The 128782-nt window shown below is 55.2% G+C and overlaps 9 protein-coding genes across 11 annotated transcripts; 4 read left to right on the top strand and 5 right to left on the bottom strand.

Moving 5' to 3' along the window:
- Positions 1 to 7294: 7294 nt before the first annotated feature.
- On the top strand, positions 7295 to 41889 carry MLLT6 (MLLT6, PHD finger containing; the record flags this gene model as incomplete). Its single annotated transcript, XM_079547050.1, has 20 exons — positions 7295 to 7403; positions 10437 to 10516; positions 14161 to 14215; positions 15297 to 15406; positions 15849 to 15952; positions 16643 to 16736; positions 17595 to 17702; positions 24146 to 24244; positions 29853 to 30027; positions 30817 to 31401; positions 32772 to 32956; positions 33776 to 33893; positions 37239 to 37305; positions 37582 to 37724; positions 37989 to 38177; positions 38364 to 38452; positions 38840 to 39195; positions 39330 to 39438; positions 40785 to 41168; positions 41845 to 41889. The coding sequence occupies 20 exons, from the start codon at positions 7295 to 7297 to the stop codon at positions 41887 to 41889; spliced, it is 3204 nt and encodes a 1067-aa protein (XP_079403176.1).
- A 3894-nt stretch (positions 41890 to 45783) lies between these two features.
- On the top strand, positions 45784 to 46390 carry CISD3 (CDGSH iron sulfur domain 3; the record flags this gene model as incomplete). Its single annotated transcript, XM_079547047.1, has 2 exons — positions 45784 to 45927; positions 46023 to 46390. The coding sequence occupies 2 exons, from the start codon at positions 45784 to 45786 to the stop codon at positions 46194 to 46196; spliced, it is 318 nt and encodes a 105-aa protein (XP_079403173.1). The 3' UTR covers positions 46197 to 46390.
- A 566-nt stretch (positions 46391 to 46956) lies between these two features.
- PCGF2 (polycomb group ring finger 2) lies at positions 46957 to 49481 on the bottom strand (the record flags this gene model as incomplete). Its single annotated transcript, XM_079547122.1, has 9 exons — positions 46957 to 47268; positions 47918 to 47998; positions 48078 to 48176; positions 48259 to 48307; positions 48559 to 48667; positions 48755 to 48805; positions 48887 to 48942; positions 49129 to 49225; positions 49370 to 49481. The coding sequence occupies 9 exons, from the start codon at positions 49479 to 49481 to the stop codon at positions 46957 to 46959; spliced, it is 966 nt and encodes a 321-aa protein (XP_079403248.1).
- A 3564-nt stretch (positions 49482 to 53045) lies between these two features.
- Positions 53046 to 56140, top strand: PSMB3 (proteasome 20S subunit beta 3; the record flags this gene model as incomplete). Its single annotated transcript, XM_079547190.1, has 6 exons — positions 53046 to 53147; positions 53828 to 54012; positions 54534 to 54641; positions 55024 to 55201; positions 55420 to 55514; positions 56092 to 56140. The coding sequence occupies 6 exons, from the start codon at positions 53046 to 53048 to the stop codon at positions 56138 to 56140; spliced, it is 717 nt and encodes a 238-aa protein (XP_079403316.1).
- Positions 56141 to 60490: 4350 nt separating this feature from the next.
- PIP4K2B (phosphatidylinositol-5-phosphate 4-kinase type 2 beta) lies at positions 60491 to 73474 on the bottom strand (the record flags this gene model as incomplete). 2 transcript variants are annotated; one of them, XM_079547239.1, is made up of 10 exons in its annotated part: positions 60491 to 60571; positions 61125 to 61228; positions 61602 to 61860; positions 62130 to 62243; positions 63488 to 63526; positions 63792 to 63938; positions 64630 to 64782; positions 66350 to 66446; positions 66630 to 66727; positions 73298 to 73474. In XM_079547239.1, the coding sequence occupies 10 exons, from the start codon at positions 73472 to 73474 to the stop codon at positions 60491 to 60493; spliced, it is 1269 nt and encodes a 422-aa protein (XP_079403365.1). The 2 variants fall into 2 exon arrangements, with proteins under 2 accessions (XP_079403365.1, XP_079403366.1); XM_079547240.1 differs by having other exon boundaries at positions 73253 to 73399.
- A 1506-nt stretch (positions 73475 to 74980) lies between these two features.
- Positions 74981 to 78939, bottom strand: CWC25 (CWC25 spliceosome associated protein homolog; the record flags this gene model as incomplete). The annotated part of the gene is made up of 10 exons (XM_079547143.1): positions 74981 to 75095; positions 75405 to 75566; positions 76106 to 76192; positions 76344 to 76534; positions 77013 to 77082; positions 77301 to 77428; positions 77570 to 77639; positions 78089 to 78325; positions 78550 to 78722; positions 78922 to 78939. The coding sequence occupies 10 exons, from the start codon at positions 78937 to 78939 to the stop codon at positions 74981 to 74983; spliced, it is 1251 nt and encodes a 416-aa protein (XP_079403269.1).
- A 7536-nt stretch (positions 78940 to 86475) lies between these two features.
- RPL23 (ribosomal protein L23) lies at positions 86476 to 88459 on the bottom strand (the record flags this gene model as incomplete). The annotated part of the gene is made up of 5 exons (XM_079547189.1): positions 86476 to 86604; positions 86773 to 86886; positions 87703 to 87831; positions 88092 to 88175; positions 88447 to 88459. The coding sequence occupies 5 exons, from the start codon at positions 88457 to 88459 to the stop codon at positions 86522 to 86524; spliced, it is 423 nt and encodes a 140-aa protein (XP_079403315.1). The 3' UTR covers positions 86476 to 86521.
- Positions 88460 to 90264: 1805 nt separating this feature from the next.
- On the top strand, positions 90265 to 108175 carry LASP1 (LIM and SH3 protein 1; the record flags this gene model as incomplete). 2 transcript variants are annotated; one of them, XM_079547081.1, is made up of 7 exons in its annotated part: positions 90265 to 90333; positions 93655 to 93749; positions 101317 to 101401; positions 105176 to 105283; positions 107063 to 107213; positions 107290 to 107384; positions 107969 to 108175. In XM_079547081.1, the coding sequence occupies 7 exons, from the start codon at positions 90265 to 90267 to the stop codon at positions 108140 to 108142; spliced, it is 777 nt and encodes a 258-aa protein (XP_079403207.1). In that variant the 3' UTR covers positions 108143 to 108175. The 2 variants fall into 2 exon arrangements, with proteins under 2 accessions (XP_079403207.1, XP_079403208.1); XM_079547082.1 differs by lacking the exons at positions 90265 to 90333; positions 101317 to 101401 and having other exon boundaries at positions 93669 to 93749.
- Positions 108176 to 114146: 5971 nt separating this feature from the next.
- On the bottom strand, positions 114147 to 120604 carry FBXO47 (F-box protein 47; the record flags this gene model as incomplete). The annotated part of the gene is made up of 10 exons (XM_079547251.1): positions 114147 to 114265; positions 114614 to 114773; positions 115161 to 115303; positions 115712 to 115858; positions 116305 to 116481; positions 117258 to 117366; positions 117577 to 117654; positions 117867 to 117943; positions 119864 to 120034; positions 120424 to 120604. 10 exons carry the CDS (start codon positions 120602 to 120604, stop codon positions 114147 to 114149), a joined length of 1362 nt encoding a protein of 453 aa, XP_079403377.1.
- Positions 120605 to 128782: the final 8178 nt, after the last annotated feature.

Here is a 128782-nt window from a genome sequence, read left to right as displayed (position 1 = left end):
GACGGATGGATGGATGGATGGATGGATGGATGGATGGATGGATGGATGGATGGATGGATGGATGGATGGTGGATGGTGTGAAGAAACTGCCCTGCAAAAGTCCTTTAATTCGGTCTGTGATGGTCATTCCCGCGTGTGAAAGCTCTCACGTCCTCGGAAAAGCCGACATCCGCCCAAGAGCGGACCCGGCCCCCTCCCAGCCCCTCTCCCCCTTTCTTTGCTTCCCCCCCCCCACCCCCCCCCCCCTCCCGGCTCTGCCCCCCGTACCCGGGCGGGGGAACACGCGTTGCGGGCGCCCTCCGGAGGCTCCATCGCGAGCGGCCCTCGGGGAGCGCATTTGGGGGGAAAAAAAGGGAAATTTTCGGCTCGCCCAGCAGAGGTCCCCGCTGCCTTCCCTCTGCGGGGCCGGGGTTCCTCCTGCACGGAGCCGGAGCTGAGCTCTCAGGTGGAGCAGAAGAACATTGGATGGACGGACAGACGTCGGTAACGTGTCCTTAGCATCGCTCACGTGTGAGGCCGCGATCCCCAAACAACGGCCGGATTTCCATCCCTCCGCCCACCGAGGAGCGGCGCTCGGTGCAGCGCTGTGATTTTACCCCTCTGGGAGCAACCTCGGGTGTCGGATGTCAGAATTGGCCGTCGGTTCTTTCCCGAGGAACGGCCGTGACTCACCGGTGACTGCAACGAGTCACAGCCTCGACATTTCTGATGAGTAATCGGGTGTGTGAGAGGGTCTGACCCCTCTGTAAGTGTTACTGAGCAGGCAGATGACTGGAGGGATGATCTGAACGCAGCGCGCATCGGCCGTGATAAATAACCAAAATTATCAGTAAAGGAAACAGTTGCTTCCTCTGACAAGTAATTAGGACATTTATAGTAAGCAGGCAGCTCAGAACAGTGCATGCAAATCTCTCCAGCTCAGTGACGAAGCTTTGGTTACAGCTTCCTTTCCATCCTTGCAGCTTTTACTGAACCAGAGCTGCTTTCTGCCTCCTAAAGGTGTGAAGTGCTGCTGGAAGATGCCCTGCCCCACATCAGGCCCCAATTGTTTGTGTCCTACAGGGATTGTGGGGGCAGAAGGTGCTCAAAGGATCCACTGTCTTGTTTTGAGCAGAGAGATGAATGGGTAGATGTGGAGGGAGGTATGGGGGTGGAGAAGAGGGGATGGAGAATGAAGGGATGGGAGATGGAGGAATGGGGATGGAAGGCTATAGATGGAGAATGGAGGGATGGAGAATGGAGGGGTGAGGGATGGGAGATGGGGAGATGGGGATGGAGAACAGAGGATGGAGAAAGAAGGGATGGAGGGTGGAGAAAGGAGGGATGGAGGATGGAGGGATGGGGGATAGAGGATGGAGAACGGAAGGATGAAGGATGGAAGGGCGAGGGATGGGGTTGAGGGACGAGGGATGGAGAAATGGGGTAGGGGATGGAGAACAGAGGATGGAGAATAAAAGGATGGGGGATGAGAGTTGGGGGACAGATGATAGAGAACAGTGTCTGGAGGACAGGGGATGGAGAACATAGGGACACCCACGCCCACTTCCCATCCCCAGGCTGCTCCCCTGTTCCGTGCCCCCCATTTCCTCCCTCCTCCCCCCCCCCCCCCACAAGCAGCCCCACAGCCCCAGCACTGCATGGGGACAGGATGTCATCGCCTGAACCTCAGCGCTGCTGCTCACAACCAGAAAAGCCACCGATCATTTCCTGTCAATATTTGTGGGGCTCTCTCAGCCCTGGCATTTCCCAGCCTTTGCAGCCCCTCAAAACAGCCCCCAGCACCCACATGGGGGGGGGGGGGGGGGGGGGTCCCTGCAGCACCCAGTGCTCTCCAGAACGCCAGCAGAGAGAAGTCAGAGGGATTTGGGGCGCACAGAGAGGTGTGCAGAGCAGCTTTGCGCAGCACTTTTGCTGCAGAGCTTTGCAATGTGTTCTTTTGCATGCTGGGAAAACAGCTTGAGAAGTCATTATAGACACACAGATTTATATATATATATATATATATAGGCAAAGGGGGGAGGAAGGGAGGAGAAAGGCTGAGCCTGGGCAGGGTGAGCTGCCATTTGTGGTTCCAGACCCTCCCTCCCACATCAGGATGGGGTTCGACGCTGCGCTGTGCTTTTGGAGCTCCAATCCTTGGCACTGCTCAGAAACAACGGAGCTTTGGCTGCCCAGCAAATGAGAGCAGCTCCAAAGCTTGGGGCAAAAAAAGGATGAAGAAAGTTTGGGTTTGAAAGCCAGACGACATGGAAGCCCCTAAGAATTGATGTAAAAGCAAACTGAGGCTGCTGAGTGGAGTCTTGGTTTCCAGACGTCGACCCCATCCCTTATTCCTCTGCTAATTGTTGTGTGCTTTCACTGCCTAATGTAAATAATAATAAGTAATATGGCATTAATCAGTCCTCGGTTCTGCCTCGCTGTAGGGAATTAAGCTAATTGGTCTCTTGAAGTTCCATCCAACGCAGTGTTTATGTGATTAGGACTCTATGCTTTGTTCTGGAGGTGCTCCTCACCTCATCCTCTCTTGGGCAGGAAGAAGTGAACCAACCCCAAAAGCACCTTTACAGGATCCCCAAAGACCTTTATAGGAACCCAAGGACCTTTATAGGAACCCCAAAGACCTTTATAGGAACCCCAAGGACCTTTATGGGAGCCCCCAGCTCCCCGTTGAGGCCAGGGGCTGGAATTACACACCTGTATGGCACAGCACGGAGGGGGTTTTGGCTTTTTGGGCAGAGAGCGGAGGGATTCTAACAAGCTCTTCCAAATATCCCCCACTCATAGAAGTGTAATTTAATACCAACTGTGAATTTATCGTCTTCCTGCCCAGTGACCGATGATATTAATCAGTTTTACAGCTCTAATTGCATCACAACCATCAAGATGAATCTGATGGACCCTCTCATGCGATTTGAGATGCTGGAGGAAAAAAAAGGTCAGCGTGGAAGTTGTTCCTATTGCTGCTTTTTTCCTTTGTCAGTCATTAATGGCACCGTTTCCTCTCAAAGCTGTTCATGACATCATGGTTTCCTTTCAAGGTCCTTAATGATGCTGTTTAATGGTGAATAACTTGCACCTCTGTGGTGCTTTTCGGCCTAAGAGGGCGCTGAGGTGGGAGTGGGGTGTATGGGGTGCATGGGGGGAGCAGTGGGGCCGAGGCAGGAAGGCACTGGAGCGGAGCTGGGCTCTGTGCACGTTCCTACGTGGGAAATGCAGCACCATGGCAGAGCAAGTACAAAGTCATGAGCTGTATGATCCTAACAAAGAGCTGCTCCAGCCCTGCCTTCCGACAGCTGAGGGGCTCCTTTGGCTTTCCTGAGCACCTGCCTGAGCTGAGCTGCTCCTTTGGGGAGGGAGGACCCCAGCCATGCGTTCCTGTTAGGATGTGAGCGGGGTGAGAAGCGGAGTTTGGGGCACAGAGGAAGACTTTTGGCCCTCTGCCTTCAGCTCATGCTTAAACAGAGATTCGCTTCCACTTCCAAACCCACAGCTCGCAGCCCTGGGGGGTGAGAAGCTCTGTTGGAATTATTTTCTGGTAATGGGAAAGGAGTTAAAGGCCCCTGTATCACCAAGGAGCGCAGTGCTGGTGCTGTGAGGTTTCGTTGCATTCAGCAAGTCATAAGACAGCAGTTTCTTTCTGCACCGCTGATGGCGCAGAGGAACGTCAGGATTTTGACACCTCGTCCTTTGGGCACAGAGCGTTTGTGTGCTGCGATGGGTGATGCCATCAGCTGCTGGTGGAGAGAAAGGGAAAGGGTAGAAAGAAAGCTGGGAAGGGTCACTTCTGGTTCCTTGCCATTACTGTAATCGTTATCAGGCTCGTTGGCGGCGTTGACATGCAGAGATTGGATGCCACCAAGATGCTGCTGGTCCTGAAACAGAGCAGGAGGTGGAAGGCCGCATCTCTTCCTCTGGAAACAACAGCTGGAGAAGGGAAAAGCCATCTCCCTCCAGCCCTAAATGGGCCCAGGGCAGAGCTGGAGCTCTGGGGCTGCAGCTGAAGGGCTGAGTGGGGTGGCCAGGGTTACTGCCCTGCACCTCTCCCTCCTTCCTTCAACCTGCCCCAAGGAACAAGACGAAATCACATAGAACCGCATTCACTGAACAGGGGCAAGGAGCTGCCTGCCCACAAATAGGCAAGTTTTAGCCCTACATGGAACCATCCCTGCTCACCGTAACCTCAAGTGACAGTTTCCCCATAAATGGAAGCAAGGAAGAGACTTTATTCCAAGAGAAGCTGCTGGGAAGGACCAGGATCTTGTGCAGAGAGGCAATCCATCACTGTGAGCCATTCAGTGTGTGCATCCCAGTGCAAGCCCTGCTGTGAGCTCTGCTCTGACTTTACATTTCCAAAGAGCATCCGGAGCCACCAAGGACACAGAGCTGCCCACGTCTCAGCACCTCTCACATGGGACCATGCTGTACCCACAAATAAACAAAGCAGAAATGGCAAATTCTCGCCGTTTTCCTACAGACGTGGTATAAATCAGACCTGAAAAGTCACTCCTGGTGCCCTGTCTTTACATTTCCAAAGAGCACAAGGAGGACAGGTTTTCCTGCACGAGGTTTTGTCGCTCTTTTCTTTGCAGTGTATTTTATAGATAACGCAGCCAAAGTGGGGAACGTCTGAAAGAGGCGCCTCAAATCAGGCCTCAAGCCTGGTAAGAACGTTTTCTTCACTGCTGTCTGAAGGATTTCCAGGTCAGCCACTCAGATCACAGCCAAGGGGACCTTAAAGCTGCCATCCTCTTCCAAAAGGAAAGCTGCTCTGCTCTGCTCCTCAGGCAGAAGCGAAGCTCACAGCTCCGTTTGTGCGGTGGGGCAGCCAGCTCCATCACCGACAGCACTCTGCACACAGCAATTAGCCGCTCAGCTCAGTAACGAGCTCTGCCATCGCCTTCTGTGGCCACGGCCACGAGGACAGCACTGCCCACGGCTCAGTGCACATCCCTTCCACGTCACCCACCCCCTGCTACGACCGCATTTGGGACGCAAGGGCTGATAAGGCGACAAATGAGCAGCAGCGCATCGCTGCCTCCGCGTCCCAGCGTCCCCCAGCCCTAACTTTTCCTTACCCAGAAGAGCCGTGCCCTTCCTCACCGCAGGAATTAGTGATGTAAAGCTGAACGTAATCCCCCGAAGGCAAACGCGCAGTTCAAGTCCAAGTGCCCACAGCACGGCCGGCGGGTTTTGTCCTGGGGGCTGAGACGGCCTTAAAGCCACCACCCCCTCCAGGTTACAAAGGCAACCAACCAAACACCCCCCCCCCCCTCCCCCCCGCCTCCTTTTCCCTTCCCTTTCAACAAGTCCATAACACAATAGATAAAAGAAAAACATAAAGGGGGGGAGAGAGGGAGGGGGGGGGAGGGGGGGGAAGGAGGGGAAACCCTCCCAGAACACTGAGCTAAGGCTGAGTGCATTTCCAGCAATGTGGTGAACGGATTGTCTGCCCCTGTGACTCTCAAAGGAATGCAATAAAGGGAAGACAGCAGCCCAGCAGGCAGCGGCTGGGGGAGCCGTCTGCCTTCCAGCCCCTTGATGTGATGCTTGAACAGGTGCAGCATAAAGGAGCTCAAGTGGTGATTATTGGGGCTGCTGGAACGGGTTTCCTCTCTGCTCTCTGATGAGATTTTTTTCTGTATAAAGAAACCACACCATTGCTGACCCCTCCGAGCCTACCGAGAAGGAGAGGAGCGAGAAGAGAAAGGCTGCTGGTGCCTGGGAGATGCTGGCACTGCTCCTGGGCTCATTGAAGCTCCTGGAAACCAGGAACGGTTCCCATGGAGCTGTGCTAGCAGCAGAACCACTGATGATGTGCTCCAGGTGTTCCAGCAGAAGCACTGGTTGTTGGGATGAGCCATGTTTGTGTGAGCAAAGGGCCTCTGGCTGGCCCAGGGACAGCATCTGAGGGCACTGTTGGGCACCAGGAGTGACTTTTCAGGTCTGATTTATACCACGTCTGTAGGAAACGGCGAGGATTTGCCATTTCTGCTTCGTTTATTTGTGGGTACAGCATGGTCCCATGTGAGAGGTGCTGAGACACGGGCAGCTCTGTGTCCTTTGGTGGCTCCGGGTGCAGCTGCCCCTGCTGGAGCTGTGGGAGTCACTTGCTGCGATCCTTCAGGCTCCTGTTGGGCCTCTTCCCTAAGGGTCAGTTTGAGTTTTCCTCATTTCCCCCCCTTGCTCGGGGTGATGTGCCCAGGCTAAGGGCTGTTTGCTCCTCACGGCACACCCTGTGGGGACCTGCAGGCTCCATCCCCGGAGCATCCCTGGCTTTGCTTTGGGATCCTTTTTACTGGTTTCCATCTGATTTCTGACATTCTTCCTGCGGGGCATAAACCTCCAGAAAGGCTTTTTGTTGTTTTTTTTTCTTCTCCTCCCACGGCAAAAAATCACAACCAAACAGGTGCCAACGGGTTAAACTCCTCCGGGAGGAGCCTCGGGAGCAGGACAGGCGGTGGCGCTCGCGGAGCCCCAATCTGTCAAAGAGGAATTGCGGAGATAATAGGATTTGGGGAACGGTCGCAACGGAGCGATCCATGGTGACCGGGGAACCCAACGGGCTGCACGGACTGAGCTCGGATTCCTTCTCGGTTTGCTCTAAAGGAGGAAGGGTGTCAAAACAGGAAGAAAGAAGCGTAAAGCAGCCGGAGAAGGATTAAATAAACACCCAAACAAAACAATAAAAAAGCAAAACGCACAAATCCACCCGAACCCAACAGAACGGCACCACGCGGACGCGCGCACCGGGGGTGGGGAGGAGGGAGGGAAAAGGGGGGGGGGGGGGGGGGAAATCCACGCAGAAACCCGCCCGACCCACTCAGCCTGCGATCCGTGAACCTCAGATTTTACCGGAGCGTGCGGGCGGCGCAGCCATGATTGCTGGATGGGGGGGGGAGTTGGGGGGGCCCGTGTGTGTATGTGTGCGTGTGTACGTGTGTGTGTGTGTACGTGCGTGTGTATGTGTGTGTACGTGTGTACGTGTGTCCCTACGTTGTTGCATGGGCGCGGGGCGAACGTGCGGGGTGCGGGCGGGCGCGGGGCGGGGGCACGCCGCCGCCCCCGGGTTCCCCCCCCCGCCCCCCCCCCATCACCTCCTCCCGGGCCAGCCCGGAGCACCGCCCGGCTCCGCACCGCCGCGCCGCCGCCACGGGGGGCCGGGCACCCCTCGCCCCCGGTGGGGCGGCCGTGTGAAAGGAGGCGGCGGGCGGGGAGGGGAGCGGGGAGGAGGAGTGTGTGCGTAAAGGGAGGAGAGGGGGGGGGGGGGGGGGGGAAAGGAAACCCTCATGGAAGTATGAAGGAGATGGTGGGAGGCTGCTGTGTCTGTTCTGATGAGCGGGGCTGGGCGGAGAACCCGCTGGTGTACTGCGATGGACACGGCTGCAATGTGGCGGTGCACCAAGGTAGGAGCGCGGCCCCGCATCGCGCCCGCGGGGCAGAGAGGGGCGGAGGGGTGAGGGGGGGGGGGGGGGGAAGCGGGGGCCGCCGCCTCCCCTGCCGGGAGCCCCGGAGGCCGGGGGAGCGGGGGCGAGGGGGGGGGCTTTGTTTTCTCCCCATTGTTCCAAATAACGGTGTTGCCGACGGGCCGCCTCCGCCGCGGAGCCGTGCGGGGGGAGCGGAACCGACCGTCAGCTGCGCCCCGGGGTTGGGTGCGGGGATGGGGGGGGCCCGCAGCGTGCGGGGCTCTGCGCGGTACCGGGAGCCGACAGCCGCCGCCGGCCGCTTCCTGCCGCGGGGTGCGGGGGGGGGGGGGGGGGGGGGAAAGGGGGATCCGCACGGCCGGGAGGGGCGGGGTGGGATGGGGGGGTTTGGGTCGGGCACCGCGGCGCGGAGGGGGGGGGGGTTCAGACCCTCCGCCCCTCCGTGCCCCGCGGCCGCGCATGGCCCCGTGTAACCCCGCGGGGGCGGCCGCGGGCCCGGCAGCCGCCGCCTCCTCCGAGGGCAGGGAGGAAGCGGCCCTTCTCCTCCCCGAGATAAGCGCGATTTGCATTTTAAATGACTCGGAGCACGCCCCTAACACACGCGATGGGACCGGAAAGTTTGTCCTCCGCGCATCTCCCAGGAAATAGAGACGTGCGCGCGTTTGTGCGTCTTTAAATCCGACAGAGAGGAGCGGCGATCGGCCCGGCTGGTTTGTTTTGAACAGCATCGAGGTTTCTGGTCTCATCTGGCGTGTCCGTGTTGCCGTCTATTATTATCCCATCCATCTTCCCCCGTGTCCCGACCCCTTCCTGCGCCGATCTCCCCGCTGTCCGGCCGCACGAAATGCCTCCCGCGTCAGGCGCGGCTCCGGGGGTCCGCAGGTGGAGCTTTCTCCTCCTTTTTCCCATGCTTGTGCTGAGAGCAGGTGATAGGAGAGGGGATGAAAGAGGAAGCGAAGCCGGTCAGGGTTGCTCTGCAATCCGTCGGTGCTCGGCATCTCCTGGTTGCCTCCGTGTGGGGTCTCTCTGGAAGGACGTTTGGCTTCTGAATGTCGGTGGTGCAGCTCTTCCATTCCTCCCATCTCTCATCGAACTGCAGTTGTGGTTTCATTCACCGCTGTTTTTGGAGGGAGGTAAAGGATGCTGACATCCACGTGCTACGCTGCCGAGGTTCATCTGGACGCTTCGATTTGGTGGCAGGAATGGTTTCAAATTGTGGCACGTGAGGCTGCGTGCTTCTGGGCCCCACGGCCACGGAGGTGGATGTGTTGGCTGCTAACAGCAGGCAGGTTGTGTTGATTTGGTAGAGCTGGAGCGTGTTGGAAGAGCCCCTGCGAGAGCACTGCTGGTGTGGTTGGAAGGCACAGCCGTGTAGTTAGGATGTAGCAGCTCATGGGGAGCAGAGCAGTGCACTGTGGCTGCTCACAACACCTTCAGTCTGCGCCCCAAGCACAGCGGCACTGCGGTGTTTTGCTGGGCTTCGGGTTCCCAAAGAGAAGCAAACCATTGTGGGAGTTCGTCTCATCTCCTTCCCCATGGCCACACACTGTGTTTGACGCCTGAATAGCTGCAGAACCAAAGCAGGGCTCAGTGAGGAACCCCCTCTCAGCATAGAGCTGAATTAAAAACCACCAGTACCGCTTGTGTGACAACGCTACCACATCCCTCCAGCCAAAAAAAAAAGAAGAAAGAATTCAAGACCTTAACAAAAATTGGAAACGAAATCTCCAAGAAGAACATTTGCAGATGACGTTTTCAGCTCTGCCTTATTGACAGCCTGCTTTTCTCCTTGTTTTCTTCCCCGTTTTCCTTTTGGAAGCAGCGGGCACAGAAGCTCACGCTGGCTCCAGCTGAGTGCTTGCTGTTGGCCCTGAGCCTGTTGCTAAAGATGGACCCTCGGCAGGCTCCTCTGTCATTGCTTTCATGTAGTTTCTATTTCCTTGTGTCTGTGCCTTGGCTCATCTTGCAGTCGGCTCTCTCAGTTTAACTCCAGCGTTGCGTTCGTTTTCCTGGCTGAAGTAGAATAAAAGACATTGGAGAGATGGAGAGAGGCTGCTGCGGGTCGTGGCTGCTCCTTTCCCCGGGGACAGCAGCGGATTGCTTCCAGCAGGATATTTTCAGATGCTTTGTCCAACCTAGTTTCAAATGTCTCGAGTGGCCGGGATTCCATTCCAACTGCCAGCTCGCATCTGAAAGTGGAATACAGGAGATAGAATTTGCTCTTTCCTGGGAGAATTCCCCCACCTGGACACACACAGCTTTGTTTCTTACCCCTATCTTTACCAGCTCTGCTGCTATAAACCCACCTGTGCGGTGCTCAGGTTCCCTCAAGGCCTCAACAGAGAGCATCCGTAGGCAGACAGAGGGAGAAGGTGATGGGCTTCAAGCAGCACGGCCCTGTGGGACGAGGAGATGAATGTTAGAGGTGTGAGAGCTGCAGCTTGCAGAGGGAAACCTCTGAGACAATCCATAGTGTGCAAAGCAAGAGGGGCGCCCGGTGCAGCAGGGTGAGGAAGCAGTTTTGTTGGGAGATGGAGTTAGCACAGCCTGTTCCTGGGGTGTTCCTGAATACCCGAATTTGGTGCTCTTCCCTTCACCGTGCTGAGATCGCATCTTACTGTTAATTATGGTGAGGGTGCTTAGCAGCCATCTATGGGGCAGTGTTAGATTCAGTGTTAGATTCAGATCGCTGGCGATGCTTGCAAAGTTAAGGGGTAAGAATTGACCCCATTTGTGTTCATTGGGCAGAACTGGTCCCGGTCTCTGAAGTGCTGCATTCCCACTCAGGGCAGATTCTCACTGGAATGCTTCACTCTGGGTGTGAGCCCGTTGCATCACTGTGTCATGCTGGACCTCTCACTGTGGGCTGCCTGCTGTTGTTGGGTGTAGAAACGAGGAAGGGGAGGAGAATGCTGCTCGAGTGTAATTCTTGGTTCTGTTACCCACTTCTGACTGATAAGACCCGATTTGGTCCGTTCAAAGGTGGTCAGATGAATGTTTCTGCTTCCCTTGCAGCTTGCTATGGGATTGTCCAGGTTCCTACTGGACCGTGGTTCTGTCGGAAATGTGAATCTCAAGAGAGAGCCGCCAGGGTGGTGAGTACAGAACCCACGTGTTCCTATAGGGAGCAGATTGGGGCCCTTCACGCCGCTGCCCTGCCCGAGGGATCCCAGCTCTGCCCATACCCTACAGCGTGACCTTAAGCACAGAATTCACCCCTCTGCCTTCCCGAGAGCCCAATTCTCTTTCCAAATCTTTCCCTTCGTTTCTTGTTTGTGCAATAGGAGGAATCCTCTCAGAGGGTTCTCTAAACCGTTTCAGCGGGAGCGCTGCCAAAGGAGCTCGTAAGCAAACTGACAGCAGGAAAATCTGGAGACCTCGAGCGTAACGGTGTGCTTGTGAAAGGCTGTGGCTCTTGTGTGCAGCTCCTCACTAAGTTTTGCAGTGGTGGAGAGCTGTCATCACCTGAGACACTGCTGCGAGGGCAATGGTCTCCTGCATGAAGGATTTGTTGCATAGAGGAAGGAAATGCCAGGATGCTGGACCAGGGCTTCATTTCTGCCTAAGCAGCAATTTAGCTGCATGGAACGCTTTGCAAATGTTCTTAATTAATCCTGATGGGGCAGAGAAGTGGAACCCATCGGGCTAGGAGTGCCCCTGAGGTCTGTCTGTGGGGCGGTTATTTGTGTGGGCTGTGAGGTTATAGCACAGCAGCTCCTTGCAGTGCCTGCCTGTGTGAGCCCTCATCAGATGGGGCTGCAGCAGCTGCTGCTGGGGGCCTGGATGCAGATCTGTCAGCTGTACTGGAGCCATTGCCTCTGCTCTGCCCTAAGTGTGAGACAGTTCCCTGCTTCACTTCCTTCAGAGTGGGTTTAGATTAAAGCCTGGCCTTTCTCAGACACAGAAGAGCTCAGCTGGGATGGTCAGCACTGGTGGATGCTCACGCTGCCTTCTGAGCTGGTTCAGCTCATTTTTGGGTGAAGCCAGCGGAGGGGATCTCTACAGATGTGTGCTCCATCCTCGCTGGGCTCTGCTCACTGCAGGACAGCAGTGTGATCTGCCCCACGGATGGGCAAGGAACTTGGCAAGGATGGGTGGATGGGGAACATAGGCACCTGTGCCCTGCGTCCTGTATCACAGTAACTCATTCCTCATTGGAAACGGGAGTGTAAACAAGACCGGACTCTCAGACCTGAGCTCTCCTCCCTTTGTGAGACGCCGCTTTTATGTGCGGCAGTAAAGAGGATCAAATGTGTCTCTGAGCAGCTTTACATCCTGCAGATCGCTTGAGAGCACAGAAAGGAATTTGGGTTTCGTGAGCCTCCTTCCTCCTCCCTCTCCCAAGTAAAGAGAAGCCCAGTGGAGCAGCAATGCAACCCATAGTAGTGCACACTGCTCCTCCTCACCTGCGCTCATCGCAAGGGTTCCCACTTTCCTCTTGTGCTTCAGGCACTTCCAACTGCCTCCAAGGTGTCAAACAAACATCACCCCCACGGGTGGCTGCTCATTTAGCTCACCCTCACTGAAATCTGTTGGACACTGGTGGGCTTCAGTCATGCCCTTCCATCCTGCAGCCTTCAGCCCTGCTGCTCCAATCACCGAGCGGTGATCATCTTCCTTCCCAAAGCAGAGCTGGGGGCAACTTCCCATCCAAGTCCTTCACCTTTCCAGTCATAGCAACAGATGTGGAGATGGGTAAATGCATGAGCAGAATCTTCTTTGATGCAGTGTGATCAGAGTGAGGGAAATGAGTCGGGTCCCGGGCGATGCTCACAGTGCTGCTGCAGTGCCGTGGTGCAGCGCTGCCCTGGGTATCGCTGCATGTCTGCTGCAGTGCTGCCTGCCTGCACACACTGCTCTCAGAGGGACGCTGCTTTCTGAGAGCCAAACCCACTCCCGGCAGCGGGACGAATTGAGATTTGTGTTTCTTTCGTTGCAAACTCCTTTGCAAAACAGCAGCGTCTTTCTTCTCTGTCTGCCTCCGTAGATACAGCTTGTAAGCAGCTTTGAGGTTCCACCACAAGCGTGTGCGTTGGCTAAATATTGACGTTTCTGCTTTGAAAGCAAGATAGGAAGGTGCAAAGGATGCTGCCTTCCTTGAGAACTTTGCGGTGTCTGCGTCTGTGCTTTAGGGGAGGTCCGTCTCTTTGGTTTTGGAAGGAGCTCAGTGCCCTGACCGCAGTGGGATGCTCCCACGGCTCCGTCCCTGAGTCCACAGCCCTGGGGAGGGGGGGAGAGGGGGTGTCAGGAGCTCCAACCTTGCTTTTAATCAACCAACTCCGCTCTTTTCCCAAAGAATTGAAGTAAAAACCCCGGAGGCTGCACAGGTTGAGCGAAAGGAGGAGGTACCGTTAATCCCTGCCCGCATCCCGGCTCAGATGTGCGGGTCCCTAAAGGATGCAGCCGATGCTTTGTGCTTACCATAAGCAGCTCAAGGCCCATCCACTTTGTAATCAAATTGTCTGGCGAGCCCGGTGAGCTGCGATGGCCAGAGGGCACTCATGTGAGGGATCATGTGAAGGCTTTAGCTGTCATTTAGAGGCAGGGCTATTAAAAGTCCTGTGTGGGGCCGATGGAGCTGTTAACCCCTCTTGTTACAATCAGAGCTTTGCTAATCGCATGGTGGGAGAGCCGCTTTGATCCGAGGGGTGGAGGGGAGAGCGGAGGGGCCTTTTCAAGTGCAAATTTCTTATTACAGTGTCTCAGTTCACCCGGTTGTTTTTTCTGTCTTGGCTTTCCATGCTAATTGTGAGAGCCTCTCCGTCAGTCTGGACCCAAGCAGCAGCAATGCGAACCGTGTATTCCAAGCAAAGTTGCAGGGAAAGTGAGGTGGGCACTGGTTTTCGTCCCTTCATCACTTATTTGTGCCGTTGCTGTGGGGAGTTGAGAGCTGGGATGAGCCTCCCTGCTGCCCACAGCACTGCAGGCCCACTGGTTTGTGTCTGAATGTCAGCAGGAGGAGCACTGAGCTCCATGAGGATGCCCACCTCTATGGAAGGAATCTGGGTGTGTGTGAGGATGCCCACCTGTATGGAAGGTCTTCAAGGATATATGAGGATGCCCACCCTTGTGGAGGGTCTTTGGGGGTGTGTGAGGATGCCCACATTTGTGGGACGTGCTGTTATTTTTTGTTTTTACAAATCTGGTATTTCTGCTAGGGAAGGAGAAGGGCTGGGAGAGGGACCCCTGTGTGTGCCAGCGTGTCCCCAAACCTCCCCAGTGCACACCTGCATATGGAAACTGAGGATCCAGAGCAGACAGCAGTGAGCAGTGCTGGGCAATCCATGGCTCCCAGCGCCCAGCTGTTGGAAATGGTACAACAGCCCCAGTCATCAGACTGGCTGGAACAAAAAAATAAAGCAAAACGAGAGAAAAAGGAAGAAAGGAAAGAGGCAAAGATAGATCATGGCTCCTGCTTATTTGCCTTCAGCTCTCTGAGTCACGGTTTTCAGTTTTACTTCACGACCGCAAGGACCAAAACTTCTTTTTAAAAAGCCCCATGAAAGTCAAGAGCTGCCTGTGGCCCCCGGGTTGGGGCTTAAACGTGTCCATATCACACAGTCTGACACAGCTCAGTGTCTTTTTGTACCCACACCACTCTCAACCCTTCTTCCACTTCCTCTCCTTGAAAGCAGCCCCCGTCTTTCACAAGCACATTCTAAACCAAGCACCCTTCTCCCAGCCCCGTGCCCTGGGCGGGGGGCTCAGATTAAACTTGTTGTTTCTGCTTCATTTCAAGAGATGTGAGCTGTGTCCCCACAAAGATGGAGCCCTGAAACGGACTGACAACGGAGGTGAGTAGCTCTGTGCAGAGCACTGGGGTCCCAGCAGCTCTCCTGGCTGCAAAGCAGCTCTCCTTTGAGCCGCATCACCAGCAAGATGAAGCTGGAGGCCCAAAGGATGACAGCATTCTGCCCTGAGAAATCAGTTTTTAGAAAGGCTTCCATACCTGCCTGCCGTGCACCTTGATAGTGCTGAGGGAGGTCTTTATTCTGATGGAGAATAATATGCAGAGAGGAAGCCCTGAGCCCTGCGTGTGTTTTGCAGTAGTGTCTGCTAGAAGAACCTTAAAGCAATGGCATCCCCACGTCAGGGGATTGCTTTGTAATAGCATAGCATCTTCCTACTGTCATTTGGGCAGGTCTGTGCAGACAGGCATAGCAGGTGTTACACACGTGTCACTGTATGCACACAGCCTGAGTGCTTTGAGTGCTGTGTGGTTCTGTAACCATAGAGCCCAGCTCTGCCCATCTGAGTGAGTCCACCCTCATTCTAACCAACTTCTGTCAGTGCAGTCAGCGTACCAGCATGGATCAGCCCCCAAAGGCTCCTGACCTTCAAGCTTTCTCAGTTCTGTCCCGACCAGATGGAATTTCAGCTTACACATCTGATTTGGGAAGTGTCTTGGTGGCTTCGGATTGTGATCTCGCTTGGCTTGGTGAAAAAGAGCCTTCTTCAGCCACTGATAGCAGCCAATAAAGGGAGCTTTGTTCCCGCTGGCGTGGGACTGCATGTCAGACTCGCCCCATCAGCATCACTTTCTGCTGGGATGCTGTCCACGGCTCTGGTTAGATCTGCAGCACTGGGTTATGAGTCCTCAGGGTGCTTTGGAGGACACTGAGTGCTGCACGGTGCTTTTCCCTGAAGAAACCTCTGCGTTCTCCTTTGTGCCTGCCTATCTTTCTCCCACAAAGGCTCTGATTCCTAACCAAGTTACAACAAGCACCGTTTCAAATCTAACATCTAACTCAAGTTGGCTTCCTTCCTAATGCTCTCTTCCTTCTTTCCCTGCCGTGCCTGACTGCAGCCCTATGTGAGCAGAGGGCTCTTCTGGGCTGCAGCACGTTTACCACAGCTCTGCCTTTGCTTCCCCAGGCTGGGCCCACGTTGTGTGTGCTCTGTACATTCCCGAGGTGCAGTTTGCCAACGTGCTGACCATGGAGCCCATTGTCCTGCAGTACGTTCCGCACGACCGCTTCAACAAGGTGAGCCCTCCTTGCTCCCTGCCTGCCCCAAGCATGCTCACCCTGCCTTGCTTCGTGGCTTCTTTTAGTCCTCCGTGTCTCCTGTTGAACCTCTGGGTACTGAGATCTCTTTAAAAAGAACTCCCAAAGCAAATCCTTCTTGCAAGCAAGGTTTGATCCCCTCTTTTCCTCTCCTCCAACGCAGCCACCTGCACAACCTCCCGGCTCCTCCAAGCTGTGTGCTTATTTTGATCAAATAACCTGTTTTAATCAAATGCATTCGTTGTTTGGGGCTGAAGAAGGGGATGCGTGAGTTGCGTGCGTGGCACGGAGAAACAACCGCAGCTGCCGTCACGGGAGGGAGATGATCCGAGATCTGAGCTCCTGAAAGCTTTGCCTCCTGGAGAACAGCGGGAGCAAAGCAGCCTGCCTCTCTGAGAGCTTCCTTTTCCTTTCTTTGCAGACCTGCTACATCTGTGAGGAGCAGGGCAGGGAGAGCAAGGCAGCTTCTGGAGCCTGCATGGCGTGCAACCGGCACGGCTGTCGGCAAGCTTTCCATGTCACCTGGTGAGCTCCATCCACTCTGCATCAATCCCTGCTGCTGGTTTTGCTGCTGTGGCTTTGGGGCTGCAGCACACAGTGGTGTAAGGCGTGGGGCAAATCCCCCCCGTGTGTGTTCTGTGTGAGGGGTATCTCATCCGTGCTCTGTTTGCAAGGGGAACTTCCCCAGGAAGGCTGAGGTTTCAGCAAAGCCTTCCCCGGTGAGAATGAGGGCTGGGGATTTCCCTAGGACTGTGTGGAATCCAAGGAGAGAAGGGATGAGTCACGAGCCAGGAATGTTCCTTTTCCAACGCAGTATCATCTAGATGATGTGATATTAAGGGCTGATATCCTCGTGTACCCCTGCAGCCTGGAAGCAGCATTGCCCATCAGCACAACGAGGGGATTCCCAGCTGTGTGCAGATCCCTTCCTCCTCGTGTGTCTTCTGCTGGAACTGCTGCTGCTGCCTTAAGGAAAGCAAAAATTGCTCAGCAGTTTGGTAGAAAAGCAGTGGCAATTTTAACAGTCTTAATATGGATTTTAAACAGCCTGAACTCTGCTTCCCCATCCGCTTCCCCAAAAACTATTAGCCAAACAGAATGGGAGGATTCACGACCTTCCCTGGGTATCCTGAACTGTTGTTTGCCCATTTATGAGATACGACATCAAGCTGTGTGCAATTGTTGCTATCCTCCTCCTGATTGCATGTATTCCAGTGCCCAGATGGCCGGCCTCTTGTGTGAGGAAGAAGTCCTGGAAGTTGACAATGTCAAGTATTGTGGCTACTGCAAGTACCACTTCAATAAGATGGTGAGTTTCCTCATCCTTCCAGTGGGGATTATCTTCATCCTGCTTTTGGCTTCCCTGATCCCACCTGTGTGGCTGCAGAAGTGATCCCAAGATGTCCAAGGGATGTTTTCTCTTAGAAGGAGAGAGCTGAAGTGCTGTGCTCGGTGCAAGGGATGGCAGGAGATGGGACAGGAGAGCAGGGAGATTGCATGCAGCCTGAGCAGGAGGTGTGACAGAACAGCCCGAGCTTCTGCCATAGGACAGGGAGAATCCAGAAGGGATGTGGAGTCATTTGAGGGGTATTTGAGGCAAAGGATTTCCCCTATTAATTACAGGAGTGAGAGGCATCCTTAGCAGACACCTGCTCTCCCCCTCCAGCAAAAAGGAAACCTGACCTCTCCATAGTGTGTGTCTCTGTGGCTCTTTGTTGCCTGCTTTGCCCACTTCCCTCCCTTCTTATCAGTGCTATCACACACTGACTGATGTCTCAAGCTTCCCCTCCAAGCTGGAGGACCCCCTCCCCTGCCCTGCAGGTACCCTCAGTATTTGATGTGATGCAGCTCAAATCTGGGATGAACAGCAATATTCCAGAGCCCGGGCAGCCTTCCCCACAGCCCCACACAAGACCAAGGACTGCATGCTGTGTCTCAGGAGGGTTGATTTGTCCAAGCAGCGCTGCTGCTTCCATTTCTCTGATCTGCAGGATGGTGGTTTCCATGTTAGGAGCAGGGGTATCTGATGCAGATCGAATTCAGCCCCGCGTGTTGTGAACCATTCACTCATTGCTCAATGAAAGCTGGGCTCTATAAAACTGTTCCCTCTCTCTGTTCCTGACCCCCACCCCTGCTTTCCGTGACTCCCCTTCCCCGCTGACCCCAGAAGACCTCACGGCACTCTGCAGGCAGCTCCTTCATTGCTGGGAGGAGGAGCAGATCCACGTCCCCCACCCAGGAGAAGCACGTGTCCCACCACGAAAGGCCAAAGAAGGTGAGATGTGTGTGCAGAGCTCTCAGTCCTGAGGCAGAGCGATGGAGGTGAGGAGGGGAAGAGAGCGCAGGGAGCAGGGATGGATCCTCAGGGAGGCTCTGCAAAGAGATCTGAACCGTGGCTGCGTTTTATGATGGGAAGATGTGCATGCAAGTAGAGCATGGGGAATGGATGCCTACCTGTGCGACCTGCTGTAGGGAACCTGCTTTGGCAGGGGGCTTGGACACGATGATCTCTGGAGGTCCCTTCCAACCCCTACAATGCTGTGATTCTGTAATGGAGAGCCAGGTTGTGTGTTTGGATTATAGAGGTGTCCTGGCAGAGCACACCCATGAAATGCACAGCTTTCCCATCTCTGTGTTACGGCACACTGACGCCGTGCTGTGGGTTCCATCTGCAGAGCTGATCCCTGGGAGTACTTTGAGCTGTGATGTTAAACACAAGAGCTTGATAAACTGGGGGTCATTATCCTGATCCCAACTTTTAGGGCACTGATGAGTAAACTACGCTTTGGCCAGCAGCTTAATTGCCAGCAGCAGCACCACTTCCTATGACATAGGCAGTGCTTTGTGCCACCTGCTTCAAGTCCACCCCTGAAAAGAACTTACATTTGCTAAACAAGTATTTAGAAGAGCACTGCGTGCCAGATCTGATGAGTGCCAGCGTTGTTTGTTTAACTGTGCTGGTTAAGGTGTACTCATCAAAACTGCTGCAAGGTTACAGGCCGTGTTAACAGCACGCCAGGGTTCATAATTAACCAACTGAGCCACGTGATGAAGGTTTGTATTTCAAGGAGAAACAGCAGGGAGCACAGAGGGCAGAATCCCAGCAGAGCTCTGGCTTTTCCCCTTTGCACCCCAAAACAGGGGTGTAGAACCTGCAGTGGAAATAACACGGGAGAGAATGCATTCCGTACTGTCAGTTTTTAATCCTGCATGGGCCAGGCTGTGGCTTTTGTTTGGAAGAACCCAGAATTATTGCAACAAATGACCTCTGCGTGTTTTTTTTTGCTGTGGTCAAAAGCCAAATTACGCCGTTGTGATGTGGTGACCCGATGGAAATGGCAGCGTGGGTTTTCTGAGCCCTGCCCTCAGTGTGGGGCTGCCTGCTTGTTTTCATGTGCGTGCTCTCCCCTTGTTGCAGCAGGCATCCTCAGCATGAATAAATGATGCTGAGTGGGTAATCACGGTGACCCACATCCAGCAGCAGCCCTTGGGTCGTGTGGCCGGAGCCTGGTGGATCCCAGCCCAGTTTCCAGGCTTTCAGAAGCCATGTGGCCATGGTGAATCCCTGCTGGCACCCTGCTGGCAGGCTCAGCTGAGAGCCCATAAGCTGTGTGGGCAGGAAAGTCGTCTCCCTCTTTGTTTACAGAGGTTATCCTTCAATATCCAGCTTGAAACGCTGCCCACCGTGCCCATGAGGTGCTTGGGAAGCTTGCCCAAACCTACCTGATATGTGTGCAAACAAGGCAAGCCTCACTTCCCAGGTCTGCACGTACCCAGTGACACCGAGTCAGTAAATTTCCCACTGGTGACAAGGCTCAAACATATTGGGAGTGTTTACTCCTCGTGTGTGTGCTCAGCTGCTGGGAGGGGAGGAGGAAGGAGAAAGAGCATCTGTGCATGGGCCGGGAGGTTGGCACGGGGCGAAGCGCTGCTCTGGAACGCACTATTTTTAGGCAGGAGCAGTTGGGGGGGGATGGGGGGTGGTGGGAGGGCAGGGCTGGGTGATGGGCTGGGATGATAGCTGGCAGTGCAAAGCTGGGGGCTGGCAGAGCTTTGGTGTGCTTGCACAGCTCTGGCTGGGTGCAGGCTGGTGGGTCGGGCGGGCGGCGCTGCTCGCCGGCTTGGAAAGCAGGTCAGCGCCAGGGGGAAGCAAAAGCAGGAGGGCTGGGGTTTTATTTATAGCTTCCTGGTGTTGCTTGGCACTATTGTTGGCCTCCGGGCTCCTTCCGAAGCATGCAGAGTCCTTCTTGTTGCTGTGGGTGCAGTGAGGCCCCGGTGGAGCTGGGAGTGCTTTGTGCAGCTGCAGTGCCAGGGCTGAATCGTCTGCGTCCCCATGGGGAGGGCAGGCAGCAGAGCGGGGTTGCAGGGGCAGAGCAGCAGGGCTGGGGGTTGTAAGGGTGCTTGGAAGGGAGGATGGGGGTGCCCAGATTGGGGCTGAGAGCAAAAAGGAGCTGAACCCAAAAAGGAGCTGAGCCCAGATTGGGGTTGAGCCCAAATTGAGGCTTCCCACAGAGTTTTGGAGTACATGACATGCAGAGTGTGATCTAACCGCACGCGTTGCAGGGCAGCTGCTGCACTGAGCTGCTGCAGAACAGCTTTATCCCGAGTCCTTCCACCTGATGGCTGTCAGGTCGCATCCTGCACCGGTGCTGAATGCTCACTGCACAGCACAGTGTGTGAGCTCCGGGCTGCAGGTGCTCTGCATGGCATTCAGTGCCCCCACCCAGAGCAGAGCAGCGCTGCTCGCTTGGGCTTCAGAGGAGCACGAAGTGAGGAGCACCACACTGAGCCCCTCGGCTTCAGCATGACAACAGAGCTGGGCTTTGGGCTCCTGAGCCCTGCTGGGAGGCAGCCTGGTGTTTGTGAAGAATCTTGTTCTCTGCAGGACAAGGGAAGATTGTGCTGTGGGACTGCAGGCCAGCACCAAGATCCCCCGCCCCTCTAATGATACCAACTCCAGCATTTCCTTCTGTCCTGAAAATGAGAGAGTTCCAAGCTTTGGATATGCCAGATGTTAGAAAAAAGATCCCCATTTGTTTCCTTGGGGTTGGTAGTGCCATGTGTGTGCTCTGCCCTGTGGGAGCCTTTGCAGGGTTTGTTTAAAAAGAGATAGAAAGAAGGGAAGAAAGGAACAAAACAATAGCTAAACACCAAGAAAATGCTGGAGTTGAATGAAGTGCAGATGTTCTGTCACCTATATTGTCTGCTGGAAATGCACAGAAAAATAAATGACTATGCTCCATGGAATGTAGTTTGTCCCACCAGGAGTGAATGGGAGCACAGAAACACTGCAAGATATTAAGGCATAAACTCCTGGAGCAGAGACACTCATCCAGTGCTGCTCTTCATGAGCAGAGATGCTCCTCCAGTGCTGTTCTTACCAAACTCCTGGAACCCATGAGCAAAATTAGGGGACTGAACGTGGGAGGTGGTTATGAGAGGGGATAATCCCTGTCCTGGAGACTTGCAGTGATGCAGGAAGCAGAGGCAGAGATTGGAGCAAAGGAACTCACCTGCAGCTGTGCCCCAGGGCTGGGGATGGAGCAGTTCTGCACAGTCCTGACACAGAGAGCTCCCAGACTGCTTCCTTCACTGCAGGGTGGGAGTCAGGACCGTGGCTGTGTTGCCTCCTCCTCTCTGCAGCCCCCAGACCCATTGGATTTTTGTGTTTGCCTTTGGGTTCGTGATGGAGGCCCATCTGAAGCGCTTGGAGCTTTGCTTCCATGCAGGCAGTAAAATGCAAAGCCGACACTTTTTTCCACTTGGGAAGGTGTGCTGAACCTCAGTTTGCTCTAATTTAGCAGAGGGGCCTTGTTTGATAGCATCTTTGACTGCTTCCTGGGGCTGTTTGCAGTGCAGGTGGGGGATATAGGAGGGGGTTTGGTGCCCCTCTGCCCAGTGCCTTCCTCCTCACTGCTGCTGCCATGGCTGTAGCCCAGAACCTGGTCTCCTCCTCATCCTCCTCCTCTGGGCAGGGAGTTCAGAGAGCCTGGGAAAGAGGGATGGAGCAGCAGAGCCCACTTGGCTCTTCCCAGCTCCTGGCTCTGCCCACCCTCCTTCCCTGCCTCATCTACTTTTAATGATCCCATTGCCAGTGTCCAGCAGATTAGAAGAAGGGGCTCTGGGAAGGGGAGCCGGCAATGGGGGGAGCAGGAGGAACAGTGCACAACCCTTGTTGGCAGCAAGAGCTCCTGTTTCATTCCTTCTCTGCTGGTTGAGCTCGAAGGGAGATTGTGTGGCTGGCATTGCCTTGGCTTGGCTGTGCTCCCCCCCCCTACTATGGCCTGCCCCATGCCCACATATCAAGCTCCAGCTGCTCAGCCCTGCATGGGGAGAGCTTATTTTCCACAAAGTTTGTTGCTGGGTACAGGTTTGTGCTCTCTGCATGCCCGCCTACTGCAGGGAGCACCCAGCAGCTGCAAGGTAGGGCTCAGCTTTGGCTTGCAAAGATGGGCTGTGGGCAGTGAGAGGTTTCCTGCACACGGTGCATCCTCTTTTTCTCCTCCTCCTCCTCCCTCTATGGGTTCTGCTTCATGGCATAGCCATGCAGGTCTGGAAAGTTTCCTGGAAAGGTTTCCAGAGGAGCTCTGGGGAGTGCAGGGCACAGCAGAGCTGGGCGCAGAGCAGGCGTTCAAGAGGCAGGGGATGGTGCTGCTGCCCTCTGCTCCTCCTGCCCTCCCTTCTTTGCACCCTGTGGTTCTGGCAGGAAGTATTTGGAGCCTTCCAGTTCCTGGAGGGAACCCACAGCTGCTGGGGGAGGCCTGGGTTGCCTTAGTGCATATAGAGCATGCAGCCAGGAGGAACCGAGACTGTTCCTGTCCCGGTGCCTTTGTGGGCATCACCATCCCACCAGCACCTTGCTCTGCCCACCTGCCGAGCCATGGCACTAATTACCAGGCCCATTTAACACGAGGCACTGCATTGCTCTGCTCCTCATAGGGCTGCAGTGGCGGAGCACGAAGGCTGCTCCCTGCAGGGCAGATCTGCAGTTTGTGTGCAGTTGCTCAGCACATGGAGTGAGGACCAGATCTTCAAAAGAGCTCCGTGCCCAGCGTTTATTATTTTGGAGAACGTGATGGTTTATTCAAGCATCTGAATGGGAACTGAGGCGTTCCAGAAATCTGGTCCCTATTGTGCAGGCAGGGCTCTTGCTGAATATGTACATATGTATGCACTCCTACAGAGAAGCAGAGCGCTGCTCAGTTGGCTGTTGCAGACTTCACCAGCAGTGAGGGGAGGCTGTTCAGCCAGGAGACAGGCAGCATTTTGGAGCTGGAGGATGTGAATTTGGCTGTTACCATCACTGTGACATTGTGGGAGGTTTCATGGCTCGCAAGCAGGACGTTCCTCTCCTTCCCCACGTGGCTGTGTGTAGGTGTGCAGGCTCAGTGTCACAGCCGTGGTTTGGCTCTCTCTTGTCCCATCCTGACTGTGAATGTAAAGTTAAATGATTCCAGCACTGGCTGGCTGGTACTGACAGCATCATGCTGTATTCCCCCTCTTGCACCTTCAAGGCTGAAATGCATTTGGGGGTCTGAAAGTGAGGGGATGAGTTCTGTGTTGTAAGGAGGTGTGCGGCTCCTGCCTTCATTTCCACGGCTCTTGCAGTGTGTCCTGGTTTGAGAGCACTCATCCGGGTGGGATTGGGGTCCCCAGCTCCTCTTTCTGAATGTTGCTGTGACTTCCTGTGAAGTCACTGGGAGTTCTCTCATCCCGTGCACCCTCATTTCCCAAGTTGTAGAATGAGATACAGATACTGAAAAGCTTTCTTGAGCTCATCTGCACTCTGCTGTGTGCTGTCAAGTGAATGCAAATGGTTGCTGCTGCATCCCATCCCTGCCATAGTGTGCTGGCAGTGGTAGCCCCAAGGCTCTGAGTGCAGGAGGAAGCAATCTCCATCTTCTGGAAAGTCCCCCCCATATGATTGCTGTGTTCTGAACACATTCTTGAGGTGAGGATTCGGCTCCTGGGGTAAAACAGGCATGTGGGGGAGTGGGACCCTGGTTAGAGCCCATTCTCCAGATGATAGAAGCAGGGTGGGCAGGACTCGGTGTTTCTCAGCCCGTGATTTTTCCTTGGTTTGTGATTTGAAGAGTCCCATCTTTCAGGGATTTTAATGAGACAAAGAAGCGGGATGGAGGAATGAATCTGAATAGTCTGCCTGCAGTTCGATGGGCCCAGAGCAGCTGTTCTCTGCTGGGAGGGGAGGTGGGGAGGTGGGGAGGGTCTCTGGGTTGGCATCTCCGCTGTGTGAGCTCTTAACCTGTGCACGTGCAACGTGTGCTGAGGTCAGGATCCTCCCAATGGCTGCACAGGGTGGATCTGAGAAACCTTCCAAGAAGGTAAGAGAGTGAGGTTAAGGGGCACAGAGCCCCAGTTGGGGAAATAGCAAAAAGGAAAGCTCAGGTTTCTTGAAATCGGGCAGAGCTTGTTAAATCCTTCCCTATCTTCTTGAGAGCATGAACTGATTCGGGGGCTTCTGTTGATATTCTGCGCTCCAGATGTTGGCTGCAGCTGGAGCAGAGATGGTGGGACACTCCCAAGCTGGGACGTGGGGGAAGGGACTTTGGGCTCTTGTGGATGGGTGGGGAAGGAAAGAGGAATATGAATGTATGGTTGTAAATCCACCCCTACACACCCTCCTTTCTTTTCCCTTACAACCGCTATTCTCAGCAGAGGAAAAATAAGCCTTCCAGTGCTCTCTGATTTCTTTTGCAGAGTCGTAAGGACAAAGAAAGACCCAAACAGAAGCACAAAAAACGTCCAGAATCTCCCACCAGCCTTCCAACACCCACGGTGCCCATCGCTGCAGAAAAGGTACTGAGCCCAGAAAGGGGTGAGAGAGGGAGGGGAGGGGGAACCCGCACTCCTATGGGAGGTGGGATGGAAGATGCAGAGGGGCAGAGAAAGAGCTTTTTGTCCGTTGTTTGTGATTCCTGATTCGTTCTCACTCTGCTCCCACCTCGGGGATTTGGCACAGCAGCTGCCTGGGTGTCTGTCAGCACTGACAGTGCAGTGACGGAGCTGCAAGCGCCCGCCTGTTCTGCAGCAGATGTTCAGATTTAAAGCTCTCGCAGAACAGATAAATATCCATGATTTGGCCTTTCCTGCTGCCACGCAGTAAACAGCTGAGGCAGGTAGGTAAGCGAGGCAAGGCTTAGGGGAGGAGCTGCTATCCTTTGTTAGTCTGGGTCCTTCTGGGGTAGGATTGAAAAGGATTTGCTGTGTGGGGCCAAGCCTGGAGCAGGGAGGAGATGCAGGAGAGAGCTGAGATGGCACAGTCAGTCTGAAGGGGCCTCAGGCTGGGAGACACAGCTGGATGGAAGGAAGAAATAGCTTCTGAGCTTCAGTCTGAGCTTCAGTCACTCCTGGTTTCTCTGTACTCGTATCAAGGAGCTCAGCTCTGGCTTTGGGGGAGCAGCAGATTCACCCAGTTAACAGAGCTGTTGGGAACTGATGGCCTAAGAAGATTATTTTCAAGCTAAACTGGAATCCAAAACCTGACTCCTGGCCAGCTGAAGTGGTGGCACACAATTACCCACTGTCTCCTCAAAGCCCTGCCAGACTTTACAAACAAGGATGGAAAGGTGAACTCAGTTTGACAGGCAGCTTGCAACTCTGGAAGCTAAAATGCAGGGGATCCTGATGACTGTAGCCGTGCTTGAGTGACAGCATTTTGGTGTTACTGTAATTCCTCATAACAGAGTGCATTTCCCTTGCTTTTTTATTTCTTTTTTGTGTGTGCAAAGTTTGTCAAAGCATTGTTCAAACTCTGCTACCCAAAGCACCCACTCTGGATCCGGGGCTGCAAAGCCTGTGTGAGGCTTTCTGGATGCTTGCACCAATGCAGCATGGCAGTCCTTATGTAAGACCTTGAGACACGCTGATGCAATACATCCAAACAGGTTTTCTCTTTGGAGCCCAAGCCATCTTTGTCCTTCTTTAAGTCTTGGATAGCACTGCTCACCCCAGCAGAGTGCATTGGGGTACATGCAGCAAGCAAGAAGCTGGCACTGCTGGTGTGACAGTGCAGAAGAGCACAGTGGGGATTCCCACTTCCCCATTTCCTCAGGCAGCCTGGCCTCTGCTGCCCATCTTTCCTTAATTTTGCAATGCAGATTTATTTCTCCGTTCCAATTCTCACCTGCTGCGTTGTCCACCCCGTGTTCCCCTCTTGAACCACTTAGCTGTGAAGATGCTTTGATGTGGTTTCAGTCTTCCTCTTGAAATCAGTCGTGTTACACCTCTGGCTTCTGCCAGAGTTCTGAACCTCTCACTGAAGTGCTTCCCTGTGTCTTTTAGGAGTCTGAATACCATTCATATCTGTTGCTTGAGCCCAGCCAAGCTCCTGTGCTGTCACTGCCTCTCTCTGCTTCGGGCTGTGAGCACACTGAAGCACAGAAGTGACCTCAGCTCTCGTGTACACTGGAAACTGAGAGTGTGAACTTCCAGCGTGGAAATGATTCTTCATGACACCTCTGAGCCCTTCCCCTGCCTCCAGCATATGTCCTTGTGCAGTGTGGATGGCATTGCTCTCAGAGAGGGGCAGATCCTGGGGCGTGAGAGCATCCTCATGAGAGCATGAAAACCCCCCCGAGGTGCTCGTGGAGGGGCTTGGGGATGCTTTTGCAGTGGGATGGGTTGTAAGGAATGGATCTGTGAGGTGCAGTCACTCATGGTCATGCTGGTTGCTTGCAGCTCCTGCAGACTTTCGGGAGAGCACGAGACAGGCAGGAACCACCCCTCCCCTCTGTGTAATGCTCTCTGGCTGTGTTAGTTTCTAGCTGTTTCATGTGGCCCATCCAAACCTTCGAAAACACTGCCAGCTCGTTATGCTTTGGAAAAGCCTCTTGGAAAGATGGTATCCGCAGAGTGAGCTCAGGGCAGAGGAGGTTTTCTTGCCAGCACAGTGGCTCACCAGCAAACCTTTGCTCTGCCAAGCAGCAGTCTCTGCTCTCAGGGTCGGTCTGTGTAGCTGGGGCTCCGTGCTGGCTGCATGGGTTAGCAGGCACAGCAAGCAGCACGCTGCAAGCCCTCACCTTCCCCCTGCAAACCCCCCTGGGGAGCCGTCCTGCCGCTCTCTGTTGCACTTGCAGTAAATCTGCAGGCTTGCAAGCCACCCCAGCTGCCTCCTTCTGCCAGCTGCAGCCATCACGATCACTTGTTGACACACACACACATGCTACGTGTTTGGAGCTGCAACATCTGGCTTTCTCTGGGGTTTGTAATGGAAGTGGCGGATGCTGGGGGCTCCCCGCACCCACGCGGCCATCAGGTGCTGGAGGAGGTTGAGGGGGTGGTCCTGAGGTTTTGCAGTGTGATTTAAGCTCTGGGGGTCTGCCAGCAGGCCTGGAGCTGACAGATGTTGGGAACCTCTGCACCGTGCCTTGCTCAGGCAGATCCAGTAGCTGGGATGGGGCAGGGGTTGTTCTGGTTCCCCTCTGCTCGTCAAAGTGCGTCTCAGCATGAGATGTTTGCAGAGAGCCTTTCAGCATCCCTCATCCTGACACGGGTATGAATTTCCCAGAGGCATCAGGGAGCAAAAAATACAGCCTTCAGCCCATCTCCATCGTGCCTATAAGGAGCACAGCACGGTGCTGGCTGTGAGCAGCTCGGGCACTGATGCTGCAGCTCATCCAGGCGCCGCAGCCCAGAGCTCCCAATAGAGATGTGTTTGACCTCTGCTGAGCAATCTGGTTTGGAAGGGCAGCTGATGCACGCAGCCTGCCCGAGTGGCTGCTCCAGCACATCGCATCTCCTGCTCTCAGTGCATTGTTCCTTGTTTGCATCCTCCCTGCTTCTCCTCGCCAGTAGTTTAATCCAGGGCAAAGCAGCTCTGCGTTTTCCACGCTGCACAGCCTCCCCCCACCCCCTTCTGCCTTCCGTCAGTGGTTCCCTCTAGGAGCTCGTCCCTCCAATCAGATGGCAAAGAGATGCTCTTCTGATTTCCCATCAATAAATTAATGAATGAAGAGCGCTCGGGTGCTGCACAGTGTCACAGAGAGGCCAGCAAACAGGTACAGCCCCACGGGGACAGCGAGCGCCGGGGGGAGGAGGTGAATGCATGCCTGTGCTCTGTGCAGTGTGGCTGGAGCAGGAGTTCCCCTCCTGTCGCCTCCAGCTGGGGCAGCAGGTTTGTCCTGCTGATGTTTTTCCCTCTCGGATGCTTAAAACAGCTCCTCAAAATGGAACTGCTGCCTCATTTTGAAAGGGTGCTCTCGCTTCCTCCCTGCTTCTCTGTTGGTTTTTGGTGTTGTTTCCCCCCCCCCCCTGCTGCATGTTCTCCCCCGTGCGCACCTGTTTGCAAAGCACACAAACCAGTGGTGTGTCTACACGTAAATGCTGGAGGAAAGGCGATGGTGCAGAGGTTGGGGCTTCTGTTTCTATGCAATGCAAGCAGCTGGCACGCAGGCTTTTCTCCAGCCCTGCTTCCTCCAGCTGGAGGATCTCCTTCATTAGGGATGCGGTGGGATGGCAGCCCTCGTTACTGTTATTAATATTGGCACTCCCGATTGGGTCAGGGCTGTGTTGCACTTGGCAATCCATGTGTGTGTCCTGGAAGGCTGCAGTGCCACACAGAGCTCCTTGGGGCAAAGCAGAGAGGAAACAGAGGCGCAGAGGGAGGAAGGGATTGAATTTGGGGGCTCAGGCCCTTGCCCCGTGCTCTGTGTGGTGAGGGGTTCCTGGTGTCACCATGCAGATCCGTTTGGCAAATGCTGTGCAGGACACGTGATAAAATCCTGCTCCCCAAATGGGGGGGGGGTCCATCGGAGCAGCCTGTGGGTCCAAGCAACCCTGCAGGTGGGTTTCTGCCCTCACCGCTGCCCCCTCAGCCTCTCTCCCCCTCCTTTTTCTTTTCTTTTCTTTCTTTTCTTTTTTTTTTTTTTTTTTTTGCCTTTAATTTTGCAATTAAGATTTATTTCCCAGCTCAGATTTCCCCCCTCCCACCCTGCAGTAATTCACTGCTTGCCCTGCACTCCCTTCCTGACGCTCCCCATTCAGAACATGTCCTCTCATGCGGTTTCCCTCTGCCCTTCTGTGGCCTCGTGCACCTTGTGTGAAGCTCCACAGAGGTAAATTTATGGGGCTGGGGGGGGGGGGGGGAATGCAGGGCTTTGCATTTGTGCTGAGGCATGAGCCATCTCGTTGCTGTGACTTCCCATAGCCCCCAGACACCTCTCTCCTTTCCCCCCCCCCCCCGAGGCAGATGTGGAAAGTCAGAAAGATTTTCCTGCTCCCTCTGAGGTCGTAAATCAGGAAGGCTTAATCTCCTACATCCAGGAGTCTGTGATGAGAAAATACAGATCCCCCCCTTCTCCCCCCACCCTAATTTCCACCACTCCCTTCCTCCTGTCTTTCATATTCCCGGCACATCTGGTGCGCGTTAGGCAGCCAGCTGTTGCATTGTGCAGAGTGATGAAACCATGTGGGAGGAATGGGGAAAGATTTCTATCTGGGCACTGAAGGAGCATCGCCAGCCCTTTTTGCTTTAGCTCTCCCTGAGAAGGGGTCACCTGGAATCAATGCCAGGAAGGTATTGTGCTTCTCTGTGTCTTCCTTCTATCTGCTGCCATTACAAAATAAAGGGCGTTTGCACTGATGTGCAGCTGTTGCGTTTGGGGCTGTGGCCATCAGGTTGGAGCAATATCTAATATCCATTTGCTTGCAGAAAAACCTTGCAAGAAGTGATCTTTGCTGCTGTTTCGGCTTTGAAGTGATGTGAAGGTGAAGCTGTCACCTCCCAGTGTGGCTGCCCAGAGGGATCTGGTTTTCCATCCCTTCCACCCCCCCTTGCTCAGCTCCCACACTTCTCTCTCTCACTCCAAGCTCCTGGATTTCCCAGCATCTGCCCGGCCTCTTCACCCCCTGCTTCCCTGTCTCCTGCAGGCTTACAGGGGGTTTGGGCAGCATCTGTTGTTAGATGGTCAGATGTTGTGCAAAGTATGTGCTGCAGTAGAGGTGGAGCTCCCTGGAACGGCAGCAAGAGGTGGTGTGAAACTCATTGCAACTCCCATTGCAGCAGCAGGACGGCCGGGTTCTTGCAGGTGGAGTGACCTCGTGCAGAGAGCAGCACACCTGAGGGATGCAGCTGAGACGTGCATTTGAATTGCAGCCAGTTTCAGATTGTGTTTGGACTGAATAACCCTCCGAGCGTGGGTGCTTGGCTGCGGTGCCTGTGCTGTCGGTGCCCTGTTTCATTTCCTGCAGTTAGATGGGATGAGCGTAATCCCCGAGTTACAAAGACTGGTGCCACCAAGGAGCTGCAGAGAGGGATGCTGTTGTTCTCCTGGGGGTAACGTGAGCTGGCCTTGGCTCTGCGGGCAGAGAGAGCAATTACTTCTCTTAAGGGGAAATTGGTAAAAAGAGCCCCTGCTGTGGCCACATCTGGTTCAAGTGAGTCACCTCCGTGTTTGCTGCTTGCCAGGGCTCCACCAGCCACCATGAGGGGAGCAAAGAGACCTCAGAGGTCGGGAGATCAGAGGTGAAAGGCAAGAAGTCCTCGAGTCATGGCAGCAGCCACAAGGGGAAGAAGACGGGGAGCGGGAAGAACTCGGCTGGGTTCAGCTCTGCATCTTCCAGCAGCACCTTCCAGCCTGCAGGTAAGGGGTGAAGGAGGAGTGAGGGTGAAGGGGGGACTGGCGGTGATGGTTTGCTTTGATTCTCGTTGGTATCTCTGTATCAGTTCAGCAGGGCATCAGTTCAGAGCCCGTGCTTTGTGACTGATTGCACTTTAACCCCTTTGAGCAGAAGGGGGAAGGTGTCGTTGCCCCTTGCTCTGTGCATGGGGGGAATAACTGTGTCTGATGCTGCAGCCCTGCTCCTGCGTGCGCCTTCTGCACCGCAAGGGAAAGCAGATCCAGATGTCTGAGCAGAGGGAGGAGGAAAGGGATGCTTGCTCAGGCAATGTGGGCAGCACCTGCCTCCGCCTCCATAGGTGGGACTGTCTGCAGCAGTGCTGTAAGGAGTGCTGGGGGAGAGGCCTGAGCCACGGCCTGATAGCTCCATACCCCAGAGCTTTGAGTTGATACCTAACAGGGCTCCCATCTGCTCAAATTTTTTTTATTATTATTATTTTTTTGAGCTGTTGCCAGAACTGCTTGCAGGTTTCATCCCCTGGGGCTCTGGTTGGGGCTGGAAGAAAGGTGATGGTGCAGGGGAGCAAATACACGTGGGTTTGGGTGGGGTGAAGCCACTGCTGTGCACCTCTGGTGCTTTCTAGAGAGCATCAGAGCAGCTGGGCAGGGCTGGAAGGTGGCAGAGGTGTCTGTCAGCTCGGTGAGCAGCCTGTGACCAAGGAGCTGCCCTCTGACCGTGCTCTCATTGCACCGTGGGCTGTGTTATTGCCACCACAATTCTTCCTATGTCTGCTTCCCTTCTTCCTCCCCCAGGCACCTCCTGCAGCTCCTTGCAATGCTCCCAGGATTTCATGGCGTTCCCCAAGCTAGAGCAGGACGACGAGAAGTACCGCAAGCCCGTCTCCTCCTCTTCATCTTCCCACTGCTCCCCGCTGTATGAAAGCCAGAAGGGGGACATCTTTGAGCAGAAGGTGATCTTCTCAGGCTTCGGGTCCATCATGCGCTTTTCCACCTCTGCTGTGAGCCAGCCGAGGGGCCGCGATGCTTCCCCTGTGGATTACAAAGCCTCAAACCCCATCGGTGGCCCTTCAGCAACAGGCAGCGCTGCCACAAGCAGCAGCCACAAGCGTATGCCATCCCTCAGCATGGAAGAGGGAGAGGTGCTGAAGGAAAAGAAGCACAAAGGCAGCAAGAAAAACAAGCACGGGCCTGGCAGGCCAAAAGGGGGCAAAAGCAAAGAGATGTTGGGTGCCCAGCTGGCTGGGTCCACGTCGACATCCTCGTCGCCGTTCTCTGGAGGTTCTCTCGTCAGCTCCAGCATCAGCAACTCTTCGCGGCCCTTCAGCCACACGGGGAACCTGCCCAGCCTCAGCTTGGAGTCCCCGCTGCTGAGTTCAGGTATGTTTCCCCCCCGAGGGCTCCAGGTGTGCTCCTCCCAGCCCTGCTCCCTTCAGCATCACGTCTATCTGGTGCCTGAAACTGCCTCTGCACACTGTCCGGTCCCCATCCATCACTCCCAGGAGCTTTAAGAACCCACCTCCAGTCTTCTGTTCCCATCCTGGTCCCCATGGTTCCCATCTTCATCTGCATGCTTGTTAGAACTGGGCTCATTTCAAGCCTGTCTTGCTCAAGTGCTGGAAAACCTCAGCGAGTCAAAGCTTCCTTTCTAAAGCGATGCAGACAGGGATATTCCCAGGCCAAATTGGAGCAACCGCCATCTGACCCCAAATGAGGGATTCTCAGGAGTGGTTCAAGCTTAACCCTTCTTTAAAAAGCAAAACCTTTCATCCTGCTGTGGCCACATCCACATAGGGTTGGAGGATGGGCACACCATTAATGCTGCAGAGAGGCTGTCTGCTGCCCCTGGCCTGGGAAGCCAAATCCTGAGCCCTGATCTGGCTTGGGAGGGGTGAGAGCAGCGGGATGTGGGGCAGGAAGGGGTTAAGGCAGCATGCAGGGGAGGGGCCTGCAGCTCCAGGCTGAGGTTTGACACTGTTCTGGCAGCAGAACTTGTCATCGGTCTATTGTGGGTTGTTTGCAGATGCTCCAATTTAGGTCAGATTGCAAAGAGGGGGGGGGGGGGGTGGGTTTAATTCTGCTGCATGCACCCGGGAGCTGCGGCCCATTTGTTTGCATTGCCTGAGAGCGGAGAGGAACTGCAAGAATCATTGCAGCCTCCTCCACCATTACAACCTGAGGCCAATCTTTTTTTTTCCCCTCTCCCCCTGGAACAACAAAGGAACGTTTCAGAGAGGAAGAGGCTGCCAGGGCCTGCCCTCTCCCTGCTCATTCTCCCATTCTTCTGCAGAGGGATGTTGGCAGAACCAGCGCTGGGCTGTGTGCCTGTGCAGCAGCTCCTTCCTCGTCCCTCCTCGTCCCCCCTACCCAATTCCTCTGCCCCTCTCCCTCCTCAGTCCCCGAGGGTGGTGGAAGGGATCAGGTTAACTCAGCAGCAGTGCTGTCCCTTGGCTGTGGGTCTCCCTTCTGTCACCCACGTGTAGCTTTGGTGAGTCACTCAGCGCTGCTGTTTCTCAGTCCAACTGTATCGGGGTGCAGCAGGCAAATGAGGAGGGAAGGCTGGAAAACTTTGACACCTTTCGACAGGGCTGTCATTGCTCTGGGCCACGAGATGCTGAGGTGTTCATCCCACGTGGTCCTTCTGCAGTGCCACCCTCCCTTGCAGAGATGCGCCCTGCAGCGCACCAGCAGCCCCCAGGCCTTGCTGCTGCTGGGAGCCTGCCTCTCCAACACGTTTCCTCCCCTCGCAGGGATCTACACCAGTAACAAGGACCCTATTTCCCACGGGGGTGGAGTGCTCCGGGCTGTTTGCAGCACACCCCTCTCCTCCAGCCTTCTGGCACACCAGGGCACCGCGTCCATCCCGCCGCTCAACCGCTCTCCTTTCGCGAGCACCATCCCCACCTCCTCCTCCTCCTCCGTCTCCACCACGCAGGTAAGAGCCCTGGGAGCAGGGTGGGCTGTTGTTCAGGAGGGCACTGCACTGAGCAGGGCTGGTTTGTGGGCACAGAGGAGCTGCTTTTTGCCTTCCTTTGCTTTGGAAGGGAGCTGCCAGCTGCACCTTCCTTTGGCATCACTTAAAAGATGCAGACGGAGAAAGTTGCAGGCAGTTTGGCATCACAGCAACAAAGTTCCCTTGTCTGATTTACTTTAGTCTGGAGACTACGCTGTTCTGTTGGGTTTTTATACCTGAAAGATTGCAGAAGCTGCATAACCCTGAATCTGTTGTTGCTACAGCTCAGAATATCACTCAATGCACACAACAAACCGCGTATCCAGGGCCCCCTGAGGATGCTTACAGCCACTTTGGGGTGAGAGGAATTGCAGCCCGATGGCTCATTACCTCCACTGCCAGTACAAGGAGCACAGCTCAGGTGGCAGAGGTGTGTGCCGTGTCCCTGCTGCTCACCACCAGTGCCAGCCCTCCGGCACGGGGAGCTCAGTGGGAGGCATCTCAGCTGGGTGGGCTGCACGTGTGCCAGCGCACAGAGCCCCGTCCTTTGTTGGGAGCTGGTGCTGAGAGGTGTTTTACAGGGAGGAGAGAGTTAGTTTTACAGCTGCAGTGTTACTCAGCCTGTTCAGACCTCTTGGCACGGAGATGGGGCTGGGAAGATTTTCAGCTGTCTGCTGGGACTTCCAGGGAGATATTTTTAACACTCTCTCTCATGACCGAGCCGAGTTCAAGAAGTAATCTCTCCCTTTCCCTCCCTCCTTTCTCTCCCTCCCCACCCTCCCACCTCCCATTGCCATGCAGGTGTTCTCTCTGGCAGGTTCCACGTTCAGCCTCCCCTCCTCACATATTTTTGGAAGCCCCCTCACATCTGGGCTGTCCATCAACCCGCTCTTAAATCAGTCGGAAAGCAGCCGGGCAGGTACGTGAATCAGAAGGTATGTGAGCCTGGGCTCCTGGAGGGATCTCCCTGGAGGAGTCAAGAGAACAGCATCCATAGTTGTCCATCTGCCCTCCCCCCCCCCCTGCTTGCTCCCACCCCACAGATGTGGCATACAGGGCCAGCAAAGAGGCACGGTGGCTTTTCCCCCTGTTTGCCCCCATCCAGCCCTGTAGGAACAACATTTGCTGCTCTGTGATGCGCGTCCCTGGAATTGCAAGAATGGAAATCTTTCCCTCCTTCCACACCCCAAAGATTTCCTTTTCCCAAAGATTTGGTGCCTTTTCACCAACTGAAGCTGGGCAAACCCGCTGAAGAGCTGTTCTGAGCTTTTGCTTGTTCAAAATCCTCTGAAGGGCCTTTTTGTTGTTGTTTAAAACACTCTTAATTTTCATCTTCCAGTCCTGTTTTGAGTTACTTTCTGCTCTTCCCCTTTGGCTTTCTCATGAAATGCAGCAGAATCTGCTGTTTTCCACTTCCAAACACGAACGTGCCAAGCACCGAATTGCTTACAACTGCTCATTTTTTCCCACCAAGGCAAATCCATTTTTCTTGGAAAGCTGCCTGGTTCATAAGCAGGAAACTTGAAGCATCGTAAGGCTTTTTTTTTCCTTCTTTTTTCCGAGCAGAACCGGCCTGCCTTTCAGTTTGCTCTGTAGTTCAGCAAAAGCAGTTAGCAGCGCTCGTGCTTAGCACAGAAATGCTGGCAGCTCAGCATGTTGGATGCTGGACCCGTGGAGGTAAAGCTCTGCCCAGCATCACGTGGAGCAACGAGGGCTCGGAATGGCACAGAGCTCAGTAGGGATCACCCTGAGCTCTCTGCTTAATCCACGGTGCCCTTATTTGCCTTAACCAGCGTGCATGCCTGCATGTAAAGCACGAGGGAACACGTGTGTTCACGTGTGAGCCTCTGGAAGTTGCCTGTGTGTTGTCTGCGTGTCTCTGTGTGTTGCTGGCAGTGTTGTGTCTGCATGAGTGCAATGGGAAGTGCAATGAGCGCACTGCTGACACCAGTGGAGTCAGGGCTGCAGGAGCTGCGAGCCAGGAGCGCTCACCTGGAATGGAGGAGGGAAGGGGATGATTCCAAGAGTTATTCCTCCCCCGTGGCCATCAGCGAGAGAGAGGAGAGCACCCGGCTGCCACTTCTCTGGGCCGTTATTGTGGTGAGGTGCTGACAGCAGGAGGAAGCAAATGGGCTTTCAGGAGCAGCCTTGTGGTTCAGGCGCGGCGCGGAGGCTGAGCAGCCCGGCTTCAGCTCCAGCCCTGCGGCCGATGACAGATGAAGCAGGCAGGCAGAGCCGTCCCTGCTCAGTTTCCATCTCCAAAATTGCTCTTTTGGGTTGAGTGGGATCCTTCTGATTCCAGCCAGCCTTCAGAACAGCTCCTGTTGTTTGTCACCTTTAAAGGTTCTCTATCACCATCTCCTCTCTGCTGCAGCAGAGAATAGGAGCCTGGAGCCTCCGGGTCGGAGGCCATTAAGCCAAATTCCTTTCTTTTTTTTTTTTTTTCCCTCTTTTTTTTTTTTTCCAGTGGGATTAATTAACGTGCATTAAACCTCCTTTGCAGCCATTTTCACTTAAAACTGTGACGACTGCTTTAATCCCAAGTCGTTAACAAGGTGGCTGTGACGTTTTAAGTGTTCCTGCCTTGTCTTTCATACAGATTACCTTTCCTGGGAGTGTCTGTGTAGACAGATCCCCTGCAGACATAGCTTTCATTGCCCTGATATTCGAGTCCTTCACAACTTTAATGTGATGTAGGAAAACGGTGTTATCCTGTCTTACAGATGGAGGAACCGAAAAAACTGTTATCCCTGATGCAGGTTGATACCAGAGTGCCTTTGGCAATGCAAAAAGTCTGATTCCTATCTTCCCACTCCCTCAGCTCCTGTCTGGTTCATCCACCCACTGCTTGTCCTGGATCCTGCCTCACCACGATGACAGCCCAAATGCATTTATCTCCCGTGGCTGTTTTAGAGCCTCTTTTTCATCCTTGTTGCCCTGCAAGGGGCTGCCTCTGTTTGATAACTCAGTTATCTCCCAGACTTGCAGCCAACAGAATGGTGTTGGCCAGGAGATAGCTGAGCGTGGAGCTTCAGAATCACATGTATGGACACGGCTGCAAGAAAACAAGACAGCAACAAGCAGACAGTCAGAGCTTGGCTGAGTGTTGGTCTGCTTGCATGTTAAACCTGTTGTGGCACAGCTGCATGCCATGGGATGTGGATATGTTCTGAAGGGTTTAGGGGTGAAAATGATACTGAGATGAACTGCTGTGGTGGGACTGCTCCCAGGAGCTGAGGAAGGCTCCGTGCCTTCTGGCATCCCCTAAATCCAGCCTTGTTGGCCTTGTTTCCACGTGTCCTTCCACCAGCACATCGCTGCTGGCTGGGAGCAGTGGCTTCTCCCCATGTGGGCTGACCAGGTGTAGTTGGTGGCTGAGAAAGCACCACCATATGGACGAGGGGCTGAGGGCTGCTCTCATTCCTACAAGCCTTGCTCTTGTATTGCTGGTAACCAATGCCCCGCTCGGGGCATGGTGGTGTAAATCACAGTGCTTTGCAGTGCTCCCTGCGGGAGACTTCCCGGATTCTTGCACATGAGAAACGTCTCTTCTTGTGTGAGGAAGAGGAGGGGCAGCCAGGCGTTGGGGTGAGCTGCCCTCACTACACCTGGGTTGCCCAGAGCAAGACTAGCATGTGCTGAGGGGCTGCAAATAGCAGATAAATCCTCCTCGTTCTCGGTGACTGTTTGGATAGAAGATGTCTCACACACGAGCACAGCAGCATCATAGGGGAGAGGGGCACTGGAACAGACTGCCAGAGAGCTGTGGGTGCCCCATCACTGAGGAAGGGGCTGTAGGCAGCCTGAGCTGGGGAGGGTTGAGGGGAGCCCGATTAGGGCAGGGGTTGGAACTAAATGATCTTTAAGGCCACTTCCAACGGGAGCCGTCCTGTATGATGTGGAAAGGCTGGAGGACCGCAGCTGGTTTGGGGAAGGGATGCTGGAGGCTCAGAGAGCCGAGCGTGTCCGTGCCCACGAATCATCCTCAGCAAAGCGAGCATCCTCAGCTCGGTGATCACAGCCTTCCTTCTACCCGGGCAGCCGGGCAGCACCCAGCCGTGACCTTCCTTGGGTGACACTCGGGGACACGCAGCCCCTCCTCCGTCGCCTCCCCCCGGGGGCGGGGGCTTTGCGGGCGCTGCGTGACGCAAAGGTTCGGCCGGGCTGCTCGGTGCTCCCATCTAGCGGGGACAGCCCGGCTGCGGGCACCTGCAGCACCGAGCGCTTATGAACGGGGTGCCTCTCTGTGCTTCTCCCCATCCAGAGCCCGACCTGGAGGACTGCAGTTTCGGCTGCCGAGGGACTTCGCCCCAGGAGAGTCTCTCTTCCATGTGAGTGAGCTTCGGGTGCTCCGGGAGCCGTGGAGGAGATGGGGGCAGGGGGGGGTGGGTGAGACGGGGTGGGGAAGGAAGGCTCGTGTCCTCCTCCTGGGGAAGGCGTGGGGCCGCTCCGGCAGCTGGGCAGGTAGAAACGAGGGATCTGCTCCTGAAGAAGGGATGAGAAGAGCAGAGCTGGGAGGGGTGTGGAAGAGCTGCGGGGAGAAGGGAGGGGAGGAGCGCGGTGCAGATGAGGGGTTCTGACTGCATGCCCCCCCCCCCTCCCCGCAGGTCCCCCATCAGCAGCCTGCCGACCCTCTTTGACCAGACGGTGTCCTGCAGCAGCAGCGGGCAGCTGGAAAATGTCCCCCAGGCCACCCCCAACATCGAGCAGCTGCTGGAGAAGCAGGGCAATGGGGAAGCTGGCGTTAACAGTGAGTCACTGGGGGGGGGGGGGGGGGATGGGGCTGCAGGAGGAGCGATCCTTGGATGTGTTTTGGGGGGGTTTTGCCCTTAAAAAACGGAGCCAGGCTGGGGATGAAGCACTGACCTGCAGTGTGGGGAGGAGCTGGCAGTGGGGCTGCGTTCTGGGGGCCGACCTTCCCTCGCTGTGCTCTAATTGCAGCACCCCTGTGTGCTCCCCCTTCTCCTCTCCCCTCTGTCCCCTCATCTCCTCCCCCTGTTCCGTTCCATTGCAGTTGTAGAGATGCTCAAAGCTCTGCACTCGCTGCAGAAGGAGAACCAGCGGCTCCAGGAGCAGATCATGACGCTGACAGCCAAGAAGGAACGTTTGCAGCTTCTCAACGTCCAGCTCTCTGTCCCTTTCCCGGTGGTGACCAGCAGCAACGGGCCTGGCAGCCAAACCCATTACATCCTGCCCAGCAACGGTGAGGGGCGGTGGGAAGCATCGCTCTGTGCCCCCTTATAGGAAATCCTGGGGTGGGCAGGGGTGGGTCGAGGCAGGGAGGATCTGACCCATTTATGTGACTGCAGCCACTGGTGGCAGAGCCATTGCTGTGGCAACGTCAGGCTCCACCCCTGACTCTCTGTTCTCACTTCTTTCCTCCTTATAGTGTGCAACAACGATTCCCTGAGCATCAGCAAGAGCCCCCCCTGCAAGAACAGCTTTGGGATTGAGAACTCGCTCTCCACTTCCTCTGAGGTACACGGGGGTCACACGTCCCCCAGCCAGCTGGGAAGGGACTGGGGAGGGAGCAGAGCAGTGCAGTGCCAGTGCTCTGACTTGGTGTCCAGCTCACAAAGCCTCGTAGCCGAGGCCCAGAAACCAGGCTTCTTTCTCTGGAGTTGCTCATTCTCAGTGCTGAGGGTTGCTGAGCCTGCAGGCGAGAGGTGAGAGTGCTTCCAGGCTATTCCAGCCACGCTGTTAGAGATCCTGCAAAGCACGTCTGAGTTCTGGGACCTCTCTGAGCATACGCCTGCACTTGCACTCACAGCCCCCTTCCCACCTCCAGCTCCATCCCCCCCAGAGCTGAGCCAACCTTTCACAAGCTGCCCCAGTCCGATGCTCTTATGTCCGTTTCTCCCCCAGGACCCTCATTCAGGTTGCCCCAGCAGGAGCAGCTCTTCCCTGTCCTTCCACAGCACTCCTCCACCCCTGCCCATGCTGCAGCAGAGTCCTGCCTCGCTACCCCTTCCCGGGGTGCAGCAGGTGAATGGCCTGGCCAGGGTGGCAGGCAGCGGGCTGGGGGGTGGCACCACTGCCAGCCACAGCCTCTCCACGGTGCCCATGGTGGACGGCCTGATGGGGACCGTGGCAGGAGGTCAGCAGATGCCCATCAACGGGATCCTGGGGAATCTGAACGGAGCTCAGGCCGCCCAGCCTCCAAGCGCGCTGACGCAGGCGAGCGGCCCTCCGACCTTGCAGCTCTCCACCAGCCTGAGCAGGTGAGGACGGGGAGCTCGCGGGGACAGCCGGGCCCTTTCCAGCAGAGGTTTAGCACCGGGAGGGAGGGAGGGATCCTTGCACACGCAGGACCAAGGCGGGCTGTGCTGATGCTGGCCGCTCCGCTCCCTTGCAGCATGCCGAGCCTGAGTCCCCTGACAGAGCAGCAGCGGCACGTCTTGCACCAACACGAGCAGCAGCTCCAGCAGCTCCAGCAGCTCCTGACTTCTCAACCGCTTAATCCGGTAAGCGTGCCTGCTGGCACCTTCTGTCTGATGAACTTTTTAATGGGGAATGCCCTGGAGCTGGGATGGGAAGCGTTGCTCCCTCCTGCAGCCGAGCCTCCCTTGCGGCCGTGTGCGTTCTGCCCATCTTGGTGCTGCTGCGGGTGGAGCGAGGAGGAAAGCTGCAGGCAGGAAGGTGTGGAGGGGGCAGATGGGGGTGTGGGCTTTGTTGTACAAAGGAAAAAAGTTTCATCTGGGTTTCCCACACCCCGAGGGTGTGAGAGCACAGCAAAGCTAAGCCAAGGTGAAAGCAGGAGCACTGTTACCTCCTCCTGCCAAGTGAATGCAAACCGTGTCTGCTCCTGCTGCAGATACACCAAGGCTCACAGGAGAGGAAGAACTCGCTGAAGGACACTGCTCAAGTGTAGAAGGAGATAAGCACCAAACTGCTTAGTTGCGAGGCAGGCCTAGCCGTGCCTGGGCACACTGACATGGAGAACTGGATGTGGGGTCAGGAGGAGGGCTGGGCAGCTGCTCTGAGGGTCCAACCCCATCCTCCTGGGGGAAACAGCAGCAGGCAGCCGTGGGAAGGCTGCACAGACGGATGGTGAACAGAACCTGGAGTGTTTGAGAGCTGCATTCGCTCACCCTGCAGCCACTCCACGCTGCCCCTCGCTGCCATGCAGTCACACAGGAGCGCTGACAGCTCCCGTCAATGAAGCTCTGCTCGTTTATGTCTCCCATGAACTCGGCCCCCTGCTTTGCACAGATTTCTGGGTCAGGCTATTTATAACCAGGGAAAAAACAAATTCCCAAAGGCTTCTCTTTGCAGCGGCTGATGTCACCGTGTCATCAGCTGCATCCCTATGGGCATGGAAACAAAGTCAGCTCTCAGCGCGCCGCATTGGTCGATGGTTGCTATAGTGACTTCTGCAGTTCAGTTGGGTGCCAGGGCATCCCTCCAGGCTCAGGTGTGCTGTGGTCCTCATCCCCAGAGCCTGGCTCACTCAGATCCACCCTGGGGAGCAGCAGAATGGGCTGGGAGGGGAAGCAGCACCCAGCATAGATATCCAGGGTAAGGAGTGCAGCAGATTTAAAATCCATGGATTGGTTATTTGGAAAGCACTTAGTGGATATGCGTGTCCACACTTCAGGAACTGATAGGGTCAGAGAGGCGATGAGCACAGGCTGCTAACGAATAAAACAAATGGTTCCTCTCTGTACCTGTAGGGATGTGATGAAGGGGATTTTGGCCTTATCCCCATCCACAGCGTGCTGATAAGGCTCCTGGCTTCTTTGCCTTAGGTGTCACCCCTTCTCGAGCCTTTTGTCCCTCCTTTGATGACTCTGCTCACCTTTCCCCGCAGGAGCAGCAGGCCCTGGTGTTCCAGATGATGCAGCAAATCCAGCAGAAGAGGGAGCTGCAGCGGCTGCAGATGACGAGCTCATCCCAGCTATCCATGAGCAGCCTCCTGGCAGCCACCTCCACCCCCCTCCTGCACTCCAGCACCAGCGCCCCGATGACCTCGGCCCCCCAGCAGCCCCCCAACAGCAGCTCCCTCATGGCCTCCCTCTCCCCCCAGCAGCTCAACCCTAGCAATGCCCTCCTGGCTCCACCACAGGCCACCCCACCGCTCAGCGCTCCTGGGAGCAGCCTCATGGCTTCGGGGACAGGCATCCCTCCCGTCCTCACAGCACAGACTAACCCGTTTCTCAACCTGCAGGCTGATGGCAACACCCCAAAAGGAACGGTGCGTATGCTGCTAGCGCTCCCCTAAACCCCACTGAGCTCCTGGTGCCGGGCGCCGGGCGCCGTGCGCCGCACTTAACGTGGGGGAAACCAGGGCACCACGTGGGCAGCAGAGCAGGGGCGCTCCGCTGGCTTTGTGCCCTTCTGAGTAGCCACTGTCACGTCCTGACAGACCTCCAAGGACTTCTGTAGGCCCAAGGCAGGGCTGTAGGTGGGCACAGAGGCTCCCAGGGCACCCTTCCTGAGACGTGGACGGGTAGAGTGCCCTTTGCAGTGCCAGCCCTCGTGACGGAACGCAGAGGTGACTGCGTGCTGAGACCCAGGGTTTAGAAAGGAGTCTTGCACCCGAGAGGAGAGGTCTGCAGCCTCTCTGTAAAGCATCCTTGTACTGCGACACCAGCATCGAGGGATGGGGCGATACTTTTGCGATTCCTCCATCCCTCCCCTGGCCTGTGTTTGTATCCAGAAGGTCCAGCCCTGGTTGGAGACGCTTAGGAGCAGGCAGAGGGGAAGCCTAGGGCTCCCTGGTGTGTCTGTTGCTCTCGGTGGAGCCTGAGAGGTGGCAGTGAGCAGGGCCAGCTTGGCAGCACAGCAGAGCTCTCTGTTTCTGCCCCTCCGGTACTGATACCTGTCTCCTCTGCGTTTCTCTTTCTGTTTTGTTTTGTTTTGTTTTAAAGAACATGAATGAAAAGGGAGCTCCTCTTACCCAAGACAAGGGCTAAGCTCCCTCTCACCCTGAACAAACCAGCAGCCAACTCCTCTCAGCCAGGGGGAATGTGGCTTTCCACAGTCAGCAGCTTTGGTACTGTTAGAGCAATGAGCACAAGGCTTCCGAGAAGCATTTCCTGCTGCTGGGCAATGCCAAGAGGTGCTTTGGAAGACAGTCCGTCTCCGACCAAGCCCTGCTATCGGGAGGAGCAAAGGTGGGGGGCAGCTTTGCCACGCTGCTCCGTGCCCCACGTGCTCAGAGTGAAGCCGTGTTTCCAGACAGAGTAGAGGAGAGTTAACACCGCGTGCCACCAACTGCTGTGAGCACAGGAGCGTGTTCTGTGTGTGCACTGAGAGCACGGAGCAATCCTCAGCTGAGAGCTTGGTGGAGGGGGGGGCACCCCCTGCTGAGGACACTGGTGTGCAGTGCAGGGGGACGTGGAGGTGCCCTCGGAGGCAGCGCTGGATGGGACCCACCTGGGGATGCTGTGGTGGTACCTGCGTGGTCTGCTCCTTCCCGCTGGGGAGGTGAAGAAGTTCCACAGCTGTGATTTCTCGCCTGCTGGGCCCTTGGGATGCTCTTGGGAGCCGTCACACGATGCCCTTTACACCTCAGCTGGATGCAGCCCCAGCCTGAAGGACACGGGTGGTGGAGCGATGGGTGAGGAGTGGTGTTTGGAGAGCTGCAAGCTGCTGCTGCTGTAAAGGACACGGCCACGCAGCTGCTGGTGGGTCAGTGCTGTGCTTGGGGCGTGAAAAGCACATTCCTGCTCCTCGTGCTGCCTCTCTTTCCTTCTAAGATGTCCAAAGCCCGACGTTCAGCTTGCAGAAAGGGGCTGTGGTCGGTGTTGCCCCATCTCAGCCATCTCCTGAAGGCGCGTTGAATCTGGCTCTTACATCCCAAGCCTCAGCTGGGCAACAGAAATGTGCGTGCATGGAAAAGACAGCCCCAGTCGTGGTGCATCCTTTCCCCACCACAAATCGTTCCAGTCTGGCAAAAAAAAAAACCAACCAACCAAACCAACAAAAAACCAACCCCAAGGAACGGCGTTCTTTCTTCCATGTGTCTTAGGCACTGAGAGAGGGGATCTCCAAGCAGCAGGGCGTCGTTAGAGCTCCACGTTGGGGCATTGGACCCTTTGTTCTCTTCCACCTTTTGACCTTAACTCCGTCTCACAGTCCAGAACCTCAGCGAGGAGCTTCTGCTTCTGAGCCCGGATGTCACAGATGGACGGCGGGGCAGGTGGGGCTGCTCTGAAGGTGGGGAGCATTACGTCAAACGTAGACGTGCTCCTCCTTTTCCTCTTCCCAGTTCTCCTGGTTGGGGGGGAGGTGGGGGACAGGGATAAAAACTCCATCAAGCAGAAGCTCCGAGGGTCTTAAAATGCAACACGTGGGCAGACCTGAATCTTTTTCAGCACATTCCCACTGCCCCTAACTGGTTTGCACTATTCGAATTTGTCAGCAGTGGGTCTGTGCTGATGGGAATAGAAGGCTGGTGGTGGGCAGATCTCATCCGTGATGTCTTTCTTCTTCTTCTTCTTTTTTTTCTTTTTCTTTTTTGGTTTGGTTTGTTGCTTGCTGTTTGGGAAATGATCACCCCGAGGGTTGGATAAAGCTAAAGACCAGAGGGAGAAGCTCCATTCTGATCTGCCGTTCTGCAAACTGGGCAGCACGCAGCCGTCTGCTCAGAAATACGTTGTACACCGTTTGCATTTCAATTCTTTTCATGCAGAAAAGCTGACGTTTTAACAAGGTTAGGAAGCTATCGGAAGGATGGGGATGGCAGCTAACAAGGAAAAATCGAACCCGAGGACAAAAAAGCTCCCCCTCCTCGTGGTCCCTGCAGCGCAGCCCCAGCTCTGAGCACCTCCTCCCCGTTGCATCCATTGGGGCTGGGGGTCCGCCAGCAGCTCTGAGCTCTGCCTGCTGCTGCTGTGCTCACCTGGGGCTCTGATTCAATTCTGACGATGCTTCTTTTTCTTTTTTGTTTGTTTTTTTTTTTCACTGGGAGGCCCCTATGGGGAGGTGCCACCTGCTGACCCGCTTCCCCGGGCGCATGCAGGGCTGCAGAGCAGAGCCACGTCCCAGCTCTGCAGGGAAAGACCCGGGAGCAGGAGGGGAGCAGGGAAGGAAAGGGCTCCATGGGTTCCAACGGCGTGGCTCTGATCAGCAAATCAAAGCCCTGCTTGGATCCGTGGCTCAGCACCCCGATGCTGAGCGCCAGCGGGAAGCCGTGGGGGTCAGGAGAGGCTCGTAGGGCAGGTGAGAGCCCCGCAGATAAAGCACTTACACATTCCTCGGGGCTCTTGCTGAGGTGCCAGCCCCTCTCAAGGCCCCTCCTGCACCCTGAGGTCCCTTTGGGCACCGGGAGGGGGTCAGCAGCGAGCACCCGTATGGCTGTGAAGAGAGGAGGAGGAGGAGGAAGGAAAAGAAAAGCTAAAGATGAGCTGTGTTTCAGTTGCACTGGGGTACGTTTCTTTACCCATTTTGATGCTAATGTCTCATTTAGTACGTTGCATGTGTCTTTCTTTTGTTTTGTTCTGTTTCGGTTTTGTTTTTTTTTTTAATTAAATAAAAGAGGAAAAATGTGTATATTTTTGGCAATTTAAGGTAATGTAGCTAAGATATATTTTTTTCACGCTGCTTGACTGTTCTTTATTATAATAAATAATATTAATATGAACGTGGGAGGCGTCGTTAATGCACCTGAGGGGGGTGCAGCTGCTCACAGCCCCAGATCCCCAAAGCCGGAAGGGTCTCAGGCTCAGCCCGTGGGGACACAGCAACACTTTGGGGGTGGCACAAAAGCTCTCGTTGCCCCGTTTGTCTGCAGAGCTGCTGCACAGCACGCAGCACCCCGTGCAGGGGGCGAGAAGGGCTTTGCAGTTGTGCAAGGACACCGAAGCTGGGCTCCTCCAGTGCAGCAGTCCTTGCAGCCCAGGTGAGCGGCTTGCATTGCTCTGCTGCTTGCTGGTGCCCTCGGCGTTGCAGTGCAGTTGCTTGAATGGGTGAAGCAGCAGCTTTCCAGCAGCAGGCCTGAATGCACAGCTCACAGGTGTCCTCTTGTCTCCTGTTTTCCAGGCAGGAAAGTTGGAGGGACAGCAAGGAGGTTTGGGAACAGCTGGAGAAGGGAAAGGGGAAAGGGAAGGGAAAGATGGGATAAGAAAAGGAAAAGAAAAAGGAAGGGGGAGGAGAAAAGGGAAAGAAAAGGAAAAGAAGAAAAAGAAGAAAATGGGGGAAAAAATGGGGGGAAAAAAAAAGATGAAAGACGTGAAAAAGAAAAGAAAAAGAAGAAAGAAAAAAAAAAGGGAGGGGGAGAAGAAAAAAGATGAAGAAGAAAAAAAATGGGGAAAAGGAAGAGGGAAAAAAAAAGGAGGAAAAAAGGGTGGGGGAAGGAGAAAAAAAAAAGATGAAAAAATGAAATAAAAGAAAAAGAAGAAAAGGAAAAAAAAGAAAAAAGAAAAGAAATTAAAATAAATAAATAAATGGGAAAAAGAAGTAAAGGGAAAAAAAAGAAAGGGAAAAAGAGAAAGGAAAAAGGAAAAGAAAAGAAAGAAAAAGATAAAAAAGAAAATAAAGGGGGGGGGGGAAGGAAGAAGAGGAAAAGAAGGAAAAAAAAGAGGAAAAAAAAGAAGGGAAAAAAGAAAAAGAAGGGAAAAAAGAGGGAAAAAAAAGAAGGGAAATAAAGAGAAAATGAAGGGGAAAAAAAAGAGGGAAAAATAAGGGGTAAAAAGAGAAAAAAAGAAGGAAAAAAAAAGAGAGAAAAATAAGGGGTAAAAAGAGAGAAAAAGGAGGAAAAAAAGAGAGAAAAAGGAGGAAAAAAAGAGAGAAAAAGGAGAGGAGGAGGCGGGGCGGCCGCTGTGACGCGGCAGATCCGAAGTTCCGGCCGTTCCGGGCGCTGCGGGATGGCGGCGGTGCGGCGCGGGGCGGCCGCGCTGGCGGCCCGGCTGAGGGCTGCGCTCTTCCCCCGCATCGCGTTTCCGTACCGCGTGGAGCTGAAGCAGGGAAAGAAATACGCGTGGTGTTCGTGCGGGCACAGCAGGGCGCAGGTGTGCGGCCGCGGGCCGGGCCGGAAGGGTTGCGGGATGGGTGCGGGGTCCCGCAGTTTTCCTCTCGCAGAACCGCGTCTCTTTTTGCTTCTCAGCCGTTCTGCGACGGCACGCACCGCACCTCGGCTCCGGACAGCGTTCCGCTGCGTTTCACGGCGGAGGCGGACGAGAAAGTGTGGCTGTGCGGCTGCAAACGGAGCCGCAGCCCCCCCCGGTGCGACGGCAGCCACCTACGGCTGTGGGAGGCGGGGAGAGGAGCCCGGCGCTGAGCTCCGTTGCTGGGCTCCCTCCTCACCTCCGTGACCGCAACCCGGCCGGGCACCCCGTAGGGACGCAGCCCCTGTGATTGCGGTGGGTCCCGGGGTCTGCGTGGGGCTGAGCGGCATTTATTGCGCTTCCTGAGCTGGGGCGTAATGCGAATGTTTGCCTGATAACTGTATGGGATGTTGCAAATATATGATGGGATGTGGCGGCAGGTGGGATGCGAGCACACGGAGCTGCGTGGTTTGGAGCGCAGAGGGGAAAAAACACACTGGGGGGGGGGGGGGAGGGGGGCTGCAGCATCGCGGTGCAGGAGTGGGGGCTGCAGTGAAACCCCAGGAGCAGCGCTTGAAGAAAGCAATCCTAAAGCAAACCGTGAGCCCACCGACGCACCCCAGAGACCGGAGAGCGGGGGTGAGAGGCAGCCCGGGCTGAAAGGAACTGCGGTTTGTGTTTGGTCTGTATCCAACAATCCAACACGGAGATGGGAAGTGAATCATCCTACTGGGGAGCGGGGGTCGGAGGGGGGGGGGAAAGGATGTGTGGGGCAGCGCCCAGCTCGCACAACTGCAGCGTGAAACAACGAAACCGAAACTATTTGAAAGCACCCAAGCTCCCCTCTGCGCCTCACCTGCACTCTAAACCCACCCGTAAAACACGCGCGTACAATCTGCACCTCCCTCTGTACACGTCTCTCTTTATAGATGCACATATATATAATATATAGAGCTATACAAAACCAACGCGGCCGTCCCCCCCCTCCCCCCGTTAGGTCAGCGCGGACCCCGCGGGGCCGTGAGCCGCGGCTTTGCGGCAGCGGGAGGGGGGCAAAGGGGGGCAGTTCGAAGCGCCGTGGGGAGCGGCGGCGGCTGTGGGGCTGGGAGAGCCGTGGGGCGGAGTGCCGGGGCTGGGAAGGGAGGGAGGAGTGCGGGGCAGCGTGGCGGGGCTGTGCGCTTTGTCGCTGAGCGATTCGCATTCGGAGGCGCCGCTGGTGTTGGTGCACTCGGAGGTGGGCGGCTGAGGCAGCTTCAGGCGCTTGCAGGTCGGCTGGACGCGGTATTTGAGAGGCAGAGGGCCGTTCTGCGGGGGGAGATGGGCAGAGCGCTGCACCCTGTGCGCCCCGCACACCCCGTGCTCCATACAACCTGCACCCCGTGCACTTTGGACACCCTGTGCTCCACATGCCCTGCACGCCTTGCTGCACTCTGTGCTCCTTGCACTCTACACACCCTACACACCCTACACACCCTACACACCCTACACACCCTGCACACCCTGCACACCCTGCACACCCTGCACCCCGTGCATCCCATGCACCTCATGTCCTGTGTCCCCTGTGCACCGTGCACCTCCTGCACCCCCTGCACCCCGTGCACCCCGTGCTCCTTGCATCTTGTGCACCCCCTGCACCCCATGCACCTCATGTTCTATGCCCCCTGTGCACCGTGCACCCCACACCCCACGCATCCCATGCACCCTGCATCTCATGCACCCCATGACCTTTGCACCCGACATCCCATGCACCCCACGTCCTGTGCACCCCGCGTCTGATGCCCTCTGTGCACCACCAGCCTGTGCACCCCCTGCACACCCCATACTCTGTGCCCCACGCACCCTGCATCTTATGCATGCCATACACCTCACGTCCTGCGCCCCCTATGCACCACTCACCCCACATCCCATGCGCTGTGCACCCCGTAGCCCACACACCCCGCATCCCCCTCCTCACCCTCCTCCAAGGGTAGATGTAGGCGATGTCCATCAGTGTGTAATACTCCCTCAGGGGCTCATCTCCATAGAGGACCTCCACCTGGTGCCGAGGACAGCATCAGGGGGCGGCGGAACGGGCAAAGCCGAGGGCAGGGGGGAGGGGACCGCAGGGTGCTCACCTGGTACTTGCTGGGCACGTCCATCTTATTGCGCAGGAACTTGGCCAGGTGCATCACGGTCATGGCCGCGGGGCAGCGCAGGAACCGCACCGCGTTCCTCTGAGGGATGAGTGCTGCTGAGCCCCCCCTGCAGCCGGGGCAGCCCCACACCCCCTCCCCGGTGTGTCCCCTCCCGCCTCACCTTCTCCTTCTCCAGATCTCCATTCTCGATGGTCCCTTTTTTCTCTTCTCTAGGGGGGCAGGAAAACAAAGAGGGGACAAAGCTGAAGGAAAACGCAGCCCCCGTGGGAACCTTCCGGGGTGGGCACTGGGAGGGGGGGACACCTCGGGCCTCTCGCCGAGCTCCACGCACGCAGCGCTGCATCTCCGACACCGAGCGCTGCTGCTGGGGCTGTGGGGCTGAGCCCTGCGATGGGCCCTGGATGCTCCCCGCCCCACATCCCCTTCCCGACCCCCACCCCGCGTCCTCGCCCAGCGCTACCTGGCTCCTTCGTAGAACTCAATGGACAGACTGACGATGCCGTCCTCCGTCGGCTGCGTCCCGTCGCGCTGCGGAACCTCCCCGCGGTCCTCGTTGGAGCCGTTGGACACTGGTGGGCACGGGGGGGAAAAGGGGAGGGATCTGAGCCGGGGGTCGCGTAGGTGGGGGGAAGGGGCCCCCATGGGCCGGCACTCACCCTCGGCCACGGGGTACGCGGCGTAGAAGTCGCGGCGACGCTTCATCTCATCTGTAAGAGAGGGGGATGAAAGGAGAGGAGGGCGGGAGGAGGGGAGGGCACGGCCGGGGGTCCCGCAGCGCCGACCCGCACCTGTGAACAGTCCCGGGACCAATTTGTACACCACGTCCTGCAGCGTTCTGTCTGACCTGAGAGGAAGAGAAACGAGAAACGGCGCTGGGAGCGGCACTTCTCCCCTTATCCCACCTCTCCCCATCCCATCCCACCTCACCTCATCTCCCCACACCTCTCCCACATCCCCCCTTCCCCTTCCACGCCCCCCCCCCGGCCGTGGGGGTCAACCAGCGAGATATCCCAGCACACCACTCACTCACCTGATGCTGAGGAGGGGTCTGGTTTTGTGCACCTGGGCGTCGCACATGGGGCAGTACTTGTTGGCCTCCAGGTAACGCACGATGCAGGTTTTGCAGACTGCGGGGAGAGACGCAGCGCCCCATTGAGCCGGGCAGCACCCCGCGTCCTTCCCCCCCCCATCATCATCATCATCATCATCCCCCCATCCCCCCTCTCCGCTCCACGACAACCGCACGGCGTGGGGCACCCGCCCCAACTCACACGAGTGCAGGCACTCCACGATGGTGGCGGCGTCGATGAAATACCCCCCGCACAGCGCGCACATCAGGTGCGGGTTCAGCTCGGTGATCTTTATCCGGGTGGTCCTGTGCATGTTGCAACAGCTCCGCCCTGGTTGGGGAGGAGGGGGGAGGGACGACACGATCGGTGCCAAACCGGGACCCTTCTACCTCCCCGGGGCCGCACGGTGGGCAGCGCCCGCACCCCCCACGCACTGCCCCGCACAGCCCCACGCACCCCCCCCCCCCCCCCCCCCGTTCTCCCTCCTCCCCGGCTATATCCCCAGCGCCCCTCTGCCTGCAGCTGCCCGGGCTGCACACGCACACGTGCACACACACACAGGAGTGCACGAATGTGCTTTGGTTTTGTTAGATGGAAGAGGCACTTCAGCCTCCATTCGCCTCTCTCGGTTTCTATAGAAACTCTGGAGCCTGCAGCTGGGCACTGTGGGCACCTGTGTGCAACGGGTGTGCAAGGGGTGTGCACAGAGGAGTGTGCACGGATGAGTTTGCACAGAAGGGCGTGCACAAAGTGCTGTGCATTGAGGGGTGGGTGTGCATGGACGGGTGGGCACAGAGAGGTGTGCACGGATGGCTGTGAGCAGACGGATGCCCCCCAGCACCACAAGCGTTGCCCGCTCCATCCGCGCCGCCTTCACGGTGGGACGGCGCAGCCACGGCCCGAAATCACCGCAGTTTTATGGTTTCCATGGCAACCCCCCACTCCGAGCAGCCCTGAGCTGCGCCACGCAAAGGGCGAGGATGCGGGCAGCAAAGCGCTGCGCTCGTGGAAAGCAGAGCGGGGTGCGCACGGGGGGGTGCGTGCACGACTGTGGGTGCACAAGTGGGTGTGCACGGGGCGCCTATGGGGCGTGTGATGGAGCTGTGAGCGCGCACACGACGCGGACCCCCCCCTCCCCTCCCCACCCCCACCGCAGCCGCCCCCTCCCCGCGCTGTATTTCCCCACGGGCTGCTCCTGCTCGCCGCCCCCCCCCCCGGCAAAACCCCCAAGCAGGAGCTCGCCGAGTCGCTGGGGACTGCGGGTCTCCCGAGGAAGGGGGGGGAAATGGGGGGGGGGGACACAGAACCACCGGCACAAACCGGTTCCGCAGCTCGACTCCCCCCTGGGTGTCACGCAGCGGCTGACCGCCAGCCGGGGGGGTTCTGTCCCGGATCCCCCCTCCCTAAAATCTGCAACGCGTTGTGTTGGCGGAGGGGGGAGTGAAGGGGGGGGGGGGGGAAGGGCGTCTCAAAGTCACCGCTCCGTACCGGGACGGGGCACGCGGTGAAACGACCCCCCCCTCCCGGCCGGACCCCCCCCGGAGCCCCTCGTGTGTCCCCGCCGGTGGGTGACGCTGCGCCGGGACGCCGACACGCGCGTTGAACGGATCGCATCCAACCCCCCCTCCACCCCCCCGCCGTGTCACCCCCCGACCCAATGGGGGCTGTTGCCCCCCCAGATGCCCGCCACCCTTTGTACCGAGGCCGCTCCCCCCCCCCCTCCCTCCCCGTGGAGCTGTCAGCGCCCCACGCCCCGCGCCCGTGGGGGGGTCACGGCACAAGGCGGCCATCGGCCATCTTTGAACGCGGAGAGAAAAGGGCGGGGGGGGGCGCGGGGGGGTCCGGTCCGTACCTGCTGGCGCTGCCCGGCTCGGCGTGGCTCGACTCGGCGCTGCGGCCGGAGCCCTTTTTTTTTTTTTTTTTTCTTTTTCCCTTTTCTTTTTTTCTTTTTTTCTTTCTTTCTCCCGTTTCTTTCTTTTTTTTTTTTTCCCCTTCCCTCCCTTCCTCCTCCTTTTTTTTTTTCCCCTTTAATTTTTTTTCCTCTTTTTTTTTTTTTTTTTTTTAATTTTTTCCCTCCTCCAGCCGCCGCCAGGCCCCGCCCCCCCCCCCTCACGTGACCTCATTCCTTTGGGGGTGTTACGGAGGAGGGGAGTGAGGGGCAGAGATTGCGGCCCCCCTTTCCCCCCATCCTCCCCCGTTGTGGCCCCACGGAGATCCGGGACCCCCCCGCGGCGGCACCACTCACCGGGACCTGCCCTCTTCACCCCCCCGCGGTACCACGGGCCGTGCGTGGTGCTCGTGGTTCGGGGGAAGGATGGGGAGCAAACAGGAGGGGGAAAAAATAAAGGGAAAAGGGGGAGAGAAAGGGGAAAAAAAAAAAAGGGGGGGGGTGGGGGAAAGGAAAAAAGGGTGGAAAGAAAAGGAATAGGGGAGAAAAAGGAAAAGGAGAGGGTTACAAAGGCAGGGAAAGGGAAAAAGGGAAATAAATGTAAAGAAAAAAGGAATAGAGGACAGAGCGGGAGGCCCCGCACCCCCCGCGCCGGCACCGCACCACTCAGGGCAGCGGCTGCAGCGAAGCTCTCAACGCGGTCTCTGTGGCGCAATCGGTTAGCGCGTTCGGCTGTTAACCGAAAGGTTGGTGGTTCGAGCCCACCCAGGGACGAGTCGCCTCTTTTACCCTCGCTGCGTGCATTTTCCTTTTTGTTTTTTGTTTTTTTTTTTTTTACCTCTTCCCCGACCCGAATCCAATCCAACGCGATCCCTGCAGGCCCGCAGCTCTCTGCGCCGGGTCTGCATTTCGCTGGGAAAACAAAAGTTGAAAGGGATCCAAAATCTGCGCTGTTGAATTCCTCCTCTTTTCCAAAGCCTTTGTAAAATAGATGCCACAAAGCTGCAAAATCTATTAATGTTCCTGACTTGTCCCGGTTTTGTTTTCATACCAGCAATAATGAAGTTCGTGTTTTACTGCGGAGTGTGAGGCAGTGCCAGGAGCTCCCTGCTGTTCCCAGCACAGAACCTCGGGCAATAAGAACAGGGGGTGGGATGGGACAGGATGCGGATAGGAAAGAGGTTGAAGTTGAGATTGGAGTGGGGATGGGATGGAGATGGGGTGAGATGGGAAAAGGGATAGAGATGGGATGGGGACGGGGATGGGATGGGATGGGATGGGATGGGATGGGATAGGGATAGGAATGAGGTTGTGTTTGGGGTTGGAGTGGGGACGGGAGAGAAATGATTTGAGATGGGAAAAGGGATAGAAATGGGATGGGGATAGGATGGGTGGGGATGGGATCAATGCTGCCCTTCAGGTCTGGCTGGAAGGTGAAGGGCAGTGGTAACCAGGGGGATCGCTGCCCTGAACCATGCGGGGGGGCTGCGGAAGCTCTGAGCTCAGCCACAATCTGCCTTTCATTTCCGCCTGGCTTTGGTGCTCCTCTCCTCAGTTCCTGCCAGACTTCATTCCCACAAGAAACCTTTTACAATGGAAAAGTCTTTAAAAATCCAACGGCCGTGGGATGGGCTGAGCCTGCAGGGCTCAGTTTTGGGACAGGCGCTGCGGGGGGCTGTGGGGGTTCATTGAAACCAGGCGGGTGATCTGCTGTGCGTTTTGAGAGCGTTTCCAAACACGTGGATCTCTGTCCCTTTGGCACAACATCACTTCCTGAACTGAAACATCGAATTCTAGTCCCCTCCAGCGCTGAGCCGCTGGGAGACTCTGCTGCACTGCTCCATCAGCCCGCACTGCTCCAGCAGCGCCAGGGATTGGAGGAAACCGGAACTTTTGTGCACCCCCCCCCTCCCCCCCCTTGTTGGTTATGGTACTGCCCAGCTGTGCAATGTCCCGCATGCATGTCCATCTATCTGTGCAATGCCCGGTATGCACACCCAGCTGTGCGATGCCCCCAAGCCGTGCAAGCCCTACATGCACACCCAGCGGAGCATCCGCCCCCAGTCCGCCCCGCGGTCCGCCGCCGTCCCGGCATGCCCCGCTCGCTATGACTCTTCATTTTCCTCCCTTCCTCCTCCTCTATGGTAGCAGCCAGTCAGGCTCTGCCTCCCAGCGGGACAGTCCACCAATAGCGAGCGGCGGATTGACCGGAAGAGCGCGGCGGTGGCCAATGGGAGGAGGAGAGGGGCGGGACAGCGGAGCGGCGGGGTTGAGGCCGAGGCCGAAAGCGGAGCAGCGGCGCAGGGTTTGTCTGTACAGCCGGCATCATGGTGAGTGCCGGGCCGGGGCACATCGGGGTTGGGACCGGGGCCTGCGGAGCCCCGGCTAAGCGAGAAGCCGCCGGTGGGAGCTGGGGGGGGGGGGACGCAGCCGCTTCTTAGCCAGAACTGGGGTGCGGGGCAGGGCTGGGTGATCCCTAGGGGGCTGGGAGATGGGGGGGGGGGGGGGGGAGGAGAAGGGGGGAAAGGGGTTGGGGGAAGGGGTCGGGGGGTTCCCTGTGGGACTGGGAGATGGGGGGAGGAGAGGGTGGGAGAGACGGGGAGGCAGGGTTGAATGGTCCCTGTGGGACTGGGGGGGGAGCAGGACTGGGGGGAGGGAAGGGGGAGAAGGTTGGGGGAGGCTGGGAGGGGAGTTGAGAGGTCCCTGTGAGGCTGGGAGATGGGATGTGTGGGGCTGTGCCCCCCTGCTGTACCTGCTGCCTTCTCTTGCAGTCGATTATGTCATATAACGGTGGGGCCGTGATGGCCATGAGGGGGAAGAACTGCGTGGCCATCGCTGCCGACCGTCGCTTTGGGATCCAGGCACAGATGGTCACCACAGACTTCCAGAAGATTTTCCCTATGGGAGAAAGGCTGTACATTGGGCTGGCAGGTCTGGCCACGGACGTGCAGACGGTGTAAGTGGTGCTGTCCCAGCTGCGTGTCCCCAAGGCTGAGCCTGGGAGAGGTTTATTTGCATGGACACCAATGGTAGCCTGTGCCACGTGCATAAATTGAGGAGCGTAACAAGTGGTACCAGCACCCCTCTGGTCTCCCTTCACAGGGTTTTTTTGGGTTGTTCTGAGACAAATTGAAAGAGTCGAGTTTGGTTCACGCTGTGCTCACTTCTGACCTCACACGTATGTGCTGGAATGCTTCCCTGATTTTTGATTACTTGTGTTTATAAAACTCCTGCTTATGTTTGCCATACAGGAGTGGATTCTTTATTTTAAAAGTAAAACAGCGTGCGATTTAAGACCTCGTTGCTGCTAGGGATGAATAACTTCAAGTATAAAAGGGAATTGCACCTGGGGTTCCTGCCTGCCTCAGGCACGCATTGGGAGCAGCTGGTATCTCTGTGAGCAGCTCAGGCCTGGTGAAGACGAAAGCAAAAGGAACCTGCTTGGGCCTTAACACTGATGGTCCTCTCTTCTTGCAGAGCCCAGAGGCTGAAGTTCAGGCTGAACCTCTACGAGCTGAAGGAAGGGAGGCAGATCAAACCGCAGACTTTTATGAGCATGGTTTCCAATCTGCTCTACGAGAGACGGTAACTCAAACTACTGAGTGCTGTTTGTGTGTTGGCAAAGGGTGCAGCTGATGGAGTTTGTCTGATTCTAGAGAGCTGGGAGGCTGAGGAAGGCTCCTTATAAAGGCTTGTTTTGACATGGGAAAAGGAAACGTTCATTTATTGACAATGTTATCTTCAGATTCCTTGCCAGATAACAATGAATTTTGTTAAAATACTCCACTTAGCAGTAAAATTTTATTCACTTTGCCACGTTAAAACAGCTGGGGGATGCTTCTAGATCAATCTGAAAGGTCCACCACCAGAAGTGCCCGTGGGATATTTTCCTTGTATGGACATTCACATGTGACTGGAAACCTCTTCCAGGTGGTCGGACTGTTTTGAACTCTGTTTTTCTTCCCAGGTTTGGACCTTATTACACAGAACCGGTCATCGCTGGCCTGGACCCCATAACACACGAACCTTTCATCTGCTCCCTGGACCTGATTGGCTGCCCCATGATAACTGAGGACTTTGTGGTCAGCGGCACCTGCTCAGAGCAGATGTATGGCATGTGTGAGTCCCTCTGGGAGCCCGATATGGTGAGTGAGGCAAGCGGGTTCTGCCTGGATCCTGGGGTTCTGCCTCCTGCTGTTAGCTGGGGAAGCAGGGAGAAGGTTGGCTGAGCAGCTCTGTCCTTGGATGAGTCGGGAGAATAAAGGCTCACAGCGGCATCTCGATGGTGTTTTGGGGGTGTTGACAAAATCTGGTGACTCGACGTCCAGTTCTTAGACCAACTAAAACAGCTTCTCTTCTTCAGGAACCCGATCACCTCTTTGAAACGATCTCGCAGGCCATGTTGAATGCAGTGGACAGAGATGCCCTGTCTGGCATGGGGGTAGTAGTGCACATAATGTGAGTGCTGCTTTCTTTCCCTTCTGAACACAGGTAGAGTTTCCCAGCCTGGGGGCTAAAATCAGTTGTGGGATTGGCTTCCCAGCTGTCTCCAGTCTTGTTCCCTTTCTACTCTTAGAGCAGAAAGCATTACTAAGTAGTTTTTAGTTATTTCCCATGTATGCTTGCTGTTGCTACAACTGCAGCAGTTAACTCTAGAGTTCAACTCTCACTGCGTGTGGATTCTCTCACAGCATTCCCATCGGTGTTTGGCAGCATGATCCCTTCAGTGGAAGCAGCACTGAGCAAGAGAACACTCTGCCACAGCAGGATGCAGGGTTAGCTTTCTGACTGCAGTCAGACTCTCATCAGATGCAGCTTATTTTGCTTGTGCTGCTGCTGCCCAGCACTGTTCCCAAGCATTGCTGCTGACTGAGCCTGTTCAGCTCCCCTGGGACACAGCGGCAGGAGGAGGGAGGTTGCTGAGCTCTGACAGCCACCTTACACGATTCTGCATTGCACACTGCACCTTGTGAAGAAAATGATGATCAGTGTTTAACACTGATTTGCTAATAGTTTTCTCTGTCTCCCTCTTTAGTGAAAAAGACAAGATCACCACCCGGACTCTGAAGGCACGCATGGACTAACCCAGCACAGCTGTTCCTGTGTCTCTCAGCTCAGATTATGTGCAAATTTTTTAAAATAAAGCTCTCCATTGTAGTGAACTTTCCTTTGCTTGAGCCCTAACAGCGGGATTCAGTTCTTCTCTGTAAAGCTAGCAGAAGGAGCTCGGGTTTCACACAGCAGCAGAGCTTATCTCTAAGCCACCTCTGCTCATCTTCCTCAGTCCACCTGTATGTGAGCATCAGCAGCATCTCCTCCTGCCAGCTCTGAGTGGTTCTCACGTGCAGCACATGGCAGAACCAGGCCTTGGGAGCACAGAGCTCTGCTCTAGCTGTGGTTAAAGCTCTGCTCCAGTTGTGGTTAATCCAGCACTGAAGATGACCAAACATCCCCTGCAACACCAGCTGGGCAGCAGAACGCGCTGAAGAGGCCAGCAAGGAAGAACAACACGTACACAAAGTTTTGATTTTATTTTTCTCTGCTTGGAGACTCATCTCGTAACATGCATGCATTTCAAAACAGTAACAGTGTCTCAAACTGCTCCTAGCAAACAGACAAGCACAGAGGACTTCAAATTCCTATTTAAAAAACAGCAGTGAAAAAAAAACCCAGAACGCGTTATTATTTTTTGTTTGTTTTGTTTAGTTTCGAACTTCATTTATTCACATTTGATTTCGGTTGCACTGATTGGCCCTGCTCACCCCCCTCTCAGACCTGTGTTTCGCACTCCCTTGCCACAACTCGATCTGCTGCACTTTGCTTCGTGCAGCTGAGCGAGGAGCAGCGCAGGGTGCGAGCGATGAAAACCAAAACCGCCCTCAGCAACGACGAGCAGAAGTTGGTTCCCTGTGCTTTGCCATTGCTGTCCCGCAGGAAAAGAGCAAGGAGAATCAGCAGTGGCTGATGGAGAGGTGGAGAGCAGCTCTGCGGGAGTAGGGCAAGGTGACAGCGAACCTGAAACGGCGCTGGGGAGGGGAGGAGATGCTGCTGTGCCAGCGATCCATCTCAGATCGGTTGCACGGTGTCACAAAGCGAGGCTTTGCACGCTGCTGAAGGCTTTGTGCCACCTCGGGGTGGGAGCTCTGCAGCTCGAAGGGAGGCCTCTAAAGACTGCATGGCAGTCACGGGACGGAGGCAGCTGCTCTGAGATGAAGACAATCCCTATTGAACGCAGCCTGCAGCCACTAAACCACCGTCAGAGCTCACAGCTGGGGATGCAGGCTCTTCTCCCAGCTCACAAAGTACAACTCGAGTGCTTCAGTGCTCCTGCTGCTCATGGCACAGCAGCTGGAAGCCAGGATCCTCCAGCGTGGGGGGAACACAGGAATGCAGGGAAGCAGAAGCGAAGAACCACGCCGAGTTCCACGTGAGGAACTTCACAATTGTGGCCTTTGTAAGGAACACTGGGTCCTCTGAGACAGAAGGGAGGAGCATTCTGCTCCCTGCAGCAAGAACTGAGCTCCCACCGACGGCTCCTGCATTGCCAGCAGCAGGCTGATCCCTGGGGCAGACCCACAGGTGGGTGCTCCCTGTTCCACCCCCCAGCCCCCACTTTTGGGTGACCCATCCTATTCTTGGGCATCCTCTATTGCACCAAACGGGCAGCGCAGCACTCAGCCATGCCCTGCTGCTGCGCTCTGCCTTCCCTCTCCCTTTTGCCCCAGGGCCTCTCTTTTAGGCAACCCAAAGCAGATTTCAGTGCTCACATTTCAACAGCATCAGAGCCATACTCTGAGAGCCCACCCTGCAGGACCACCCCCAGCCCACCCTGCACTCTGTGGGGCACATCTACAGACACAGCTACCTACATCCAGCACACTACAACTAAACTCACACCAGCAACAGACAACAAACGAGCACGAGCAGCTGTAAAACCAGAATGGAACGGGCTAGGCTTTCTTAAATACTCGAGTTAAAAAAAAAAAAGTAATAAGAATAGTGACCTAAAATAAGATTTAAAAACAAAAAGAACAAACAAAAACCCAAAGTCCCTTTTAAAAACAAAATATTTGCAGCTTCACCTTCTTGTTCTGGTAAGAAAAATACTGTCTCGAAACGAAAATTAGCATCTTGAACACAACGCTACCTCCCCCAATGTAAACAATGTACAAAACGCTCACGTTAAACGAAGTTACACACCTGGGTAACACAGCATTAAGGGAGAAAATGGCATTTCCTTACTGCAGGACACACAGCATGGCAACTCGACAAGGGGCAGAGCTGGGAAAGCGGGCTGAGCCACAGCCCTCCAGTTCAGTCCCAGCACGAGTTTTGCTGGAGAGGAGCAGCACAGCTCAGCGCCTGCAGCTCACAGACCCCCCTCCCTCCTTCTCCCCACCCCCCAACCCTCTCCTCTCCTTTTATATTATTATTATTATTATTATTTTATAAATACATGATTTAAAGATGATCGGTTTAAAAGGAGGCGGCTCGCGGCCCAGCAGAGCAGCAGAGCTCCCTGGGCCAAAGCTGCGGCTCCAATGCAAGATTCTTCAAACCGTCCAGAATAAAAAGCAATGGGTGTCAAATTCTTAAGGGATAGTAAACGTTAAGTGCTTGTTTTCTTGCTTGCAAAGAGCTCAGCAACCAACGGAACGCCCGCAGCACGGCCGTGCCCCCCATCCTCCCTTTCGAAAGCGTTCTCTCAGCTGCACTCATTCTGAGGCTGCCCCACCTCGTAGGGAACGACCCACAAATGGCCACAAAGGTCTGCGTCCCTCTGTGACCCCCGACGGTCATTTCTGACTCCGTGAGTGCCCTATTTACAGCGTGCCTCTATGGGCTGAAGCTCGAGGCCCTTGTGTCCCCTTCCAAGCTGAGAGTGGTGGCACTCAGACTGCATCACAAGAACTGCCCGGATCCCACATCCCACAGCAGAGCCAGGAGCCCACGGGGACACAGCTGGGATGCAATGAGCACCAGAGATCCCCCAAAAGGAGTGAGCCCTGCAGGGCGTTACAGCACGGGGCAGACAGCCCAAAGAGCTTCATCCCAAAACAAAGGCATTTGTGAAAACAGTTCAAGGCAGATAAGCAACGCGTCGCGACAGCGAGTTTTGTTCAAGACGCCGAATCCTGCTGAGAAAGAAAACGAAGGAAGGAACCCAAAGGTCCATCGGCGTCGTGCAGTGCTGAGAATGGAGCCCACAGAAGCCTCAAAGCCTGGCTGGAGTTTAGGGGGGGAAAGGGGGGGAATGGGGGATGTATTCCCATCCTTCCATACTGCTCAGAGAGGAGCACACAGCCACAGCTCCGGGCACAATCACATCACCATGGCAAAAAACAAACCCACAACCCTCCATCAGGAAGCAAATCCAAGCATGCCTGCTGCAGACCGAGCGAATGAGGAAGACACAACGTTAGCTGGATTAACACTGAACTGCAGACACGAAGCTACGAACCAAAGAGACACAGCAAGTCCCAACTGCGGTGCGTGGGGAAAGGTTCCAGGCAGTCAGGTGTTGTCCCACACCTACAGGGACACAGCTTTGCTTTTTTGTCCTTTCACATCATCTTCACAGCTGGCCGATGGTACAGCACTCTGGGTCTGAGCACATCGCCATCCAATGTTGTTCAGCATCTCTTAGTGCTTCTCACATTGCTTTTTTAGGCTCCGGGAGCAAAGCCCTCTCTTAGTGATCATCTTTGGTAGATGTTCATTTCCCTCATCTTTCTTGTAAATCGAGTGCAGATACAAAAGAAAAAAACAAAAAACAACAACCAACATATTTTTGTTACTTAAATTAACCAAAAGATATAAAGTGTCCCAGTCTGAATTCACCTAAAGTTCAGCGACTCCTCCTTATCAGTGTCATATTTTCCATCCTCGAGACGGCGAGCGATTTTCCTTCCAATTCTTAGAGCGAGGGAAGTAAAAGGGCTTGGAGGTCATTCTTGCAAAGACAATTCGATGGTAATTAATTAAAAAAAAAAAAAAGGAGTTTGTGGCATCAGGCACTGCTTTACTCCAAAGTAAAGCTGAGCTCGAGTGACCCCCAGGCGCAGCGCCTCACGTCACATCCCTGGGAGTCCCTTGGTCAGAGAGGAGGAAACACCGTCAGGAAGAGCAGCGCTGGCAACAATGCACTTTTCTTGCTTTAAAAAGCCCTCACAAATTGATGTCTGGGCACTTCTGTAACAAACCCCCCCCACCCTTTTCCCCCCTTTTCTCCCACCTGGCCGATGTGGGCTGTCGGAGGGGTGCACTGAAAATACGTTGTCTCTGAAGTCACGCAGTGCCACTCACTCACTCACTCACTCACTCACTCACACACCCCACATGCTGCTACAGAGTCTGTTTTAGTGTCACAGGCTGCGTTCTCCTCTGGGAAGTAGCCCCTCTTCTCCTCGCGTTCCTCTCAAGGCTGAAGATGACTATGTCAGGATATTGGACATGAACTCATTGAAGCGTTTGGAGTATTGCTCCGGGTTCACGGTGGAGATCTCTGCCCCAGCCTGCAAGGCAGAGACGAGAGATGAATCACAGCAGCCTCCCTGCATGCAGAGCTCACAGCCGTGCACAGCAGGAGGAGGAGGGAGGACAGCAGGGAGAGACCCACAACAGAACCTGCAAGTTCTAGGAAAAGCCAACAGCTGCAGAGGGCTGGAAAGATCCCCGAGGAAAATGGTTTTAGCTCCAGCTGCATTCTCCTGCAGGCTACTGAGTCAGAGCTTTGGAGCTGCTCTCTTACGGGTCAGAGATGTGGAAAGAGAGCGGAAACTCCACGTCCCATTGAATTGGGATTTTTTGGAGCTCTTTTGGGAAGTTCAGAGAAGTTTGGGAACAGGTCTGGCAGGAGGAAGGCATCACGCCTGCCTGCACCCCGAGCATTCCTGCCCCACCAGGCTGCTGCTGCCACGCAGGAAACTCGGGTGAGTGAGGGAAGGGCTGCTCTTGATGTGGGATCACTGGACAATGTCCAGACTGGCACAAAATGCACACAGACAGGCATGCAGGCAAAGCAGAAGCCCCAAAGCCCATCCTCCCTGCAGGAATCAGGCTGCTTACCCCATGTTTCACTGTTTTGGCAGCGTGTGCAGCTTTCTTCTTTGCATCATATGGTGTAAGGATGTCTATAATGGCCATGAAGTACACTTCCTTCTTGGGGGCACCTAGCAAGGCAAGAGAGTTGCTAGCACACCCTGAGCTGTCAGCAAAGCCCAGTTACATCCCTTCCTTGAGAAACAGCAGATCTGCTTTAATGCAAACAGCAGAGAAAGCAAGGCAGGGGGAGCTCAGGAAGGGCAGAGAGGAATAAACTGCACACCAGAGATCCACACACGCACTCTGAACGCTGTGCTGCTCCTAAAACATCACTTCCAACATTCAAACTCACACCACCTGCAGACAGGGACAGCACAGGAGAGACATTTGGGAGAGTTTCTTTCTCTCTATGGACAGTCCTCCGCTCCCTTTAGCTCACACAGCCCACAGGATGCCTCCTCTGCCCCCCACACCTTCAAGGCAACATCCCACAATACTCACTGTCGTGGCTTTTCATGGCGTAGACATCAACAGAGGGATCAAACTCTCCAGGCCCAAAGAAGCGAGGGTAATTGAGGAGATTGCCAGGGCTGTCTGGGGGGGTTCCATACGAGGAGATGGGGTTCCCTCCGAGGCCATCATTCTCACACTCCTCATCCTCTGCCCGATCCTCCACTTCCATCTCTTCCTGCTCTGCTCGGTCAACATCGTGGATCCCAACCAGCAGGCTGTAGTCCATGATCTTCAGCTGAGCTAAGAACTGGGAGGAAGAGATGAGTGGGAGTCATGGAAACCGTGCGAGATCACAAATCCTGCCCTACTCTCCTGGTATCCCCCTAAGGGAACACGGCATTTAAACCCATATTAGTCCCCACAGAACCCATGTGGGAGCTCGGAGCTGTGCCCTCAGCCAAGGGTAAAATCCTGACCACATCTGCGTGCCTTCTGGCCACTGCTGACCTCTGTGCACAGGGAGCACTCAGTTACGAGGCACAGTCAGAATAAAAGCCACCCCCCAGGGTTCTCTACCTCCACGTCCCGCTTCAGCTTCTCGAGGAAGTTCTTTTTGCTCTCTTCCCCAACATGCAGCTTCTGTCCCTCATTCAAGAAGTCGTTGTCCTTGAACGTCGGCAAATCCTTGGCCTGGAACAAAAAATCTTGTCAGATTCCCAAACCTGGACCCCTCGAGGCCAGGCTGCATGCTGGTCCTTCAGCAATACACCCATTGCTCAGTGTGGGGCAGCACCCGAATCCCCTGCCTGTTCATAAGGCCTCATCCCATCCACTAATTAGGAAATGGCAGCAGGCAAAGCACAACGTTTGTCAATGAGTCTGTGTACCTCTGTGCTTCCCTTCATACCCTGAGAACAGCTCAACTTTAAGGACTGCTGGGAAGAAATGCTGCAGGCTGAATGCTTGGCAGCTGGGCTCCGGCCCAACCAGCTCCCAGAATAGAAATGCATCCTGTTGGTTTCTGCCTGGGGTCGGGAGAATTGAAAACAAAACTCTTCTTTCCCAAAAGACTCGAGGAAAAAAAAAAAAAAAAACAAACCCAAAAAACTGCTGTTTGAAGGAATTTGTCTGCAGCGGACCCCTGAGGATTTCTCAGGGACATGGGAGAATGCACAACCCTTCAGTGCATCTGGGAGTTCAATTATTTTGCTCTTAGGATGATATATGAGTGTGGTGGCTTTATATAGATCTAATATGAATGGCCTGGGACAAACTGCATACACAGAAAAAGCTGGAGACTAAACAGGCAGCGAGCCAGGGACGTTTGGGCACCACGAAGCTGTGCCTCAATGCCAGAGCTTTTGGTGCAAACGGAACTTCCTCTGCTCGTGCCAGGGATTGATTTCAGGGTGAGCTGCTGTGGAACTTCACTCTGTAGCCTCAAACCTGCAAAGCTCACGTGCAAAAAGGTGCGAATTCAACAGGACTTTTCACGACAACGTCAGAGCTGAGGTTTTGCAGGGGCAGAACTCCCAGTTTTAAGCTCCCCTCGTGGCAACAGAACCCAAATTTACAAACACGCTGAGACGTGCCAAGAATCCGAGAGGAGTTGGTCTGGTTTATAGAAGCAGCTGTTGCAAAAGCAAACTGCTGACCTGACTCAGTTTGACACGCTGGGGGTGTATTGCACAAATGTGGGCTTTGCTACGTGTGGATTTGTGTCCCAAGAGGTTTTCCCCCCCTCTCCTGGCAGTGTCAATGTCTCAGAGCACCACCTCTTCCTGGACATTACTGGGAGCAGCCTGGCGGGTGGGACAGGAGCAGTGTACCATGCAGGACCTGCTTTGTTTCCCCTGCTCTGAACCCCTTTGGAAGAGGGAGGTCAGCTGGATCCCATCTGCTCCCCAAAGGCAGGAGGAAGGGGTGGTCCATACCTTCTCCTTATCGCTTGCTTCCCTGGACACTGTTGAGCCCTAGCAAAAAGAAGGAAGAGAACATTGCTGCATTCCCAAGGAACTGATGGAAACCACGTAATTCATGCCTCAGACAGTCACAGACCTCCCTGCTGCAGTGCAGAGCACTTGGGATAGAGGAACAGAATGACATTTGAATCTTAAGCCCTACACAAAGCCCCCAAAACCCGACTCCCTGAACAAAGGAGCAAAGCCCAGGACCCTCTCACACAGGGGCTACAGAGACCAGCCCTCACCCTGCAGGGCACTCTGCTCCCAGCCTCACCTTCAGGTCGTATTTTCGGTGCACTGTCAGCCTGTGGCTGAACACATTTCTGGTAACCACCATGTAGGTTTCCACTCCATCCACGGTGAGCCGGTACATGCCGAGGAACTGGGGCAGAAGGGTGTTCCCATGGCACTCCACTATGAACTGCAGGGAAGCAGGAAGGGAAGGGCAGAGAAAAGACAGCACTGTCACACAACACCCACCGCTGGTGGAACACAAGCTCAGCAAGAAGCTGATAGGGAAGCTTCCAGTTCCAGCCATCTGACACTGATGAGAAAGGAAAGGAGGCTTGCAAATGGCTCTCTGCAGCTGCAGAACAGCAAGCTGGGGCACTGTAAGATGTTTACAGCCCTCAGCTGAGACAGAGCATCTCGTTGTGTGCAGGCCCAGCCTGCTGCGATAGGCCAAGCGTGCCCTCCTACCACCTGGTCACAGAAGCCTGAGCCTGCTGCTGGCAGCATCTAACATCCCCTCTTTGGTTACATGGAAGTAAAGTGCAGATGGACTGGAAGATACCACAGACAACAGCAGAGCACTTCCAGCTGTGTCACCTGCCTCCTCTTCCTTGCTGCAAGCAGCTCTGTCCTTCCCCTGGTCCCTTCACAAAGTCTAATCCAAAGCACTGAATTAGCATCGCGTTTGCACATCTCAGATAACAGCAATCCATAATTCATTGCTGTAAGGGTGAGCAGTAAAGGACTCAGCAGTGTGAAGGAGCCCTCATAGGCTCTCAGGTGCTACAGAACACTGCTTTCTATCTGCAAGCTCTGCCACAGCTCCCCGGCACATCACAGGGTGCTCCAAAGCTCCCTGCAGAGCTGCAGACTCACCGTACCTGGTGGTACTTCTTTAAGATGTTGTGCATCTCTGCCACATCCTCACTCGACACGGCCTTAATGACAAACCTCCTGTCGTAGGTGGTGAGGAACCGGGCCCCACATCGGCCCTGGCTGTCGCTGTTCACTGGGGCACTTCGTGTCACCGAGTTCTGAGGGAAACAGAATAAAATCATGGGGAGAAGATGCAGGAGCTGCCAGCTCACTGAGAAGGAAGCAAAGCGGTGTCAGAAAGCAGGTGGGTGCTCAGGAGCACCTCCACAGCCCGGCTCTGTCACGAGAGCCCAAAGACCAAGGGTTAAATAAAACCAGAACAAAATGAGTGAAAACAGTCATGCACGTAAACCCGCAACATTTCCTGTGTTTAGGAATTCTTTACAGGACATCCCAAAAACAAAATCCACCCTCAGCCCAATCAGATGAGAAGTGACCACGAACTGCTCGGCAGCAACCGCCTTTACATCCCCATCTCCACCCTTAGCAACAAAACACTGCAGCTTCTCATCCCAACCACAGCACCACTGCAAAATCCCAAGCTCCCAACTCCAGCACCTCCATCACCTGCACCCATCCAGAAGCCATTCTGTCACCCATCAGCACAGGCTCTAACCACGTCCTGCTTGCAAGCAGACGGGGGGAGCTGAGCTCTGAAACACAACAGCACCAACATCTAACAGCGGCCTTCAGCTCGAGGTGGATGCCCTTTTCAGGGTGGCAGGGCTGGGCAGTGCATCCTGTGATGTGTTTTATAGCTGGCTGTGGCTCTGTTCCTCCCACCCTTGGGTTCTCTGTGCAGTGGACACCAGAGGGAGCCTGCTCTGCTGCAGACACACGCAGGCGAGCACAGCCTGCTGCAAAGAGAGATTTACCACACGGTGCTGCGAGCAAACAGAGAGCTTTCCTTTCAGAAGGAAGCATTTAAAGCCTTTAAAACTTTAATGAAGCAGGGGAACAACTCTGCTCCTGCCAACGGCTTTAGAAACCATCAGGAAAATAAAAGCAAACAAAAGGAACCTCACTGCTCGCTGACATTTGCAAACGAGCCTGCGCTGCACGGTTTAATCACCCCTCACCTCAAAACCACAGAGCATTTCTTGGAGCGGAGATGGGAAGCAGAAATTGCGACCACATATGGACGTTACCAAACTCACAGGTTTACTTAATTCCCTTCCTGTCATCCCCCACCTCCTCCAGTGCTGGGTGTTATGTTCAGCATCCTGGCTCGGCTCCTCGGCCACATTTTACCCACCTGAATTCAGCTCGGTGAATGTTTCCTGCTTTCTGCTCTAGCTAGGCACTTCCAACAGTCACACTGCTCTGCTCAAGGTGGGAGAAGCAATCCTTCACCCCCTTGGTCTGGGGAGAAGGGGTGGAGGAAAGGACGCAGGCGCTGCACGGCTGCTCCTCATGCTATGCAGGACCAGATCAGTGTTACCCTCCAGCTCCTGCCTGCCTGCAGCCATCTGCTGCCTCCTATCCCATGCCCAGACTGAGCTCTTACCTTTTCACCCTGCAATTGCCCACTGCTTGGCCCAGAGAGATCCATCCCACTGCTGGGAGCCCTCACAACGATGGGAAACCCATTCACACCGTGATCATAAGCCCTTAAAAACCACCAAAAACTGCCAGTGTTGCAGTTTCTCCCCCACGTTGGTTATTCTATCACAGAGAAACGAGTCAGGACAGCAGGGAGAGGAAAGGAAAAAAAAAAAAAGGTACCTGGTAATCCTGGTCATCAATCCCAAACCTTTCCCGGAGGTTTCGGAACACCAGAGGACAATACTCCTTAAATTTAAAGCGACTGGGCAAGTTTTCCCTAAAGCAAAGCAGAAGAAATATTCTTGTCAATGATCAGCTGATGAAATCAAAGTCCTTCCCACACCTCACTGCTAACCGTGCAGGATCCCCCAGCACAGCCCTCCAGGAATTCACCTTCTGCTTTGGGTGCCTACAACCCACAGAAGCACAGTTACAGGTAAGCTGTGAGGCACACACTTACTTGTTGAACAGATGATTGTCCACCTTGATCTTACTGTAGGCTTTAAAATCATCAGGCATCAACATGACAGGGACAGGAACGTTGCTGAGTTCGTTGATCTGCAAGAAAAAGGAAACTGAGACACAAAGGCCAAACCCTGCATTTACCACCAGTTTACAGAGATTCTGAATGCCCCAGAATCTGTTCTGGAAGCAACACAACCCAGCAGGCTTTCAGAACACCTTGCTGTGAAGGAACCTGGCGAATGCTGTGGTTTGAAGCCACAGAAGCAGCTCATTCAGCCCAGCACACAGCGGGACCCCCAGCTCTCCCATCTCATCACCCAGGACGCAGCCCAGAACGGACACAAAAGCTGCTATTGCTTCATCTGTAGGTTTGTCTAAAACAAACCCACGCTGCATCAGCCAAACTTCTCAGCAATGCCCATCTCAGCTGCCCAGCATCAGCCAGCACAGACGTGGGGGCACAGCACGGCTCCCCTGCAGACACTGCTCCTCTGTTTGCTGCCTCCTGCTGCTCTTATCCCACCTTCCCCAAAGGGATGAGTCACTCCATGAGATTGTTTTTGCTCCTCAGTCACGCGTGGCGGCTGCAGAAACACAGGAGAACGAATGTTGGTTCAGCTGCTGCTGTACAGATCAGCTCCCACTGCAGCAGTGGAAGCATCTGCAGAGAGGAACGCGTGCCTGGGCTGCCCTGGCCACACAGCACAGCCAGGAGGTACAGGGCAGCACGTGTCTGAAATTCCTTTTCTGAGGACAGCCTCAGCACCATTCATTCATAGGGATATCTGAGGGATCAGTGCCACCCGACCTGCATGCTGCGTTTACAAAGTGATTCTGTTACAACGACATTCACACCAAGCAGGTAACACTGGATGGATCAGAGACTCACAGAATGGCCTGGGTTGCAAAGGACCACAATCATCATTTAGTTTCAACCCCCCCTGCTATGTGCAGGGTCGCCAGCCACCAGACCGAGCTGCCCAGAGCCACATCCAGCCTGGGGATGCAGGGATGCAGCCAACCATGCCAGCAGTTTGGCTTGGCTAGCAGCAAGGCTTGCATTGTGCCTCAGCACCCAAATCCAGGCAGCTCAGGGCGCTCCCAGCACACCTGGGAAGCACAGGGCATTTTCCTGCCTCCAGGGGATGGGACCCCAGTGCTCAAGTCCCAGGAAATGGGCTCTGTTTCAGGGATCCTCCCCTCCTCTTGCACGCTTATGCACTCGAAGGTGCTGCCTCATTTCCAGCAGGGAGGTGCAAGAAGGCATGAGGAAACCACGCTGTGTGACACACTGCTCTGTGCAGGTGCTGGGGAGGTCGTGGCTCTGCAGATGCACGGTGAGCTGTCTGGTACGTGGCTGAGCCTTCCACAGGTGGGTGTTCTTCACATCCTGTCCCCATCGTTACCAATGGGAAAACAGAGCAGATTTCACAAACGTCAGACTGGGCAGAAAGGCACACACAGACACACGCTGCAAAGAGAAAAGATGACTATTTTCAGAGGCAGCCATCCCACACAACAGATAAAGCGGAAAGTAAAGCAGCCCCTGTTCTGCTGAGAGCAGAGCCCTGCCCAGCAGCAGCACCAAGGAGCATTAAGCACTGCCACAAAGCGCTTTGGGGTGCACGGAGAATGCCACACCACTGGATGATGCCACAGGCATTACAAAGAAATTAAACATAACGCCACAGGCCTCCCCTTGCTTGCAGTCAGAGCGGAGCAGGAAGGCTGGCATCTGGCTCTGCAACAGCCTCAGTGCTGCATGGAGCTGCAGTGGGAGCGATGGGGGCAGCCCCCAGCCCCACACTGAGCTCCTCCTGCCAGGTGAAGGGAGGAAGAGAAAACAGCTCATTCTGCACCAAGCCACCCATTACTGCTGTCAGACAGCAGGGGAAGCCCGGCAGCACAGCTCTGCACACTCTCAGCCCTCATCTCAGCACTGGGAAGACACAAACAAGCTGTTATCAGCTCCTTCCAGCGTGGAGGAAGGGTGCTGAGACAGAGAGGGAACAGCAGCTTGGAGATTTTTCTCCTCCCTGCCAGAAATTCAGACGGAGACGGCAGCAAAGTGAGATGTCACGACGTCTCCTCGTGTCCTCGTTTCTGCCAAAGCAGAAACCTCAAAGCAAATGTTGTACCTGTTGCAAGCTTCCTGACAGGCAGAAATAGCACCAGCCTGCCTCGTCTCCTTGCTCTCATGCTTCCCAACGTACAACAGCCAAAGAAATCCCCCCTGCAGAAGCCTCTCCCCCTTCCAGCTGCAGACAGAGGAGCCTTCTGGATGCTTCGGGATTCCTGCGCTGGTGGAGATGGAGAGAAGGAAGGGATTGGTGCTGCAGATGCAAAGAGTTGCTTTCCCAAATGAGAGCAGAGAACAGCAGTGCTCCATAGGGTTCCTCTCCTGGTGGAGCCTGAGCAGAGAGCAGAGCAACCAACGCCGGGCACATGTTGGTTCTCTCACCTTCTCCCCAGGCAGAGGCAGATTATAAATAGCAGAGTGTGTCTGGGTGTATTTATGCTACAGGAGGCAAGGTCGCAGCAAGGTGCCCTGCACAGAGGTGCCCAGTATTGCCTGTGTCCCATAGAAGCTGCTCAGCTGGAGCACAATGCCCACACCCGGAGCTGTGCAGGTCCCCTCTGGAGCTGATGCAGCCCTCAGGATGGGCAGAGAGCTCAGGTCTGGTTCTTTGCTTGGAAGAGACAGCAGCAGCCGGACCCCCACCAGCATCACCTCACTGCAGGCTGCTGTGAGGAGCACAGAAACTACAAAGCAGCCTGGGGACACCAGGAGCCTTCCGTTCCCCCAGCACAGACAGCCCTGAGCTGAAAGCACCACTAAGGAACAAACTGTGCCACCACCACCTGCATCCTGCAGCAGCGCACAGGACATCTGTGCAAGGCAGTGCAAAAGCAGAAGCTGGACAGGCTCACGTCGCACACAACTCACACACAGAGGCTCCCAGCAGAGCTCAGAGGACTTAAAACCACGACACATTTCAGAGAAACCGATGGGCATCTTCAGCTCTGGCCAGCACAGTGCTGGGTTGATCTGCCTATGATGCCCTGTGCCGCCAAATCCAATCCCTTCTTCAATACCACACGCACTCAGGGATGCTGCTGCAGTGTGATTTTGTTTCAGAACCTGACTGTAGTCTCAAAGTAGCAACTGCCACCAGTAAATTGATGGGAAAACGCAGTTTGTTTACTAACGAGATCCAAATGGTGGAGCGTGAGAATCTGCTCTCCAGGATTCTTTACAGTCAAATTACTTTGCTCCTCTTGGTGCCATCCAGCTCTGCATCTCAGAGCGTTCTGAATGGTGGAAGTTCACAATGCCCCAGGGCAGCAGGTAACAGACATACAGCAAAAAAATCACTTCAGCACAGAGCAAAGTCACACCCGCAGCAAAACTTTGCAGCACAGGACAGCTGGGGGGAAAAAAGCCACTATTTCCCATGAACTAGGGCATGATTAATCAGTATGGGAGCTAACAGAACCTCCATGCAATGCTGGGCACGGGTGAACCTTGCAGCCAACAGCTTCTTTGGGTGCTCTAGGAACACCAGCATGCAATAAGAGGAAAAAAGCAGCCCCAATTGAGAGCAAACACCTCTTCAAAGTGTGTTGGAGCCTGCTGGGGAGCACAGTGTGGGTACAGGGGGCACAGCACATCCCCATCACCACAAGGAGCCTGGAGTTGGGCTTTAACAGAAGGTCCCAGGCTGTGGAAGCTCAGAGGCAGCAGGCTCCATCGTTAGCACCGGTGCTCATCACCATTACTGCCATATGCTGTGCTCTCCAGAGGTCAATTAGAGCCAGGGCAGACAGCGAGTGCAGGAAAGGCCAAACACAGCCTGCATCCCCTGCGCCAGCACTGATTTATAGCACTTCAGCATTTGATATGTGGCAGATGCTGCTCTGGCTAGAGTTAACATGGCAACACCAAAAACAACGCTGAGGAGAAGGGAAAAGCGTGCTGCAAATCCCAATGCTGCTCTTTCCTTTGAATACTAACGAGCTTCACGTTGTGCTGCCTGGCACCAGGCAGGTCCTGGGAGAGCAGCAGGAGCTGCGGCAGCAACCAGAGCCCCCGGGGCAGACCCACAGTGCCAGCAGAGATCTGCCCTTCTCAGCAGGACTGGCTTTCTTTAAGGCCACCCCCAGCACATCCACAGAGCACAGCAGGACCAGCAGCCCCAGAGAAGCACCGTCACACCGCAGACAGCCGCCTGCTCATCGCACAGTGCCCTCTCCACCCCAGCACATCGCACAGTCAGTGCCTTACAACCGTTTCTATGGTTTCCCGAGCATCTCACAACAGCGCTGCCTTCATCTCGGTGCTTCCGAGATGGCTGCTCCCTCCCAGCACCACCCGACCTTCCCTCTGCCACCGGAGCTCCACGCGGAGCTGCGCCGCCTCTCCCAGCTCCATGACAACAGCAGACAAGGCAAAGCTTCCCCAGGAGCCACCTCCAGCTCGCCGAGTTCCACATCGCGGGCTCGGAGCTCAAAGAAAACATCGCAAACCAAAGGTGAACCCTCGTGACTCCGCTCCATCCCATCTGCACGAGTTCTCCCAGCTCCTCTCCCCCATGCACGGCTTTCCGGCTCCAGGTTTGGCTGTGATACCACCCACGTCCCGCCGCGTTTCAGCGGCCGCAGCCGCACCCATGCGATGCTCTGAGCTCAAGCATTGGCTCTGGAGCGCTGGGACAGCACAGAGCCAACTCACAATTCACACAGAAACGCTCCGAATGGGTGTTCCAACAGCAGTTCCTGTGCTCTGCACTAACATCACTGCTCTGATCCTCTCCAGACCATCGCTGCCTGTACTCGCACCAGCTGCTAGCAAGCTTGTTTAAACACAAGGCAGGGCTGTGCCGCTGCCAGACTCTGTTAATGGACCCGGGGGAATTTCTTCAGTCAGCAGAGATGGTGGATTGCATAAAATGGTTGTTTGTTTGATTTATCCACGAAAAAGTTCATCTCAGCCACCAGCGTTTCTGATGGAATCGTGCTGTTAGCAGCGCGCTCCCCACGGCCTCGGCATCTGCTTCTCTTTGGAAGGCTGAGCACCAGAAACCAAACGTGAAACAACCCCAGCGGATTCCTGACAAGGTTCAAAGGCGCTCCTGAAAACACCCATCAGCTGCCCGGAGCAGTTTGCTTGAAGAACAAAAAGCAATCCCACCTTCCATAGGAGCAGGGCACCAGCAGCATCTCTTGGGAGCAGATCGGGATGAACAGCTGCTCGTGTGTTGAGCAAACACAAATAGTTTGGCTCACAGCCTGCCCTGCTCCAACCCTCGGCTGCTCACCACTGCAAACCGAGCTGCAGGAATGGGAGCTGGGGAATCCCTGCTGCCTGCATCGGGGGGGAGGAGGTCACAGCTGAGATGTTCTCCACCCTTTTCCAGCTCCTCCAGGATACGGTCCTCGTTTCTGGCAGCAGCTCCTTCACAACGTGCACCCGATACCATCTGCATGGACACAGCTACCAAGGAGAACTATCAGCTTGCAGAAATATTTCACAGCCAAACAGTCCTGAAGTTGCAGGCCCTGATCCAGAGCCTAAAAAAGACTTCAGGCTGCCCCACCAGCCACAGAAGAGGGCGAGCCGGCAGCCAGCAGCCCTAAGAGGCCACAAACGAAAGAGAAAAGCCCTACCAGCTTCAGTGCTTCTTCAGGGCTCCTAAGGGCATCGCTGATCAAAGCCCGGCTCAACTCATTGCTCTGCTTCTTGGGCGAGGAGCAGCAAGAATTGGGAAAATCCTTTGGCTCGGAGAGACAACAGTGCTGAACTACACTGGGAAGATTCACTCCGCCATCAGGAAAGCCAGGAATACAATCCTAGTTTTCCCAAAGCGTTGTTTATTCCTGCAAAAGCTAAACCCAGAGAAGGAAAGGGATCCAGGAAACACCGCCAAGAAATGAGTGCCTTTGAGCCTGAAGGTGTGTTAATTGAGGAAGGGATGAGGTTGCTTAATTTTAACCACCTGAACATCATCCTTACCCACATCCAAGAGAGCGCAGAGGAAGGGCAGCCCTTCCAGCCTACGCTATGGAGGAAAGAAAGGTTTCCAGAGGAAGAGAGAAGGGTGATTTTAGGAAGCTCCAATGGAGGTGGGCTGCAGTGCTGAGCCATTCCCACAGAGCAGCTCCTCGCTCCATCCTGGGGCTTTGGGGGGAAACAGACCAGCTCAGGAACACACAGATGTGGCACGGCCAGCAGAACGATGGGAATCAAAGCAACTCAAGGCCGGGCAAATTGGGCCCAATGATACAGGATGGAGCTGTGGGACACATCGCTCCCCCAGGGCCCACCCCCAGCCCCCTCACTAAGATCTAGCCCTAGGATTGAAGACCAGGGATTGGTGATAAGGGGTGCCCTGGGGGGCTGCTCCCAGCTACGCACGCCTGGACCACAGACAGCATCCTACGGGAAGGGCCGTTATCCCAAATGGCATCGGGGAAACGGGGGAAGAGGAGTGCCGGGGGGCAGCGCCCGGGGGAAAGGCTGCAATGGGACGGGGGTAGAAAGGGGCAGCGGGGCCGAGGAGGATTCACCTCCGAGCCCCTGTGGCAGGCAGGGCGCTGGGGTGAAGGCTCTGCGCCGACGGGAGGGAAAGGGGGGGTGAGGTGGGGGTTCCGCCCGCTGCTCACCGTATGGTTGGCCCCCCACATGAGGACGCTGAGCAGCGGCTCCGAAGCCCGGAACAGCTTCACCTTCTGGCACACGAAGTGTTTCTTCTTGGTCTTGGTTTTGCTGGCGCTGAGTGCCGAGCCCAGAGCCGCTCCGCCGCTCCCCGCCGCCGATCCCCCCGCGCAATTCGAGGCCATGGCTGCCTCCGAACGGCCCCGCAAAGCCCCCCTCCCCCGGCGCTCCCCTACCAGCGCCTCCGCATGGCACCGCCCGGCCCGGCGCACGCCCCTCCGTTCTCAGCGGTTCCGGCCGCCTCCGTCACCCCTGGGGCCGGCTCGGCCGCTCCGCTCGCAGCTCGCTCTCCCCGCGGCGGTTGTTCCGTCCCCGCCTCCCTCCCCCCCCTTTCCCCGCCCCTGCGGTGGTTCGCTCCACCGCCGGCCGAGCGCTCAGGCGCCGCTCTAAGGAGGCGCCAAGATGGCGGAAGGCGGAGGAGGAGGGGACGGGGAGGTACCACGGCCGCGCCCCACGGGGGAGAACCGGGGGATACAGGGAGGGCAGCGCGGCGCCGAGCGTCGGTTCGCTCCGCCACAGCGTGCGGAGGGGAGGGAAAAAACGGAACGCGGCCAAAGCTGCGAGCGGGACCGGCTGGAGCGGCGGGTGGAACGGGAGGAAAAGCGGAAACAAAGGCACCTCCCTCCCCCTCTGTGCGGAGATGGTTTCGCCCACCCCGTGTGACGTAGCAACCCAGGCCACACCCCTTTCCGAGCGAGCCAATAAACGACGAGGCGCCTGGAATTATGAATGGGCCGCTGAGCACGTCACTGCCGGCCTCTTAAAGGGCCCGCAGCGCGCAGCTCCGCGCACTGAGCCGGCGGCCGCACGCAGCCCTCGGTCCGTCAGCCGCTGTGGCAGCGAATCCGACACCTTTGCCCCCACAAAGCCACCAAAAAACATTTGAAAATCGTAAAGTTTCTCCTTTAAAAAAAAAAAAAAAAAAAAAGGCAAAACAATCTTCACTGCTGTACATATACACATTACTTACATTACAAAATCCCAGAGAGATATTTGCTGCATCAATTCTGCCCTGCTCGTTTCCTTTCCCTGTGAAGCTGCTCCCCTCGGGCCAAACATCATTGAGATAGGTGAGCGGAATCAAATAATGGCTACAGAAGATATTTTACAGCCTGGTCTGACCTCTCCCTCCAAACCCACAGCAGAACGATGGCAGTCAAGCAGAATGGCATCAGTCCATCACACAGCTTTATCACATCCACTCACCTCACGTGAATTTGCCCTGCTCTGATTTTTAAGGACTAACAAAAACAGGTCTTTTGCTCTCACAAATAAAGAGCGCAGATAACCTGCCCAGTGTAGGAAGCAATTATCACCCAGCATCATCTAATAACAACAATATACAAAACCGGTATGAATCAGGGTGGAGAACAGGAAGAGATCTGGCAACGTGCTGCAGGATACAAGGGCTCACGAGCTCTCCAGCTGAGGTCTGCCTGAGGGATCATCCTCATCACAAACATATTGACAGTGCCAGAAGTTCAGACCACGCTGTGGGCTGCAGCACAGAAATTCAGCAGCTCTTTGGGAGATGGTTCCTGGAGAGAGAACTGAGCGTGTGCTGGAGGCCTCTCACCTTGGGGAACAAGGGTCCAATTTACTCCTGCACAGAAGCAGAGGAAGAACAAGCTTCATCTCTGCATAAAGTTCTTTTCCAAGGCAGCAGGAGTTCTCTGAAGGGAGTGGATGTTCCGCTTCACCCGATCTTCTAAAGTGGAAGTAGAAGCACTTTCCAGCTTAAAGTGACTGCAGGAAAAACAACAAAAGGAAAGAAATCAATCTCTTCCCAAACATCACATCGTTTCCAGCAGGGTTCGTTATCCCCGAGTCAATTAACTACATGATTCTAAACTGGAAAGCAGCAAATGATTCCATATCAAAGTCTGCACCCAAAGAACCGACCAGCCTTTAGTTTGGCTTCTAACAGATCCAATGCTGTATTTCAGGTGGGTGCTCGGTATTCTCATCTCAAACCTCGATGCCATCACACACTCCTGAGAAGCTGCGCCCTGCACTTCCCACCAGTGAGAAAATGAACACCACCAAGGCACTCACTGCAAGAACTTTCCATCCCCAGAGTCGAGTTTCTCCAGTTCTCTCTCCAGTTCCTCCTCCTTTCGGTGCTTCTTGAGGTTGTTCACCCTCTCCTCTTCCCTCCACTTGGCGTTTTCCATCATTTCCTGCCGTTTACGCTCCAGTTCCTCTGCAGAGATCTTTCTGTAGGTACAGAAAACAGCACTGCTGTAACCCAGCAGCGTGCCACATCCAACCCAGCTCTTCCTTTCCAATCTTCAAGACTATTTACAATCCCCAAAATTGGGGCTGTTTAATAATTGCTTTTCCTTCAGCACCCAAAGTTTTTTAGTACAAGTCTAAACAACCAAACAACTCCAGCAAGAGCTTGGTTTCCCCTTTTCAGCTTTTCTTTGTTAATTGATGATACTGTCAAGACCAAAGTTTCCTGCCGGCAGTTAAACAGCAGGCTTTTAATTAACCCAGGAGACAAAGCCTGATTTCACCCCACCGTGAGGCACGCAGAGAATCGCAACCATTCCACGAGGTTTGGGAGGCTGTTAGCTGACAACTGAGCTCAAGAGCTGAGATCAAACCAAGCACTTCAGAACAGTGCGCTGCCCTTCTGGATGCCTGACAGCCCGTTCCAGACAACAGAGCAAGATTTGGTGCACAGATGACAGCAGCTACTTCACAACCATCAGGGCAGCTTTCGCCCAAAAACACGCAGAGATTTTGCTCACCTGGTGTAACCTGGAAGGTGCTGTCGCCGATAGCTCTTTTTGGGGGAAGGACTTCCAGCTCTCCCTTTCTCCTCTCGACTGCTATGTCTGCAACCCAAAACCACCCTTATTTTTAGGAGATATACACATATTATCACATCCCTAAGCTTTACCTGGGTTTTTTAGCAGGGATTTTGATCTGAACATCCCCTCCCCCCTGCAGCTTGCAGTTCATATTACCCAGCTGAGCCACACTCACTGTTTACTGTGCCTGGAAGGAGATCTCGACCCCCTGCATCCAGATTGCTCTGCGCTCTTCTTGTTCGTGCATCTCTGTGGGGAGTGGGATGTGCTCCTGGACCTGGAGCGCTCGCGGTGCCTGTGGGAGGCTCTGCCCTGCCCAGCAGCTGGAGAACTCCGAGATCTGTGGTTCCTGTCAGAGTCTCTAACCTGAAATCCAAAAGTGCCCCTCAGGAGAGACGTCCTGTGAGAGCATCACAACACAGCGAGGCTGCAGAAGCCTCAGGTTGGGCTGCAGGCAGTGAACATTTTGCTCTGCATTCACTTGTCTCACTTCCCAGGTTCCTATGAACACCTCTGTCTAAAAAGATCATTTTGGTGGTGCTCAGTAAAGCAACTGCTATGGCAATCACATGCAACATTGAAACAGGTGTGTGGCTCTGCGAAGGGAAACTAATTAAAACTGAACTGAACTCAGAGAGGACAGAAGTCCTACTGGGACCTGAAGAGTTTCAGGTCAGGGCTCAGAGGCACCAAGGTGAATGTGAGCACTGTTAAATCATGTTAAACCATGTATCCCTCACAGCCCTCTTCTAACGGGAGAAGCAGCCTCTTACAACAAGCTGATCTTTTGCTGTTCCCTAACCAGTCTGCTACTGAAAGAGACATGCAAAACAGCCAGACTTACCTGTAAGCCATATCCTGGCACTTTAGAAGGAATGGGTTTCCAGGAGGAGCTGCTGGATTTCTTCTGAGACCTAAACAAGAAAGAGAACAGTGCTTTTGAAGCAGATGAACTTCAGTGATCCTATGCTTTGCTTATTAAAACAACAAAAATCAATCACCGATGCAAAAAACAAAAGTACCAATACAGTAATATTTAGGCAAATTAAGAGCATTAATTAGAAAGATGAGATTCAAAGAAGATCAGAAACAGATGAAAAACAAACGAGACAGTAAAGACAATAAAACCTACCTGGCTTTGCTTCGCTCCTCATCACTGCTGGCACTTTCACTGCTGGAGCTGCGACGCCGGTGCTTCTTGTGCTTCTTCTTCTTCTCTTTCTTCTTCTTTTTCTCCTTTTTATCTAAACTGTTTTGCAGCTACAAAGAAAGACACCGACTGATTAGCAGTAATTACTGTCCCTGCGCTTGGGCAGCCAGTATCAAAAGGCAAAGTAATGGAGTTCTCCTGGACAAAAGAAAGCCCAGCACAGACCCACAGAGTGCGATGGAGTCACCCACCAACTCCTTGATTTTCTTCATTTTTACAGGATTATTCAGAACCTCTCTCTTCTTCTCCTCCTCTCTCTTTCTAAAGCAGATGGAAGAAGAGTATTAGTATTTTCAAGCAACTCTAAACATCATTTTCATGAAAGATACAACACTAAAACAAGCTCTAACAGCCAACTTTTGTTCATTCAGCAACGTTAGTCCAACTCCTGCAAACTCTGTCCTTTTCCCCCCCACCGAAGAGTGCAACGAAGAAATTAAGCCAAATTTTCGTTCTATTAACATCTATTTTGCTCCAATGCTGCCAACCAGATGCATTCTCACACATAGAAAAGGGTGACCTAAGTTTGTATATATGAGCCTATATATGAGTATATATGTATATATATAACAAAGAAAAACAACATTTGCATTTGCATGCACACTTCCCACAAATAAAACAGCTCTCATCAAGCTGCCATCACTGCTGCGTTGCCTGATTTATTCTGATTTATTCTGATTTATTCCAGTATTCAGCTCCACATTAAGTACCTGATCATGAAAAGTGGATCCTCCCGGATTTTGTTTGCCATGTCCAGGACAGAGTTGGCACCTGACTTGGCAAAAATGGAGCCTGGGAGCAGTCCTGTCTCGTTGGAGCAGCCAGCATCCTTGTCCTCTGTCTTCTCAAAGACGTACTTGTCCACAGGGCGACCCATGAGATACTCCTCCCTGTTCACCATTCCCCCAGGACCCTGGTACATCCACTCCAACTTTTCTTCTCTTTTCCTATTGCAAAACAAGTCAACATATTTTCTGTCACAGAGGTATAAAGCTGCAGTTTGAAGCTTATGAAGTAAGTGGAAAGCTTCTAGTGTGAAATTATAAATTCGGTGTACAAATTTCTGTTTCTCAGAGATACCAGAAGCACGTGGACCCCCTTCAATACGAAGCACCGGTCCTCCCCCCTGCCCAGACCGGCAGCCCCACGCTCAGGCCCTGGCTCTGCTCACCGGACAGTGCCCATATCCTCAGCATATCGCTGCATCTCCTCTCGGGCCCTTTCCTCCTGCAGCTCCCGCTGCAGCTCCTCGATTTTCTTCCTCTCGGCCTCATATTTCTGCTCGGCCTTCCACACCTTCTCCACATTGCGCAGGGTCTGGGGGTGCCAGCTCTTCTTCAGGTTCTGCAAGGAACGCGGGACGCGGCACAGGGCCCCTTACCGAAGGCCCCGGGTGTTCTTTCACCGAGCAGGGCCGCAGAGCCAGGCCCGGCCCCGCCGCGAACAGCTCGAACGGACGGTCCCGGCCTCGGAGCCGTCACCGGAATCCCAGCAGCCTGGAGGAAGCTCCCGGTCCCCCCCCGCATCCCGGGCCTCATCTCACCAAGTCGCCTCCCCCCATGGCTGCTCGGCTTCTCCTCGGCTACTGGGCCCGCTGTGCGTCATCAACATGCGCCGCCGTCTCCTCTCAACTCGTCGCGTGTTATATACGTCACTTCCGGCGCGGCGCTTAACGGTCTTACCGAAGGGAGAGGAAGAGGCGGGCGGCGCCTGGTGCTGCGGCGTGCTGTAGCGATGACCGGAGCTGCAGGCCGCTGTTTGCCGTTGTCACCCCGTTCCCCAGGGCTTCGCACCGAACCGCGGCGTCGCCGAGCGAAAACTCGAGGACGCGAGCGGGGTTCCGCGCCGTTCGGTGCGGGCTTAGAACCGGGGACGTTTCGGCTCCCAGCCCGGCGCTTTGCCCCTGAGCTACGTGAGCCCGCGAAACGCGGCTTTGGGGCGGCTCAGTGGTGGGGGCGTGGCTCAGGGGCAGCGCCTCTGCCTGCGGCTGCTGGGGTGCCGGGTTCGATCCCCGCGGGGGCACAGACACCTGTCACACATGGAGTATGCGGCTTTCTAGAAATTACTTCAATTAGCAACAACTGCTCAGGCAGGAAAAACTAGACCTGCATCACCTCTACTGCACTGTGCTATTTGCCTGTATGCGTGTTGCTAAGGAGAACCATGGGAAAACTGGAAAGCTTTTCTTTTTTTTTTTTTGTTAGAAGTTTGGTACAAGTGATCTTGAAGACCTCTGAAGAATAAGGATCCTGTCTATGAAGGACTTGGGAAGAAAAAAAGGTTGGAAAAGAAGGTAAAGAGGGGGCACCTGGAGTTGAACCAGGGACCTCTTGATCTGCAGTCAAATGCTCTGCCACTGAGCTATACCCCCCTGGCTGAACAAGCAGACAAGGAGCAATGAAAAACAAATAGACACAGCAGAAGTGTGGTCATAATTCCTCAGATGAGTGCTCAGCATCTTGAACAGGGACATTCAGGGACCAGGCCTGTGAGCAAAACAGAAGCACACAGGAGCTAAAAGCGAGGAGAATTACTCTTCATATTTACCCTGGGGAGGAACAATCGACCAAACAAAAAGCACCCAATCCAAAGGGGGCACCTGGAGTTGAACCAGGGACCTCTTGATCTGCAGTCAAATGCTCTACCACTGAGCTATACCCCCTTGCTTAAGAACTATAAAAGATACAGAGGAAAAAGGAATCTATAGAGAGCTTAGTTTTGATGTCCACTGGTTAGATTCTTTTGCATGACACTGATTTGAGCGTGCATGTTTAGATGAGTTCTCAGTGTTATGAAGATGGAAGTGGAGAGACCAGCCCTCAGAGCAGAGAGCAGGCAAACAGATCTAAGGAAAAGAAAAAAAAAAGAGGAATGCTCTTCATATTTATCTTTGAATAAAAACACAATCTGAAGGGGGCACCTGGAGTTGAACCAGGGACCTCTTGATCTGCAGTCAAATGCTCTGCCACTGAGCTACACCCCCTGCTGCAGCGCCTGCACAAGGTGATTTTTTAAACAAGTTTATTCACAGCACCCAGAGTTGATTGATGTCCACTGTTTAGATTCCCTCATCGACAGCCCCTGGGCCTACCTGCATACATCCCATAATACAGGAGGGAGTTATTACAGGGGATCAAGAACAGACAAATGCACGCAGTGTACTCACGCAGTGCAGAAGCCCTGCCAGGCAGCTGCTCAGGATCTCGAATATCACAACTTCAACACACAGCGCAAGCTCACGAGACTGAAGAGGACGTGTCCATGTGCTCCCTGTGATGAATTTTGGCAAAAGGAAGTTGGGAAAAGAAGGTAAAGAGGGGGCACCTGGAGTTGAACCAGGGACCTCTTGATCTGCAGTCAAATGCTCTGCCACTGAGCTACACCCCCTTGGCTCAAGAACTCAACAAGGAGCATTAAGAAACCAATTCACAGAGCCCAGACAACCAGAATCACAGACAGCTACAACGTACAGATATTACACAGGTTAGAACCTGTCCAGCTTCCACACTGATCCAACAACCACTGTAGCCTTTACACTGACACAGACGCTGATTTGGGCTCTATATCCTTAGATGGACACTCAGTGTCACGAATATGGAATTTTGGAAAGCAGCACTGTGAAATGCAAAAGCAGACAAAAGAAGGAATGCTCCTCGTGATTCTACTCTAGAAAAAAGTCCACCACATGAAGGGGGCACCTGGAGTTGAACCAGGGACCTCTTGATCTGCAGTCAAATGCTCTACCACTGAGCTATACCCCCTGCTGCTGCCTGCCTGCCCGGCCTCCATTTTCCGACTAATTCCAAACGGGAGTCAATTCCATTATGCAACGCCAATTATTGCAGTGCAGAAAGCAGTGCTCAAGGAAATCTCAGGTCTGTGCTCACCAACACTGCGCTGCCAGTCCTCTTCCCGTGGCAATCCACCTCTTGGCACCAAGGGACAGCAGCGCCGACAGCTGAGGGGAGAAAGAGGCAGCTGAGAAGCTGAAAAGCAACTTGTGGGGCAGAAAAAGAGAGGCCAAGGGGAGGGGGCACCCGGATTTGAACCGGGGACCTCTTGATCTGCAGTCAAATGCTCTACCCCTGAGCTATACCCCCGCTGGGCAGCATCTGCCAGGTGAGGCCCTTTGTGGCCGCTGACACAGGCGCTGCTGCATTCCGCTGCCTGCACTCCCAGCCCCGGCTCCCACACAGCATCCCTTTCATTAACCTTAACCTCCTCTCTGCTTCGCATGCTTGCAAACCCTTGCAGGAACAAACCACTGCGATCCCTGCTTACTTTCTCTCAACACACAAACAACAACACGTGGCACCAGCCGCCTCAGGACAGCTTTGGAGGCGCTCACCTTTGCTTCTGTTTGCTCTCAGCACACACATCTCCCACAGCTGCTGCCTCACACTGCGGCTCCTTCACTGCCTGCAGCCTCCCCTGCTGTCTGCCTTCAGCCCGGGGTAAAGGGAAAGCAAACACCCAACCTCTTACAGCTAACTGCTGTGCCATGCCCTGAGTAGGGAAAAAAAGGTTTTTCACATGACTTCTTTTTCCTCAAGCAAAGCATTCGACTCCAAGTAAGCCCTTCTGTAGAGGTGTGAGGTGGACACATACCTGCAACACTCAGATGTCTGCTGTTAAAGTGCCTCTGTTCTGCCCCTTAGTTACAGAATTAATCCACTGCCCACCGCTCTCTGGATGTCTGAGCATTTTGCTGCAGGCAGTGTGAGAAAGAACAAAAGGTGAGGTTTGAAAGCCTTTAGTGACAGAGAGCTAACTATGCATAAACCTGAGGGAAAGAGCCAATTTTTGCAGGAAAGCAGATTTCTGCCAACCATTTCAAAGCGTTGCATCCTACAGCAATTTGGAACAGGGCCACATGGAGAAATAAGGCTGAAAAGAGGTTATCTACTGTTTGAATGTGCAGCAGTGCGGATGTTGCTTTCCTACGAGATCCTCAGCAGCACTTAAAGGAGTAACTGGAGGGGGGAGCACGCAGGAATATCTTACAAGTTAAGCCCACCTCAGAAGCTTTAGTACACACAGCTGACTTTCTTTTCCTCTATGCCAGAGTCCTAAAGTTAAAGGCAGAGTCCTAAAGTTAAAGGCACTATGGGTGAGCAAGTGCAAACGTTGAGCGTAAGAGACAGAACTTTATGTTAATATACGCGCATATTTTATGCCAGCAGCAAATGCATCACAGCTAAGGAATACCACGGCCAGCACTTAATTAAAAACAGGAAAAATGAGTCACGAGCCTCCTCCAACACAGCGCCCGCGCTTATTAAGAGGAAGCTTCCCTGCTCCACAGTCCGAGGCCGTTACAGCCGGCACAGGGCCGCAGGTTTCCCCCCAAACTCCCCGAGCCCACCCTGGGAGCCCGCCGCCCCTCACCTGGCAACGCCCGCACCCTCAGCGCCTTCTCCCCCCGCAAACCACCGCAGCTCCACCACTTTCCCCACCGGCTTCACGCTTCCACATCGTCCCCGCACCGCGCAGAGGCGGCAGCCGCAGCCCCGCATCGACCCCGCAGGGCCCTTAAGGACGGCCTGAAGCCCGAGGGCATGAACCGGAAGTGCCGTGACGTCATCAACACGCGCCGCCATCCCGCCCGTTCCGCGCGGCGCTCTTTGGAGGCGTCACTTCGGCAGGATGACGGGGATAGAAACAACCGGAGCCCTGCTGGCCCCGGCGCCTCGCTGCGGTTCCGGTTCTCACCGGGAAAGGAAAAATAAAAATGAAGCGGTGACGTGAGATAAATCCGAGGTAAATGCACACGTTTAATGGTGCCGAGTACAACGCGCCGCGGTCGCAGCGATGACCGGAGCTACACGCCGCTCGCTTTGCCGTCCTCACTCCGTTTCCCGGAGGTCTGTAACGAAGCGCGGTGTCTCCGAGCAAAACTTCCAGGTCGCGAGCGGGTTCCTCACCGCTCGGTGCGGGTTTAGAACTGGCGACCTCCGGGCTCCCAGCCCGGCGCTTTGCCCCTGGGCTACGTGAGCCCGCGAAAGTGCGCGCCCGGGGCGGCCCGGCGCCGGGGCGTGGCTCAGGGGCAGCGCGGCTGCCTGCGGCTGCGGGGATCCGGGTTCGATCCCCTCCGGGGCACGGCCAGCAGCGCTTGGCTGCGGCCCATGGCCCGGGCTGAGCGCTGCCCCTCCCACTCCAGCTGCCTCCAAAAACCACTTCAGGTCCCCTTTCGTAGAACGGCCTTGTGCTTACTGCTTCCTGTATAGTTAATGCTAATTATTCAGACAGGAAAAACAAGATGTTCCTCCTCCCACTAGCATCGAGTTGTTTGTATATACATGAATTGTTGAGCTAAACCACAGGAAAAATGGAAAAACTGAGACTCTGCAGCTGGTAAGAGACAGGAGACATGTAAGATCTCAGAGGAATAAGGGCACTCCCACGTTTGGTCTGCAAAGGATTTTGGAAGAAGGTTGGAAAAGGAAGGTAAAGAGGGGGCGCCTGGAGTTGAACCAGGGACCTCTTGATCTGCAGTCAAATGCTCTGCCACTGAGCTACACCCCCTGCTGCAGCACCTGGCCAAGGAGCACGAAAAAACACGCACAGAGACCACTTATGTCTGCTGTTACAGTTCCTATAGATCAGCTTTCTTTGATTCCTAATTCACATGACAAGCAATTACAGGCAATAAGAATTGCACTGTGCATTTGCATTAACAGCAAAAAAAGTGTTACTGATGCAAATATTCATTTTGACTCTGTGTGTTCAGTTGATCAGCGTCAAAAACACAGATGTGGACAGAGCAGCTGGCTCTCCGTGCAAGGCGCAGGCAGACAGGGTCTAAAAACAAGGAATGCTGCTCGTGTTTATCTCAGAAAAAGCACCCAATCCAAAGGGGGCACCTGGAGTTGAACCAGGGACCTCTTGATCTGCAGTCAAATGCTCTGCCACTGAGCTACACCCCCTTGAAACAGCACCTGCACAAGGTGATTTTTAAGCAATCTATGCCCAGAGCTCAGAGTTGATCCCAGCTGCTTAGAATCCTTCACTTCACGCATCCCTGGGTGTCCAAAAACTCACACTGCCTTCTACACAGAGCTGCTACCAAGAGTCCAGTCACCAGACTCCCAGAGGACATTTGAAACAATTTTGGCTGTCACTGCTGTGCTGTTCTGTAATGTGAAAACCAGCATGGAGCTGAGCTCACCACAAGGCTGGAGAGAAAAGCCTCGCTTTAAAAAGATGCAGCCCTTCCAAAAAGGAACAGAATAACCCTTCCTGGAGACACAGAGCCGTATTCATCGGCCTTACAGGGAGGTAAAAATGATCAAACTGTGCTTATCACAGCTCCCAGTCCTTTAAGTATCCTGAGAAAAATAACAGCCCCAGGGGGCACCCGGATTTGAACCGGGGACCTCTTGATCTGCAGTCAAATGCTCTACCACTGAGCTATACCCCCTGCTGCTGCCTGCCTGCCTGGCCTCCATTTTCCGACTAATTCCAAACGGGAGTCAATTCCATTATGCAACGCCAATTATTGCAGTGCAGAAAGCAGTGCTCAAGGAAATCTCAGGTCTGTGCTCACCAACACTGCGCTGCCAGTCCTCTTCCCGTGGCAATCCACCTCTTGGCACCAAGGGACAGCAGCGCCGACAGCTGAGGGGAGAAAGAGGCAGCTGAGAAGCTGAAAAGCAACTTGTGGGGCAGAAAAAGAGAGGCCAAGGGGAGGGGGCACCCGGATTTGAACCGGGGACCTCTTGATCTGCAGTCAAATGCTCTACCCCTGAGCTATACCCCCGCTGGGCAGCACCTGCCAGGTGAGGCCCTTTGTGGCCGCTGACACAGGCGCTGCTGCATTCCGCTGCCTGCACTCCCAGCCCCGGCTCCCACACAGCATCCCTTTCGTTAACCTTAACCTCCTCTCTGCTTCGCATGCTTGCAAACCCTTGCAGGAACAAACCACTGCGATCCCTGCTTACTTTCTCTCAACACACAAACAACAACACGCGGCACCAGCCGCCTCAGGACAGCTTTGGAGGCGCTCACCTTTGCTTCTGTTTGCTCTCAGCACACACATCTCCCACAGCTGCTGCCTCACTCCACGCCTCCTGCACTGTCCACAGCCTCCCCTGCTGTCTGCCTACAGCCTGGGGAAAAAGGAAGCAAACATCCAATGACTTACAGCTAACTTGTGCCATGTCCTGTCTAGGGAAAAAAAAAAAAAGAATGAAATAACACAGCAGCTGTGAGCAGACAGAAGTGAGGACACATTTCAGGGCTTGTTCCTTACTCGTAAGCAGGTGTCTGCTGACTGCAAACTTCACTCCTCAAGGAGCAATGCAGCATTGCCTGCAGCAGCTGCTGGATGCTCACAGGGCATCAGGCCTGCTAGGAAGAGGCAACAACTCCTCAGCTGCCCCATGGAAACCTGGAGCAGGAGCTGGGCTCACCATACCCAAGTCCCTTTCCCACCCACTGTGCAGCCTACGCTGATCCAGGGGCTGTAGGCCACATTTTTATCACATTTTCCCACCAAGCAGGAGAAAAGCTGTTCAGAAACATCCACGCTGTTTTTTCAGGCAAAGCTTTTGTCTCCACAAATCTCCGAGCGCAAAGCCTTTCAGATGATCTGGAAAAATCACATCATCCCCCAACCTGCCATTAGCCAGAGACCCGATCATTTGTTTCACTGCTGATTGAGGCTTTGAGGCACGTGCTGCAGCCCCCACCTTGGCTAACAGCAGTGGGCTTCGTGTGTCCTCGCATCGTCCTCAGCAAGGACCAAAGAAATCATTTCAGTTTGCCACACAAACTGCGTGGGGGGGTTTCCATCACAAGAGAGGCACAAAAAGGTTTTGTAGAAGGGCTTTCAGATCTCCCAGCTTTTATCACTGCACACAAAAGTTGGATCAATTCAGTCATCACAGGATCTGTCACAGTACAGCACCCTCCATGCTGACGACACTGCCTCATTAAGACTAATTACCCGATCTTAACCTCCACAGCCAATTTCCTCCCGCTGTGCCCACCCACATTTGGGGTTTCATGGAGGATTTCCCAAACCTGAAATAATTCCCTCAATGCTGTTGTGCTTGGCAGAGGAGCACGCTTGACTCTTAACAAGGCAGACACCATTTTCTGGTACAAGTACTTTTATTTCATCTCCACAAAGATGAACGCGTTCACGCAATGCTTCCTGCATTGGAGGCTATCCTGGGCCACAGATCTGCACACTCCTTGGCCACAGGGCCTGTGATGGCTGAACCTGGAGGAGAGAAAAACAAAGCAGGACGTCAGAGAGCTCAGTCAGCACGGTTGTGTTCTCCTGGGTCCTTGGTGCAGGTGAGCAGAGCCCTCTAACCGAGCACACCAACCCCAGCCATCACAGCCAACGTTTCTCTTTGGCCCGGAGCAGGATTCTGCTTGCCCATACCTTTCATTTCACCTTTATTGTTCACTATTACACCCGCGTTGTCTTCAAAATACAAGAACACCCCATCTTTTCTTCTGTATGATTTCCGCTGCCGAATTACCACCGCTGGGTGCACTGCCAAGAGACACAGCAGGTCAGCGTTCATCAGCATCCCTCCCAGCACAGTCAGCAGCTCACCCCAACACCGAGCTCCACTTCACAGTGCTTCTCTAGGAAGCTGAGTTACACCCTGGGTTCACAGTTCTAATGCAGGGATAGGACCAGCAAGGCTGACACCTCAGTCACTCTATTCCCAGCTTTTCAGCATTCCTCTCGCAGGATGTATTAAACTTCCTTGGTTCTATCTGGGCATACAGCTGATAACTCACATCAGCCTTGCTGGCATCACACTGACAGAGCAGAGCTGATGCCTGTGGGGTCCAGGGACGAATCCTGAAGGCAATAAGGCACTTCCAAACTGACAACTAAATCCGCACCTGGAGAAGACAACGCTCTTCCAGTTTCTCAACCGTGCTTCTAAGTGTGTCAGCTCAGAGACAGCACTCAGCAATCACACCCCTAGGAGGGGGGGGGCAAGGAACCCAATTCCCAAGGCCGTGTCACATCACTGATTGAAACGAACAGCACAGGCTGCCACTTCACCCAAAAGCGATGCTTTTCTCTGCCCTTCCACGACAACTCACTGAGCCACGGCGCACAGACCCAACAAGTGCTTTTGAGAAGGGTGGAGCAAACGCTCCTGCAAGCGGGCAGACGTCTGCCTTCTGATTCCTTCCTAGGCAGATGTAATGCAAGACCTGCTCCTCTGCCCCCTGGGAGGACACTGCAGCGCTCACAGACTCAGCAGGAGCTGCCTGTTGCTACAATGAAGTGTGGGTTGAGGAGCGCCACGCAGGCACTGCAGGCCCGGCTGCTCCTCCCCACGCTCACCCTTCTTCCTCAGCTCCGGTTTGCCCTTCTTGACAGTCGCCATCACCATGTCACCCACGCCGGCTGCTGGCAGTCTGTTCAGGCGGCCCTTGATCCCCTTCACGGAGATGATGTACAGATTCTTGGCACCTGTGGAGAGAAGAGCTCAGGATCTGTGCCGAGATGCTGCGCCTGCAGGGACTCCAACCACCCCATCACCCAATGAGGCAAACAGCACAGGCTGCCACTTCATCCCAAAGCGATGGCCTGTACAGCACGGCCCTGGTGAACGATTTGCAGCAGGAAAAGGGCCATCTCCAGACGCACCCCCAGCTCCCTGCCTTACAGCTTACAGCTCACCCCACACCCCCGCAGGGTCCCCCCAGACCCACTCGCAGCGGGGCACCCACCGGTGTTATCGGCGCAGTTAATCACGGCTCCCACGGGGAGACCGAGGGAGATGCGGAACTTCGCTCCGGAGGAACCTCCGCGTCCTGCGGGCAGAGGAGAGCCATGAGGTCACCGCCAGGCGGCGCGGAGGGGCTGCGGGGCGGGGGGGAGCCAGCAGAGCTGAGCGCCTGGATGGGCTACGGGGCACCGGGTGCGGCCCGCGCTGCTGGGCGGGCCTGACACCGCTGCCGGCCGAGCCCGGGCCCACGCAGTGCCCCAGACCCCCAGCATCCTCCACGCCCCTCGCCGCGGCGGCCACACACGCAGAGCGGCGGATGGAACCGGATCCCAGCCAGGCCCAGCGCCCCGCCTCACCTCGCTTCGACATCTTGGCGCCGGAAGAGACGGAGGCGCGCGAGGCACGCTGGGAAATGGAACCTCCCCGGCGGACGTCACGTGGCGAAGCCGGCCTGCGTCACGTGAAGGTGGAGGATCACGTGGTAAAGATCACGTGACGAGGGACGGCGCGGAGCCGACGCCCCCTGCAGGCGATTCTCCGCGCTCTCCGCGGGCAGCGCCCGTAGCCCAGAGTGCGCCGCGGGCACCGGGAACGGCTGCCGAGTAATCAGAGAGAATTTGGGTGAGAAATCCTTCTTTCTTCTAAAAGGTAGAAAGCAGGAGAGTGGAAATAAAAAAAAGAAAAAGAAAAAAGAGGGGGCACCCGGATTTGAACCGGGGACCTCTTGATCTGCAGTCAAATGCTCTACCACTGAGCTATACCCCCGCGGCCCGCAGTGTTCTGTGCTGCGTGCTACAAAAGTTGCCTTCGCTTTTCCCTGCACACAACGTTTTCTGCCCCAGCGGCCTTGCAGACCGCAGCTCCACGCCATCCCTTCACGAAAAAGGGCTTTGCTCCGCGGCAGCACACACCTGATTTCCTCCAGGTTGTCCTGATGTGCTCAGGAGGGAAGCACGGAGCTGGGAGCCTCACAACCTGCGAGCAAAGAGTGGGAATTCATGCAGTACGCGAGGTGCTGTGACCTGGGTGAAGGGATGCAGAGCACACACAGCCCGTTTGCTGATGGCACAGAGCCGGGGGGGCGGCTGACAGCAGAAAGATGCGCTGCCATTCGATGGGAGAGGTTGAGAGCTGCTCAGAGAGCGACCCAATGGAGTCTGACACACAAGGGGGGGTCTGACACCCGTGGGAAGTAACTGCGTGTATTGGTACGGAATGGGGGCTGTGCTGCTGGAAAGGAGCTCTACAGAGAAGGACCACAAGGTGACCACAAGCCAGCAGTGTGCCCTGGTGGCCAGAAAGGCCCGTGGGAACCTGGTTGGCCAACGATTGGCTGAAGGTTGACTGTGAGACAGTGCAGATGGGGGGCATCGGTGCTGATTGATGTCCGAAGGGTGAGGGCACGGGGGTGGGACTGGGCTCTGTTCGGTGCAGAAAGCAAAGCGTTGTGATAACTCACAGCTCTGGGTGAGCTCCTGCCGGTGCAGCTCGGGGAGATGGAAGAGCTGCCCTGGGAGCCCGGGGACCTCCGCTGTGCGCAGGGGTGGGAGCCGTCCCTGCGGAGCGTTTGGGTGCGGAGCGGCTCCGTTCCCCGCAGCACTTCCTGAGCCAAACGAGGAGAAACCGCCCACGGAGCAGCGCGACGCGTCTGAAGCCGCGATGAGGCGGGGGGGGGGGGATGGAAGGAGAGAAAAAGACAAAATCCCAACGAGGGGGCACCCGGATTTGAACCAGGGACCTCTTGATCTGCAGTCAAATGCTCTACCACTGAGCTATACCCCCGGCTGCCGCTCCGCGCCCCGCGCCGTGATCCTGTGCGGGACCGCGCGGTGCGGGGGGGGGGGGGCGGGGGGGATGCGACACGTGGAGCCGCTCGAGGAGCGAAGCGCGTGCGCGTGCCCGCGCGGAGTGTCGTGTCGCGCAACGGGGCCGCGCACCCGCGGGGTGGGGTTTGGGTTGTGCAGGGAGCAGCGATTTGCGCGTGCAAAGGAGTGCGGGAGCGCGCGTGAGGGCGGCGGGGCGATGCGCGTGGGTGGGCGCGCGCTGCCGCCCCGCCCCGCGCGCCCCCGCCGCCCCTCCTCCCTCCCCCCCCCCCCCCCTTATTTAGGGGCGCGGCGCGCGGGCGGCGGCCCAGAGGCGGACGCGGCGGCGGCTGCGGGGGGAGCGGGGCGGCCATGAACCCCAACTGCGCGCGTTGCGGGAAGATCGTGTATCCTACCGAGAAGGTGAACTGCCTGGATAAGGTGAGAGCGGGGAGCAGCATCCCGCAACCCTCCTCCTTCTCGACCCAATCCCCGCCACCGCGTTCTGCCCGCACCGTGCGGAGCGGTCGGAGCTGTCGAGGGGGGGGGGGAGAAAGGCTCTGGATCCCGCAGCGCCGTGAGGCGGAACCCATCTGGATCCCATTAGCAGTGGGGGTTTCTTTTTAAGCTCCGGTTCCATCGGGCGCGTCCCCGTTCCCGGAGCTCTGCGGTTCGCGTTGCTTTCTCTTGCTGCTTTCAGTATCGCTTCGGAGCGTTTCTTTCCCCGTTAAAAATAAAGCTTTTCTGCCACCGGCATTCTGTTCTCGAGGAGGGGGTGATGGGGGGGGGGGGGGAGGGGTGCAGCGATCTCTCGCTGTTGCCCCCGCGGGACCCCCGGAGCCGCCCCCTCCCCTCCACCCCCCCCCTCCACCCCCCACTCCGGGGCGCTCCCGCAGGTTCTAAAATAAGTAACTCGCGGAATGCGCCGATCCGCGCAGCGACATTCCTGAGCCGCGCAGACCCCGGGGCCGCATTTTTCACGGATGAGGTTTTTTCCTGACGCTGGGAATCGGCCGACGCCGATCCATCAGCGCTGTGTCCCACAGACCCTCCCGTCTGTTTCAAGCTGAGAAGTGGCTCTGTCTGCACAGCAACCCCCGCGGGTGTCCTGGCGGGGGTTCATTGGGGGATGGGGGGATGCGCTTCCTCCTATGCGCGCAGCCCCGCGCTGCTCTCACTGCCCGCTGTGCGTGCGGGGCTGCGGGAACAGCTCAGGGCTGCGGGGGCTTCGCTCTCTGCAGCCCCCCGTTAATCCTTCCTGCGGCTGCACGAGTCCCCCCGCCTCCCGGAAAGCACGACCCGATCTCTGCTTTTACAACGTCCGCGTCAGCTCCGTGCAAAGTCTGAAGGGCGGATTTGCTCGCACCGCACCGGGTGGCCGCCGCGGGGGGAGCGGTGCGGAGCGCAGGGTGACGGGTTTGCCTTTTCCCGGAGCGAAGCGCTGATAGCGGCAGCGACTGATCCGAGGTCCTCGGCTGTGTCGGACGGGGGCTGAGCCGTTTGGTTGGGATCTCAGCGCCGCTGCTTTGCACGGAACGACGGCTCCATTCGGCAACGGGGTGGGGGTTCCCTTGCCCAAGGCTGAGGGCTGCGATGCTTCCGCTGGGGGAGCGACACGGGGCTCCTGTAGTGGTGCTGTGACTGTGAAACCAAGGTGGGATTTGCTGTTAGTTCCTTAAAGTGGCCACAAACCCAGCGGGGCTCTCCCTGTGCCGTCTTCATCCTTTGAGTCCTGAATGGTGCAGCAGCAGCAAAGGATGAGCTGTGGGTGCACATAGCTGTGAGCTCCATCCCCGTTCTGCTGCACGCAGGTGGGAACGGTGCTCCGTGCACTGCATGCCCAGCAGAGCAGCTCCGGGCTGTGGGGGTGCAGCACTGTGCAGCTGTGCCTGAGCTCTGCTCCAGGAGCTCTGAGCACCTCAACCTGGGAACTGAAAAGCAGAGCCATCAACTCTCCTGAAAAGAAGCTATTTGGAGCCTGGCCTCCTTTCTCTGCTAGAGGGTGAGGGGCAGCAGGATGGGAAGTATGAAGAGCTGCTGTTCCTGTGCCTGTTGTGCTGCTCCTTTGTGGTGTTGGTGTGGGTTCGTGCATACAGTGCCGTGTTGGGGTAAGGTGATGTTCAGAGGTGGCAGTGCTGAGGGCTGCAGGCAGCTCATCTCTGGGTATTCATGTTGTTATGATGCTGTGGATGGCTGGAAGGCTGTATGTAACTTATGGGATGCTCTGAGGGTTGTTGGTCCGTCTGTCTCATCTGAAAGCACGGGGGAGAGGGGAAAAGTGGGCAGGATAGGAGCTGGGCGACGGTACAGGGCAGTGCAGTGCGATGCCCCTCTGCTCGGCCACCGTTAGCAGGAAGCCGAGGAGGAACTCTCAGGAGGAACTCGCAGGAGGAAAAGCACAAATACGTTGCTCTGAGCAACTGAGAGGCGGTGAGTTGTCCTGCTCCGCTGAGTCACAGCGCCCAGGGCTGTGTTTGTGCTCGGGGTGTGGCGCTGGGGGTGGGTGGCACAGGGCTGCTGCTGCTCCTGCAGGATGAGAGCACGGAGCAGAGCACGGCGCCAGCAGTGGAAACAGATGCTTAGAAGCTCTAAGGTGGAAAAAACATTACGGGTGGAAACTGTAGCACCAGCAGCAGCTGTTCTCCCTGTGTTCGCTCACTGCATCGCCTGACTCGCAGCTCTGGGTGCTGAGCTGCTGCCTTGGCTCTGCTTGTTCCTTCTGTGTTTTTGTGGAGCTGCTGTGGGCACCTCGCGTGCAAAGTGTGTCTGCTGATGGAGGAAGAGCCACTGGGGTGGTGCTTTCCTTCTTCAATTCTCTCACTCAGCTCTGCTCCCCAGGCGTCACTCCAAGCCCCCAGCCCTTCCTGGGACCCTGGGCACGAGGTCACAGCAGAACACAGCTGGGGCCAAGCATCCTGAGGGGTCACACAGCTGCTCTGAGCTGCTCTCACAGGGCTCCTTCCAGCCCCTGGGTCAGAAGGGCCCTAAACACTCCAAATGTGTCTTTAGAGCTCATGCTGCGGCCAATAATGTCGGGTTGTGATCTGAATTTTGAGTCTTTAACCTTGAGTGTGAGCTGGAGGAAGAGCTGTGCTGCTGTGAGTCTGTGCCTGGCATTCAACTGGGGTGTGCAGGGCTGGGGGAGGATGCCCACACCCCCTCCCCAGCATCAGGCTGCTCATCCTTATCACTCCAGCGCTGCCCTGATAAGGTGCTGCTGTGTCTTCCAGCAGTGGAGGAGAGGGCCTTGAAGTGTGCATAGGACGATCCATGAGGTTTGGGGAGGGCAGTGAGGGTGGGGGGGACCCTTTGGACACCTGTGTTGGACCGAGTGCTGCTCATGGGGGGGGGGGGGGGGGAGGCTCTTCTTTTCTATCTCTATCTCGCTCCCTGGGCTGGGTGTCTCTGCAGCTCCCCTGCCCAGCTCTGGGCAGAAAAACCCACAGCTGTACCTTTGAAGCTGCAAACCACAGCTGCTGGCTCTGCTGAGTGCGTGCGTGAGGAGGAGCTTTCACTCACCTCCTCGGCCTAGCCCTGTGGATTCCTGATGTGGAGATAAAGCAGCACGCTGCTGTAACGCAAAGTCATAAATGCTGCTGCTGTGTTGGGGTGAGATGCATTGGGAGAGAGTCCTGTGATGGTGGGAGGCCCTGCAGGGGCTGTGGGTGTCAGCACTGGCATCTCTGGGCTGAGTTTAGCAGAGCAGGGCCGTGTCCCATCAGAACGGAGCCTCGTGCTGACGCTCCTCTCCTCTGTTTGCAGTTCTGGCACAAAGCATGCTTCCACTGCGAGACCTGCAAGATGACCCTCAACATGAAGAACTACAAGGGCTACGAGAAGAAGCCCTACTGCAACGCGTGAGTGCTGCCACGGGGGGTTGGGGCTGTGGGTGCTGGGGGGTCCGTGGGGTTCTCCTCCCTCTCAGTGGTTGATTTTCTGATGTCCCACCATGTGGGGTCCTGGAGCCCTGGTGTGGTTCCATGGGACGGTTCTCCATTGCTCTGCAGCATTTGGGGATGGGGAAATGGGTTCTGGCTGTGTCCTGGGATCCAGCCCTGCTCAGTCTGCAGGTGGATAAGATTCTGCTGTGTGTGTTTCTTAACGTCTATAAAGCAGCTTTGCAATGAGATCTTTTGTAGCTGTTTCTTATACATCGACGGATCTTAGGAGGAAAATGAGATGATGTGCTGCTGCTTAGCACTTGTGTAGCGAGCTCCATTCACAGAGTGCTCTAAAAACTCTAATCCTGACAACATCCTTGTAAGATGGGTATTAACCATATTAATGCCTAAGAATAGAATAGAGAAGCAATAGGGCTGTCAGTCAGCAGCGCTGCAGCAAAACTCTCTCGTGTAGCTCTGCTATTGCTGGGAGCGAAGGTGGTGGAGGTGACACAACCCTGCAGGGCTGAGACGGTGTCCTGTGTGTCCCTTTGGGGGTGGCTGCGTCCTGCAGGGTGCGAGAGCCCTCAGCAGCCCTTGTTGCAGCCAGAGCCCCCTCCCCTGTGCGCCCCACGGCCTGGGATGTGCCCATCCCCGTTCGTACTGCAGACCTGGGGTCCTGTGCTGCTCCTTCCCTCTGCTGCTGTAAGGGAAGTGGGATAATAATGGGAAATTCCTGAGATTCCAAGGAGTCTGCGCAACCCCGACCCATCTCACTTTCTCAACCCCCTCTGCTCCAGAGCTGCCTTTGATGCTGGCTGTGGCCTTAACTCTTTCACAGCCGCTCAGGAAGCCTGGGCTGGTCTCACAAAGACCCACATCACATTGTGCCCTTCCTGCTCCGTGTGGCCGTGCCTTAATGCACAGGGAACTGGGAGCTGCTGGCAAGCAGGGTGAGGTTGTGCTGCCCAATGCTGTGGGGCAGAGCACAGGGCTCCGTGCCGCCCCAGGAGGGACAGGGGGACGTGGGGCAGCCTGGTGGATCCTGATGCTGCTGGTGCCTGCAGGAGCTGGGGAACAGCAACGTTTACTCTGGCAGGGGAGCGGCTGCTGTGCTGAGCACAGGGTCTGCTCTGTTTGAGCCGTGGCCTTCTGCCAAATTCCGAAGTTTCTTTCTTCAAGAGAGCAGAAGGAAGAGGGCCGGGCTTCCTCCTGCTCTGCCATTGCCCTGCAATAAATCCGGGCGCAGCCTTTGGGTGGCTGCAGCTCTGGGCTCCCTGTGGCTTTGGTGCTGTGATGCAGCTGGGTGCTGCCGGCGGTGTTTGGGGCTGGGTTCATCCCATGGGAGCACCTCGAGCTCCAGGAGGTGGAAGCAGAGGCAGGGGAAGGGCTGTATGCAGATCAGGGATGGAGGAGAGCTGAGCTGCAAGAGGCAGAGGCTGCTGGAGAGGCAGAAGTGTTTCTCTGCCCTGTCCCAGTTACGTGATCGTTCTGTTCATCTCCCTCGAGAGCACCTCCAGACAAGGCCAGGCTTCATCATATTGCTGTGGGCTTGCTTGAATTCCTGCTGATCTCAAAACAATTGCTGTGCTGAACGTGTTCAGCTCAGACAGCCCTGCTCCAGCACCCCCTGTGCTGCTGGGTTTGTTCCTTGGCTGCTCACTCAGCCCCCCCCTTGTTGGGTTTGCATGAGGCACTGCTGCTGGCTCACCCCTGCACCTCCTATGCTGGCGAGGGGAGAGGAAACTGCATTTTCCCCTTTGCTGAGGGGCTCTGGTCTGTGCCAGTAGTACATGGTGTAAGTGTGCCAGTCCCTGCTCCCTCCATCTGCTGTGTGACCACAGCTGCACCCAGCTATGCTGTCCTGTGTGTGCAGTGTGGGAGTGCTGTCCTCCAGCAGCCCCATCACCTTCCTTCCCATTGCTGACCCCAAGGACCCCCCTGTAGCCCCATCTCCGCTTTCCACGCTGTGCTGTCCCACACCCCCGGGGCTCTTGGAAAGAGAGGAGCCCCAGCAATGCGTTCTTGGCTCCATGCAGTGCCCCATCTGGTAGCAGCTGCCTCTGTTCGCACAGTGAGCCCTCAGACCAGGGGGGGAAGGGGGGCAGAAAGGAAAAGAGGAACAACTGTGTGCCAGGGGGGTGTCTGGGTGTTTGAGTGGCACTGGGTTGGGGCTCTGGGTGGAAGGAATGCCTCTGTGCTGTGGGTAGGTGGGAGCAGGCAATGGAGTATGTGGGGAAAGGCCCCCCCCATCCCTCTTCTGCACGGAGAGGTGGGGGTCGTGTGGAAGCTTTCATGCCCCCCCCCCAGCTCTGGGGTTTGGAGGAGGGGCAGCGCTCTCCTGGTGCAGGTATTGGGTGCCCGTGCAGACACTGCCCTATTGTTGAGCTCTGCTCACAAAGCAGATGGTGAGTGAGCGTGTTTGCTGAGAAACGCAATCCTGTCATCAGGGTGGGGGTCTTCACTGCAGCTCCACGCACAGCAGCAAAACCCCCAGCCCTGCGTGAGGGGGGGGGGGGTTCAGTTGCAGAGCCCCTGGGGCTGGGCTGCTGGTGGCTGTTGTGTTCCCAACCTTGCTTATCCGTGCCTGGGGCCAGAGACCTTGTGGAAAAAACCAGTAGTGCTGCGATGCCGGCTCTGCTCCCATAAACAACACTGTGAGGGGGGGGAGGGTGGACAGGCAGTGCTCTGTTTGGGGGTGGGGGGGGGACAGGGTGGCTGTGAGATGAGCATTACTGCTTCCAGGAGCTGCTGCTGCTGACTTCACAGCTTGGCAACACCCTGCTCTGCTTTTGCTTGAAATCTTTCCACTGTGGATGAAAGCAGGTTCTTGGAGCAGGCTGCTCGCACTGCAACACCCTCTGGAAGTGCTGGCACGGCCTCTGGGAAAGAGGGGGGGAGCTGAGCAAAGCCCCAGGAAGGCAGTGCAGTGTCCCTGCTCAGCACTGGGTTCCTTGTGCTGGAGCTGTGCCTGCGGGTCCCCTTCTGCCTCCAGCATGGGGAGGGCGCTGGGGCAGCCTTGGTGAGGAGCTCATCCTGCAGAGCTGTGCTGTGCTCAGTATGGGCTGGGAACAGATGCTGGGAAAAGCAGCAGCTGCACACACAGAGGGCTGGCCCAGCCATTTTGGCAGCCTGAAAACACTGGGAGGAACTGAGATCCCACTCTGCAGCCTGCTCCTTTAGGGCGGGATGTTTGCAAGCTCTCTGCAAAGTAGCAGGGTGCTGTTTTCACTTAAGAAAGAACAACAGTTTATTATTGTTTAAGTGTGTCCCTGTGAGCCAGCAGCTCCGTGATGGGCAGGATGTGACCGTGCAGCCTGCTGGCAGCACTCAGCCTATTGCTCCTGCTGCATAACTCTTTGTTCCCAAAGCTGCTGTGCAGCCGTGGGGGTGATGCTCACCTCCTGGAGGTGTGGGGTTGTGCTGCACATCTGCCCAAAGCATTCGCTTGGAGCCTGTGTGCGAGGGCAAGCGATGCACCAAGCACTGCTTGCTGCCAAAATGCAGCACACGGTGGCCATGCAAGGAAACAGAGGTGCCTTGGAGTCATGCCGAAAGTGGCTCCTCTTGTTCCTGTTGTCTTGCAGAAGCATCCCACTGCTGACCTTACAGGAGAAGTGTAGCTCCATCTCCAAGTGCAGCCCCACGGCTCCGTGGTGGGGCTGTTTTGGGGGGTGTATGGGAGGAGCTGCTGTCCCCCCCATGCAGCTCTTTGTGGCAGCTCTTCAGAAGAGCTCCCACCCCCATAGAGGCAGCAGGGAGTCAGCTGGGGGTGCAGAGCAGACAGACCCTGATCCCTGGTAATCCCCAGCTGCCTCCAGGTGCTGTGGGGCTGACGGCCCCAAACTGCCCCTAATGCAGCAGCCAGACAGGCTCTGTCCACCCTGCAAAGACTGCCCTGACCTGGTTTAGTAGCACAGCACGAGGTGTCTGGGGCTGTGTTGGGGTTTGCTCCTGTTTCTGGGGATGGGACAGCATGCATTGCCTTCTGAGGGGTGTCTTCAGCAGCTCTATGGATGGTGCCAGCAGAAAGTGAATGGGGGAGAGGCCCCAAGCAGGGATGTGCATCCCGTATCGCCCTGCTCTGTGTCCCTGCATGCTGCTCTGTCTTGCCCATCAGCAGCCCCATTGGATCCCGAGTGCCCCATTCATTAGGCACTAATTAGGTGCAGGGGGCCCATTGGGAAAGGCCTGCAACTGGCTCTTGCTTCCTCCCAAGCTCTTACTTCCCAATCCTATGCAGAGCTGCTTCCTCTGAGGCGTTTGGCTCAGCACCACGGGGCCATGGTGCAGTGCCAGGACCGCGGTGGGCACGGATCCTTTTTGTGCTGGGTACCAAAGGCTGTTGCTCACTAATTGCAAGGGTGGTTTTGCTGTGTGCTGCTCTTGCTTCTGGAGGAGGCAGGTCGGGTGCTGAGCAGCTTCCTTACCTGCACCAGTTATGGGTCTGACTGTGGGGTGGAGAGCACAAGAGCACCCTGCATGGGGAAGGACGCTCCCTGCCCATCCCTGGTGCAATTCTGCTTCCTGCACGCTCCCCCAACCCGACACAATCCGTCGGTGCTTCCTCATTAAGATTTAATTTACTGCTCTGAGCGCTGTGGCTGATTCTCATGCATACGAGATGGTTTCCCCATTGCAGGGAGGTGGACATCTGTGGTTTGTGCTGAGTGTCCCCACTCCTTCGTTCCCAGCCTTTGGAGCAGGCGGATCCCACAGCTCTGCATGGAGCTGATGCCCGTCCATGGGGGATGTGGTTCACTTGGTGCATTTCCTCCCATTCCCTGCTGCAGGACGATCGCTGCCCCCAGCAGCAGATGTGGGGCTCAGGGCTGCAGCCCTTGGGGAGGCTCCTGCAAAATCTCACTGACCAAAGAAGAAACCCAATGCTGTTCTGTGCCCCTCTCCTTCATCCCTCCCCGGCCCCTGCCCACGCTGTGAATGGCATCAGCGTCTTCCAGAAGATGATGATGATGATTTTGCCCTACAGCCACGGCTGTGTGGTTTCCCCCAACGTGGCAGGGATGATTTGTGGCATTGCTTTGCAGTCCTGCAGCACTGGGGGCTTCCTCCTCCCCACACGCCATGCTCGGACCCTTCTCCGTGCTATTAGCATGCCCGGAGCATTGGATGCTGTTGCCATGGAAATGGGATGATTTAGACTCAGAGAGCACAGAGCTGTGACAGAGATGAGGCTGCAGCTCAGTGCTGCACCACTGTGATTGCCTTTGCCCTTTGCAGGAGCTGCACAGTGTCACACTGTGCTCTGCTGCTCTGCATGGCTGCTGCCCCCCGGCCCTGGGCTGAGCACAGCACCACAGCCAGCAAAGGGGTTTGGACTGTGTTGCTTTTGTGCTTAAAAAGTGCTTTTGTTCTCTTTGACCTCAGTGTGAGTTAAGCAGTGGCTTCCAAGAAGCTCAGGAAGAGGCTCTGTGCTGAGCTGTCCTCCAGTGCTGCTGAGCTGCAGTGATGCATGGAGTGCATGAATGCTGCTGCATCAGAGCCCCAGCGCCCGGAGCAGCCGCCTCCTGGCACAGCGTTGGGATGCAAGCACACATTTCCTGCAGCCAGGTTTGGACACTCAGTGCATGCACTGCTGGCTCTGCAGCACAGATACCGTGGCTGTAATGCACGTGCAGCATTCAGAAGCACCTTTCTGACTGCAGCCCTGCTCCTTTTGCAGCGGGCAGCAGTGGGCTGTGTGCCATGGCTGCGCTGCTGGTTGCTGCCTCTAGAACATCCCTCGGGCAGAGGCTCTGCTGTGGAGCTGCTGCTATGATTCCCAGTGGTTGGAGGGGTCCGGAGATCATCCGGCCATCCCTACAGCTTTAGCTTCTGGGAGAACCAACCATTGAGAGCTCTGCTTTCACCTCAGCTCTTTGGCTGTTGGCAAAGCCACCCCGGTGCTGCTGTGTTGCGTTTGGTCAGCGTGGAGGAGGCAGTGCAGAGCCCAGCAGCCCCAGCTGGGTGGATGCTGTGCCCCAACGCCATGCCCAGCCGTGGTGGGAGCAGAGCCTGAGCACACAGTGTTGAATCTCCCCCGTCAGATTAATCTAAACAGAGATTAAACCATATCCTAGGGGCGGTCTGTGATCTGCTCTCATCCAGCGCTGCTCCTTGTCCCTCTCAACTGCTGCTGAGCTTCCTTTCCCCTTTCTGCAAACCACATCTGCTTTGTCTGCTTTCTGGGTGTGCGTGGGGGGGTTTCTCTGTTTTCTCAGCGTGGCTCTGGAGTCTATTTTTGTTGTCTCACTTCCTGCGTTGCTGCATGAGGTATGTGCTGCTCTCAGGTCCGTGTCTCAGTGTCGTGGTGCAGATGGTTTCCTGCTGCGCTGACCGCAGCGTGGACAGCCGTGGGCAGAGCTCTGCTCACACTGTGTGCCGTCAGTTCCCTGTGGTGACTGTCAGGGCGCAGTCTGGGGCTGTCAGACCCATAGGGCTCTCACGTGGTGTGGGTAGGGATGGGGCTGCAGCTCCATCAGGTCAGGGCTCGCCTTGTCTGCCAGCGTGGGAGCTGTGGGCTGCCTGGTGCAGGGACAGCAACGGGACGGGGATGGGGTCAGAGCTGTGTGCATGGGCAGCAGATGCATCTGCAGGGTTTGCAGGTTTGTTTTCAGCCCTGCTCACCTCCTTTCGGAGCCACCGTGGAGGAGGGGAGAGCTGCCTTGTCGGGGCTTTCAGGAGGGTTTGTTCAAGCAAAGGGAAGTGAATGTGAGTTGGGGGTGCTGCTGCTCTGTGCCCCCCAGACCCAAAGTGCTGCATCTGGGGGCAGCTGCCATTGCATGTGGTGGTGCCTGGCAATGGATCTGCTCATGAAACCCCCCACGTTCCAGCAGCTTTGCCTCTGCTTTTCCACCTTCCTGAGCGGGGGAAGGGCTGCGTGAAGTGTTCCCATCTCAGGGGGAGCTCACAGCGTTTGTGTCAGATGTTCACCTCCTGCCACGCGTGAGTTCACCCCACTGCACATCTGTGCTGATAGCAGAGGCTGCGTGTGGCACTGCAGGAATGCAGCCCGGCCGTGGCTCTCCTGCTTTACAGCCCCGTGTTGGGCACATGCTAAGCAATCACCCCACGTGTGGGATGGGCGTAGGTGAGAAGCGCCCCGGGTCAGACACCGTTCTGCTGACGGAGCTCCTGCTGGGTGGTGATATCCTCAATGTGAGGTCTGTGGCTGAAACTGCAGCAGAATGAGCAAGGAGAGCTGTGGGCTCCTCTGAGCCATCCTGCTGGGAGCAGTGGAGCAGAGGCAGAGCGGTGTAAACCAAAATGTTTACTTGGACTGATGTTACCAGTGACGGTAACTGAAGGTCCTGGTGAAGGTGTCCCGGGGTCCATCCAGAACTCGGGCACAAACCTACAAAGACATTTTCCTCTGGGAAAAAAAATAATGACGTGAAAAAAAAAGCCAAACCTTCCTTATCTGCTTTTCCCCATGAAAGCAGCAGAGTGCAGAGGGGTGGCTGCTCCAGGACGACACCTCCAGCACGGTGCTATGGAGAGGGCTGGGCACCCAGTGCTGACGCTGTCCTTTCCCCCCCTGCAGACACTACCCGAAGCAGTCCTTCACCATGGTGGCAGACACTCCCGAGAACCTGCGCCTAAAGCAGCAGAGCGAGCTGCAGAGCCAGGTAAGCATACATTGTGTGCTGCAGAGCCAGGTGAGAGCTGCTCTGTGCTTTGTGCTGCGCCTCGTTGTGCTGTGTTCTCTGCTCCGGCGCGCAGCAGGAGAGCTGTGCGTGGGGCTGTTTTGCTGTTTGCTGTTCCACTCATTTGAGGTGGCTGTGAGCTGCCTCCCCCAGGCACCCCCAACCCCGCAGTGGGATTTTCCCTGCTGGCATCCAGCATTGCAGCGGGGTGAAATGGAAAGGAGGGGCGTGAGCTCTGCGGGCGCCGGTTTTGGGTGAACCCAAAGGTTGGAGGGATTGGAAGCTCTGGCAGGCAAAAACGAGCAGATGGAACAGATACCAGGGGGTGTGGATAAAGTGGGAAGAGGGGAGGCTGTGGGAGGAGGGAGCTGAGCAGATGTGCCCCATTCTGTGCCATAGGGTGTCCCCAAAGTGCCCAGCTGTGATGCAGAGCTCCGGGCACTGCTCCTCCTGGGGGTGTTGGGATTGCTTTGGGTGGGCAGCAGGCAGAGCTGCAGTGGGAGAGAAAGCATCCAGGGGCAGTTCTGGCTTGAGTCACCGTCTCTGGGGAGAGCACAGGATGTGGCCACTGTTCTGGGAATCTCTTTTACTTCTTTTTTTTCTTTTTTATTTCCTTCAATGGAAAGGGGCAAAGAGGAAAGGGCAGAGAGTCCACCCAGAGCTGTCAGCATTGGCTCAGCGCAGTGCTGGCAGCGGATGGGCAGAACAGGGTTGGGGTTTGCCCAGGGTTGGTGTGACGTGAGCAGTCATCCTTTGGGGTCAGCATGTTCCCCTCCACGTGCCTGGAGGAGACGCTGCCCTCCTCCTCCTCCTCTCCCCGTGAGCCTGGAGCTGGAAAGCAAACAGAATGGGGTCAGAACCTCACCTGGTGGCAGATAGAGCTGTGCTTTGCAAGGCCGGCCCAGCAGCACCCTGTGCACCTGGATGGAGCTCAGCCCAAGTTCACTCTGTGCTCCAAGGAGCCACAAAGGGGACACGGTTGCTCTTCCTCAGTAATAATCCGGAGAACCGTGTGCTCTGCAGCCCCCGGTGCTGCTTTTCCAATGAGCTCAGCTCTTCATTATCTCTTGCTTATTAAAGTAGACCCCGGGGAGGGGATGCTGGCACTGCCTGGGCTTTTCTGCAGCTCGCTGGGACGCTCGGCTCCTGTGCTGTGTGCTGTGCTGGATGTGGCTGGAAATGAAAGTAGGTTCCATCCTCTGCGTGAGGTCGGTGCGGGGTGCCATCCATCCCATTTCCCTCTGCACTGAGTGTCTTTAGAGCCGTGCTCAGACCTGGAGATCTGCTGTGCCTGGAGCAGGTACAGTGCCCTGGGAGGTGCTGGGGGCTGCATCCCATTCCTGCACTGCTCCTCCACCACTGCAGTGTGCGTGGACCCTTCTGAAAGGAAGGGACTGGAACAGACACGCTGTGTTGTCTTAACATTCCCAAATGCTCAGCTACTGCTGTATCTTGTGGGAGGTGAAGCAAAGCCCTGTGCACAGCCCCTGTCACTGCAGGGGCACTGTGGGCACTGGCAATGGGAGCAGCACGTTGCAGGGCTGGCTGTGTGTGCACGTGGCATGAAAGGGGCTGGGGTGCAGCCAGGGGCTTCCAGCCTGTGGGACAGTGGCACCCACATCTTGGTGCTGGGACGGGCTGAGGGCATGGCTCTAAGAGCAGGAGGGAGCAGAAGGGATGGGTAGCAGTGAGACACGGGGCAGCTGAAGCGGGTGGGAGCTGCCCAGAGCCCCCCATGGAGGGCAGACCCTGAATGTGCTACAGATAGGATCTTGGTGCCTTTGTTCTGCCCACACAGGGACTCTCCTGTTTTGCATTTCTCCAAGTGCTCCAGCTAAGGCTGCCACTGCTGTGCTTTGTGAACAGCCTCGTAGGGACAGCAGGAGCTGAGCAGACCCCTTCAGAGAGCCCTTCTGAAGCAGGAGCTGAGTTTGGGCTGTAAATGGAGCCGATGGTTGGCAGCTGTGTGAGGGAAGGGGCAGTCAGAAGGTCTGTGGTCCTCCGTGGGGCTGCTGCCAGCTGGAGCTCTGCAGCTCTGTGCTTCCCTTCACAGCTGTGTTTGTGGGTGACCCCAATAGGGGCGATCTGCCAAACCCACACCCCAGCAGGACCGGCAGAGCCGGTTGTGCACCGGTAACAGGGCTGCATGCAGATCCACCACCTTCCTCCTCTATTTGTGTTTGTGGAGAGGGCGTCTGCTGTTCCGGTCACTGCAGACGCTGGATAATAACAGCCTGTGTAGTTAAAAGTGTCTGCAAAGCGACAGCTTTTACGCCTGCAGCCTCTTCTTGCAGCCCACGTGCGGCGAGCAAATCGCAGGGTTCCCCTTCTGTGGTTACTCCCGAATGCTAAAAATGGGCATTTTGGGAGCAGCCGCCCTGCCTGAGCGCTGCAGGTACCCACAGCACCAGCAGGCACCGGCTGCCTCGTAAGGGCAGGGAGAAGCAGAAAATTGCCCATTCTGAGCACTTCCTCCCTTTTTCTGCTGTCTGTCCTGGCCACTGTGATGGCTGCAGCACTGCAGTGTCCCCCTGCTCCGTGTTTTCCCTCCCAACATCACCCCAGTGCCCCTGTCCTGCTCTGATTGCCATGGGGCAGAACCTCCCCTGCAGCACGCGCTGTGCCCCACATCTTGGCATCGTTCCCCCCTGCATTCAGGGCAGCCTCAAAGGGGATCCTTTTGGGCTGCGTTGCTCTGACCTGGGTGTTAAAGGGAGAAGAAGAGAGGGGTGAGATTCAGGAGGGTAAATGTACAGAATATCAAGGGAACTGCTTAGCCCTGTGATGAGCTTCATGCTTGAGGATGCTCTACCTTTCCTTCTCATGCTCGTTGAGCTGTGCATTTGCAGCCCGATGCGTAACACCCTGAGGTTGCTCCTTCCTAATGGCACTGTTTGTGTCCCTTACCCCAACCAGCTCCAGCTCTCTCCCTCATTGCCGTGGGCAAACAGAGGCTTCTGCCCTGAAATCGGTTCCTCCTTGATGTGCTTTGGCATCTCGGTCACGTTGTTACCCTGCAAGGGAGGATTCTGCAGCCCGGTTCATTAAACCTTTCCTTTCTGAGTCACATCAGAGTTACCAGTTGTGGACTGTGCCGTGTGTGCTGTGGCTGTGGGGAAGGGGTGGAGGCTCTGTAGCTCCCATAGCTTGCATTTCTGCTTCTGTGCGGGGCAGGAGCAATGTGTTTGCAAGGTGCAGCTCAGGGCTGTGTGCTGGAAACGTGGTCTGGACGCTGCACAGAGCTACTGAAAAGCATGCAAGGGGACGAGTGAAATAAAGCAGGGCTCTGCTGGAAGCGATGCTGGTGGCAGTCTGGCGAACAAATAGGGCTGCTCATTTCTGCTGGCCTCCAGCCCCACAGCCTGCTCTGTGATGGCCATCCTGGGCCTTTTCTGTCCCTCAATGTCCCCTGGTGGAGCAGTGGGTGCAGCTCATGGAGCCCTCAGGACCCACATATGGGCAGAGAGCTGCGGCTGAGCTGACCTGCAGTGGCAGCCTGCAGGAAATGCAAAGTGAATCCAAGTGACCCCAGCCCTGCTGAGAGAGCAACAGGATGAGCAGAGCACAGGAAGCTGTTGTGTTTCAGCTCTTGGCAGTGCCTCGTTTTACTGTTAGCAGATACATTATGGGGGCTCCCTGCACGAAGCCAAGACTCAGAGCTGCTGTGGGGACAGCGAGGTCCGTCTGGGTGAGCAGAGCAGCTCCACGCACTGCATTCCCCCGCAGCTCACTGTGTTTGTTCTTGATCCCACCCAGATTCGCTACAAGGAGGAGTTTGAGAAGAACAAGGGGAAAGGCTTCAGCGTGGTGGCTGACACCCCGGAGCTGCAGCGAATCAAAAAGACTCAGGATCAGATCAGCAACGTGAGTGCCTTCTGATCGCTGTGTCTGATGCTGCTGCGCTCCTCTGCTGCGGAGCTGTGTGCTGGTAGGGGGGGAGGGAGGCACACAGCATCACCTGAGCTGTCACCATACCTCATTGTCACCCAGGCTGTCAGCACGGCCCACTGAGCACGCAGCACCGCGTGGAGCTCTGGGCTGTGTCTAAAAGAGACCCAGCTCTCCCTTTCTAAAAACAAGAAGCCCACGTCTGGGTTGGCTGCATCCTGCTCCCCCCATCCCTGTCCAGGTGCTGTGTGCAGGATGTGGATGGTTGTTTCCATGGCGAAGGAGGAGGATGCACACACACACACACACACAGAGCTGCTGCATGGGGTGCAGCCGACCTGGGGCACAGTGACACGGCTGCCTGCAGCACTGCATCCCTCCAGCAGCACGCAGAGGGTTAATTAACCTTTAGCTGCTGGTAAAAGTCATGTGTGCAGTCCTTATCTAACAGCCCAAGCTGTTGCAAAACCTGGCCCAGCAGCAAGCCAGGAGGTTCCTCGCCGAGCCCTGGGCCTGCCCTGAGAGCTGCAGCTTTGCATGCAAAATGCTTTGGGTTTCAGAAAGCTGCCATGCCTGTGCAAGGAGAGGGAGCCCACATGAAGGAGCTCATAGACACACACACAAACACAGCACACCCCATGGGGCTGGAGGCGGCTGTTTGTTCCCTCTCTTTTTGATCCCATTTGCAGCTCTGGGCAGCATGTGGGGTCCGCAGGGAGTTACCTGCACATCCAGACCTGAAGGCTCTGCTTAAGTTGGGAGCTGCTGGGTGGATTTTCCTGCACAGGAGGCGTTCAGAGCCCCGCAGGCATCTGTCTGCCAGCTTGGCATGGCCGTGACCCACTTAGCAGCCCCTGCATGCAGCCTGCTGTGCCAACAGGGCTCTGCGCTGCGGGGGGATGAGCAGCACAGGGGCTGCAGGCCGAGCTGCAGCACTGCCCCAAAGCATGAGGTGCAAATGCAGCCCTGCACAGCAGGAAACCCTCTTAGGAACGGAGCTGTGCAGAGCCCAACACTGTGCCTCTGAGCATAGGGAAAGTGCAGTCAGTTCTGCAGCAGCATCCCCGTCCCTGCAGCTCTGCTCCGGGCTTTGCTTCCCGCCTGTAGGGAGCCCTTTGGAGTGCCCTTCAGTACAGCACTGTTTAACCAGCAGACAAATGGGCTCCAGGTGCTTCCCAATGGCAGGGTATTCATTAACAGGAGCAGCTATTAATTTTTACACCGTGCCCAGGGTTGGGTTAACCCTTTGCTGCAGTGTGTGCAGGTTGGGATCGCTAAAGGTGCTTCTGCTCTGTGCTCCTGCGGTGCGGGGGGTTGGGAGGCTGCTCCTGAGCCTCACCCATGTTTGGAAACCTCACAGATCCCACCCCAGGACCCTGAAGTTCTCCTTCCCCTTGCTACGAGGGGGAGTCACCCATTTTGGACTGCCTGGTCCTCCCCATGTACCTTAGTGTGCATCCTGACCACAGGGATTCTCTGCCCCTTCTCCAGGCTCTGGGAGCTTCTTGTTCACTCTGCACACACCTGAATGCTGAACCCTTCCTCATTTGGGGCATCGCTGCTCTATTATATAGGATTATATAGGTTTCCCTCCTTCCCCTTCCTATGCCCACTCCCATCTCGAAGCAGCCACTGTGCTTCCTGCCCTGCTGCCCTTGTGAAAAGCAGCAGGCTGGGACCAAAGGATGTTGCTGGGGGGCTGGGGCCTGCAGAGCTGCCCTGGGCTGCACTCTGACCTCTCATCCTCCTCCGTAGATCAAATACCATGAAGAGTTTGAGAGGAGCAGGATGGGCCCCAGCCCCAGCGAGGGCGCGGAGATGGAGCGCAGGAACTCCCAGGAAAGCGCCAATTACCGACGGCCGGAGCAGCACCAACCACAGCACCACGTCCAGCCCAGCAACCCGGGTAAGGGCCGTCCCAGCACCTGGGGGCTTCGCGTGGCAGCAGATCCTGGTGCTAATGGTGTATTCTTCCTGCCCAGTTTACCAGCAGCAGCCACCAGCCTCGCAGTCCTATGGCTACAAGGAGCCTGCAGCGCCCGCCTCCACGCAGCGCAGTGCACCGTCCGCAGCGGGGGTGAGTGAGGGGTCTTCAGGGTCCCTTCCAGCCCACATTGTTCAGTGATCCTGTGGTCTTTGAGGTCCCTTCCAACCCAAACCATTCATTGATCCTATGATCTTTGAGATCCCTTCCAACCCAAACCGTTCTGTGGTTCTGTGATCTTTGAGGTCCCTTCCAACCCAAACCACTCATTGATCCTATGATCTTTAAGGTCGCTTTCAACCCACCACCATCCCATTTTTCAATGATCTTTTTGAGATCCCTTCCAACCCAAACCATTCATTGATCCTGTGGTCTTCGAGGTCCCTTCCAACCCAACCATTCTATGGTTCTGCATTCTTTGAGGTCCCTTCCAACCCAACCACTCTATGGCTCAATGATCTTCGAGGTCCCTTCCAACCCAACCCAACCACTCTATGGTTCTGCATTCTTCAAGGTCCCTTCCAACCCAACCACTCTATGGTTCTGCATTCTTTGAGGTCCTTTCCAACCCAAACCACGTGGCGATCCCGTGATTCTTTGATCCCATGGCCATTGCTGGCACAGCCCCGTGTTCCCCGTGGTGGGCTCCATGCCCGCTGACCTCTCTCTCCCCACAGAAGCGTTTCCGCGCCGTCTATGATTACAACGCGGCTGATGAAGACGAGGTCTCCTTCCAGGATGGTGACACCATCATCAACGTGCAGCAGATCGACGACGGTTGGATGTACGGCACGGTGGAACGCACGGGCGACACGGGCATGCTGCCCGCCAACTACGTGGAAGCAATCTGAGGGGGTTGGAGCCAAACCTCCCCACCCCGTGGCCCCGGTGCGCGCGCGTCTCTCTCCCCCAGCATCCCTTCCCTCTGCCGGAGCCGCGTCCCGACGTCTCGGTTTCTTTGTGTTTCTGCAGCCGCCTCTGGTTTCTCTCGCCAATGTAGCTTTGTTCTCGCTCTGTCGGGACTGAGGGTCTGTCTGCGAGGGATGGCGGGGGCTCTGGGACCAAATGTTTCTCCCTCTGCCTTCCTCCTCTCTTCCGCAGGGGATGGGGCGCACACACCAGGCTGGGCCCCCCCTCCCCCCGCTGTGCTGGGAATGCATGGGGAGGGAGGAGCAGAATCATTTCCTTAGGACCAAACATCCCAACTCTTGGGGGCAGGGGGGGGATGCTGGGGGGACCAGCTGGCAGCACCTGCCCCGCGCTGCTCCGGCTCTGCCTCGTCCCATTGCTTCCCCTGGCTCTCTGTCTGCAGTTCCTGTTCTGACTGCACTCCCTCAGTCCTCAGTGTTGCAAACCAGAAAAATATTTGTGGTTAAAATCTTTTTTTAAAAAAAAAATAATCTTTTCTTGGGATTCAGAATGGTTCCGGGCAGCCCTGGGAGCGGCTCCTGCTGCTTTTTTGGGGTCCGGCTGCCTCATTCTGCATCCCAGGCTGAGTGGTGCCACTGTGCAGGAGCACCTGCTGCCCTGACCTCGTGTCCCCCCGCAGCTCCGGTTCTCCCTTTTTGGGTCCCCATCCCTGTGCCTCTTTGGGCCGAGTGTGACGTGTCTCCCCGCTCTGTCACCGCACTGGGACTGCGCTGGGGGCTGTCCCTGCTGGCAGCAGAAGCGGGGAGTTGGGGTTGAGCACCCTGAGCCCTGTGCCGTCCCCCACCTCTCACCCCTTGGTCCCCGGCAGTGGTGGCCGCTGATGTTGGATCGCTTCGTGGACCAAGATTTCAAAGCACATCTCTGACCCCTTCCCGTTCAGGCTGGGAAGGTCCCAGAGCTGAAGGTATAACTGGAAGCCTGCAGCCAGGTGCTCATGTCCCAAAGGACCAAAGTGACCGAGTTCAGACAGCCCTCAGCTCTGCCTGGGGACAATCCCATGGGACGGGGGAGGACCCTGCTGGGAGCATCCCACCCCCCTCCTGCCTCCATCCCATCAGGGTGGGCTGCATGGGCTGGAGGTCCGCTCGGTGCTACACAGGCAGCAGGAGGAGGGAAGGGGGCAGAGAGTCCACATCCCTCCCCGTCCCCCTGTCCTTCATCATCCTCGTCTGGGAAATAGCAGGGGGGGGGGAGCGTCAATGTGAATAAACCGTTTTTTAATGGACCAAATCACGCAGGTGATCACGTTTTGGTATACAGACCTTTTTTTAATGCTACCTTGGAACCATTGTCCTGAGTCTCCGCGCCCCTTTCTCCCCCACCGTGGGAAACAAACCTCTTACTGCTTCATTTCTGCCTTTTCTCTCGACTTATGCACTTTTTTGCCTTTTTTCATAGCTGAAAAGCACCTAAACCTGTATTTAAAATAAATAAGTGAATAAAAAACATTAAAAAAAAAAAAAGGAAAGAAAGAAAGAAAAAAAAATGGAAAAGCTGAATCGCTTCTCGTCCAATGTAAAATAAACTTCGCCCTTCTCGGCTGCCCGGTCAGCTCTCAGTGCTTAGAAGGTTTTTCCTTCAGATCCACCACTTGGTTGGGGTTTGTCCTCATGTTTTCCTTCCCGTGGGGCTGAGCACCCACCGACAATCCAGCCTTTGGCCTTTTTAAGCCAACCCTGGAATGGAACAGGCCGATCGATCCTCGGTTTCCTCCACAATAAAAGCACCGTTTCTACCTGCCCGCGGTGCTGCTGTCGTTGCAGTGTTTCCTCGTGCCCCGGGGACACACAGGGACCTGGGGACGTGGGGACCCTGCAGATCCTTGTCCCTGGGTGCAGCCGGGGGGGTTCAGCATCTTCATCCAGCCCTGAGCAGGGGGTGAGGCTCAGAGGTGGCTCTGCTGGCCCCTTTCCTCTCCCAGCTCCGTTTGCTGCTCCCTTTCCATCTCTGCTCCCTTTGGTGATGCAAACCAGAAGAACGCTTGCAGTTAAAAACTCAAGAAACCCTTATCTTTTAGGAACTCTTCCTTAGGAAATCCTTTCCTGCGATTCTGAGTGGTGCTGCGCAGCTCCGGGAGCGGCTCCTGCTGCTTTTTGGGGTTTGCTGCCCCAAAAATCCCGGGCTGAGCTGTGCTGGATGCCATCCGCACCCACAGGAAAAAAAAACAAACCCGGCTGCGTGGCCGCCGCTGCCGCTTACGGATTGCTTTGGGACGGACTGAAACGGAGCGAGAACCCAAAGGCAAAGGGCGCTGCAAAGGATCCCGCTTGGCTGCGGGGCTCTGCGGGGCGGCGGCACCGCTCTGCTGGGAGCAGCTCCCCGTGGGGGGTGAAGCCCTTTCCAGGCGGACATGGGGTCCCCGGAGCCACGGGAGCATCTCGGGCTGACGGAGCTCAACCCGGAGCCTCCGGGAGCGCCGTGCGGGGCCGCAGCCGGGCTGCACGCGTGCGCCCACCCTTTTATCTCCCAGTCGGCTGCGGGGATCGGCGTCGCCTCTCCGAGCTGCGGGGGTCAGCATCGCCAACCCGAGCTGCGGGGCTGTAGGGCTGTAGGGTTGTAGGGCTGTAGGGTTGTAGGGCTGCGGGACGCGCGGAGGGGACGTCGGGGACGGCGCTGGGGACACGGCTGAGCCCCGGCGGCCGCTCGATCCTCGCCATGCTGGATATTTTCATCTTGATGTTTTTCGCCATCATCGGCCTGGTCATCCTGTCCTACATCATCTACATGCTGTAGGGGACGCTGCGGGGGATGAGGCTCCGAGCAGAGCCCGGCGCAGGTGAGCCGAGCGCTGATTACTGGGCAGGACCGAGCGGAGGGGCGGGGGGGGGGGGATTGTATTTATTGATGTTTTCTGCACGGAAAGGAACGCACAGACGGCCGCTGTTCCGAGCGGATCGCGCCGCGGAAGCCCCCGACCCCCCTCCCCCGGGTGTAGCTCCTCCCGGTGCTCTGCTTCGGTTCCTTGGGAGGGGAGGGGGGCAGAGGAGGGACGGCGGCTGCATCGTTTAAAAGGCGGTGAAGGGGAATCCTGGTGCCTCTGCCTCCCTCGTAAGAAGCTGCGAACCCCCCCGCCCCCACCGCTGCTCACCAGCATCTCCCTTCTCTCCCGCAGATCCTTCTGGAACAGCTTTGCTCCCGCCCGGAGCCGAAGGACGGAGCGAGGAGCCGAGGGGATGAAGGAGCGCGGTGGGGTCCTCCTCACCCAACCCCCCCTCCCAACTCCCCCCCCCCCCCCCGTGCATGGGATGAGCGCGTCGGGATCGGCCCTTCGGGTTTCAGTTTAGAAAGCACTCCGAATTCTTATTATTTCAGCGTGTGCGTGTGAAAAATGCTCAATGCAATGAAATAAAACGGCCAGGAGGAGGAAGGGAGATCTGATGGCGTCGGTGCTGCTTTGGCCGCACCAAATCCGCGTCCCCGGAGCGATGCTGCTTTCCTACGGGGGGATGGGACCGACGGGAGCCTCCCCAGGGGATCCCGGAGCAATCCGTGCAGACAAGGGACGTTCTTAATCCAATGGAAATGACTGTGGGGTGGAAGAACGTTTCTGTGCCTTGTTTCCCCCCAGCGTGGAAAGGTCTGGGGAGATTTTTGGGGCAGAGGGAAGAATTTTCCTGTTCTTTTATGAAGCTCTGCAGTAATCCTTGCCTTAATGCTGCCAGTCCCACGCAGTGCCCTATGCAGAGCGCACGGCCCGGCCCTCTATAGCTGAGGGTTTGGCTGCCCAGCCTCTCTCAGGATGCTTCATCACTGTAAGCACAACACCCCCGAAACGTGTCAGAGCAGGATAGCTGCTGTGCCCCATCAGTCACCCACTGCCCCTTATGTGGATGGGGGGACAAGGGACCCAGGGAAAGGACGCTGAGGGGGGTGGGCTGGGCGCTGGGGGGAACCTGAGGAAAGGGGAGGGAATGTGGGGCTCGGGGATGCTGTGATGCTGCCAGCGGGATGCTGAGGGGTTCCTGCTGTAAAATCCTGGAGAGAAACTCCAAATCAGTGCCGGGTCTGAGGCCCCAGGCAGAGCATTCTTCTCGCTCCACACCAAATATAGTTGAAAATGTGAAATATTCCGGGAGGAATTTCTTCACACATAAGTCATGTTCTCAATAACCTCCACTTGGTGAGTCTGGATCTGATGTCAACATCTGCAGTGATTAAGAGAGAGTGAGTAAGGAGGAATGGAATGGAAACTCAGCTGAGTGTGAAACCGGGAACAATCCTTTTCTCTTCCCCTGAGCCCTCAGCCGCCAGCTCTGCCCCACAGCAGCTCAGTGGGACGACGTGGCACTGCTCTGCAGGGTGAGGGGCAGTGGGGGGGGAAGGGCTGGGAGCAGCAGAGGGGTGTCTGCAGACAGACAAACAGACACGGATAGCTGTGTGCTGCTGCCCTTTGGGAGCTCAGAGCCGGGCCTGCAGCTCTGGGCTCAGTCCCGGTCTGCAAAAGGGCGGCAGTGGCGCCGTAGGGTTGGTTGTGCGTCTCATCCTAGCAGGCTCCCATCGACCCCCTCCATTAAAACCTGTGGGCTTTGGGCAAGAAAGGCTCCATCTGCTGGAAGCGCCGGCGCAGCTCTGAGCAGTGCAGAAATCCCAAAGCAGCCCCAAACGCTGAGCTGTTGTGAGAGAAAGGGGAAAGAGCTGCTGGTTGTGATGCTGTAAATCATCCGCATTTGTGCATTCCTGGAGGGTCTGCAGCGAGGCAGGGCTGGCGCTGGCAGCTCGGATATTTCAGCTTTGTCAACGGCTGCCGGCGAGCCGAAGGGCGGCCGTGGATCGCGCTTTGTGCGGCCGGAGGGGCTTCAGGCGGCGAATCCCGCACCTCGCCCCGTCACGTACCGCAATCAGCCGCAGCACCGCGGCGGGATGCGGCGCGCTTTGAGGTTCAGCCTTCGAACGGACGCGAGGAAGATGCTGGGATCCAGCAGGAGCTGCTGCTCGCAGGGAAAGCTTTCACCTCTGCCATCTACCGGCACGCAGCGCAGATCTGCTCCTGTCCGGAGCCGCACGATGGAAAAACGCCTTGGGAATCTTTAACCTCCCAGAAAATCACCGCAGGGCTCTGGTCAGATGAGGAGCTCTGCTGAGATCAACCGGGATCCCTGCGGCTGCACCATCGGCTGAAGGTCGGCTTTCCGAAGCTCAGCCTGCAGCAGAAGCCCTGTGCTAAAGGAGCATAGGAACGTGTGAGAAGTGATCGGGGTGGAGCAGAGGGATCTGTAATCACACAAACAACTGCGTTGTAAGCAGCTCACAGCCAAATGCTCTTTATTTGGTGTTACACACCTTTGGTTTGAAGGAACAGAGCAGAAAAGCAAAGGTTTTTGTAAGTAGCAAACATTTACATGCTGAAATGAAACAGGGATCTCAGCCTAGGTGCGTTCAACGCGCTGTTAGCTCTGTTATGGTTACAAACACCTTAACAGCCCTGTGACCACGCAGGCAGGGGAAGAACCTGAAGGCACCCTCAGTTTTGGGGAAGAGAACAAGGAAAAGGCCTCAAGTCATCAAAGCAGTTTGGCTTCTTTTGGGAATCCACCTCTTTCTGCCACAACTTCATGTGCAGCCCTTCTGTTGTACCACGAGGGACCATGGCAGACTGGAAAAACGTGGCTGTGCTTCTCTAATTCTGTCTTTTTATTTTTTCTCGCCAGATTCCCAAGAGAAAACAGAACAGAAAGATCAAAACGGTTTTGGTTCTGACCTGAGATAACACGCTTTGCTCCATGCGCGTGCATCACATGTGAAAACGGCGCCGTTTTTGATGGCGTGTGCAAACAAAGTCAGTGGGAAAGGAATGTGGTTTGTGTTCCCAACGCAAAGGGCCCCGACCCGCTTCCTCAGTGCTGCTGAGTGCGAGGGGCAGAGCTGCAGAGGAGCAGAGCGGGAGTCTGCGAGCTGCACGGCGCCCAGTGGTGCTGCTGCACAGCATCAAATGGCGCTGCTGCCACTTCTCATGGCCTGGTAGAGTATTTCCTTGTGGAAGTTCGCTTGTGCGTTTACGAGGTGGAACAGGTTCAGAAAGCTGGCGTCCTCTTGGTCTCGATTCCCTGTCAACACGAAGGAAAAACCAACTCAGTGACTCTCTGAAATCTCACTCCGCGTTTATCGCAGAGGCCAAATCAGCAGTTTCCACTCAGATTTATGAGGCATCAGCTGTGCTGCACCTGATGGTAGGACAGCTGTGAAATAACACGCGAGACGCCCTCCGAAATCCCTTTGCTGGCTCACCCAAAGGTGGTGAACACAGGAACAGTTGTGTGCTAGGATGAAAACCTGCCCTAAGCGAGCCGTGCTGCTCGCTGCCAGAGCCACAGCTGAGCTCCTGCTGGGGCTGAGGAGACGTGCACAGCCTGCTGTGGCGCACAGAGCTGCAGGAGCTCAGCCTGCAGGCTTACCGGCCAGCACTGCCTGCAGCGTGTCCATGACCATGTGAGCAAAGGCGTTCTCCACGCTCTGCAGGAAGATGTTTCTCTCTCCCGGGGTGCTGAAAACTTTGCAGACCTTCTGCATCATTTTTACCGCCCAGTCCATGCAGTACAGGTCCTTCTCACACACCTGACGTGCACACGAGATATCAGAAACGTGGGGTTTTTTTGTGACAGGTCTGACACTAAAAAGGCAAGGTGAAATCTTAGCTCTAACAACGGACTCTAACGAATGGCTGCATGGGTTGCAACCAGAGCTAACTGTGGGGCATCACTGCCAGGGAATCTCCTCTGCCTTTTGCCTGAGGTCTCTCTCCTCAGGAGCAGGCTTGCAGGCTTGCTGCCTTGCAGAGGTTGTGTTGCTGGATGTGTTGCACAGGGACCAGGCAGTGACAGAGCACCAAGTCTCCTGCTGGCCTACTCACGGATCGTAGGAGTAGATGGGGAAACAGATTTCAAGTCTAAGAAAGCAAATCTGGGGGCAGAGAGACAGGAGGGGCTGCTCAGCAGCACTCACCAAGGCCAGGAAGACCACGAGTCTGGCCAACTCCACAGCTCTTCCATTCACTGCTTTGCTGGCCATGAAAGTGAAGCAAATGTTGTTTCCACTCAGGATGAGGAGCCGAGCGTTGTTCTCCAGCAGCCACTCGCGGGGAACCACTTTGTAATGAAATTGGGACAGCCTTAGTGAGCCCCAGACAAAGAGGAGAGCCTTTATGGGCTGCTGAGGAAGGGGTGAATTTATAAACCGCTGGCTTTGGTGGTTAAGGAGAATCGGGGGGGGGCTGCTCTCAGAACTGCAGTCAGACAGGGCTTGGATTTTAAAGGTCTTCACAGATTCTTAAACTGCTTCACAATGGGGAAAGACAGCCTGGGTTTATAAGCTGGGTTTCTCTCTTCCTCAGCTTCTGCCCGGCTTCCAAACCTAATGGCTTTTCCAGTCACCCCTCAGCTACTGCAAGGAATATTGCAGTCGGTTTCCCAAGGCGCTGAGTGTCTGGAATGCAATTCATGCTGGAAGCTGTGAGCATGCAATGCTGTGGATTAATGAGGAAGCTACAAACACACCTGACAGCTCATCCACAAGGCTGATAACATCGTCTGCTGTCCACTCTCTTGCTTCTGCGTCGTACAGGAGCTTAATGGCATCTGCTAAACCTTTCAGACTGGTCTCATCTGTTGGTCCTTCTATCATCTTCTGCCAAACCACGTGTCCTGAGCAATATTAATCACAAAGCAATTTTTTGAACCAATGGAACTGGGCCTTAGAGCAGAGTCAGAGGAAGGGAGTTCAGGTAATGTAATTCAGCCTTGGTGACAGGGAGATTTTTCTTCCATCGCTTTGCAGGGGTTGCAGCAGCAGCAGATGGGGTGACTTAAAGAAAGTCTGGTTGAATAGCAGGGAAAAAGCATTATTCTTGAGGGAAGCAAGGAGCTTCTTTGAGGTTTGTTCAGCCTGACTCTGCTCTGCTCAGGCTGCAGCTCCCTCGCTTTAACTGTAACTCAACATCTACGTTTGTCACGTGCAGCTGCACATTTGTCTCCAGGTGATACGATTACATTGGATTGGCATAAAGCCGGGATCGGAATCGCTACACCCTGCAGGAAACCTCGCTCTCAAGGGAGACATTTTGAACGGTGACCCCCCCCAAACTACTTGCCATCAAGGGGGGACACTGGCCCAAAGATGATGTACAGCAGGCGAGCTTGGTTGACCATTGGCCACGGCTTTAAAATGCGAGTCAACCAGAAGGCAGAATCACCGCGATGAGCCCAGTGGGTCAGCAGGACGCTCCTGCAGAACAGCCTGATCCTCAGCTCCAGCTTCCTGGCGCTTCCTGAGGGAACAAACACAGGCATCAACCCGCCGTCCCTCCCACAGCACAGGGATCATCTGCCAGGCAGAGGGAGAAGGGATTTCTGAAGGAGGGGGCGCTGATTCTCAGCCGTTTCTTGCTGAGTTTGGCTCCTCTGGGTAACTTGCAGTAATTCAGTGCCCCCTCTGGTAGCCCTCTGCAGCGTCTCCTGCAAGCGTGCATTCAGCTCTGCTGGTTGATTCCTCTGATCTTTTCCCTCTGATGGAATCAGTAAGTGGAAACAGGAGGAATCGTGTGTAAAGTGTTCCACGGGAACAGCCAGGGCAGTGCTGGCCAACAGGAGAGCTCCTGCAAAGTGGACTTCAGAAATAGCAGATCTAATTGGCGCTGCATCGCTTCTCTCCTGGCTGCTTTCTCATCAGTTTCCCTGGCAGTGCTCTGCAGGAGACACCAAGCCCATGTTTGGAGTTGTGTGTGTGTGTAACACCGCACTGCTTTGAGAACGCAATGGGAAAATCAGCTTTAAAAAGGGGTGGCTCTCACGAAATCTCGCCCGACCTTCGGTTTTGGTGGGGAAAAAAAAAGGAATCCGTACGAAGGCAAAGTTTTTGCTTTAGGATTCCTGCTCTGCGTGTGACAGCAGGGCTGCTAACAAACTGAGTCAGGATCAGCGTCAGCGCCTCGAGGCTCGGCGGAGTTAAACTGCTCTCAGTGCTGATGAATCGCAGCCATCAGGATCCATTTTTTGGCTTCTCCATGGCGCGCTTTGATTTGGGAGGAGCTGCTCTGCTGCTTACCTGGTCTGCAGCTGACGACTGCCTGCACTTTGCGGGGCAAATTGCTGAGCTCACAGAGGAAGTTGAAGACCCGGTGACACTCCAACTCATCCCAGCCTGCTATTAGGATCTGGAGACCACAAAAAAGGGGGGGAATAGATGGATTGAGCTGCAGGTTTAGGTAGAAATGTAACTTCTCATGCGAGATAAATGCAAGCTGTCCCCTCCCACCCAGCTTAAAGCACTCTTAAGCTTCTCAGCATATTGCAAAAGCACAGATGAATTGGTAGAATAAATTCTTTTGGGTGATACTCGCCTTCTCTCCAGGAAGATGCCATACCTGCAAAAATACCCCATAGCATTGTAATCCTACACAGTGCAGGGGACTCGGACAGCCATTGATTTTAAAGCAGGAAACCTGTAAGCACAGAACAGCAATAATTAACAGTAATTAACACAGGCGGGTTCCTGAGGCTGAAAATGCTCACGATTCCTTGCGTACGGATCAGGGGGGTGCAGGACTCAAACTCATGGTGCTGTGGGAATGGCCTCCAGCACAGGGACAGTAAGAGGCCATTCCACCACAAATCACTGTAAAGGAACTCGAGGATTCAGAGCAGGTGGGCTTACTTCAGAGAGAACCTTGTGCACGTACTTCAGCCTGTCTTTGGTAGGCAACAGAAGGGTGCATCTCTTAAGCAACAGCCCTGCAAAGGAAATAAACACAGCTGTGAGTTCCTCACCGGCACATCGTTACTGCATTGCCTGAGCTGGATGTTCAGAAGCATTTTTTGACAGCTTGCTCTTCAGAAGCTGCTATTGGAGTAATACGTAGAGTGGTAGAGTTATTGAGGTTGGGAAAGACCTTTAAGTCAGAATAAGGTCAGAATTTGGTTGGAAAAGACCTTTAAGCCAGAATAAGGCAGGCACAGTTAATGAAGAAATGAAGAAATCTGCAGAGAAGCTCGTGCTTTGTGCTGGGCTGCCATCTCCCACAGACTTCCCCAATGTCAGACAGTGCTTTTTGCATTTCGTGGGCTCTTTCCTTGGAAGCATTGAGGTCCTGCTGTCAGACCCCGAAATTGAAGGGACTCGTGCAGCACAGGCAGACTGCAGCCCTCTGGGCAGGGATGGTTTTTCCCTCTGAGCCAAATAGCTGTAAAGCAAACACTGATTTTGTACCTGACCCCTTAACCAAAACGTTCTCTTGAGCCTCCTGCTGATCACCTGTGGATACAGGAGATGCATTTTTGTTGCTAGGCCTGCTCTGACGTGGGGCTCACACCCCTGTTCAAGCCAGTTGCCATTTCATGTGTGGTTGCTACGATGCCTGAGCCAATTTTAATTAACAACAACAACAGAACGACAACTTCAGGGTATCAGCCTCATTTTAGAAACGAGTCAAGCACTGAAATTATTTTAAGATACCTTACAGTCTACGTGGCTTGCCTACAATGAGATGTCTTTGATCTAAGCTGCATTCTTTTGCCCTGTGTGTGCCTCCAAACTTACAGCTGTAATGCTACATCTAGCCATCGTGTCATTTGATTTCTCTGTCAAATGAGCAACAGTGTTTTTTAATCAGCTCCATTAATACGGGTCAAATGAAGTTCCAATCTAATCTGTCTGATGGATTAATGCTTATGGTGGATGGGTGAAGAAGTTTTTGGCTGCTTTACATACATGGAAAGTGTTCCATCTCTCAGTGGTGGGCTGAGTGAGTTGGAATAAACGCTTTAAACAACCAGCAGAGAAAGTGAGAAAGCAAATTCTAACACAAGGATGCACAATGCTCCTCACTACCAGCAACTCCATTTGGATCTTGGTTTCTACGAGGCTGTGCTAAAAGAGGGCTGAATAAAGAATTAATGGGCCTTTCCACCCAGCTTTGGTTCACACGCTGTGTGCCATGACAGCCACAATGCAGGCACTGCCCATAACTGGGGCTGAGGAGGAGCTCTTGGTGCCCATTTCGGCCTTTGAGCTCTGTGACAAGGCTGCCAAAGAGAAATGCTCAGCAGTGACAGCTGTGACCACGCTTTCGTGGGGAGGACACTTCTCTTCCAGGAGGTGGGATGTGCTCTGCACTGCATCTCCTGCAGGCTGTCAGCCCCTCTGGTGGCAGTGGCATTGGAACCAGGCTGCATTTAAGCACAGCAGCAGCATTTTCCCAGGCTGAGGAATGCAATCTACTCCAAACTGACACAGGCAGGCGGTCTGAACAGCCACATTCCTCCTGTGAGCCTGGGAGCCCTGCAGCTTTCTGCTGCAGTTTCCAGTTGCGGTGTCCAAATAAACTAAATTTGGAAAGACCTGCTATTGAGAACAGAGCCAGCCCCTCTGCTTTCCATTTAATGTGAAAAAAAAAGAGATAAACACGGTGGAGGAGGCCGAATGCACAGCATTTATCCAGCACCAGGAGGTTCTGGCATCATTTCAAGCAACCCCCCCCCAGTTGATGGTATCAATGTGGGCCGTTTGGCACAGTGAGGAACTTCACTTCCACAGGGAGCTGCGAAATGTTTTGGGCTGTGCCCTCGGCGCCCTGCTGACCAACGGGCAGAGCAGAACCCTTTCAACCAAGTTTGGGTCCCCTCTAATCGTTACCACCGGCTCCGAAGGATCACCTAGAGATTTGTAGTGCTCTATTATGCAGGATCCGTCCCTCTTGCCAGGCAGCTTGATGTCATGGAAGTCCCGCAGTAACAGCCTTCGGTTTCCTGATGGGGTTGAGATGTAATTAACGAGGCGGTTGCTGATGGCTTTTGACACCATGCTCAGCACACTGATGTCCTTCACTGAAAGAGCAAAACCAGGCGTAAGTCTCTGCTGCAAGAAAAGCGCTGATGAGCAGCCAATAACTCCAAAAGCAGGTCAAGAAACGAAGTTTGTAATTCATTAATTATTTTCCGCTTAACTCATTTCCCAGCAGACTGGGATTAATTAGCAGTGTATTGATCTAAGGAATACTTGTCACACAACAGGCAAAAAGTGTTTCCAACAGTCTGCAATTACGTTTGACTTTTAGAAACGTGGTTCCTCGCAGACCTAAAAGCAGAAAATTCAGACAACGAGTGACATGAAATGTCCTCAACTCACCGAAAGGGAAAACATTTTAAATAGTAATGGCTTTTGAAGTGGTGATGCTCAGATATTGCAAACAAAGCCTCTTTTGTCAGAGCCTCACCTGAGAGATAGCTCAGCAGCATTTGGAAGATCTCTAATGGCAGTGTTTTAAAGTATCCCAGTGTAGGCAGAGATTGGGAATCTGTGTCCACAGTGCAGCAGCTCCGCCTGCAGCGTTGGTTACTGCCTCTGTGCTTCTGGTTTGGGGCGGAGGTGCAGCTGGTCCTTGCAATGGAGGCCATCGTTCTGCTGCTCTCACACATTTATCCTGGGGAGAAAACAGGAGAGTCGTATTTTCAGATGGGGAAAGTCTCTGCAAAGGTAAGAAGAGGAAATGGCTGTTGGCACAGCAGCAGAGTGTGAAAATCCTGGTTGGGTGCAGCGCATAAATGTTGGAAAATAGACAGGTTGCAGTCATCAACAACGTTCCCTTACCTGATCACACAGATTATTCAACAGGATAAATAGTAATAAAACAGAGGTAGTGATGTTATTGATGTTACCAGAAGTATTCTTGATTGCTTTAGAGTGCTAATTCCACACATGTGTGCTGACATCCGACCAAACCAGAATACTACAGGTACAAAGCTGCAAACTCTCTATCTCCAGCAGCATTTAAACTGACAGGTGGCTTAATTCAATGTAATGACTACGTGTGCTGTACAAAGAAACCGCACAGTATTGCCTGATTCAGTGACACAGGTTTTCCCCAAGCGAAGGTCTGAAAAGTAGTGAGCTTTGAGAAAGAGCTGAGCTTTTGATCTGCCTTCTGCTCTGAGTCTCTGGGGTAGGCGCACCTCACACTGCCCAACAGCAAGACTCAGTGATTCACTGCATCTTAACGTTTCACTTTTGTGTGTGTGTGGTTTTTTTAACACCATTTCTTGGTTCTGACAGATGAGGATTCAAGGAAACTGACAAAGAGAATGAGCGCTGCTGTGTGACTAGAAGAGCTGGCAGCGCTGGTAGCAACACAACTGGAGTCTGTCCAAGCTGCACTGCAACATCCCAGTTACTGTCAGTGGGAAATGTGCTCAGAGAATAGACTCCGTTGTTTGAAAGATCAAAAATTTACCAAAATTACAGAAAACAAGTTCCAAACATCCCTCGTATTTATTGCTGAAGCATGCAGGCCGGGCCTCTGTGATACACCACGTCCACAATGGAAGCTCTGTCTGTACTGACAACAGAAAGGACGCTGGGCATTCCAGTGGAAGTGTTACAGATGGGCTCTGCTGAGGGCAGCGGGGTCGGCATCGACCAGGAGAGGAAGCCGTGCATTGCTGGAAACATTTTTAGTTTAGCTATGTTACAATCTTAGCACAGACTGCTTATATTTTGTAGCTCCGCAAGCACCAGAAGCAAATGTATCTGCACCAGAATGAATGTTTCACTTGGCTTTGCTTAAGCCAAAGATAGAAAATGGATGCAATTTCCAAGAAGCCTGTAAGAACCTTCAAGAAATCACCCCCAGATAAACAGAAAAGCTCCTCCTTGCTTCCTCTCTGGCTGGTTTTTTATTTCTTAGGGAATTCAGCCAGAGCAGTGCAATGCTCTGTGTACCTCCATCTGCTGCTGGGACTCCGCTTGTTTAGAGAACTGCTTAATGGAGACTGGAAATTGAAAGGTAAACGTTAAATATTTAACAAGCTCAACCCATAGCACTGTCCAGGAAGGTTCATCTTATTTGTTGCTATAACCTAATTTGTTTACAAGGCCGAAAGCATCAACTTCCTATCTCCTATACAACCTTCCCCGTCCTCAAGCAGTCGCTAAATTCCTGCTAATGGACGCCCTTCAGCCCCACGGATATTTCCCCCAGCCCCCTGTTAGCCTTTGGCAAACACTTGTTACAAAAGCTTGTTTGCTCTGGGGATTGGTTTGGATCCTCTCCATTCCCCTCACTCACAGCCAGTGACATAAAACCAATCGCCTCCAATATTAGCAGGAATTTACTGCTTTTCCTCCTCAGGGAAGTGCATGAATTCAAGTGAGGGACGGCAAAAAAAACTGCCGTGGATATCAGTGCTGTTACCCAGCGGCCCAGACTGACGGCTGGTGGGAAGCGTGTTTTTATTGCTGCTCTTTGGTGGCGCAAAGCAGTGCAATAAAAACCCCAATTAGTGAACAGCTGCGATGGGGACGGTCTGAGGGCGGCGGTGGAGCGACAGCACAGGAATCTCTATGGGAGCAAGAAAACACCCGCTTCTCTCATCGTTATTATTAGTATTGTTGTTGTTGTGATGACTTTCTGTCCATTCGTGGTGCTGGGCGGGTTGTGCTGGGCCTTTCATCGGTGCTCCTCAGGGCCCTGAGGCCGAGGCGCAGCGCCAGGCCGCAGCGCAGCACACAGGGCTCCCACAGCCCCGCAGCGCCGAGCCGCCCCACACACCTGGAGGGGAAACGAACCCGCTTCATTCGCGCATCTAAATGCGATCTGTCGCGATTCTGCCGGGCCTCGCTGCCCTCTTTGAGCCCCTCAGCGCCTGCGGGGCTCAGTGTGGGGCAGGCTGTGTTTGTGTGCTTCAGCGTCTTTTTATTCCTTAAACCCGAAAGTGTATTCGGTGTATGTGGAGGCCCAGCTCAAACACTTCCCTTTTCAGGGCGCCGGTTCTCTGTAAGGCCAGCCTTGTGACACCAGGCGTTTCAGAGGGCGCTGAAGCGTTTTATTCCAGCTCTTCAGAAGCGTTGGCCATAATCTTCCCCTCCTAACTGCAGGCGGGAATTACTTTCCCGCCTTTTCCCCTCAGCAGCCCAGACCCCTCCGGAGCCCTTCCCGCCCTTTGGGCCCCGCCCTCTGTTTGATTCGAAGCCACGCCCCTTCCAGCAACGTCCTCGCGTGGTCACGCCCCCTCATGAATAATCAATCGGTGCAACACAACGTCCTCTCGCGTGGCCACGCCTCCATCATCATTAATTAACATATTGTTCCAGCAACGTCTCTCTCGTGGCCGCGCCCCCTCATGAATAATTAACACCAGACTGCCGTTGAGCCTCCATTTCAGAGCTCAGCGCCATGAGGCGGCTCGGTCCGTGCGGTTCCCGGCTCCTGCAGCGGGCTGAGGAGCCCTGCCACGGCTTTCTGGTGGCTGTAGATGCGTGCTGTCCTCGTCTCGGCCCCAAATTGCAGTGGGTGGCTGCTGCGGGGCCCCGAGTTCACCCGGTTGCATCCCCCAAACGCACGGTGTGTTCCACGTGCGTTCCCTCGCAGGAGGCTGCTGGGTTTGCCTATAGCAGCAACGTGGCACCGTCTGCCCCTGCTAACAACCTTCCTTTCCTCGCTGCAGGGGTTACAAACTGCCCTGTTGCATGGCACTGTCACAGAGCACGGTGCTGCTGCGCGGACGGGAAACCACATGAGACGCTGTTTTGTTGAAGCAGCAAGCCGTGCTCACCAACAAACTGATTCTTAATGTTATTTCTTCTTAGGGCTGTCTGGAAACCCGCATCTCCCTGGGGAAGGGCAGCTGGAGCCCTGGGGAGAGGCCTTGGTGCTGCTCCTTCCCATACGATGGCAGCAGAGGGCTGCAGCTGCTTTTGTGCTCTTCTCCCAACGTGTTTTTCTGCTGGCACGGTGATGTGTGGGGTTTTTTGATGGGGGTGGGGGGGGAGGGTGTTGGTTTGTTGCTGTTTCTTTTCCTCTGGAACTTTATTTGAATCATAAGGGTTAGAAAAGAGCTCTGAGATCACCCACCAGCCCCTCAGCGCAGTGCCGTGAGCCTCACCTCCGAGCAGTTCTAAAATGGTGGCTGCTCTCCAGCTGAGCGGCTCCTGACTGCGAGATAAAGGGAACCGAAAGGTTCAAATAGTAACAGAGCTGCTTTTGAGGGATGCCAGGCCATCAGCTTGTCCTGTGTGTCCATTTGCACCAATGCTGCTCGGGGTGGATATGGAGTGCCCTCCTTCTGCTGTGTCTTTCTGGAGCCTAGCAATGGCTTAAGGGCTTCCTATGTCCAGCTACTTAATGACTGGCATAATTAACGATAGCAACGGTGGCACCAGGTTTGGAAATGAAGTCGTGTTGTGTGGTGACGGCGTTATCTTGTGTTTGTTTTACGCTGGTTGAGTGAGTCACGGCGTTGTTGGTTTGCCTTGTTATTTGAGGTTCTGCAATCCCAGCTGATGTTTGTAAGCTGCTTTGGGCTGACGGGATGAAAGCTAATAAGGAAAAAGTACAATTGAGCTTTAGAAAGGAGGGTAATGGTGCTGCTGCAGTCACGGGAAGCTGCGAGGTGGATGGGAATGCTGTGTTCAAGCATGCTGTTAAATTCCTTCATCCATGGTCTGAATTTTTGGCCCCAGGAGAACAGCGCAGTTCTCCATCATTACACAGTCAAGGCAAACGCTGCAGAACCCTGTGATAATATCAGTATTTAAACACATAACCAGGTGCAAATCATCTGGTTGGCTGGGGATCCCTGAGCAGAAAAGCGTTGGTGCTTCAGGGTGGGATGACAGAAGCGTGCAATTAGCAGGGGGCGGTTGGTTCATCCAGCTCTTCTGTGCGGTGTGCAAGGATGAGGAGGGGATGGAGGCCCTGTTTTGTGCAATCCCTTCAACGAATTCACATTACTGTGTCCTCTTGGGTCTGCAGTTCTCTTTGAAGGCTGACAAATGGCACAGGTCTGAGAGGGGCAGTGCTGTGTGCATATCCCAGGGTCCTGGCCCAGACCTCTGGAGCTGTTGGATCTGCTGAGAAGATGAATTCTGATAATGCAGCGTCCTGTTTTCATGTTATCTTGCTTACAGAACACAGCAATATGGATGGGATTTGTGCAGGAATTTACAGAAACAAAGAGAATCGAAAACACGACCAAATAGGTAAACAGAGAACAAATTACGAGTATTTACTTAATGCATTCCATGCACTGAGTGGTCGAGATGACACCTGGCCTGGTGCTCTGATCCTGGCTGGTGGTGCTGCATCATCCGCGTCCTCGCTGCAGTATCAGAACAGAGTGGCATCCTGCTGACGCTTAGGGCTACAGAAAAGCATAACAGAGCCTTCACACTGCCTGGAATTTCCATCTGTCCTTGTTCGTCGCTGGGTTTTAAGTGCCGTAGTCTGGAGCTTGTGAGGAAGGAGGGCAGGAATGGGTTGAATGCCAGGACTTGCCATTTTCTCCTTCTCTCTTCTACCTCACTTTGGGGCAGTGGTTGCAGCTGAGAGGAGTTAATAATGCTCTGTCCCCCTACAGTGCCTTTCTGCCAAGGGTCTCCAACTGCTCTGTGTGCCTTAAAGCTGCTCGAGGAGCCCTATGGAGGAGGGCTGCCCTCACCCAAGTGGAGCAGGAGGGCTGAGGGTTTCCTCGGGGTCACTTGGAAACAGCATGGCAGCCCTGAGCCGAGTGTTCAGACAGAGGAAACGGGCTGAGGGAGCACGAGGTGGATGCAGAAGGGCTCAGGTTTGTCTCTTGAGCACATTCCTCATCCTTGGTTGGATATTTGGGATTCGCCTCACACCTCAGCATTCCCTGAGCTGATCTCTAAGCCTTCCTGTCTGCTCCTTCCCTAGAAATAATCTTTATGTTATTCCCATCTTTGGCTTTTCTGCATCTTCCCCGTTTGCAGAGAAATGGATACGGACGCACACAAAAAGAGAAGTGGATTACCAGGAATTAATTAGCATCTCCAGTCGTGTTCCTTGGGTTTTCTGAAGAGCTGAGCAAACCTGTCAGCGTGTGACTGGTGCTCTTCCTTTCTGTTTTTTTTTTAAGATGCAGCGTTCAGCCCTAAACAGATGGGAACCTGTCAGCACAACACGGAGATAATTATCCGTTGGAGCCATGGGAAGCTTCATGGCTGAGAGGAAGTTACTGCAGCCAGTGCAGCTCTGCTTTATCATCTTAGCAGTTTTTTTGGACGTAGCATATTGGTGAGTTCCATTATTCCTTTGAAGAAGCACCAAGAACATCCTTGTTTCCATAGGGGGGGTGCATTGATGATGCTGGAAATTGATCTTGCATGGGTATTTGGGTGGCATTGGGTGGAAATGCTCCATTCTGGCAGCGCAGCGCTGGGAGGTTCTTGTCCTCCCTCTGGAAATGAGAAACAGAACCCATTTCCTGTTAAAGAGAAGAGAGAGTGTTCTGCTGAGCCAGCAGGAGGTGGTGAATCTCAGGGTTCCATGGTACACCTCAGTCTGGATGATCACCTCCGAATCGCCTCGATCTGTTCTTCCCTTCTGAGCCACCCCTGCTGCCGCGCTGCATTGCTGCCTCGTGTCTCTGCACAATCAGTGCTGCTGTGCTCAGAGCCCAGTGCAGCTCCCCCAGCAGCAGGGAGATGTGCTACAAGCATTGCTGATGCGGGAACCTGGCATCTTTCTGGGTGAAGCGTGCAGCAGAAATGCGACAGCAGTGGTGGGAGTGATTTTTTGCAGCAGAGGGGGAAGCGTGTGAGGTAGGTGTGTGAGAAGTCAGCCTCTGCAGTGATGTTCTTCATTACCAAACCCCTACCTGTGCACACGTCTTCATCCCTGTTTAATCTGTTGATTCTCTTTTGTGGGCGTGTAGAAAAAGGTGAATTCCCAATGGATTTTGGGGGGTTATGGAAACAGCCACCTCCTGAGATGGGCACACGAGTGATGCTTGCTGCCACCTAAGCAAGTAATGCTTTTCCCCTTGAAAACCACTCCTGAGCATCTGTAAGTACTTTGCTTTTGTTTTACTATTACTGCTAGCAAATTCACAATTTGTGAGAAAGGAAATGATTCCCATTCCTGCTTTCTAGACGAGGAAACCCAAGTCACAGGCGTTTAACATGAAGCAAGGACCTCAGGAGCCCCAGTATTCCCAGCTGTAACCAGAGCTTCATTCTGTGGCTCTCACAGCTCCAGAGCCGTGCCTCCATTCAGGGTTCCATTCCCCCACCCAAGGGCCCTTTTGCAGCAGGCTGCTCCCTGTTTGCTTCACAGCCATTCATTATGGCTCAGCCTGCTCAGTACCTGCGCTTGCATTTGCATTTCCAAGACATGAACCCTTTGTTTGTGGGATGGCTGCAGTGTTTTTTTTCCCTGCTTTGGGGGTGATGCTTGGTGTGAAAGCTGTTTAGGAGAGCTGATTTTTACATGTTTTTCCCCCTTATTTGCATATTATAAAGTGTTTGCTCGCTGTCTGTGTTCCAATTATAAATCTGCTACTTCTCTGCTCATAAAAATAACCAGAACGTGGCACTGGTGGAGATCTCTGCTCACATTTCAATTCCCTTATGGCTGTATCGTGTGAGCACCGTTCTCCCAAAGCTGGAAAAGGCACCCGGGGAGGGGGATGAACGGGATGGGGGGCACGGGAAGGTTGGTTCATAACCCTTCTGTTAATCCATGGTGTTGATTTGTTCTCCTGCAGCGGTGAAGAGAGCCCAGAGCTGGAGGTGGGAACCAGAGCTCTCAGATCAGGGATTTTGAAGGTGATTTGCATTTATGGAATCCTTTGGTGCAAGGGCAGGGATCAAAACACTAAACCTGACTAGAGGAAGTCGGATGGAACAGGCAAATCTCATTGTTTGAGCTGAAAAGGCTTCTAAAATCCTCAACAAGTTGAGCAGATAAAATTAGAAGAAAATTACAGCCTTGGTGCAAACCTCAATTACAGCCCTTTTATCCTTGATACGTCCTGGGAACACCTCCTGATAAGATGTGTTATTACTGAAACCCAAATGCCTTTAGAAAAGGTCTCTGTGTTCTTACAGAGGCCTTTAAAAGCACACAAGATGAGAATAATTCAGGCTGTGCTTCCAAGCCTGCATAAGCATAACCAATAATCCTTAATTTGAAAACAAAGCAGTCCAAAAAGGAAGATTTTTTTTTAATATTAAGACTATATTCCATGCAGATAACCCACAGTAAATACATTGCATTGAAAGACAGTTAAAGTGCCTTTAGTCCCCCTAAAGAGTCCGACTGTGCTGTAAATTCAAGTATGTGGAAGGTAGGCCTTCAGTTCTTGAGAGGAGTCGTGATGGAAAGGTTCTGGGTTTGCTTTTCATGTCCTGGTTGTCCTCACTGTGTTCTGCAGCACCCGAGGGCAGGATGAGCCCCTGTCCCAGGCTGGTGATGGGACACACAGGGCCAGCAGGAGAGCAGTGCTGGTAGAGACATCGCTCTCTTTCTTCTAGGCAACAGCAACGTGACAGCTGGGTTTTAACAGACGACCTCTTCCGTGACAAAGCCACATGCAAAGGGAATGCAGAAGGTTGGTGCCTGCTGGCTCGTGGGCTTCCCAGGGGTGAGCTCTGAGCATCCAGAGCTCCTGGAAGGTTGGATGGGTGGCACAGCACGGCCTGCTGAGCTGCGCGCTCCCTGCCAGGACCCCAGCCTCTGCCCAGGGTATGGCTGCAGGCAGAGCCTCACTGCTGTGCCCCAGGTGGAGCCGATAGCACACACCTGACAGCACGCAGCACAGCCTGCTTTGGTTTGGCTG

This window comes from Tetrao urogallus (genome assembly GCF_951394365.1).
Source record: "Tetrao urogallus genome assembly, chromosome: 26".
NCBI classification, from domain to species: domain Eukaryota; kingdom Metazoa; phylum Chordata; class Aves; order Galliformes; family Phasianidae; genus Tetrao; species Tetrao urogallus.
Note: the sequence above shows the minus strand (reverse complement) of the source record. Positions and strands in the feature narration are given on the sequence as shown.